The sequence below is a fragment of the Ricinus communis genome, chromosome 7 (assembly GCF_019578655.1).
Source record: "Ricinus communis isolate WT05 ecotype wild-type chromosome 7, ASM1957865v1, whole genome shotgun sequence".
NCBI classification, from domain to species: Eukaryota; Viridiplantae; Streptophyta; class Magnoliopsida; order Malpighiales; family Euphorbiaceae; genus Ricinus; species Ricinus communis.
The window spans coordinates 9,440,023-9,584,201 of NC_063262.1; the positions used below are offsets into that span (position 1 = coordinate 9,440,023).

General features: G+C 31.5%; 7 protein-coding genes, 1 long non-coding RNA gene and 2 other non-coding genes across 17 annotated transcripts; 5 read left to right on the plus strand and 5 right to left on the minus strand.

The window, feature by feature from the left end:
• The first annotated feature begins 18,901 nt into the window (after positions 1-18,901).
• LOC8271859 (RNA cytidine acetyltransferase 1) lies at positions 18,902-30,343 on the plus strand. Its single transcript, XM_048376492.1, has 26 exons — positions 18,902-19,467; positions 19,616-19,707; positions 19,879-20,050; positions 20,138-20,260; positions 21,253-21,426; positions 21,698-21,808; positions 21,920-22,053; positions 22,180-22,273; positions 22,850-22,948; positions 23,071-23,207; positions 23,377-23,474; positions 24,058-24,181; positions 24,286-24,373; positions 24,467-24,566; positions 24,644-24,696; positions 25,680-25,856; positions 25,951-25,988; positions 26,685-26,778; positions 27,174-27,353; positions 27,476-27,584; positions 27,682-27,751; positions 27,829-27,979; positions 28,710-28,838; positions 29,094-29,219; positions 29,627-29,692; positions 29,771-30,343. The coding sequence occupies exons 1-26, from the start codon at positions 19,363-19,365 to the stop codon at positions 30,020-30,022; spliced, it is 3,096 nt and encodes a 1,031-aa protein (XP_048232449.1). The 5' UTR covers positions 18,902-19,362; the 3' UTR covers positions 30,023-30,343.
• Positions 30,344-31,039: 696 nt separating this feature from the next.
• LOC8271858 (probable ATP synthase 24 kDa subunit, mitochondrial) lies at positions 31,040-34,975 on the minus strand. The gene is made up of 7 exons (XM_002532134.4): positions 34,758-34,975; positions 34,416-34,518; positions 33,615-33,759; positions 33,055-33,165; positions 32,563-32,709; positions 32,040-32,162; positions 31,040-31,353 (listed from the first exon to the last, which is right to left on the minus strand). The coding sequence occupies exons 1-7, from the start codon at positions 34,794-34,796 to the stop codon at positions 31,290-31,292; spliced, it is 732 nt and encodes a 243-aa protein (XP_002532180.1). The 5' UTR covers positions 34,797-34,975; the 3' UTR covers positions 31,040-31,289.
• A 2,746-nt stretch (positions 34,976-37,721) lies between these two features.
• On the minus strand, positions 37,722-40,859 carry LOC8271854 (iron-sulfur assembly protein IscA, chloroplastic). 2 transcript variants are annotated; one of them, XM_015727224.3, is made up of 3 exons: positions 40,581-40,859; positions 40,275-40,496; positions 37,722-38,006 (listed from the first exon to the last, which is right to left on the minus strand). In XM_015727224.3, exons 1-3 carry the CDS (start codon positions 40,741-40,743, stop codon positions 37,864-37,866), a joined length of 528 nt encoding a protein of 175 aa, XP_015582710.1. In that variant the 5' UTR covers positions 40,744-40,859; the 3' UTR covers positions 37,722-37,863. The 2 variants fall into 2 exon arrangements, with proteins under 2 accessions (XP_015582710.1, XP_002532181.1); XM_002532135.4 differs by having other exon boundaries at positions 40,275-40,505; positions 40,581-40,857.
• Positions 40,860-52,322: 11,463 nt separating this feature from the next.
• Positions 52,323-56,858, plus strand: LOC8271852 (cation/H(+) antiporter 20). Its single transcript, XM_048376305.1, is given in 11 exon segments — positions 52,323-52,670; positions 52,734-52,947; positions 52,949-53,169; positions 53,462-53,720; positions 53,722-53,765; positions 53,768-53,851; positions 53,854-53,899; positions 53,901-54,443; positions 54,445-54,843; positions 56,223-56,328; positions 56,469-56,858. Coding segments are annotated over 11 exon segments (2,490 nt in total). The 5' UTR covers positions 52,323-52,486.
• LOC8271856 (ras-related protein Rab7) lies at positions 56,219-59,872 on the minus strand. 3 transcript variants are annotated; one of them, XM_048376304.1, is made up of 8 exons: positions 59,697-59,872; positions 59,402-59,482; positions 59,280-59,306; positions 58,751-58,850; positions 58,501-58,647; positions 57,775-57,855; positions 57,548-57,693; positions 56,219-57,431 (listed from the first exon to the last, which is right to left on the minus strand). In XM_048376304.1, exons 2-8 carry the CDS (start codon positions 59,464-59,466, stop codon positions 57,368-57,370), a joined length of 630 nt encoding a protein of 209 aa, XP_048232261.1. In that variant the 5' UTR covers positions 59,467-59,482; positions 59,697-59,872; the 3' UTR covers positions 56,219-57,367. The 3 variants fall into 3 exon arrangements, with proteins under 3 accessions (XP_048232261.1, XP_002532185.2, XP_048232260.1); XM_002532139.4 differs by having other exon boundaries at positions 59,656-59,872; XM_048376303.1 differs by lacking the exon at positions 59,697-59,872 and having other exon boundaries at positions 59,402-59,648.
• Positions 59,873-70,335: 10,463 nt separating this feature from the next.
• LOC112536768 lies at positions 70,336-70,442 on the plus strand. The gene has a single exon (XR_003080724.1). It is a non-coding gene; the product is annotated as a small nucleolar RNA R71 (small nucleolar RNA).
• A 34,332-nt stretch (positions 70,443-104,774) lies between these two features.
• Positions 104,775-109,553, plus strand: LOC8261704 (probable WRKY transcription factor 51). Its single transcript, XM_002533308.4, has 3 exons — positions 104,775-105,088; positions 105,190-105,336; positions 108,996-109,553. The coding sequence occupies exons 1-3, from the start codon at positions 104,820-104,822 to the stop codon at positions 109,225-109,227; spliced, it is 648 nt and encodes a 215-aa protein (XP_002533354.3). The 5' UTR covers positions 104,775-104,819; the 3' UTR covers positions 109,228-109,553.
• A 443-nt stretch (positions 109,554-109,996) lies between these two features.
• On the plus strand, positions 109,997-112,201 carry LOC125370543. 4 transcript variants are annotated; one of them, XR_007216581.1, is made up of 6 exons: positions 109,997-110,549; positions 110,618-110,773; positions 110,839-111,186; positions 111,256-111,516; positions 111,594-111,678; positions 111,773-112,201. It is a non-coding gene; the product is annotated as an uncharacterized LOC125370543 (long non-coding RNA). The 4 variants fall into 4 exon arrangements; XR_007216579.1 differs by having other exon boundaries at positions 110,004-110,549; positions 111,268-111,516; XR_007216580.1 differs by having other exon boundaries at positions 110,839-111,516; positions 111,594-111,674.
• Positions 112,202-134,239: 22,038 nt separating this feature from the next.
• LOC8261702 (terpene synthase 10) lies at positions 134,240-138,123 on the minus strand. 2 transcript variants are annotated; one of them, NM_001323702.1, is given in 7 exon segments: positions 134,351-134,647; positions 134,721-134,969; positions 135,085-135,223; positions 135,318-135,536; positions 136,595-136,970; positions 137,452-137,719; positions 137,848-137,955. In NM_001323702.1, coding segments are annotated over 7 exon segments (1,656 nt in total).
• Positions 138,124-142,076: 3,953 nt separating this feature from the next.
• On the minus strand, positions 142,077-142,183 carry LOC112536907. The gene has a single exon (XR_003080822.2). It is a non-coding gene; the product is annotated as a small nucleolar RNA R71 (small nucleolar RNA).
• Between the last annotated feature and the right edge of the window lie 1,996 nt (positions 142,184-144,179).

A 144,179-nucleotide genomic window follows, 5' to 3' on the forward strand; every position in this document is an offset into this window, starting at 1 on the left:
TCCAAAACTCTCATCAAAATTTCCAACAAAGATTGGGAAATTCCCAATAATCACCTCCCATAAAGCAATGTATGTCTCTTGAAGATATTGTTAAAGAGCTTGCTAATAATATAAATGTTTTTCAACCAGAAACTAGAGCAAGTATTCAAAATTTAGAGGCTCAAGTAGGGCAATTGGCATCTTCAGTGAGCAAATTAGAATCTCAAAGTAAATTGCCATCACAAATAATTGTCAATCCAAGGCATAATGCTAATGCAATAACCTTAAGAAGTGAGAGAGAATTGAGAGAATTTGATGATGCAAAAAGGCATGGGCAAGCCTTAGAAGAGGAGGTTGAAAAAGAAGTAGCGACCTCATCGTAAGAAACCGGCCAATCTCAAGTACCAAACAACGAGAAACAAAAGGTATTGGTGACAAAACCTCCTTTTCCTGAAAGATTTGCCAAATCTAAAAAACAAGAAGAGGAAAAAGAGATATTTGAGACATTTCACAAAATTGAGGTAAATATTCCTTTACTCGATGCAATTAAGCAAGTACCTTGTTATGCTAAATTTCTTAAGGGATTGTGCACCAATAAGAAAAAGTTAGAAGGTATGGAAAAGATAAGTGTGGGTGAGAATATTTCGGCTATTCTTCAAAGAAAGCTACCTCCCAAGTGCAAGGATCCAAGTACGTTTACTATCCCTTGTAAGATAGGCAATGTTGAAATTAAGAGAGCGATGTGTGATTTAGGAGCTTCAATAAATGTCATGCCTCTTTTAATTTATACATCTTTAAAATGTGATAAATTGAAAGAAACGGGTATTGTTATACAACTTACGGATAGGTCGGTTGTGTATCCTGAGGGTGTCTTAGAGGATGTTTTAGTACAAGTGAATAAATTGGTATTTCTTACAGATTTTTATATGCTTGACATGAAAGAAGATAATTCTCCTAACTCAACATTAATTTTGCTAGGAAGACCATTTCTTAAAACTTCAAAAACAAAAATTGATGTACATGATGGCACACCTGGCATAGAATTTGATAATGAGATCATAAAATTTAACATCTATGATGCTATAAGATATCCTAGTGATGTATCCTCAATTTTTGTTTTAGATGCGATTGACACTTTAGCAAATGAAACCTTTGAGTTGGAACATGAAGACAAGTTACAAGTTGCACTCACCAACAACCTCAATCTAAGAGAACTTTTATGCTTTGAAACACTTTAGGTGATAGATTCGCCTCTACAAGACACCATTTTTGCATTGGATGCACTCAAGCTTGTGAAAAATAATGTTGCTTATATTGATTTACTTTATTCTCATAAAAAGCTTATTCCTTCTACTATACAGGCACTAAAGTTAGAATTGAAAGCTCTACCTAGTCATCTAAAGTATATGTCTTTAGGAGAAAATAAATCCTTACCGGTTATCATATCTAATAAACTTTGGAAGAAAAGGTGTTGATTCGGGTACTTAGAGAGTACAAAGAAGTAATTGGGTGGACTATTGCTGATATCAAAGAATTGAGCCCCTCTTTGTGCATGCATATAATACTTTTAGAAGAGGAGAGCAAGCCATCTAGAGAAGCCTAATGCCAACTAAACCCTCCTATGATGGAAGCATTAAAGAAAGAAATTATGAAACTTCTCGATGCAGGTATGATCTACCCAATTTTTGATAGCAAATGGGTAAGTCCAATTCAAGTTATCCCAAAGAAAACGGGTATAACAGTTGTAAAGAATTCAGATGGTGAGTCAGTTCCAACCCGCATTCAAAATGGGTGGAGAGTTTTTATAGACTATAGAAAATTGAATAATTTAACTCGGAAAGATCATTTTCCTCTCCCATTTATTGATCAAATGCTTGAGCGTTTAGCCGGTTGTTCTCACTTTTGTTGTCTTACTGGTCAATCAAGTTCTTACCAAGTTCCAGTGGCACCCGAAGACCAAGAAAAGACAACCTTCACTTGTCCATTTGGGACCTTTGCATATCGACGGATGCTGTTTGGTCTTTATAATGCACCTGCAACCTTCCAAAGGTGTATGGTTAGTATATTTTTAGATTATGTAGAGCATATCATAGAAGTTTTTATGGATGATTTTACGGTCTGTGGTAATTCTTTTAATGAATGTTTAGCTAACCCTACTAAAATTCTTAAGCGGTGCATAGAAACAAACCTAGTTTTAAATTATGAAAAGTGTCACTTCATGGTTGATCAAGGTCTTATTCTAGGTTATGTTATGTCTTCTAGAGGAACTGAAGTTGATAAATCTAAGATAGATGTGATCAAATCCTTGCCTTACCTCGCTAGTGTGCGGGAAGTTCGTTCTTTTCCTGGTCATGCAGGATTCTATCGACGTTTTATCAAGGATTTTTCAAAAGTAGCTCAACCGTTGTGTTGTTGCTTACTACAAAAGGATGTTGAGTTTGTACTCGATGAGTTATGCAAGGAGGCATTCGATAAATTGAAAGATGTGCTAACTTCAACACCAATTATTCAACCACCAGATTGGACCCTTCTGTTGGAGATCATGTGCGATGCTAGCAACCATGCCGTAGGTGCCGTCCTTAGGCAAAGAGTAGGAAGAGCTCCACATGTCATTTACTATGCCTCAAGATCACTAGACAATGCATAATGCATCTACACAACAACGAAAAAAGAACTTTTAGCCATTGTTTTTGGTTTAGAGAAATTTTGCTCATATTTACTTGGAACTAACGTGATTGTTTACTCTGATCATGCAGCTCTTAAGTATTTGCTTTCCAAGAAGGACGCAAAACCAAGGCTTATTCGTTGGATACTCTTACTACAAGAGTTTAACTTGACAATAACAGACAAGAAAGGAATGGAGAATTTGGTCGCGGATCACCTTAATCGCCTAATCACAAATGAAGAACACTCTTGCTCCCGTCGGGATAAATCTGACCCCTTCCCTTGTTTCCGCCTACATATATGGGATATTTTAAAAAGTGAACATCTTTCTTAGTGGCGGGGTCCGGAGAAAGGATAGGAAAGGTAATTTCACTATATTTCCCGACCGAACAGGACCTATCACAAGAATATTTTTTTGTGGGCGATAACTCCGAAAAGACAGATTTCCCATCTTTTCTTTCATCTCCGGAAAATATCGATTAGGAGGGGCTAATTCAAACCCCTCGGGTAAAATAAGAACACATTCAAAGCCCCCTTTTTACCATTAGCAAGAACTTGTTTGATTTGCATATCATAAGGAATTGAACGACCGCTTCAAATCTGATGTCGGGAAGTACCGCTTGTGGAACTTCAATATCCACGGGTTTATTAGCTAAATGACAATTGGCACATACAATACGGCCACCTTTAAAGGATGAATTTCCAGATGAGCATCTCTTTTCTATTCATAATTCTATTCCTTGGTTTGCCGATATAGTTAAATACTTACTTACTAGAACGTTACCAAATGATTTATCTAGGGCTCAAAAGGATCGAATTAAGAGTGATGCCAAATATTATATATAGGATAATCCTTACTTGTGGAAATTTTGCTCCGATCAAATCATTAGAAGATGTCTGTCACAACATGAAATTGCATCCATTCTAACATTTTGTCATTCATATGCATGTGGTGGGCACTTTAGCCCCAAAAGAACGGCTTATAAGGTGTTAGAATATGGATTATTTTGGCCCAATTTGTTACGTGATTCATTCATATTTTGTAAAGCATGCAAAAATTGTCAAAAGACGGGAAACTTAGGACATAGAGATCAAATGCCACTTACCTCTATTCTTATTTATGAAATATTTGATGTTTAGGGTATAGATTTCATGGGTCCTTTTCCTTCTTCTAATGGCAATATTTACATACTTCTTGCTGTGGATTATGTTTCAAAGTGGGTAGTGGCAAAAGCTACTCGAACTAATGATTCTAAAGTTGTTGTAGATTTTCTTAAATCTCATATTTTCTCAACATTTGGCACGCCAAAAGCTTTGATTAGTGACCGTGGCACTCATTTTTGCAATAGAGTGGTTAAAGCCTTGTTGAAAAAGTACAATATCACTCACTGTACTTCTACGGCCTATCACCCACAAACAAGTGGGCAAGTGGAAGTCTCCAATAGAGAAATCAAATCGATCCTTGAAAAGATTGTCAATCCTAATAGGAAAGATTGAAGTGCACGACTTGAAGATGTGCTATGGGTTTATAGAATGGCTTATAAAACTTATGTATGTCCCCTTATCGTCTAATCTTTAGGAAGTCGTGTCACCTCTCGGTTGAATTGGAACATAAAGCATATTGGGCGGTCAAGCAATGCAATATGGAGATGGATGAAGCCAGTTCACAAAGAAGATTGCAACTACAAGAGCTAGAAGAAATTCGTCTAGATGCATATGAAAGTGCACGAATTTATAAAGAAATTTCATGATAATATGATTTCTAGAAAGAGATTTTGTATCGGACAAAAAGTTCTTCTCTATAATTGTAGACTCAAATTGTTTCCAGCTAAGTTGCGTTCTAGATGGAGTGGTCCTTTTACTGTCACTAATGTTTTTTCTCATGGTGCAGTAGAAATTCAAAGCCAAGACACTGAAAAAATGTTCAAAGTTAATGGTCAACGCTTAAAACCTTTCTATGAGGGATTTCAACTTGACAATATTGCAGAAATTAACTTGGAGTGTCCAAGTTATACATAGCGTGCGACTATGTCTAGCCGAAGACATTAAATAAAGGCACGTTTTTGGGAGACAACCCAAATTTACTCTCTAGTTTGTTTTACTTCCTCATCATTCTGCGGTTTTTTATAGTTGATTTTCGTGTTCCCTTACTAAATGTCTTTTTATGAGTTTTGGAGCATAAAAGAACTATGTTTAGCACAAGGGCACGTTACATTTTGAGTTAATATAAAAATAACAGAGTGTGCCCATGCTCTAACAGAGAAGATCTTCTGTTCAAATTCTTAAGAATTGAGAATTCAAAAAGAAAATTAATCATCATTTTTTTTATTTTTTTTATCTTTCATTAATTTTGGTTACCCTAATTGTGCAAGCAGTGTGCGTTCATCTCCACACCAGCAACGCCGCCCATGCCTCACCCTCACCGCGCAGCGCAGCCCTCACCCTCGCAGCGCCTCGCCCAGCCATCGCCTCACCCTCGCAGTGTAGCGCTTCGCCTCACCTCACCAGCGTGCGTTCTTCTCCAGACTTGCTCGTCGTTCGTCCTCCTTCTCCATAAAAACCAGTCCAATGGTCAATAAAAGGATGGGTCACAAGCCAAAGCTAAAGGCATCTCCACAACAACCGCGCAAAGTCAAATCAAATATTTCAAGCTCACGAGCACGAATTGGAAAAGGGATGCATATTTTGCCCCCATCCGAAACTGAATTGAAAGGAAATTTGATATTCACTAGCAAGTCCACAAAAAAGGTACAATTTTTTCTCTCAGCAATCGATTATTCCTTGTAAATATATTGATTGTTTAACTTTGGGAAAATTGAATACTAAAGAAGATATGGATAAGTACATTGATAATATTGGATGGCAAGTATACTTTTCAATTAATTATCCATGTTATATTGAACTTGTGCGTGAGTTTTACACTACTTTTGAGTTTGATAAGAAAGTTGATATTACATTAAACACTCTAGGTGTAGTGTGTTTTAGGTTGTTGGGCAGGGAGTTCAAACTCTGAATCACACAATTTAACCTTGCCTTTGGTTTTATCACAAATGATTATGCTAAAACTGATGAATATGCGAAGTCTGTTTGTGATTTTTTACTTGAATTTAAACTAATTCCTTTGTATAAGCAAATGTCTACAAGCATTAGATATGACCCTAGTAAATCACAAGCTAGTTATCTACATGACCAAGCCTTGAAATTTATTCATAGGTCTCTAGCTTTTACCTTTTCAGAAAAGAAAGATAATTCTGGCATACTTTCAAAAACTGAGTTTTTTTTCTTTATGGTGCATGCAAAATGGAATTAAAGTGAACCTTGGATATTGGTTGGCTTCTCAATTTGACAATGTTATTGTGAAGAAGCATCCTATGATTCTAGGTTCTTTGATTACTCAATTGGCTATACACACAAATTTACTTGATATTGATAATAATGCCCCACATGTTGCTTGTGATATGCTCCCTTTGGATATAAAATACTTAATGAGTATGGGCTTAGTGTGGAAGAAGGAAGGTGTGCCTTGTTTTTAGTCTACAGGTCCTATCGCGAAGAACATTTCAAAGCAAAAAATCCGTCAAAACGAGGATGAGGAGGATAATTTAATTTCCAACAATGAACTATCTTCTCTTGGATCATCCTCCAAAGGGCGATATACTGAACAACTCCAACGCCTTGAACAGTGACAAATAGAAATGGAATTGAACTTGATGACTTTCTTCAAGCACATGGGGTTTACTCCAACATATCCACCTTGCTGTTAGACATTTTCGCTATGCCTAGCATACTCAGGGAAGTTTCACCATTCCTATCTTTTATTTCCAATTCGATATGTTAGACATTATATAAATACATTGGGGACAATGTATGAGATAAGTGTAGGGTGTTTATAAGTTGTTTTTGGGAATTATACATGCATGTTAATTTTTTTTTTTTTTGGGTATTGTTCTATGATTGTGACTTATGAATCCATGATTTAAATTGTTGAGAATTGCTTGATTGAGTTAAAATATAATAAGAGATTTGCATAAATGATTGAGTTTTTATGTGTTGCATTGTGAGTATTATTTTTACAATTGATTTGAATAAAAAAGTGCATAGAACTTAACACACAATCACTTTTTGTGAGCTTTTGAGCCTAATATGCTCCATATTTTTCTTGATTGTGTGATTGTCATGTGTAGATTAATTTTTTTAGAACTTGCTTTATTATACATATTAAGGTCACATTAATGGATTGAATGCATTAAAATGATAAGGGCAATTAGGGATAACCAATTTGAACATATAAAAAACCACCCTGATTTTACCCCTAGTGAACCAATTTTGAGCCTTAAACCTTTTCTCTGTTTATTAATCCCCATTTAACCCATTATAGCCTTTTCTTTCATTTTACCTCTTTTGTAACCTAAGTTGAAGGATTTTGTGAGTTTATATGCATGAAACTTTTGGATGTTTATTAGGATTTCAAGTTGCAATTATATTGTGATATTCCTCAAGTTATGGAAGAAACTAAATAAAATCTTCTTCAAAGATATTAAAAAAAAAAGAAAAAAAGAAAACATGAGTAAAAAAAAAGATGAATAAAAAGAAGTTCATGAGAAATATGTTGTGTGTCAGAATGTAACTTGAATTGAGTATTATTGTTCCTAAAGGTTAAGTTTCATGTATGTATGTTTTTGTAAAAATTCTTCAACTTATTTATAGCCAAATTTTCTTATTACCTACCTATTACCTAAGCCTCATTACAACCTTATTAGGACCTTTTGATTTTTGTATTTGATTCATTGTTTAGTGGTGGAGATTTGATATATAAGCAAGCTTATGGTGAAATTCTTTCTATGCATTGACTTGAGAAGTTTATAATTACCCTAAAACACCTTAAGTGCATTGAGAGAAATCTTTGGGAGGGTGTTAAAGTTTTATTGCACTTTGATTTTGAATTTATTATGGAAATTGATACTCATTTTTGTTAACTTGTAAAGACTCATTTGTGGATTACATTTATCTCTTGCTATATTTTGATTCAAAAAAGTGAGACGTGATAATCTATATCATGGATAAATATGTCATGAGAGGAGTTGAGAGAAAACCGAGCATGTTTGATGATTTTACTGAATAATTGAGGACAAGTATTGTTCAAGTGTAGGGTATTTTGATAGTGTGCATTTTATGCATACTAATTGTTATATTTTCTTAGTTATTATTGAGTATTTATGCTTAATTATGGATCTTAAATGTGATTATTGATTTTTATGTTAGACAGAATGTTTTGATATAACATGAAGCTAAAAGGATGATATTTGATGAGTTTTCATAAAGATTGATGCTTTGGAGAGTTTTGGATAAAAGGGAGAAAAGATGGCATAAGATCTCTTCAGTTAGAGCGTGCCCACGATGTATTCCAGAAATCTGAATTTGTGGAAAGAGACTTAAAGTGATATTATTTGCCATGTGGCTTTTTAATTCGTTTTTGGGAGTGTTTATTTATTAAAAACTCCTTAGTACTTAAAGTTATTTTAGGAATCAATTGATTAATTTTTATTTTTAAAATATGAAAAACAGTATCAGGTCTATCGTCAAGCCTCTAATTTCGAATATAATCTAACATATGTTGAATTTCAGGCCATAAGAGATTGCAAGTAAAAGTTATAAATAAAATTAGGTGTCTATAGAATTTACACATAGCCATTGCTTCATGATATTGCTCAATCATATATTTCGGACTTCCAGTATAAGTAGAAGGTAATGTTATAATAGATTTTCCAATATCATTAGGGTTATTATATCCATGTCACACAATATTTTTAATTTCTATATATACTTTAAATCTTAATTCTTTATGATTTCATCTTATAAAATCTAATCTTTCTTCCTCAACAGACAAAAAGGCATCAACTATAAACTATTGAAATAAACGACTATTTCTTATTAATGTTGTCCATTCATTAAATTATTGTTGTATTAGTTTATGTAATATTCTCGCATAGTTACATATTTTCAACCATTTTTAAAGTTTGTATTTGCAAAAGCGTATTCAATATCAATTCTATAACCATCTTCACCATAAGGAAATAATATGGATATTGCATTGCCATTAGATTTGAATGTAAAACACTAACTTGTTTTAAAGTTTCAGTTTATGTTCGATAATTATATCACATTCTTTTTCAAATAAACCAAAATTACTAACTATTAGACTGACTATTTTGAAAGACAATGATAAATTATACCTAATAATCACCCTAATGATTTTCTTTAAATCTGTTGTGAACAATTTTACAATTTCATTATGAGCATCGAGCATTTCAATAAGCCCTGTTATAATTAATTCATTCACAGATTTATGGGAGTCATTGTTTAAAAAGGATAAAATTCTATTTTGTACCTTATTTTTTGTATCATAAATATACGATTGAGGAAATTTTGATTTTTCATTATCAATAGGCAATAAAGAACTCAAAATTGTGATAATTTTATCCAACAATTTTTTAAACACGTAAGGACTAGAAGTATTTTTTATTTCATAATCTATTTTTCCACTCATTGGTGTAAAAGCAAACATAGAATTATAGTCTTATATTCTTTCCAAATTTTGCTGAACTATACCATTATTATAAGACAACAAATTATTAAAAAAAATCAGGAGTTTTATGAAGTAATAGTAATTTAATTTTTTCTTTTCTGCAACAAATTGTATTATTTTTACTGCATCATAGGTTAATTCACTAGCACGTTCAACAAGCCAGTACAGTGCACCATAATACTTATATTTATTGTTCAGAAATTCTAAGTCCGACTTCTAAAGATATGGCCTTATTAAATGAGCTAAATTTAAGATTAACATTACATAAAAAAAAATATTAGGGAAATAAGTACATATTAACTTTATATTTATGTTACTTGTATAACTTTAAGCATCCGTTAGAAAGATACAGAATAACTACGTAATTCATCTTCTTTTACGCCTTATTACTTATGCTTGTGGCAAGATATTATAATATGAAATGTTAATTTTTTAAAGGTATAAGCAAAATATGCTTTAAACCATTATGCTATTAAGTTAAAGCAAAAAACTATAAACTGCCAACCTATAAATTCTAAATCTTCAGTAACTGTTATGTCAACTAAATCTAGCTCCCACCCCAAAGGCAAATGAAATGAAGTATCATCATAGAAATAGTCAAAAGTGCGTTTGAAAGCTTGATTTGGAGGGCTTTTTATAAATAATTGAATATTCATGTTAAACTATGATATTTTAAAGTAATTTTATAAAGTATTTAAATAACTAATTTTATATATGAGGGCATAATATCTAATTCTATCAGAATGCTAATTAGATTATTTTAGGTTTCTAAATCAGTGCCAATAGGCTCTATGCTATCATCAGAAATGTTCAGAATCTTTAGAGAATTGAAGGTGCTTAAGAGTGCAAATATAAACATGGAAACTAAACGTTACATATTGATATAAATTAAAATATTTATGCTGTAATTTAAATACGTATGCCCGATAATTATTGCTGACAAAAGTTCTCGAGTTCTAAGATGTCTATCTCCAATTAGCACTATCTGCAAATTTTAAATAAATTAAAATCTCAGTAAATAAATAATTATATGAAAGTAACAAGAAAAGAGCTAGTTAGAGCGATTAAGGGCAATTAATATAATTATACAAGTTAATTATAAAAGAGGGTTGGTAAGTTATAAGAGGTATTATATATTAAATAACTAACTATGGAAATTTTAAAGAAGAGATATATGATATGGTGAAAAAAAATTATAGTTGAAATACATATGTTAGTTATACAATGAGAAAATGGTAAAATAAATATTAATTAATTAGAAAGGCAACAGAATTAATAATCAAAATGGATGTAAGGATTTATGGTTCAAATTAACGTATAATAAACTATACAATAATTCAATTATCATAAAATATTTTGTCAACATAATATCATTTTAATTTGAATTTAAAATTAATGGGCAATCTTATGGAAGGAAGAAAAATTAGAGTCCGGTTATTAAAATCTATTACTATTTGAATAATTATATTTTTTTTACCAATTCAGTTAGATGTATATACATTCATATTTGTCAGGACCCGATCTGTGGGCCTGTGACCGGCACTAGGGAATGGATAGGCGTAAGGCCACCGAATCCCGTAGTAAGTCTGACCATTCACTAATTTAATTAAATCTCATCTAATAGCACTGATGTCATAATTTATTTTAACCATTAAATTCTATATATTTAATTCGGTCTGCCAGTATAATTATGCAAGATCCGAATCTACATAAAATTACAATTGATAAGTCTATTATTTCTACTGCGGAGAATCTAAAATTTTACAAGTCAAGCATACCATAATCAATTACATCAACCCGATGAGGAAGGAGTCGGATTGTTAGATGAAAATTGCGAAAAGACTAACAATCACCTCAAAAATAGTGAAAATTGAGACTGTCAGTCTTGAGAGCGAGTTAAAATCATATATCCAAAAACAATTACAAACACTTTAATTACACATTTATTTAATTTGAAATAAATATTAAGTCATGTAAAAATAAATGTGTCATGCCATGCTTAAATAAAAATAACTTTCACATACTACGGGAGGGAGTACCTCAGTAGAACCCTAATCCCAACACTAACATCTCGACTCTTTCATTCTAACAGAACTGGTGCCCAGAGAGCGAAGCTCGACCAGGGTCCTTAAATCCAGTTCAGTCACTTAATTATCACTAACACTCTTAGCCTTTCGGCTCTCTTACTTCAATAAGACTGGCGCCCAGAGAGCGAAGCTAGACCAGGGTCCTTAAATCTAGTCTGATCACTTAAGTTTCCAAATAAGCCGGCGCTTAGAGAGCAATGCTCGACTAGAGACCTTTACTTTGGCAAACACACTCTACTCAGCCTAGAGAGCAAAGCTCGATCAGGCAAGTCCTAAATTTACTCTTTTTTAATTTACCCTTTTACCCTTTTGATATCAGTCTCGGATTTATACTGGTGCAACTCAGCAAATAGTATGTTTTATTGTCATCCCATCCCGAGTCATCATGCAATAATAAATTTAATGATGAAGAAAAAGATATATTTTAATAGTAATTAAATAAATAATTTAAACTTATAATCAATTAATCACAATCGTTATTTAAAATCTGCACATGACACATGCATAACAGATATATGACTTTAACTCACAGCTCTGACGACCTCCTAGCTCTGCTCTGATGCCTCGGTTGGAGCGAGCTGAATTGATGGATTTTCTAATCATGGAAAACAACTTAATCAGTAACATTAAAATATTTGACAATTAATCCTAGGTCTAGACTCCTAGAACTAATTTTCTAAGAATCTTGACTCGAAAGAATTCCACTGAAAATCCGGCAAAACCTCCCCTAAATCACAGCGATTAGGAGAAGGCATTCTATTGGGGCAGGCTTACTAAAATCGGATATCGGGAATTGGCTAAAAAGAGTTGTTTAGCTTTATCCTATCCCTAGCTTGCTTTACTAGCTTGAAAGGACAGGGACTTAAGGTAAAGGCTTTCATTCAAGGACAGGAAGGGAGGCAAAAATCAATAGAAAAATCCTTTCCCATTTCGGAAGTTCGCTAGCTAGCGCTTGGACTTGGAAGCAAGCTACGGTACCTTTCAAGGTGGGAGGGGCGTCTAAGGCAGGAAAGGTTGGTTCGAGGACCATTGGTCAAAGGAAAGGGGAGGTCCCGATTCCGTATGTGAGTGTAGACTCTTGAACTCAGGGAGGCGAGACCGTAAAAAAAGTTCAAGAAGCTATGAGGAGTGGTAAACTCGAAAGGAAAGATGGAAACAGTGGAGTTGGTACGATAAAGATGGGCGATGAACGATTGCATAATATAAATTTTTCGGCCTCGTTATCGAAAGCGGCTTCCAATTGCTCGGAAATTATAAGCTATATGGGGGGCTAGATGGTGAGCAAAAACAATTGATCAAGAAGTTGGTCAACTTTCGTGTGAAAGAAGGTAAAAGAACGAGAGTTCATGCTATTGTTTATCAAACTTTTCATGGCCTAGCTCGAACTGAACGCGATGTAATCAAACTTATGGTTGACGCCATAGATAATATAAAGCCCATATGCGAAGTGGAAAAAGTAGGAGTAGCAGGTACTATTTATGATGTTCCTGGGATTGTAGCCAGGGATCATCAACAAACCTTAGCTACATTTACCCTCGTATAACGGGTCTAGGACCTGCCAGAGAATACTTCAAATATACAACGATTAATTAACGAGAGTCGGGTCACCAAAATTGTATTAATTTTTCCGACTCCGCAACACAATACAATCACGACTATTGGCAGACAGTCCGATAATTTATTTTAACTAACAATATTTCTAAGGCTCAACTCATTTCAATAATCATATAAATTTTACCAATAAATTTTAAAATCAATGGGCCAGAAAAATTACCGAGACGCTTGATCGCTCGGACGACTCGCCTCGAGCTGCCGAAGTCCGATCGACGATCTGAATGCACCAACGGACTCGAAACAATGCGCTGATGACGATTCCAGCTTCTGATCTTCCGATCCGACCCCCGATCATTCAGAGAGATTTACGGACGATCTCGGCCATCGATTTTTAAATGGAGTCCGATCGCCACGAAACCGGTGCTATTGGAAAGCTTGAGCTGAGGAGAGTCCGGATATACCATCCGATCGGCCAACCCTCACCAGAAAAGCCAAAAACTTCGGTTGCCCCTACTCTTTTCACCTCGTCGGATCTTGCAATTTCAGCAGCCCCAAAGGGTGGCGATGATCGGAAAAGAAAGCCTCAGAGTTGTTGAACAATTTGAGCCCAAGAACATCACCATTAGACGCTGAAAGTGCTCGGAATGGCGGCAAGAAAGCTGCTGCCGCTTCTCGTATTCTCTCACCGTCATCGCCTGTTGGAGCCTCTGCTGCCCCCTGGCCTCGTGCATCTCCCCGAAGCTCGCCACCACCGGCCATGGCGACACAGCAGCCTTCACCTCTTCTTACACCTCCCTTTTTCTTCTTCTTCTTCTTCTTCTTCTTTCTTTTCTTCCTTTTCCTTCCATATCAACTTTTGGTCCCTAAACTTTTTTTCCGTACCATTTAATCCCTCAACTTCTTAATTATTAACAATTTCATCCTGCAAATTTTTTGATTAACCCTTAAACTTTTCTTTAGTTTTTCAATGAAGCCCCTAACTATTTAACTTGAGCCAAATTAGAATTATTGAAAATATATAATTACTTATTTACCCTTGCTTTTAAATATAAAATTACTAAAAAGCCTTTGCCGACATATTTAATTACAAAAATACCAAATATACAAATTTTCATTAAAACCCCATATTAATAAAATTATATTTTTAATCCTTATTCCAAAATAAATTTCTAATTTAATCCTAATATAATTAATTTAATTAATCAACTGCTAAATATTTTTTAATTAAAATTTAACATTATTAGCTAATTAAAATGCCATTTTTTTCAATAATTCTTTTATAAAATATCCTTTACTAATTCGTCCATAACTCTCAAATATAGAATTTTAATTTATATATATTCATTTGGGAAAAAAATGAATGGCCAAAAATATAATTTATTTCTCAAAAAATTTACTTAATTAATTTCTTAAAATCAAACCAATTGGATATAGAAAATAACTCCCTGATTTGTCTAGCATTAAAATTCCATTTAAATCATTCCAATTTAAACCAACTAAAAAATTAATTTAAATAAAAACTCATTTATTAATTATTATTAATATTATCATTATTAAAGGAAAATTCCAGGAATTATAATATTTATATATGACTTTATAAAAAAATAGTGTATCTTTGTTTTAAATTACAACTATTCTAGTAGATTAATTTAAATTATTGCTATTTAAATACTACAATTGTTTTTAACCAATAAGTCTCCTAATATATCATTCTTTCTCTCTCCCTATATATATATATATATATATATATAGAAGAATCTGTTCTTCCTCCGTAGTCCCGGCAAAAAGGCTTGACTCGGACTCAGATCGGCTTGGGCACTCTTTTCCTGATGATATGCCCTAAACCCCTTTCGAGGGAGCGCAGTAACTCGTGCCGCCGTGCCTTTCTTTTTGATTGTTCAATGACATGATATATACTATTGATCCCGATCAAAGCCTTCACGACCTTAATGGGCTTATCCCTGCACCGCGGGTCAGTGGGTTTGAAATGAACTCCTACTCCGGCTATGAGAGAGCTTAAAACCTGGAGTAGCTTGAAGTAGGAAGAGTCTAAAGTCCTAACCACAGCTATGGAATCTTGCTTGAGTGGAATCAGCCGAGATGAGGATCCAGATGAACTTCTTAAAGAGGGAAGCAATCTCAGATCAGAAAGGGAGTTTTAGGTTTCCTTAGATAGATTCGCCTTTAAGGTTGTTACAAAATAGAATCGGTTATTCAAGAAGGAGCTCTTAGTATGGTGGATGCTATCGAATCAGAGTTTCCTGTTGATGCAGAGAGGAGTAGGTGCATTGAGGATAAAAAGACGGGGTTTTCGTGGAAGGTTTGAAGGCAGAATCCACAACTATTGAATCCACTGTGAAGGTTTCTAATATCATTCCTATTATATTAATTGATACTTGAAGGGGGTTTGAATTAGCCCCTCCTAATCGTATTTTGCTAGAGATGAAAGAAAAGATGGGAAATCTGTCTTTTCAGAGTTATCGCCCTACAAAAAAAATATTCTTGTGATAGGTCCTGTTCCTGGTCAGAAATATAGTGAAATTACCTTTCCTATCCTTTTTCCGGATCCCGCCACTAAGAAAGATGTTCACTTTTTAAAATATCCCATATATGTAGGCGGAAACAGGGGAAGGGGTTAGATTTATCCCGACGGGAGCAAGAGTAACAATACGGTTTATAATGCCACAACAGCAGGTATAGTAAGCAAAATCATACGAAAAGAAAAGAGGGGTACGAAATAATCATAACGGATGCGTCAGAGGGACGTCAAGTTAGCTCTCGGTCTTCCAGTCGAAAAATAGCGTCGATGAAGACGTGTCGGTGCACTATTTTGCGGTGGGGATTGTAACTTTCCATGAATTTCCCATTTATCACTTAACGACGGAACTTTGCTTATTTCTTTTTTTGAGGATCGACGAATCAAATGATATTTTTGTTCCAATTTTTGCCTCTTCTTCTCCCGCTGAATCAAACTTTTTCTTGTCATAATATTTCACTTCTTAATAGTGTCGCTGATACAAGTCGGATCCTAGATGTAGAAATAGAAAAAGTCGCCTTATCCATCGGAAAAATGAGATTTTCGTGGATATGACACAAAAGAATTAACCAAATTTACCTGATGTAGAGGCAATCAAGAAAGCCGCATAAGTGAAGATATAACCTATAGAAAAGTGGGCTAATCCAACCAATCTTGCTTGCACAATGGAAAGAGCTATTGGTTTATCTCTCTATCGAATCAAATTAGCCAAAGGTGTACGTTCACGGGCCCATGCTAAAGTTTCAATCAATTCCTGCCAATATCCACGCCAAGAAATTAAAAACATAAATCCAGTAGCCCAAACAAGATGTCCAAATAAGAACATCCACGCCCAGACCGATAAGCTATTCATACCAAAAGGGTTATATCCATTGATAAGTTGCGAAGAGTTTAACCATAGATAATCTCTTAACCTTCCTATCAAACAAGTGGAAGATTCATTAAACTGTGAAACGTTACCCTGCCATAATGTGATGTGCTTCCAATGCCAATAAAAAGTAACCCATCCAATGGTATTTAACATCCAGAAAATTGCCAAATAAAATGCGTCCCAAGCCGAAATATATGTAATCCTAGAGCAATAGCATGATGAACCAAGAAGTCTCCGGGCCCTATTGTTAAGAATAATGAATTACTATTTTCATTAATAGTAGTTAACCAGTCGGGCAACCATATGCTTCGACCTGCATTAAAGAGATGCTACATAGTTGGTTCTCATCCTTCAGAGATTACGAGTGTAATAGGAGCATCCGTCGATAAAAGGATCACCTAAGATGATCATCTCATGGCTATTGAGAACGAATCAAATCAGATGGTTCTATTTCTCAATCTTTCTGACTTGCTCCTACGGAACCAAAAGGTAAAAAAGATTGAGAAAAATCGGTCATTCACAACCACTGATGAAGAATTCCTCGAAAAGTTAAGGATTAGTAATCCTTTTTAGAAATTGAATAGATTCGGTCTTATACATACGCGAGGAAAGTAATCAAAAAAGAAAGAAGAACTCATCTTCTTTCTTTTATCACTTAGGAGCCGTGCGAGATGAAAATCTCATGCACGGTTTTGAATGAGAGAAAGAAGTGAGAAATCCTCTTTTCGACTCTGACTCTCCCACTCCAGTCATTGCTTTTCTTTTTATTGGAGGAAATTTTGTTACATGGAAAAGTAAGAAGCAAAGTGTTGTAGCTCGGTCAAGTGCAGAAGCCGAGTACAGAGGGATGGCTAAAGGTGTTTGTGAGTTGTTTGGATCAAGAATCTACTATATTATGACAGCCTGACCTAGAGAAGCAGTCCAACGAGGACATAAAGTGGACACCGGGATAAAGATATAATGCCTGGACAAGGAGTGGCTTCTGGCAGACTTCTAGGATGGCAACACTCTAAGGTACGAGGGTACATGAATGAATCGAATTGCACATCAAAATAGGGTGGGGAATGGTTCATAACATATATGTAAAGAGTTGGAACTAATCGCATGAGGCACCTTTTGGTTGTTGGTTGTGGAGTTGTAGGGACTCCAAAGTTACACGTACTTGGGCGAGAGAAATTTTAGGATAGGGGACCTCTTAGGAAGTTCTCGAACCCACCAAAGGGATAAAACCGTGAGGCTAATGGGGGCCAAATCGGACAATATCTTATATAATCTGGTTCCGAGTCGTTACATACATGAACTCTAAATTCCACATATTGGTCCTATGAAACTATATTATGATAACAAAGTTGCATGTGATATAGCTTATAATCCAGTTCAGCATGATCAGACAAAACATGTGGAGATAGACAGACACTTTATTAAGGAACAATTATAAGCCAAATAATTGAAGTCCCTCATGTCCGGTCTAAAGATCAGCTCGCCGATATTCTTACCAAAGCAGTATCAAGTAAATTTTTTTATTGAGTATCAGACAAGGTGGGCATGCAGAATCTCTATGCACCAACTTGAGGAGGAGTATAGAAGATTTATTTTGTTATTTATCTCCTAAACAGTATATATCTCTTGTATTTATCTCTTACCATATATGTTCCTATAAGAATTCTAACAGTGTTTATCTTGGCCACAAGAGCAAAAGTCTTTGCATAATCTATCCCTATATTCTTTTACAATCAGCCAAGCCTTGTATCTCTCCACATTTTCATATACCTTGTATTTAATGGTATGGATCTACCTACATGCAATAGGTTTTCTTTTTTATTTGGTAAATCTACAACCTCCCAGGTTTCATTCTTTCGAAGAGATTTCATCTTTTCGTTCATTGCTTCTCCCCATTTCGGGTCTTTTATAGCTTCCTGCACATTGTTAGGTATATAATATAGAAGATAATTAATTTGCAAATGATTTACATATTTTTTATAACCTATAGTAAGACATATAATTATTTATTGGATATTTAGGTTTAGAGATCATCATGGGTTCATAACTTAATTTAGGGTTTCTTCGAGTATTTAGGTTAGGGAGTGGGTGGCTTTGCTGAAAAAAATAATATTTTACTTTTTTACATTTAAATTCTTTTTGAAGATATTATTTATTATAAAAGTAATTATTTTTAGTTAAACTTATTATTAAGTCCTTGAAATTTTTAGTTTTATTCTATTAATTCTTTAAATTTTTATTTTATTTTATTGAATTTTTATGTTTATATTTTTTATTTTATTAAAGACTTATTCCATATATTTCATGAGATTTTTAGTTATTTTATTGAGCTTTTGTATTTTTATTTTTATTTTGATTAAGGACTATTAGGTCCTTAATAAAACTAAGAATAAAAATATAAAAGCTTAATAAAATAAAATTAAAGAATTTAATAAAATAAAATTAAAAAGTTTAAGAGCTTAAAAATACATTTTGCTTTTACTTTAACACTATATGCATGACAATAAAGAGAGGAAGGAAAGGAAAGGAAAGGTATTTAAAAAGGATGCAAGAAAAAAATATTTATCTTATTATGTTTGATTATATCAAAATTTTCATTAAAGAAAAAGAGAAAAATAAAATAATTTTAAATATTTTTATTACAATAATAAAAATAAAGAAAATTAATAATATTTTATTTTTTTAATAAATTAAAATTTTTTACACTCTAATTTCGAATGTAATCAATTCCAACTTCTTAAAAAAAAAAAAAAAAAAAACTCCTATTAAAAAAAATTTTATTTGCCGATTAAAACTAATTCTCCTTCTATCTACTCCCTTCCTTAAATTTCCTTCCATCCAAGCATACCAAAGTCGAATTGCCTATTCCTAGCAAACCGGTCCGGTTCAAAAAAATAAAACAACTATCTTATAAAACCTCTGATAAACCCTAGAAACATAACAGCAGTAGAGCAGAACAAATTAATTGAAGCTCAAAACTCAAATTTGCATAGCAAACATTTTATTTATTAATCAGTGAACTCAAAGTGTTCACTTTCCATTGTAATTGAAAAGAAAAAATCTTTCGGACAAAAGAGGAAAGAAAATGAGAAAGAAAGTGGACGACCGTATCAGAACTCTAATTGAAAATGGCGTCAAATTACGGCACCGTTCTATGTTCGTTATCATCGGTGACAAGTCTCGTGACCAGGCACGCTACTTCTCCTACTCTCCTATGCCCATTCTTTAATTTTTGATTTATTTATTTGTGTTCAAAGTTTTTAGGGACTTGGAATGTAGAATTGGAAAGTTTATTTATTAAATTGTTAGTGTTTAAAGTGTTTGATGCGTTTATGCAGATTGTGAATCTTCACTACATGCTAGGTAAGTCAGTTGTGAAATCTAGGCCAACTGTTTTATGGTGCTACAAAGACAAGCTTGAACTTAGCAGGTTAAATTTCCCTCTTCTCTCTGTTTTTTGTTGTAGTTTTATTTATAGTAATGCTCATGGCGTGGTACTCTCTTTATTGTTGGTACTTGGGAACAATTTCTGACCATATTTATGAAAAAGTTAATTGCTAATATTCAATGATTGGGGTGTCTATGGTTTTTAATTATGCAGTCACAAGAAAAAGAGAGCCAAGCAGATAAAAAAGCTAATGCAGAGAGGATTACTAGATCCTGAGAAAGTCGACCCTTTTTCACTTTTTGTTGAAACTGGAGGATTAACTTATTGCCTATACAAGGATTCCGAAAGAATTCTTGGGAATACTTTTGGAATGTGCATATTGCAGGTTTTTTTTCTCTTGATTTATCTTTTATTAGCTTCTGGTTTCTTTATTGTGTTAGCTGTAAGTTGATTATTGTTTCTGTTATTTTAGGACTTTGAGGCTTTGACTCCGAATCTCTTGGCTAGAACTATAGAGACAGTAGAAGGTGGTGGGTTGATTGTCTTGCTACTACGTTCTCTCTCCTCATTGACCAGTCTATACACTATGGTCATGGTATAAATTCATGTCCCTTTGTTGGTTTATACTTTATAGCTTTTTAGTTCTGGCTTTTCTAAACATGAGGGTTAATAAAAATCTTCTGGTGATACGCATCATTTTTTTTGTTTTTTCCTGTATGTGAATAACAATTTATTTCTTGTATATATGGACAACTATTTGTATACCAGAATAAGTAGTAGAAATTTCATAATTTACAACTACCTGAAATCTATCTTTTGTTTTTTGCTTGAATCCTTTCCATTAGCCAAATTCGATAGGTATCCTGAACAGACTCAAAACCTGAACCATTCAGAAAGAAGATGACCCTTGGATTGACATACCCATCTGTTTGACACATCTAAAATTTGGTCGTCGGTATTAGTTTTTTTTTTATGCACTCTCAATTCCAAATCCAAGTCATCTCTTGGTTTTGAAAAACGTATGTGAAGGATGTTCCAATGGCGACAAAACTTCTGAGTCAAATGATGTTAACTAAATTCTATAGCTTCTTTTCCTTCCTGAAACAAGTTAGTGGTTATATGGGGGCAATGCTTGTATGCTCTTATAATACTTTTTTAGTCTATTTGTGTGTATGTATTTTACCTCAAATGCCTTTGAAATGTTCGATTTAGATTAAGACTGAAATCTAAACCATGAAAAGGGAGAAATTTTGAGAAAGGGAACTTTCAGTGAATTAAGCATTCTATAGAATATTATATGGGCATACATAATTAACTTGGTAGAAAATGTCCAATTGGGTAGACAAGCTTTTGTTTAAAAGACATAGTGAGAATCTTCACAGTTTAAGCATTTCTGCATAATTTGACAACTATGTTGATTTTCATTAAATGACAGTTAAAGAATGCATTCTAATTAACATTGACAAGTAATAACATATCAAAATTATGGCCATATTCATGTAGTCTTATGTTATATATGATGAGATTTATAAGACATCCTCTTCTTCATAGTTAAATATATGCTGATTGGAGATTTTCTTAACTCAGGATGTTCATGAGAGGTTTCGTACTGAATCGCATTCTGAGGCTGCTGGGCGCTTCAATGAGCGTTTCTTATTATCACTTGCTTCATGCAAAGCATGTGTGGTTATGGACGATGAACTGAATATTTTGCCAATTTCATCTCATATAAGGTCAATTCTACAAGTCCCTGTTAAAGAGGTAATGATTTCTTTAACATTCTTAGTGTCGTGGGCATGTCATTTACGATCTGGAAATGTCTCAAAATGCCTTCATTATGTATTTTGTTTCTCGAAAATTGCATTTTTTCCTGGTTGTGTTGTAATATCATGGAAAAAGCTTGAACTGAGATTTTATTCAATGAAAGCATTATAGTGAGAGATTAATATTCTTATGTCTTACTGGTAGTAACTGAAGCATGATGTATTCAAATTTAACATGACTTTTTCTTTTGTCTCTCGTGGTATTAAAGGATTCTGAAGGTCTTCCAGAAGCAGAACGGGACCTGAAGAATTTGAAAGAACAACTACATGATGATTTTCCTGTAGGTCCTTTGATAAAAAAATGCTGTACATTAGATCAGGTAGAGAATGCTTTGCAAGCATCTGGTTTTTTATTCTCTTAACTTCATTTAATTGAGTGGTCGAGAGTTCAAAATGGATTTAGTAGCTCAGAGATCTTTATCTTTGAATAGGGAAAAGCTGTCATTACTTTTCTTGATGCAATTTTGGATAAGACACTACGTAGTACAGTTGCTTTGCTTGCTGCTCGTGGGCGTGGGAAATCTGCTGCTCTTGGTTTGGCAGTTGCCGGAGCTATTGCAGCAGGGTAATGTGGATTATACATTCTACGCTTATCTTGGATATTGTGTTTCTGCATGCTAGTGTATGGGAACAGGTGTGCTTGTTTTCCTGCTTTATTTCATTTATTCTAATGAGAATTCTTTTTACACAGATATTCAAATATATTTGTAACTGCACCCAGCCCTGAAAACTTAAAAACTTTATTTGAGTTCATCTGCAAGGGTTTCGATTCACTTGAGTATAAGGTACCTGTTCTTTTTTACTCTCCCCCTCTCCCTCTCCCTCTCTCTCTCTTTCTCTTGACGGAAAGATGAAAACATCAACCATTCGTTAACAGGGTCTTTTGTAATAATAGCCATGCTATTTTTTTAGTACATGAGTCTGAATAAATATTTATCTTGATTATCTAACTTATAATAATAATTCCAGACATAAATTATGAGATCAAAGAGATTGTTAAAAAGCATGTGAATTGGCCATCTATCATCTGACACCATTTATTATCAAGAATATATGCAGTCTATTTTGCAGTATCATAGGCTCGTAAATAAGCTCTGACTTCTTTTTCTGATTTATTCAGTGCATTTAGCTTTATGCATCTCTTTTGTGCCATGAAAATTGTGATGTTGTATCAGGTGCCAAGAAGATTGTGCATAAGCCTATTCTTAAGTTTTTTCTTTTTCTTTTTTTCTTTGATGTATTTGCATACACCTGCTTTATGATAGTTGTTCTTATTTGTTCCAATATTATACTTTGGTTACTTGCTAATATTAATGATCCACTTTTCATCATAAGCTTATGAATGGAGCCTTTCATTGCAGGAGCATATTGATTATGATGTTGTGAAAAGCACGAATCCTGAGTTTAAGAAAGCAACTGTGCGAATCAATATCTACAAACAGCACAGACAAACAATTCAGGTTCGACATGTTCATGCCAAATGACGATTTCTTGTTTAAATGTTTTGCTCTCTCATGGGAATATTCCATAGGATGTGTGTTATTGCTTATGTTTCTATGTGGTTTATTATATTTCCTTGCAGTATATACAGCCACACGAGCATGAAAAGCTCTCCCAAGTGGAACTACTGGTTGTTGATGAAGCTGCTGCCATTCCATTGCCAGTTGTGAAGTCCCTGCTAGGTCCATACCTGGTTTTCCTTTCATCGACTGTGAATGGGTATTGTTATTTTAAACAATCTTCCAATAAGAATTTACAGGTCCATCGCCAAGGATGTTAGATTTTCCATGTTCCTTAAAGAGTGATTAATACACTACATATATTGAGGGAATCTGTTTTAGTTTAAGTAAATATCTTATATGTGCATTATATTGGTTTTTGCTTAAAGCTATGAAGGTACTGGCCGGTCTTTGTCGCTAAAACTTTTGCAGCAATTGGAAGAACAAAGCCAGATGGCTGCCAAGAATGTGGAGGGCTCACTTTCTGGTATATATGAAATTCACATTATTTTGCTTGCTAAATGAATCAATGATACGCAAAAATCTAATGAGCACATTGCTTGTTAGTAGATCGGCTTTAATTTTTTTATATCACCTGTGTACATTACTTTGATCAATGGAAATACCAAATTTCTTTGACTAGAGTGCCTAAGGTCAATGTAAATGCACCCAACTGACATCGAGAATGTAACATCCTGCTCTCTATTAGAATATGAGGAATACCCGTTCCTCTTTTAATTTGGTCTTCTATTTTATCAGGCTATGTTATTTAGCCTTTTTATTTTCTCCATAGTTAAATTGATGACCAAGACCAAGAGTACACTTTTCTGCAAAGATTAAGATAACTTTTTCATCATTGAACTATATGTCCAGGCTGCTGCAAGACCTAATTAAAGTTTTCTAGACCAAACAGTTGTTTGATTGTTCTCATTGGATCTACTTTTATACTCCATGGATAGCTTTCTGTTTGGAATTGTTTTCTTTTACAACTCTTGAGCTAATAAATTATCTGTATATGTTTAGATAATATGTTTTGGAGGTTTTTGAGCTTATCATTGCATTGTCTGTAGGTCGTCTTTTCAAAAAGATAGAGCTCACTGAGTCCATCAGATATGCTTGTGGGGATCCAATTGAATCCTGGCTTAATGCTTTACTTTGCTTGGATGTTGCGAATCATATACCTAATATCAGCAGGTTGGTACTAAATCATTAAGCAAAAACCTCTATCATCTCAACAAGAATATTTTCTAAAACTATTTGTATTGTCTTTATTGATGTACTCTCTTATCTACTACTAGAATGCCTCCACCCAGTGAGTGCGATCTCTATTATGTCAACCGGGACACGCTTTTTTCCTATCACAAAGACAGTGAGTTGTTTTTGCAGGTAACATACTTTTTGACAATTTTTTATTAGTTATATATTTTAATTCAATGATACAAACTGGTTAACTGGTTCTCATATATCGTAATTATGCAGCGAATGATGGCATTATATGTTGCATCTCACTACAAAAACTCTCCTAATGACTTACAACTAATGGCTGATGCTCCTGCACATCATTTGTTTGTGCTGCTTGGTATGTAATTCTCTTTGAGCTGATTGTATTTTGGTTTATTCAGTGGGAAATAAGTGTCCTCTAATCTTGTTATGCAGGTCCTGTTGATGAGTCAAAAAATCAACTCCCTGACATCTTATGTGTCATTCAGGTAAATTATGCAAGACATGTTAGAAATTTCTGGATATTGTGGCACAGTAGAGTTATATATTAATTCCTTGGTGCATTGTGATTTTGTAAGTGTCAATTTCTTTGAATCTACTTCTTGCATTCCACATGGTTGCTGCACACAATGATTTCTCTTTTCTTCATTTAGTTTGATTTTTTTTCAAAAATTTTCTATTAGTGTTTTTGGTCTGATAAATGGGCTTGGGTAGAACTCATTCTCAAAAGCTAGCTCAAAGGAAGAGGGTGCCCAATTCACTTATATATACTATAACAGGCTAGTTACTAAGCGATATGGGATAAATACAACTTCTAACACCCTCCCTCACGTTTAGTGTGACATGCAAACAGGCTGGGTCCAAACCCACCATCACAGACAAAAGGCTGGCTCTGATACCTTGATAAATGGGCTTGGGTAGAACTCATTCCCAAAAGCTAGCTCAAAGGAAGAGGGTGCCCAATCCACTTATATACACTATAACAATCCAGTAACCAAGCGATGTGGGATAAATACAACTTCTAACATGGTCCTTGCTGTTTAGAAAATTTAAGACAAGAAAAAGTTGACAAATATCAATGTTTAGAAAAAAATTATCCTATACTAGTTACAATATCTAGTAGCCACTTGATAAAAAAGATGCTAGTTTCCCTTATTCTTTTTCTTCTCAACTATCTTGTTTGTTTTCATCTATATATCTACCTTCTCTGCTAGCTCAACCTCTACCTCAGATTTTTGCTGCTCTTCAAATATATTGCTTACATCAGTTTGTATCCATGCATTGCTTACATAATGACATTCTCTTCATTTCATTTTGTCAAACTTGATATGTAATTTTCTTTTTATTTGGTTTTGAGTTTTGTTTTCACTGATCTTCTCGGATCACAATAAACTATCTTCATAATGTTAAGACATTATGTAAACATTATATTTATGATCCTGCTGGTCACATGGTCATTTTACGTTTACAGGTCTCTCTTGAAGGCCAGATTTCTCGTAAATCTGCCATGAAAAGCTTAGGTGATGGCCATCAACCCTCTGGAGATCAAATTCCATGGAAATTCTCTGAGCAATTCCGGGACACAGTTTTCCCCAGCCTTTCAGGTGCTCGTATCGTACGTATTGCCACCCATCCAAGTGCCATGAGGGTAGTTCTCTATTCCATATGTTCCTTCTTTTTTCCTTTTTTCCCTTCTGAGAATTTTGTCATGTATTTTAATATTTCCTGCTTGGTCCATGCAGCTTGGATATGGTTCTGCTGCTGTGGAACTCTTAACGAGGTATGTGCATCTTTGACTTTTTTCTAACATTGTTATTGAACTAGATGTGACCAATTCATCACAGACCTAAGTTGAGATGGTGATGATGAATTCTTATTGATAAGGTGTTTGCGGGATTGTGAATTGAATTTAACAAAGAATCTATTCATTTAGGTTGCTTTCTTCATTTTCAAAAATAAGAAGTTGCTCTAAAAGCTTAAGCTGTTAGAGACTTGAGCATGGACTGTTATTGTACACTAATAATACCAGGAAAAAAATATGGTTGACTTGCTATCAAAGGTTCGAGTGCTTTAAATGTAGGGAAGATTAGTTGAATCTGGACTTTTAATCATATGGTAGATGTGAGTGTGTGTAGATATCATTCTTAAAAAGATATCGTGACAGTCAAATTATGCTTCTTTCAGATCAAGAAGCACATCTTGATTGATGATGAAGTTGAAGCTAAAGCTAAAACGCTAGTGATCTTTACTTGAAAATAATTGATGACATGATAGAGAAATTCGAGTATTTTCTCTCTCTTTTATTCATAGAGATAAATTGGAATAGCTGCATTGCCTTAAACTTACGAAATTAATGCTTTTTTCTATTTGAAAATACAATATGAATCTATGTGTATTATAATGAGATATCCAATGTTTAGCATGTCATATCCAATGTCTCAAATTAAAGAGGTGTTTATAATTTAACCGTCTGCAGGTACTATGAAGGACAGTTGACACCTATTTCTGAAGTGGATTTTGAGAACAATATAGAGACTCCACAAGTTAGAGTAACAGAAGCTGCCGAGAAGGTTCATTCACAAATCTAAGCTTGATTTCATAATTTTTTGAAAGCTGACATTTTCATAAATTTTCTTAAATGATCTGTGGTTTATTTTGCAGCATAACTTTTATTTTTGCTTCACTCTTTGAATTCCAAATATGTTGATGTAGAACCACTGGTCCCACATCATCTATGTAATAGGATCAAGACTTTAATCTGTTGAAGAGTGTTCACAGTTTAACATAGCCAATAAATTATTTCCTGACTGTTCAAAGTAGAATAATGACTAGTCTCATAAACGTTATTTGTCTTCTTTCCATTATTTTAATGTATATTAAGTTTTTTCTCACATTGGACCTTGCACTTCGCTTTAATTCAATGTTTGCCATGGAGTCTCATTCTTCTGTTATGCTATACTCACAGGTTTCTTTGCTAGAAGAAAATATAAAGCCAAGGGCAGACCTTCCTCATTTGTTAGTGCATCTTCGAGAACGACAACCTGAAAAGCTCCATTATCTTGGTGTTTCTTTTGGACTCACTTTGGACCTTTTCCGCTTTTGGAGAAAACATAAATTTGGTCCATTCTACATTGGTCAAATTCCAGTTAAGATGCAACCTTGTTCTGTCATCTTGTTCTTTTCTTTCTCCCGCTGGTGATTGTGCAAACTATTTACGTATTGACAAAGTACTTAAATTTAAGTTTTTGTTGGTTTGCTTTGGAGTAGAGTACTGTAACTGGTGAACATACATGTATGGTCCTGAGACCATTAAACAGTGATGATATTGAAGTCAATGGATCAGATGAGTGGGGCTTTTTTGGTCCATTTAACCAAGGTTAGTCCTATTTTGCGATGATTGATGTGATCCCCATTCTCCCTGAACTTTTTTCCCCTAACCTGTGTTTCTTGGCTTGGTTGTTTGATTTTATCAGATTTTAGGCTAAGATTTGCTAGATTACTGGAAGATAGTTTTCGAGGAATGGAATATAAGCTTGCTATGAGGTTAGAATCAAAACTTTTTAGCTGCTAACAAGTTTTTACATGAATTATGCTTATTGCTAATCTTCAAAATCTTTTAGTGTCCTGGATCCCAGAATCAATTATGCGGATACAGAGATGGACACTACATTATCCACAGAAGGAATTTGGAGGTCACTTAGCTTTGATATAACGCCACATGATATGGAACGGCTGAAAGCTTATACTGAAAATCTCGTTGATTATCATTTGGTAAAATCATGATATGATTAGTGCTATTTATTCCCTATGACTTGTTTATAGCAATAACTTGCCATAATTAGGTTGAGGCTTTACTGAGAATGCCTGGGTACCCGGACCTCTGCCTTTTTGGGTTGTCCTAATTACTTTTGTCAGGTATTTGGTATCTGGAATCAATACACTAAAGGTGTAAGAGCTAATATTAAATAATGTTTATATATTATCTCATTGCAATATATTCTTAATTTCCCTTCTGATAGAGAATAGCAGATGTAAAAGACAAAAGATAACACAAACTGTTCTGTCTTTTTACAAACAAAAAATACTTTGCCTGTATTATCGACTTACCTAGCTCCAAGCCCTAAGGGAATTTCTGTTGCGTACCTATATATGAGCATATGCCTTTGAAAATGCTAGGAGCAAGTCAGATGGGAAATATCATGTTATGTAAATATACAGTAAGAAGAATAAGACAAGAAAATAAGTTATTGAATTTATGCTTCTGCCATCTTTGCTGAAGCCCAGAGTTAACTTCAACAGATAAAATGGTCAGACCCTAATACTGCCACCTCACTGTTATGATCATCTCTTGTTCAAAAGAAAAAAATTAGTGGCCTTCTATTGGCAAAACATTCTAATTGAGTTAGATTTCCTTATCAATATTTAAAACTTTGAAATTTTTTTATTACAAAATCTAACTAGAAGTTTTATCTGTTGCTTTTCTCTCTACCTTTTTCTCCAGATTTTAGACATTGTTCCGATCCTTGCTCGTCTATATTTTCGTGGGAAGATTCCTATTACCATGTCGTATGTTCAAGCCTCTGTTTTGCTCTGCATTGGCTTGCAGCATCAAAACGTTTCTTACATTGAGGTTTGATTCTCACCTAATTTGTTAGATAATATTTCACACATGCAAGAACTGCACAAATTCATACACGAGCACAGAAGAGTGTTATGATAATTTCAGAACTACCTCCTAGTGGATCTTATTTGTGTATGGTTGGATATAATGGATTACTTCCTAAGAATGTCTATCAGTAGGAGCAGTCCTGTGAAGATGTTTTTCTTTTTCTTTTTGTTGTATTAGCATTTGGGGATTGAATTTCTTGCTGATCTGTTATTACAGGGACAAATGAAGTTGGAAAGAACACAAATCTTGTCACTCTTTATAAAGGTTATGAAGAAGTTCCATAAATATCTTTACGGTATTGCGTCTAGTGAGATTTTATCAACTCTACCTCGATTGAAAGAGGTAAGCTCAAATAAAATATGAATATTATATACCAGATTGGAGAATATTTGAGATGTTTATGTTTCATATCTGGTACATAGCCTATTGTAAATAGTTAGGTGATGTAAGATGAAGTGCTTCAGTAAACTACATCTGGAGCAAAAGGTCAACTGTGTACCATATCATATGAGTAAGCATTATTAGCTAGTACAACTTAGTAGACATCATGAAGATGTCTGTGAATGGATTGAATTGAGAATCCTATGCGAGCATACAGATAGAGATTGAAAGAAACTTGTCTGGATCAACTAGATTATCCTTTTCTTACTGCTGTTTCTACCTGATCTGTGGAAAAGGATCATTATTTTATTTTTCTTTTCCTTCTAATTTATGACACAAACCTTTCTATGATCAAATGTTGTATTCAGGTAAAGCTGGAACCTCACCACATAACCGTGGAAGATGATCTCAATGAAGCAGCAAAGCAAGTTGAGGTGTGCTATCTACATTTCTCTTTTCCTTGAACACAGCTCTCTTCTTTTGTTTTTCTGACAGTGCTGAACTAAACGTAGGATGGAATGAAAGCCAAGATGGAAGGCATGCTGAATCCTGAACTTCTTCAACAGTATGCCATAGAGGACAAAGAAGGTGATTTGGAGAATGCATTGAAAAATGGTGGTGGAAAGATGAACTCAGGTGGTCTCATTAGTGTGAAATCTAGCAGAACTAAAGTGGAAAAACAAGGAAAGCAGGAGAGTCGCAGTAGTGGGAAAAAGAGAAAAGGTGATCATAGCTCTAGATCAAATAAAAAGAACAGATCATAAATTGAGCATGTGATATTATAAGAATGATAATCATTCTTGAAGGCACCATAAGTTAGGAAAAATGTAATTCTGCCTATAGAGAGGAATCAGATTGCTGCAAATCTTGACGAGATGGTTATGGTCCAATTTATTAGTTGAAAAGTTCTACGCAATTTTGGAACAGAAAGGCTGAGCTTTTAGTTTGATATTAAACCCAGATAATTTCCTGTCATAGTTGTAAATAACAATGACATTGCTTGTTGTGAATGAGAATCCTTATTTATTTAGGGAATCCTCTGTTATTGGTTAATGATGATGTAGGCAGTTTATGTTTTGATTGTACTTTCAGCTGTCAATGTGTAAGAGGAATCATGTGCTACTTTCAATTTCTGAAATTAGGGATGCTATGACTTCAAAGAATAGGATGTAAATGAACTAACCTGCTTGCATTCATTAAATGATATGCTATAGCATATTAAACTCCTGAGCTGATTCATTTACAGACTTATATGGGCATTTTTACTAGAATATAACTATAAATTTTATCAATTATATTGTAACTTTCATAACATATATTTTATTTTTTGAATGTGTAGTTTAAATAAACTTTTGATTCATATTCTCATCGAGTTCTTTAAATAACTTATTTAGATTCAATTGAACTCATTTAATTTTGAAGACATGAATTAGACCCCAACTAAATCTGGTAAATCATCAAAAACCATTAGACATTCATCTTCATAAATATGTTGCCTTATTTTAAATTAAAAGTCTTTGTCCTCAATAATTATGAACGGTACGACACTATTCCTTTCGTCCAAGCATTTTTCAGCTGGTAAAATGCAGGTATCTAACCTTCTTTTTCATTCAGGGGGATAAAAAAGTTGCATTTAACATCGCATTTAATCAAACTCAGTAGTAAGCAGAATCAACTAATATCTAAAATTAAAAAAAAAAGGCCACAAGCGAAGCTCAGTTGGGAGAGACCTAAGAAACTGTGTCCAGGATCCCAAATAGAAAAATATTTTAACAGAGAACTTCCCGAAATATAATTTCATAGCAAACGCAGCAACAACATATTTCCAGCTCTTTCGAGCAATTAAATTGGATACACAACTGCATAAATATTTGCTTAATTGCCACAGTTGTACTGCAATGCAGATAGGTCCTTTTTATTATCAAAAACCAAAACGGATGAGGTATTCCCCCCATCCTATGCAGATCTTCTTTGTGTCAGAACAATTGTTTAACATCAAATTCAACTCATCAACAAGCACTCTGCACAATCTTAAATGAAGTTCCTGATATCCAAAGATTTCACATCCGCCATTTCCTCATCCTTGAATTCCTCCCTGGAAAAAAGAGCATACAAATATCAGTTGCACATGGAAAAATCCATATCATTTTTTGTTAGAATTGCAATGACCCAAGTTGAAACGCCAACTCCCTGGTATAGTAGATCTGTACTATCTTGGCTTTAAAACACTTGATAGAGTAAGTGAGATCTTTATGCTTTCGCATTTCATTTCTTGCCTGACCTTAATCAACCTCAACGGAAAGAAAAAAAATCAAAATCCTCCCTAGAAAAATGACTAGGCTCAAGAATTCAAAGTCGTCGTTTTCAAAATTTCCTAATAACTCTATTTCAGAATCATCTACGACCTACGAAAAGCTTTGCAAGGGACTTTCATTTTCCTAGGAAAATACAGATATAGGACTAAATCCCAACTTGTCCAGAGAAAAAAAAAAAAAACAGTAATACTACCTTAATCAAAATAAACAGAAGGAAAAAATATCAAAAATTTCTCCAGGAAAAATGACTAGGCTCAAGTATTTGAAGATATTATCTTCAGGACTTTCTAATAACTCAATTTCAGAATCATCTAGGACCCACAAAAAGCTCAGTAAGAAGCTTTTCTTTTCCCAGGAAAAAAGAGATTTAAGAACTAAATCCAGTTCAATCCCAGCTTGTCCAGAAAAAGATGATAATAATAAGAATAATTGTAGCAAGATGGTGAGGAAGGCACCAATAAGATACCTTTTCTTTTGAGTGTCCATGGCCTCAAGTGCATCCTTCTTCAGCTCCTCTAATTGTGCTTTGGCAATTTTGAGTTCTAAATCTTCTTCATACTTCGGAAGATCTTCCTTGCGAATTCCAAGCCTAAAAGCATGAATATCACATATGCATAAGTCCATTCAGGCATTTTTTAAGGCAACCTGAACGCAGGCATCTTCATAACAATGATTAAGACATAAAGAAAACAGAGTAACATGCACAATATGGAGTTAACACTTAGTCTGCTAGCACTCAACAGCATATTCATGACTTATTAAACACAATATAGTAGCTTATAACTGCATATCAATGTTCATTGTTATTGTGACTAGTTCTCTTCTTTCAGAAAGACATGTTCATACAAATTTAAGTTCCATAAAAATTGTGCTCACCACTGTCATTGGTAATAGTCTTATATTGTATGAAAGATAAAGCAAGCCAGTGGACTTAATTCCATAACAATCACAAAAATCAATCAAGACACCATCATTAAGATAATGCTCACTTCTTATTAATTTTATCGAACTCTGCCGTTAGAAGAGCCATTCCTTTCTTATCATTCCTCATGAGAGGTTTCTTGAGTTCATTTTCAACTTTCTCCAAAGCATCCATCATCATAGCTTCTGCACCAAGCTCATCAGTGAGACCTCTCCTGTTGGGGGCATCAACACACATTACTTAGCTAACAAATTGGAAATACTATATATATGCTGCTGGGGAATATAGCTTTTTATTATTAGAACATTTTACATCAATACAATAGAACTATTTTCAAAACCAAAATTTGGTCATTACAATATATCTAAACAATGGGCCATCAAGAGGAACTAAGCCTAGCATTTTCATAAACACAATAGAGGAGGAACAAAAAATTAACTGCACCGACTAAATACGAGTAAAATAAATATCTCTGTATTTTGTATTAACTAATTTTAGATATAAAGGTCCCATTGTACATTCATAATATCGAGAAAACTGAAAAAAGAAAAAAACATACTTAATTCGTATTTCCCTCAATGTTAACAAATATGTCCGAGCGTCTGGAATATCCTTTGTACGTGTTTCAATGGTGTACTTAATTCTTTGTGACTCGGAGAACAAATCAGCTCTGCAAGAATACAACAAACATCCAGAAAATTAATCGTTTACTTAAGCAGCTGATGATTGTGACTCCTCAAAACAAGAAACTGATTATACATACTTCTGAAAATTGATATAAAGCAGGAGCCCAAGACAAGAAATTAAAAAATAATAATGGAATGCTAAACATCAAGCTGTTATATCTAAATCTACTGTAAGTACTAAGACAACTAATAACTCAAAAACAACTGTATGCTAAACTGCAAGAAAACATTCATATGTTAGGATAAGATTAAAAGAATTAAGATCAAACTTATGGTTATAAATAAAATCTCTTTGACATTTTTGAGAGAACTGAAACCTGGTGCAAATATGCTAAACACAATGGCGTTATATCTCAAGAGCCATACAATTAACATATTTTGAATTATACTTTAGTTTTATTCTTTGAATGAACAAGAGGGAAAGACTTGTTACTTCTCTCTAATTGTCTTCATGACCTTTGCATATTGAGACACGGCAGCTGGATCCTCAGGAGCAATGGTGATCTTCTCTTTTCTAAGTATTCCAATGGCTGTCTCAAATTTCCTCTTGACATCCAGAAAGACATTCTTCAACATCTCTTTTCAGCTCAGATGCAAATAACTTTTATCAGTAAATCATCTAAGCAACAAGGCCTACTTTTATTGGAAATAAAAATGCCATCAAAGAGTCAAAGCTTAATCTAAATCCATAAAACAATGATGACAACCACATCTTATTTATTCTAAAATACTAAAAGCGCACTTCACGGGCTAACATCCCATATCTTTGACATCAACGCCTATAATTTAATTGACTGAGTACCAGTAACAAAGCATAATCAAACAAATAGAATTCACATTCACCTCTAATAGCAACTCTTCCATAATCTAAAGTTATAAGACAAGTGTGCATCACCAAAACAAACCAGGTGATTTCCGTAATTGCCAAAAGTAATTTTCCAGTCCCATAAATTTCTAGTATGTAAAAAAAATGTTACATTTAAATGGTTGGCATTTTGAGAAAGCTAGCACAGTACATGAAACATGCGAAACAAATAGATGCAAACATCTTTCTGAAAAGGAAGCATTTTCAGAAGGACCAAGGTCTCAGTTAGTAAATCTATGGCATCATCAGAATGGGTTTTAGAAATGTCCAAAATGCAGAATTTAAAAGGATAGTAAATAAGATTGCACAAAAAGCTACGTAATGGGATCAAACGAAAAATTATTACGATTGATAGTGATACTGACTAACCATCTCCCTTGAGAGCTGGAGGAGCAGCATCAGCTTTTTTCGCGAAGTAACGCACTGGAATTACAAGCTCCTGTTGCTGCATTATCACTCGATTGCCATACACCTGCATAGCCCCAAGCATTAGCACACTAATTCTAACATCTTCAAATTAAAATTAAGACTAAGACTAAAATTAAAATTGAAATCAAAAACTTTTTTTTACACTTCATTTCTAATCCAACGAAGAACCATAAAATTTAAAATAAAAAAGACAAAAGATTGAGAGAAATGAGATCACGATAGATATCGAGGTCTACAATAAGTGAAGAAAAGCAATCATAACAATAATAATAACAAAAGTACCTGTTTGGATCTGGATAACAGACGGGAAGAGAATGCCATTATCTGGAGCTCTGATTAGGTTTTCTTTCTTTCTTTTCCTAAATTTGATTTGATTTGATCTTTATATTTGTTAGCTAGGGTTTGGGTCTTTGTTTCTCAGGTTATCAATCTCATTTTCTCTGCGTCAAGTGTGAGTAGCTATGCTATCAAGGTGTACACCTGCGTTACTTTTAAGCCGTTAGATCTCGTATAAATGGGTCCTGAACGTACGGATGTGATATTTTCTATAATTGTTCAAGGAAAATATATGAAAAGAAAATTCAACCAAATAATATGTTAGAAAATTAACTATAAAATATTCTCTCTGAAATAAAATTTATATAATAATTACTGTTATAGGAAATTTTATGTTACAATGGTGAAAAATGTACAAAAGAAAATAATTAAAAAAAGTCTCTATAGTTATATGTTTTCATTTTAGGATTTTTTTTTAATGAATCCAATCAATTTTCTAACAACTGTAATTACTAGAAAAATCATTAAATTCAATTTTGTAATAAAAATATTTAATATTTAGCTAGAAAATGTACGTATTTTAAAATAATTTACAAGACTAAAATATAAAATAAGAACATAAAAATATATAACAATTTTGTGATGTATCAAAAACATAAAAGCAAAAGAAATTGATTTATTAGTGATAATTCAAAGATATGCAAAACTGAAAAATTAAAAAACTATTAATTCAAGAGGCATTTGTAATTGTTTCAATTTTATAAATTTTTAAATGACAAATGAAAAATTTATTTATTATAATTATTTTTTATTTTTATTTCAAGAATTTTTTATATATCAATTAGAAAACAATTTATTTTCAATACAATACTACTCAATATTATTTTTATAATTTTTATTTTTTCTTTTTACATCCTCTCGTGTTCTTTTGTATTTATTAGTTTCTGTAATTTCTCTTTTTTCTCTTATATTTTTATCTCTTTTTTTTTAGTTTCTTTTCTTTCTCATCACATTTTTATGTGAAGTTAAATAGAAAAACTGTTTTAAAAAATAATAAATAGAAAACATTAAACAATCTTAAATTTTTTATAAATTGTAAGAGGTGATACCAAACTAACCCTTAACATTTTATGTTAGTTTATTATTCTCACTTACTTTAATAAGTCTTTGACTTAATTGAAATTCTTGAGTAGAATTTATTTTTATATTATTGAATTATATTATAAATAATAAATATTAAAAAATCTAAATCTTAAATAATAAATTAGATTATCAAACTTTATATAATCCTTTTCTAAAATAAAATGTTAATTCTTTGCTTAACAAAACATATATTCATATATAATTGATTGTCAAATTAAAAGTTCAAAATTAAAAGTTTAGAGATGTTTGACATAACTATTGGTTTGTTCATTTTCAATCAGCTATGTCAAAGTATTTACTGATATAAGCTCTAAAATAGAGCTTTTTGTAAATAATTATATTAGTATAAATATAATAACTAAATTATTCATTTTTATTTAAAATTCTAACTAAGAAACTTTAAAAGTCACATCTTCCTTTTTATTTTTTACCATAACAATTTTCAAAATGTAAAAAGATAAATGTAAAAGAAAAATAACTTTAAGATACTTTGAAATAGTTTTTTTATTATTAATATTACTACTAATATCATAATATATATATATATATATATATATATATATCTTCTCACTATTCCACTTAGTATTTTTCATTATTATTTATTGTTTTTATTTATTTACTTAATTAATTATGCTGCTATAGTGTTCCTTCTCGTGTAACTATTTTGCAGGCTTCGGGGTTTAATCCCACATTTCAAACAAAAAAAAAAAAAACAATTTAAAATGATGATATTTTATTTTCTAATAAGTAGTTATATTATATATTTAAATGAAATAACAAATGTTCACACTTTAATTAAAAAAATGTAACAAAATGGTGTTTATATTAGTAATTGAATATATGAAGATATATGATGGACTATCAAACTTAAAAGAACAAGACAATAAGCTTAGATGATGTTCGAAATAGTTTTTGGGGAATTAGTATTTGTTAAGTTCCAAACAATTATGCCAATAGTTTTAATGACTACAGTTCATATCAGTTTTAAAAAGTTTATTAATTTAAATACAATGACCAAATTATCCTTTTTATTTTTAAAATTCTAAACTGAAAAGGTTAAAAAATCACATCACCCCTCTTTCTTTTTAACATAAGAATTTTTCAAAATATAGAATGAGCAAAAAGAAAACTATCAGATATTCTTAAATAAATTATTATATATATATATATATATATATATATAATATCTTTGATTATTCAATCCAATATTTTTTTTCAATATCATTTTTTTATTATTTATTTACTAAATCAGCTATGCTGCTACAAGAATACATTTAAAAAGATAATTTTTATTTATTGATTATTTTAAAAAATAACAAATAGGACACTTTAATTAAAAAAAAAACAACTAACTAATATCTATATTAATAATTAAACATATGAATAGCAACGACTATTATTAGCAAAAACAATTAACGACTATAATTAGCAATCAGCTGGCAGCCTACCGACTATTAGCAACAACTACAAGCTACCACCAATACATTAGCCAAACAGCCGTTAGTAAAATCTGAAATCTAACAATTCTAATTGACATTATAGGGCAGAACCAAGGTTACTGACACAGGTATAAAATTAGGTGTTGAATATATACAGGCTTACCTGTCATTGTTGTTAAATAGTCATCTTTTTAGCAATGAGCCCAACTAGGAAATGTTTTGCAAGTTCAGTAGTTTACTTGACTTATCTAGGATACAAAGCCTGGCTCTGTTATCTGGAAAACCAACACAACATTAGGTTTTCTATGTGTTTGATAAGTTTCTCAGCTTCCCTCCAGTACAAATTTATCTGAGAGCAGTGAACCTTAAAAATGAGCATCCCAAGAAATGAGGATAAAGAGTCCAGAAACTATGGACGAATTCTGTGTATACTAGCAGAAAAACAATCAACCAGAATGTTGATATACAATTTTAAAAAGTTATGTTTTTTAGCACATATTCTATCCTTAAGTGGTTCTGTATACATGATTTCACATCTCTGCAGCAAAGGATTTACCGCAGCCACATGTTTGTGTAGCATTTGGGTTCTTAAAAGAGAAACCTCCACCAATTAAGGCATCACTATAATCCAATTGCATCCCAAATACGAAGAGGAGGCTCTTTGGATCACAAACTGCAACAACAGGAAGCAAATCAGTGAATATAATGCAAATATCAGAAATGAACAAGTGTATAATAAACTCAATGAGTCTTTATGATATTTCAGATTAAAATTAAAAGCTTCTCAGAATTACCAAACTAAGTAGGTAAGCATTCAATTGGTGCCGGCCAAGTTATTTCAGTGCATGAGCAGGATGTAGAATATACCCTCTATGTTAAGTATATCGAAAATCAAAATGCAAGGTAAATTATGACTGAGACAACCATATCTTGCATTAAACCATTATTCTTAGCCACTGCTAGTAAAATTCGATAAAACTACTAGCTGATAACTGTTTGTACTCAAGTGCATACTTCAAAATGAAAGAAAAAAGATATAAAAGGCAAAATCCACAAAAGAGGCACCTCAAATTTTCAAAATTTTAACATTTCAAAACTCAAAGCAGCAGAAATTAATAATCTCCAGAACTTGTCAAATTGTTAATAAGAACCAACAAGCCTGTGAACACCTTCAGTTATCAGATTATGCCATTTTCCTAGAGAGTGTTTATAAGTTGTGCCCATTGAGCTTGAATCTTTCATATTCTTCAGATCTCACATTGGCATTCCAACTGGTATTCTTCATGCAAACTCAACTGAGTTTAAAAGATCTACGCTTTTAGACAATACTCCCAAGTTTAGTTTGAACGAACACATAATGAACTGTGAATTGTTTTTTATCCACAACCATCCACATTCTTCAGAATATTTAGTTGCCGATGCATCACATCATGTGATTGCTAGCAATGGCATGATCTTTCTCCAAAAGTACAGAATTAAATCTCATAATTGTAAATTTGCATCGAAAAATAGTGAAAGCATCTTCTGAGTTCAGTTCTGTTAACTAGTGGGAAATGGAAAGAGAGAGAGCATGTAACCCTATAAAATGGATGAATTAACAGTTGATACTATGCATAGATTATCCAGCCCATTTCCAAGAGGAATGCCTTTCTTGTCATAATGGCAAGCCACCAAGCCAGTAGTTTGAGATTTTGAATGAGACCAAAGAAACAAAGCTTTTATCATTTTACAACTTGTCAAATACATTCACTTATATTCTTCACTTTCATATTCCTTTGTTACTTGGTGACATCATCATCACAGCTTACATACTTACTGCTTAAATCGTCCTAAACAACCCCAAATATATACACATAATTCAAAGTGAGATTCAGAAGAACCAAAGTTATTCATATTTGGCAGCTATGGATGTTTGAGCAAAAAAAATTGGTCTCAAGGACATTAGCAAAAAATGAATCTCATTGTTTACAGTGGTTCAATAGATGGTAGATACTGACGGCCACTAGGAAAATTGAAGGACCCAAATGTTTATAAGATAGAGGAAGTTCAGACATCTGATGCTAGATCTGCATTCTGCACTTGTAAATATACAGTCAGCTATAATACTTTCAAATTCACCAGTTTTTACACTTATATGACCATCTCCAATGAGAACCTCTAAGAGTTGAATCCCTATCGTATCCATGCCTTGGGTCACAAGACATTACATGTCATAAAATTGAGGTAGCAACTATTTGAGAGCTTAAAAGGAATACCCAGTGCCCAAGTTGCAGCACAGCTATTGCGGTTGTAGGAAGACGGTTAAATTTAGCAGGTAAAGATACCTAGTTGTAACCTTTCTAAAGAATATTTCTATCATTTTTTAGGATTGATTTTAGCAATTTTGACACCAAGCTACTTAGTTCTTATAAAAAGCAAGACAGCTCTTGAATATGTTAGCATTCTCAATTCCTAAGCTGCTCACTGAGCACCTTAGACGCACCTTCTCAGGTGTGCCTCCTCGAATCCTAACTTTATCTAGCAAAAGGCCTTCAAAATTCTGTTTCAAATGGTAATGTTCAACCATAAAAAGCCTCTCTGCTTTCTGAAATTCCAGAAAGTACAAGTTAGATGCATAATGTATCCAATCTCAACTGCGATATCCTAGTCACTAACTCGAAGAAAACTCAGAATTTTTTTTCCTGTGCGTTATATCAATTGCTATTTGCTCCGATATTCTTATTAAGCTGTCTACCTTATAGAATACCTATTCAAGCCCTGCTCGTTAGTTATCTGGTTCTGCTACCCTAACTGACAATATCACACTTGCTAAAAAAAACCCTTAAATTAGAGAGCTAAACCGAACATAAAACTGAAGAGATATAAGTTTATAAGAGAAAGAAAAAGAAAAAGAAAGTAAAAATGACTAGAAGTCAGTAAATAAAAAAAGACAAGAGCGTACCAATAACAAAACCATTGTACTCAATAACAGAATCATCTGGTCTAGCATTAGACCTATTCTCAAATTCCATAGTATAAGACATGCCAGAGCAACCTCCTTGTTTAACTCCAATTCTCAAGCACAAATCTTCATCTCGATCTTTCCTCATCTTATTCAAATGATTCAACGCATTCTCCGTCACTGAAATCGCCGGCGCAATTCCCTCACTCGCCGGCGCTGCCGCTGCACCAACTGACTAAAAATCAATAAATAAATTTAATTAAAAAACAAGAAAATCTAAATTAATTAAACAAAAACCGAATTTACCAGGAGGAGAAACCGATGACCGAACGGAGAGGAGCGATGTACGGTTAAGATTTAATCTTGAGGATCGGAAAGAAACAGAGTTTAGAGGTGAAAAGGATGATGCGCTGTTTCTATTAGACAAGCGAAGAAGAGAAGGAGTTGTTATGGTTGCAGAGAACGCCATTGATTGGAAAGATTCTTTTTTTCTTTTTTTTCAAATATTTTTTCGCTTCTCTTTGCTTGTTTCTGTAAATTGGAATGCTCGCTTCATAGAAGGCGGCCCGTTTGTTTTGCTTAAAATAATTATGAAATCATTTTTCTGAGAGATATTTACTAAAATCAATTTTTTTCTCTCTATTTTTTGATGTATAAAATATTCTGAAAAGTATTAATTTTTAAATAAGATTTTATAACCATAGTTGGAGTTTGTAAAATTTTTATATTTTATTTTATGGTTAAATATGATAAAAAATAACATTTTTAAATTCTTTATTATTAAGGATTATCCAAATAGTTGGGTATTTGATTTCTAATATAAATAATATTTTTAAATTTATAAAGATTAAAATTTTTTCAAAAAATATAATAATTAGTTTATTAAGAGATTGAAATTTATATATGAAAGTTTGAAAAGTATTTATTTTATAAAGAAAATTCGAATTGAATCTTTACTTAAATTAAAATATTGAACATGGGAACAAGCCTATGAATGCCGGACAGATTGGCCGTTTATTATTACTAGTTTGGCTTTTTTACTAGGTGACACGTGTACCAAATTGATCTGATGGCCAGAATTATTTTCTGTTATTTTGAGATCTTCATATATGTATATATATACTTATTTTCTATTGAAATTTTGAGGCTCTTATAAAACAAAACAAAACACCTGCATTATTATTAGGCCCATTTATTTATCTTATTTCGTCTTTTTGTCTATGGCCAATAATTAAAAGGATGAAAGCGAAGGCAGTGCATTGACAAATGTATGAAATCACCAACAAATTGTTACGGATGCTAAATGACAAAAATGCCAATTTGCCCCCTAAACTTGCCTCAATTGGGCAATTTATCCAGCTTATAAAAAATGTGCTGAAATGAGTGTTTAGACAGCGATTTGGTCATTATATCCGCCAATTAGTCATGGGAAGAAATCAAACTAACTGTCAAGGTTCATGCTGCAACTTGCTCGCTAACAAAGTGAAAATCAACTTTTACATGTCTTATTCGAGCTTAGAAGGCTGCATTTATGGAAATAAAACACGCACTGATGTTGTCACACCAAATGTGTGGTGGATGTTCGACAAGCAGTCCCAACTCAAAAAGATGAGTTAACCATCAAAGTTTAACACTTGCGTTAGCAACTGATTTAAACTTAAACTCAATTGATGATCTAGCCACCACTTTTTATTTTTTTAGAGTTCCATCCAATCAAGTTTCATCCCATGTAAATTAAATAGCCACTAGTCAACTTGCGGTCATCCAAACTTCCAGCCCATTGAACATTAACAAAGGCAACCAAATCAAATATGGTGGATGGTGTGATTAGAAGGCCATTACTTTTGTTCCTTGAAGATAATGAAGCACACGTTTCATAGCCTGAAAACATTATTAGTTGGATTGTGCCTAAACTGAGTGAGTTTGTTGACTACATATCTCAAGTCCGACTGAGTGAATGTGATGTATTTTAAGGATCCACAACACTGCCGAAATTTGTGAGAGTTCGAAGAAGACAATAACGATGATGTGTCTTTATGTAGTAGAGAACCAATGACCATGGGAATAGATAAGATGGGAGTAGATAAGGACTTGCAATAGATCATACCTATACAGTGCAAGAGTTTATTAATGTATTTTTCTTATAAGAGTAAGAGTCTATTAGGAAGCTTGGAGACTTAAATGCCTAAAGAATAATTCAAAGAACCAAGATCTTAAAGTGAAAAGGCCGCATCAAGCTTAGAAATCACTTCTTCTATAAAAAGATGAATGATTGCCCGTTAGAAGTATATCATCAACATAGACTAATAAAAAAACAAATGATACTGCCATATTGATAGATAAATAAAGAGGATAGCCAATAGAACCTTTAAAACCAATAGAGATAAGAAAGGTACTTAGCTTATGATACCAAGCATGATGTGCTTGTTTATGCCCATATAAGGACTTATGAAGCTTGCACACATACTGAAAAAATCGTTTATCAATGTAACCTTGGGATTGAGCCACAAAGACATATTTAGTTAACTTGCTATGAAGAAAGGCATTTGCTAGCATCCAACTGCTTCACTTCTCATCTTCTAGAAATTACAACAGAGAGAATAACTCGGATGGTGATCAACTTTATCACAAGGCTGAAAGTATCATTGTAATCAACACCATGCTCTTATGTATAACTCTTAGCTACCAAACGAGCTTTAAAATGCTCAATATTACCATTAATATATAGTTTAATTTTGTACACCCAACGATTGCCAACTACATTCACATTCGGTAGCCTAGAAACAAGTTCCCATGTGTTTGTGCAAAGAGGAGCTTACATCTTACTACTTATGGCATTACACCATTGTTGATGATAAATGGCATGTTTAAATGGTTCGATTACAATATCATAGTAGATGGTAAGGGCATATTTTCATGCATATGCCATAGTAAATGGATGAAGAGTCATGTGATATTAGCTTGGTGTAGAGTAGTGGTTATAGGCTATTCAGATTGAGGATGTGAGGATAAATCAACAATCAATTTTAATCCATCAAGACTAAAAGGATGTTAGCGGGAGTGGGATAGAGGTGATGTATGTTAGTTAGAGATAAGGGATAAAGATGAGGTGGTTTTGGGTAGAATAGATTTAGAGGAAGAGACGTAAGAGGGTGATGGTTGTGATTGAGTAGTATGGGTAGGAGATAGAGGTGGAGTAACATTAGTGTTTAAATAGGAGAAGGAAGGAAGAGCCATACCTGAAGAGAACTCATTGGAACAAAGGCATTGCAATAATGGTAGTTGTACCTGCATGCAAGGATTTGATGGTGTGGATGGATGAGTGGTTGCATTAGTGGAAGGTGGATTTTAGAATGGAAAAATTGATTCATCAAATTTTACACAGCGAACAAAATAAATTTTTCTATTTTTCCTATCAAGACATCTATAACCCAAATAATGAGGGGAATAACCCAAAAAAAATATTGAGATGTTCAATATTTAAATTTATGTTAATTATAAGGTCTTAATAAGAGATATACAATACAACAAAAAATATGTAAAGAAATGATAATCTGTACTTTTTGTAATATAAAAATTAAAAAGAAATTTTACTTTGAAGAGACTGAGATGGCATACGATAAATTAAGAAAAATACAGTTTCAAAAGCAAAATTTGAATATTTAAAAGGAGTATGAGAATGACCCATTAATGTAAGACCAATATCCACAATATAACAGATTTTTCTTTCAGTACTATCGTTAGTGTGAGGACAAGATATTCTATGTAAAATGCCATTTTAAAAAAAAATATTGAAATAATGGCCGAAACTCTCCTCCTAGTCAGAGTCGGAAGATCTAATTTTGCAATTGAATTGATTTCCTGTATATGCTTGAAATTGAAGAAGGACACTAAAGACATCACTTTTATTTTTGGCATAATAGTCTAAAAAAATCCAAACCTTTATTTTAGTTTGTTGTTTTGTCCAAAACTTTTAAAATTGTCAATTTAGCTACAATTTGGAAATTATACTCAATTTGAATTGATGGTCAAAATTAAGTAACGTAGATGGTAATATGGACGCAATTTAGAAATGAGAATTCGAAATTAAATAATATGTATAAATAATGTAGTATTAAGACCCATCAATTTGGATTTCTCATTTCCTAATTAACGTCTATATCACTATCCGCATTACTTTATTTTGACAAATAACTCAATTAGGCTAAAATTGCACTCAATTTGCTACATCGTGGCTAAATTGATAATTTTTAAAGAATTGACCAAAATAGCAAAATTTCATAAAGGCTTGGATTATTTAGGCTATTAGTCCTTTATCTTTTTATTGGAAACAACCAAATAAATAAACTAGAATTATTAATAGAAGCGACAAGAAATCTATCTCCATTAATTGAGTTCGTAGGAGTAGGCCCTAGACATGTAAATCTAGGAAAAATTCAAAAAATTCACAAGATTTCTCCTTGTCATATTGAAGATTGGGAAGAAGAGGAAGAGAGGTTCTAATTCCCCCTCCTCAAACTAGCTCAAGTGGTGAAGGCAAAGTAAATGAGCTTAAGTTCCAGAAGAAGAAGGAGAAAATTGATCTTATCTCCAATTTTTTCTTTTTACTTTCTTTTTCACATTTTCTTTCTCATGCATTAATTCATCTTTTGATCATATATTTTTTCATGTAATATGTTTATTAATGCAATAGTCTCATATTTCTACTTATCTCATTGTGCTATTTTTATTGATTATTTATTGTTTCTTCTTTTTAATTTTGACAAAGGGAAAGAAACTGGTATAAATTGATTAAATAAATTGCAAAGAATGAAAGAGGAGAAAATTGAAAAAATTGATTAAGTAAAGTTGTAAAGAATTAAGGGAGAGAGAAAATGCCAATATTAAGGGGGAGAGAAATGTAAAGTTAATAAAGGAAAAACAACATAAGCAAATTCAAATCTTAAATCACCTTTGCTATTTCTGCTATCCTATTAAGCAATCTCGTAAGAACTCGACGAAATGCTCTTTACGTACTTGAATCCTACTTTTTACCTATCTAATTGCACTTATGCATGATTAAATTTTGTATTTCTAATCAATTTAGTTATTAAAATTAAAAAAGGGAGCTTGTTGACCTAAGGTCAATTGATCTCTATTTTAATCTTAACACTCAAATTAAATATTGCTAATTTCATATTTGAGTGTCTATATGACAATGCTATAAATGATTTTAAATTGGCCAAAGCATCCTTAAGTTTTCAAGAAAGGATTGTAAAAAGTCCTAAAAAATGCGAGGGCACTTTTCATATAGTCAAAATTGTCCAAGCCGTTGGAAACTCCATAAGACAACACTCCAATGATGGACTGACACCTGGCAGTCAACTAGTCAAAGCCTTAAAAAGCGCGAGGGCGCTCTCTTTTGAGGCAAAAGACCCAAAAAGACAGATGGTTTTGCAATGGGAAGCGTGAGGGCATTTCTGAGCGCGACCAAGACAAGCGCGATGACTCTATTCTGGCGCTAGGGCAGTTTTTGCATTTAATGCGATGTCAATAACCGTTATAACCTCAACCACCAAGTCAAAGCCATATTTATGGAGCCATTGGAGCCCCAACAACTTTTTTCAAAAAGTGCGAGGGCGCTTTTCATGCCTATAGACAAGTTTTTGCCATGTCACCTAATTTGCTTTTGATAAGTTTAGATCTTTGTTAATATCTTTAAGAGGTAGGTATGGTATAAATATGTGTATGATTTTGTTATGTCCAAACTCTTATAGATTTTTTTTTAACTTTCTACACTTAGTTTTCTTCTTTGTATAGTATATTAAGCTGAATCTTATTGTTCAATTAAAACTCTAAAGGGTTGTACACAAGGAATTGGTTGTTGAGTAACTATCTAATACTCAAGGGTTAAAGGATTTAGTGAGAGATTTAGATTACTAAAGAAAGAAGTTTAGTGTTAGCCTAAAAACATCAAGTTGTTGGGTGAACTTAAAAAATCCAAAGGTTGTAATCTTGAAGACTATAGTGGAATACTCAAGTGTGATAATGAGGAGTGAATGTAGGGATTATTGTTCCCGAATCACTATAAACCTTTGTGTTAATTTTTCTAATCCTAACTCTCTTCCAAATTCCTTCAATCTTTCTTAAATTGTTTTTCTTACCTCAACATATTCTTTTGCAATTTGAGGTCACCAATTCAACCCCCCTTCTTGGTTCTAAGGGACAACATATTCTTTTCATCTTGTTATCTTCTTCTCCAAATTCTTTAAAAAATCAATTTCGTTCTTGTTATATCTTGTTTAACTTTGTTTTGTGATTGTTTATGAATATTTTCTCTAATTTCATCTATTTTTGTCTAGTTTATTTTTTTTGTGTTTTAATTCATCAAAATCGTATTTTTCATACATTATTCATGTACATTCATTGAACAAAGTTGCACACACAAAAGTGAGCAAAAAATCCTCGCGACCTTGCCCAAGACTACTAATAAAAAGGGTTATTGTGAGTGCAATATCCTAGCGAGGGGCATTCTTTTGGTAAAAAAAAAAAAAAAGAAAAGAAAGAGATTTATGGTATTTCAATTATGATCTTCATATTTTCAAACCTTGATATGTCCTTAGCTCAAATGTCTTAAATAAGCCCATCGCAAGATTTCTTTATAATTTTAGTTAGATTAGGATTCAAGCCTTATTGAATTCAGCCCTTAACATGTAATTTGATTTGGAATAGAAATCCTAGTTAGAATAGAATTTCTAATTGAATTAAGACTCCTATCATCACTTGAACTCTTGATGTCTTGAAGACTCCTAATATTATGAGGATTGCTTGCTACATTAAGATTTCTTGTCGGAGTAGGATTCTTTGTGCTAGATGGATTCTTATCAAATTTTATACTTTTTCCTATGTTTATATAGATTTATACCTTTAAAGTTAATATATAGAATCTATCCAAACTCCAATAACTAATTATGAGGTGAAAATTTGATTAAAAAATAAAATCAAAACCTAAAGGAAGTGTATATATAAGGTGACACAAGTAGATAATAAAATAACATTTCATCCCTTACAAATTTTGGTGAAATTTTTTATCTATTTTTGACATCACTATTTGTCCTCGAACTTATGATGTGAATATCCTAATATGGTCTTTTTGTTAACTAAAGATAGAGGATATTATTATAAACTAATTAAAAATATTTTTCGCTCGGTCATGAGCCAAAATATTACAAGAACGAGGAGCAAGAGAACTTAACAGAACTAAGCTTTGCATTAATTTAAAAATGTCTACAAAGATTGTGCTTCCTTGAGAGGGAATCTTGAATGACCATCCTTGAAATAATACTTTGGACCAGAAGTGCTCTAGTGCCCAAGCCACACTATCTCATAGAACTAGGCTTTCAAGAAGAAAAGATTCACTAATACCAATATATAATTTGGAATGAGAGTTGATGAGTTGGTTATTTGCATTTCGAGCTAGAAAAGCCACACTTCCTCTGAGTAAGTTAGGGCTGCCAGTAGCATCAATGTTGATTTTTTGTCCAATCACAATCAGGAAGAGAAATTGGAGCTAAGATACCATAAATCATATTTCTCTCTAGAATCCCTTCCTCTGATGCTATGAAGTTTCCATCTTGAATATCTTTATTGACTTGAATAATAATATCAAATTCTTTTATCTGTCTATTCTAAAAAATGAGAATATTTTGAGTTTTCCACAAATTCCATAGAGTGACAGTCATCAGTTGAGAAGTAAATGTGTTATCCCCAACATTATGAAAATCATTAAGTAAATGGTCCCAAGCACTTTTGTATAGATTAAAAATGAAAGAATCAAGAGATAATACCAAGAGGGGAAAAGTGCCAAACACGTTGAGAGAAGGAGCAAAGAATCATAAAAGATTTATGTTGCAGGAAGATTGATAGCTAAGTTAAAGTTTTCAACACATGTCGAAGTTGAGACCATTATTGCATTTGTAGGGTCCACTGAAGCAGAAGGACTTAGTGATAGCAGAGAGATAAAACATTGCAAATTCTCATCTGCCATATCTTGCCATTTTGAATTCTATATGAGGTCTAGAGCAATCTCAACTTGGTTGTCCATTGATAGAATATCAGACCTGCCAAATGCAACATACTTAGAACGCAGTGTCAAATTGAGCATATCCACCAGTAAGGGAGGAGGAACTATAGGTTGCAGAGTTTCTTTAAATTTATTGCATTTGGATACCGTACTTGGAAATAGCCTAATCAGGATGAGAAATCCTGATGGCTTTAAATAGGCTTATTTTAATAAAAGGTTCCACTATCACTGGGCCTCGGTCTGAACTTGCATAAGAACTCATAAGATAATTTGCTTCAAAGGCACTAAAGACCTGAGATGGGCTTGAAGACTGAGAAAGCCCATATTTGGTACATAAAATCCATAAGGAACAATGGTTGCATGAAACAGTAACACCCTAGGTATCTTTATCGTATTGTCTTGAAATGGCGGCTGCAAGGTGACATGAAAACTAGGTGGAGGTCCTTGATAACAACTAATAGGGACATTATCAATAGCTGAAGTCATTGTCTGTTTAGGTGCTTCTAAATCTACTGTCGAAGGCTGATCCACTTTAATATTGTGAAAACCAGACACTGTAGCATGCAAACTAGACTTGAAATGAACTCCCTGTTTTGACGAACACCAAGCTATAATTCTAGGAAGTGTACCTTTCTCCCGGTGTCTAGCAGGGTCACATATCAATTTAAGTAGAGTATATACTTCAGATGCATCCTTTTTTGCAGAGGCAGCTTCGTCTTCTTCCCTAGTTAAGAACTACTTCATAATATGCCCTAAAACTCCATAATAATAGTTCATTGTAGGAAGGTTTTTGTAATGAAAAGAAACCTATCGATCCGTGGATATTGACCCTTTAATCTAAAACCTTTCGGCAACGATTTTGTGATATGGATATTAACCCTAATTCAGAGATATTTGACCCCTGTAGAACTTTGAAGTCCATTTTCATCAATAGATAGCCACCAAAAAGATTACTAATTTCATGAGCATTTCCTTTATTCACTCGATTGGGGGGTAAGTTTCTGACCTGAACCTAAAATGGTGAATAACTAAAATCAATCTCTGAAGGAGTTTTATGAGAAGGCCATATTTGCACATTGAGGAGATGATTCTGAACTACCCATGGATGACCAACCAGTATCTTAGTATTTTGAGAGAAATCCTCAAGCTGAAACATAAACACGTCTTTGTGTATCTTCTTTACAGAGAAGTTATTAATGAGGCGCCATGATGAGCCACTATTTCTTTGATGACATAACTATGGAAGCTATTTGTGGATATAATCTTTTCAACTAGCTGAAAGGGACCTTCTAAAGATCCTATTGAATCTAGAGTTAGTTCTATGACCAGATCAGCGCATTGTAGATTTTTGTTTGCTATATTGATGACGACAAGAACATTGATTAAAACATTGATAATTTCACAATTTACCATAAAATTTAAATTTTTCAATTTAATTAGCCTATAATGTTTACAAAAATAATTGATTTTTGATAAGATTAAAAAATATAACATGCATATAAAAATTTATTTTCATATATGGACATTACTAAAACAAATTAAACTATATCTATATGAAATATATAATTCATATTATTATATTTTTTAAATTTCTATAATTATATATTAATATATATTATATTTTGAATATAATATAATACAACATCTTTATAGTAATACACTAGGGACCAATAAAATTTATAACTATGAGAAGGTTATAACTTAATGAAGGTTGAAAGACTAAATATTTTTTTTTTTGACTTAATACTTAATATTGTTGAGAAAATGATAGCAATTATAGTTAAAATATATTAATATCTTGCCATATTATATAAATAAAATTAAAGAGATAAAATAATAATATAGTAAGACAAAATATAACATAATATATATTTTTTAATATATAGATATACAAATATTACTATATAGAAAAATATTTTCTTAAGACAAAATTTAAGAAATTGATAACTTAAATAGAATTTATTCTTATTTATAACTAGTATAAATTGAAACTGAAATTTTCTTATTTATAACATATATAATAGTACGAAGGAAGAATTTTTAAATTTATTAAAATACCTTTAGAATTAATTAATAAATACTAATTTTATCCTAATCCTAATCCTAATAGAACTAATTAATAATTAATTTAATTTAATTCTAATCCTATAATAATCTTACATACATTCTTAATCCCATAAGAGATTGATGAAAAATTATATATATATATATTCAAATAATTCAATACAAATTCTTATAAAAATCAAAAATAAAAAGTTATAGAAAAAAGTATGATACTTTTAATTTCATTTAATATATTAATTCATGTAATTATTATTATTATTATAATACTTCATTAATAAAATAATTTACTATTTACTATTATATTAAATAATTTTATTTTTTAACTTTTATAATTATAATTTGTACGTATAACACACATAACAAAATGTGTAGCGAACAATACTAATAATTGTATAGAGATTATTTAATATTTTTCTCTCATATTACATTTAAAATTTTTAAAAGTAGTCCGTTTTGACGTGTGCATGTGGTATGGTGCTTGTATGGGCGGCTTCTTAGTTACCAACATGTATGCTTCATAGAGTGTTGTTTTACATGATCGGTTAGTGCAAATCGTTTGTTGTATTAGCTGAATTATATGTATATAGAGAGAAGCTGCACATTATATGTGAAAGCTGTTTGCTTTAAGCCTTGTAACAAACTTCCCTAATTTTCAGTAAAAAGAAAAATTGTTTTGCTTTCGCTCTTTTGAATCCAATCTTCCAATTTCTTAGCCACCACCAAGTTCATGAAACTAGCAAATGTATTTTTCTTTAATTTTTTAGCTACTTATGGTTGGATTTTGGATAGAGTGTCAAGCATCAAACCCATAATACTAATTATAATTTCTTATTTGATTCAGTATATATTTTTATTTATATACTAAACGGATTGATAACAAATATATATTTATTAATTTTAAATAATTAAATATTATAAAATATTTATATATATTTTTTCTTTTCTTATTTATCGTGATGTAGATATATAAAATTATAAAACTTCGAAATATGTGTTACTTATTTAACTATTTAGATGTAATACATTGAAATAGACATATATAAATTTTTATTATCTATATTTAGTATATACAAAGTAATAACTAGAAAAATAATACATATATATGAATATTTTATATTTTATTGGATAATTGGTGTATATTGTATTACTAAAAATTAATAAATATATATCAATCATTAAGTTTAATGTATAGAGACTGGAAAAAAAATATTTCCCTCGCATGTATATAAATTTATATAATATATTGATTTCTGAGACTTAAATTTTTTGGACATGTGTGCTTAATTTTTGACACTTAAAATTATTATCTTGACATGTATGCTTAATTTTTTACGCATAAAATTATTATTTTGACATGTTTACTTACTTTTAACACATGAAGCTCATGCCTATGTGTAATTTTGTGGTTTTTCAATTAATTTATTGATAAATAAGTTACATTTCTAATTAAACACTCATTCTAATCCTAAGAAATAATATATTAATAATAAATTATTTTTCTAATTAGATAATACTTAATTTTTTTAATTAGATAATGATTATTCTAAAAATAGCATATTAATTATATTTTAATATTATATTTAATTAATAAACTAATTTTTTAATTAGATAATTGTTTTAATTATAGAAAATTATATTCACTAATATAATAATTTCTGATTTTAAAAAATAGTAATATTAATTATATTGATAGTATTAATTTCTATAATATTAGAATTAATAAATAAAATATTTTAAAAATAATTTTTATATTATTGTATTAATAAAATCTAAAAATAATTAATAATATTTAAAATAATTAATTTATTATTATTTTTAAAAATTAAAAATTAATATTAAATATTAAAAATTTAATAAATTATATATATAAATATAATTTTATAATCAAAATAATAATAAATCGTGTAAAATACAGTAAGCATTGTTGAATGACTAGTTTATCTAATTTTCAAACACAAAATACTTGCACCTTATTCTATTCGACACTCGAACTCGTAGTTCTATTTCTCTATAAATTGCTTAGCATCTATTTCTATTTGATGATAATCTGAAAGTAAAACTAATCTTTAGTATAGCATTTACAGGGATGACAGCTGTAAACATAACTTCCATAAAGACTTCATCAAATGGAGTTTGGCAAGGAGATAATCCTTTACACTTTGCTTTCCCATTATTGATTGTTCAGACAAATTTAATCCTGCTCGTCAGCCGCTTCTTCGCCTTCCTTTTCAAGCCTCTCCGCCAACCCAAAGTCATCGCCGAGATAGTAGTATGTCCTTCACTTTTGGGTTTTTCTTCATGTTTTCTTGTGGTTTAACAAGTTAATGGAAAATGAATTGTTGTGCTGGAGCCATCGGCTTTCCGGCGAAACAAAGAGTACATGCAATGGATTTTTCCCTAATAGAGCATTCTGCTACTGGAATCAGCAGCAAATATTGGTCTTCTCTTCTTTCTTTTCCTCGTCGGTCTCGAGCTCGATCTATCCTCCATTTGTCAAAGCGGCAAGCGTGCCTTTGGCATAGCTTTCGCAGGAATTTCTCTACCGTTCATTTGTGGGAGTAGCTCTTTCCATCACAGCATTCCTTGTATTAGCTCGCATTCTAGCAGAGCTCAAGCTGCTAACAACTCAAGTAGGTGAGACTACCTTAGCAGCAGCTGCGTTCAACAACGTTGCGGCATGGATCTTGCTTGCTCTAGCAATTGCTTTAGCTGGGAATGATGCTGGTGCTGGATACAAAAGTCCATTAATATCGATCTGGGTACTTCTTATAAAAATAAGTGTGTTTAAAACAGAAAATTATAGCAATAGCAGAAGAAAAGTAGCAGCTGAAGTGATAATTTTTATTGAATCCAAATGCTTCTTAAATACAACCAGAGAAATAACAGACTTACAAAAATAAAGGAAGCAACCTACTAAAAAAAAAAAGACTCCGAAAATAAGACTACTACTAACTGACTCATTTAAACTAGGACTTTTAATAGCTAATTTATTTGACTAAGTAAATTAACAAGACACATAGACACTTAAATAATTCTGCATCACTTTTCTAACAACTTCTCTGTGGCATTGCATTCATTGTTTTTATGTTACTTTTGATCAGACCCGCCATGAGCTAGATTGCCAATAGATGCTCCCGGCAACATGGTGTGGTCAATGAAGCTTATATCTGCTTGACATTAGCAGGAGTTATGGTGTCAGGCTTCATCACCGATCTTATAGGAATCCATTCAATTTTTGGAGCATTCATTTTCGGATTGACGATTCCAAGAGGAATATTTGCTGAGAGATTGATAGAAAGGATAGAAGATTTTGTGTCAGGTTTACTTTGCATCTAGTGGATTTAAGACGGATGTGGCGGCCATTCGCGGGGAAGGGCTTGGAGGCTTCTTGCTCTGGTTATAACAACAGCGTGTGCTGGAAAGATTGCTGGGACGTTTGTGGTGGCGATGATGTTATGATTCTTATTAGGGAGTCGTTGACGCTTGGTATCTTGATGAACCAAAGGATCAGTAGAACTTATTGTTCTCAACATTGGCAAGGAGAAGAAGGTCCCTATAAAATTTCTAAATTATTTGGTTCAATTAGTCTAAAAACTCACTAATTAATTCACTATTTAACGGGTACTGAATGATGAGGCATTTGCTATTCTAGTTCTAATGGCACTTTTCACCACCTTCATCACAACTCCAATAGTCATGGCTATTCACAAACCAGCCGGTACTCCTACTCACCAGAAGCTTCGGGACTTCTCCGCCACCAGTGACTCTAACGACGAGCTGCACATTCTTGGATGCCTTCATGAACCAGGAAATGTGCCTTCGCTCATCACCCTCATTGAATCAATTCAAAGCACCAAAAATTCCCAACTCAAACTCTTGATCATGCACCTTGTTGAGCTAACCGAGCGATCCTCCTCAATCATCATGCTTCATCGTCTAAGTAAAAATGGATTGCCATTCTTTAATTGTCTCCACCGTGATGATGAGTGGCATGATCAAGTTGCAGGAGCATTCCAAGCTTATAGCCAATTGGGTAGTGTTTCATTCGACCACAACGGCAATTTCTTCTTTGTCAACTATGCATGAAGATATTTGTCAGGTAGATGAGACTAAGAGGGCGACAATGGTCATTCTCCCGTTCCATAAATAATGGAGAGAGGAAGAAAGTAGTGATAATCAGTTAATGGAGAATATAGGCCATGGATGGAGATTAGTTAATAAGAGGGTGCTAAAGAAATCTCCGTGTTCCGTGGTAATATTTGTGGACCGTGGATTTGGAAATGGTGCTCGAACTCCAGGACCTAATAGTCCTGTTGTAGAAAGGGTATGTGTGATGTTCTTTGGTGGACCTAATGATTGTGAAACCTTGGAATTGGGTGGCATAATGGCTGAACATCTGGCGATTAAAGTTACAGTTGTGAGGTTTGTTTAAAGAGAAGGGCTGCTGAGTGAACTATTGATTTTTCTAAACTAACTTATAAAAATAGTGAAACCAGGTCAAATCCCAAGAGAACCAATGTGAATAGCTTCTCAAAATTAAATAATGAAAATGAGAGATTTTGAATGTTTGAACCAAAATTATAAATAAGCAAAAAAATAATAAAAGCTGAATATTAAAGTAAATAAAAATCAATTTTACCAAACTTTCAATTCAAGAGTGCAAATTCCATCCAATTGTAATTCTTATCATAAGCTTAAATATCAATTTTTCTATTCAAGTACTTAGTCTACTTATTCGAAAAAACCGCAACAAGTGTAAATTCTCCTAATTTAATTGACTCAAATCCGGCATCTAAATCAAAACTTACCATTAGTCAACTGGGCACGATAGCGTTTCATATCAACTCAATGATAACATTAAGAATAATGAAAATGACTAAACCAATATTAATTAATCGAGATAGCTGCAATTGAATTAATCTTGTTCCTCTATTTCCTTAGAGCCTATCATGCAAGCTATATAATTCGGAAAGGCCGCAATTACACACATACGAGCCAACTCCTTGCTACTTTTGTCAATTGTTCATGACAATTACGGATCACAAACTCAAGATTAGCAATAGAGAAATCAATATCAAATTGAGTTGTCAGTTCAATCAATATAAAAAATTCATAAACAATAAAAACAAGAAATAAAGAATATTTGAATTAAAGAAGAATTCTATTAAGCACAAAGTCTCACAAAATAACAATTGAATTTATTCACTATTGAATCAGAAACTAAAAGCTTAATCACATGTGGTGGAGTGAAAATTCACAAGAGTTGTAGGGAATAGAAGAAAAAAATAATAAAAATATCAAAGCTCTCAGCCGTTTATCTCTTTGTAGAACTAGTCTCCTTATGTAGGAAGTCAAACATAAGATAATCGTTATCCAAAAAGAAACAAACTTCTTATATAATCTTAATCCCATAAGAAAGGATAAGATAAAGGGTAATCTAAACAAATAAAATCCTAAATAATATGAGAGTTAGTTTTTCTTATCCAATACTTCCAAAATAAAGGAAATAATATAAAAGTACGTCTATCATAAATTTAACTAAAAATTCGAAATTCTTTTCAATAGATTCCTGTAGCTCATGGATTGTAGAGTGTGGTCACGCCCTATTGAAAATGACATTCTGTATAAATTTTCACTCTTCCTCTAAAAAACTTAGTTTTTGACGAGCGACGCTTTAAAATATATCTTTAGATTGAATTCCACTCAATACTTGATATTTCACCACCTAGATTAGAACAAACACAATTTCTAAAATTAAGCACAATATTCAATCAAAATATAAAGAGATTAAACAAAATAAATATAACTATTTATGATCTATCACAAAGTAAAGCTCATATGTAACAACCCTCTTCTTCATAATCCAAGAGTACACAACTGCAGAGATATAGCTTTTCCATTGCTACAATAAACTCAGACAAGGAAAAGGCAAGCCCTCTTCACTCATTTTCGTATGTTTATATTTGTTGCCAACATCAAGTTTTAGCAGAAGTAATGGATTCTACTAAGTTCTAACCATCGGCAATGCTTTAACATGCATAATTACTTTGATTTTTGAAACGTATTAGGAATTGGATGACATTGCATTGGCAGAATTTCTAAGCAAGTGGGATGGGGTGATAGAGTACATAGAGAAGATAGACAGCAACATTGTATAAAGGGTATTAGCAATGTGGAGAAGCAGGGATCATGATCTTATTGTTATTGGAAAAGGACGATTTCCATCAACTAAGGTGGCGGAACTGGCGGACCACCCAACTGAGCACCCGGAGTTGGGACCTATTGGAGATGTGTTGGCATCATCAGAGAAGGGTATCGTTTCTTCAGTCCTTGCAATACAACAGCATGATTTAGCTCACCAAGAGGAGGGTCCACCAATAAAGGTTGTGCGTTCTCATAATGACAAGCTATCAGCGAATGGGGCATACAGCTCCAGAGAGATTGCAGATGCTATCTGACCATAAATAACTCCAATTTCAATTCTGAAAATCAAGATGCAAATTCAATTGAAGCTGCCAGGAAAATTTGCAATATGTTTCTTTTGGTTAAGTGCTTTCATGTTAACATTCAATCTTGAGGAAATCTGAATTGGGTTTTATTGGTTCCATGTCAATCATGTCATATATTGATTACAGTAGGCTGTATTTGCATAATTGCTATTGCACCTTCAGTATGCTTTGCCGACCCATCAATCAACAGCTGCTGATCAATGCTCTGGTCTAGTTAAGAGATCATAAATGTTAATACAGATAATGTTGGATTATTTCAGGTTGAGTCTCACATGAATTTGATTCTCTTGAGTTAACAATTAAACAATTCACCTGTCAGATGGTTGAAATGCTAAATGCTAATTACATAAAACACAATCTTAATAAAATTCTTTTTACTAATAAATAATAATAATAATAAAAGAATTAAACCAATGATAAAAAAATGAAATTGTAATGCATTTGATCCTTTAATTTCATCAGCATGCACAGCCTCCTCTTTGCTCAACTTCTGAAACACTTTCTGATATGCCCTGGAAGTAGCTGCAAGAATTGAATAAGTAGCATTGGTAGGCAGCAGAGGGAAGACTAAAGTACTTTGCTGCAGAATTATGATCATAAAAAAATGTAGCAAGGAAACATCAAACACAAATTCTTACATGTCATGTTCAGGTTCACTATCTAGTGCAGTTTTCGCAACGCATAGAAATGCTTCATCAACACCATAATCCTCTTTTGCTGAGGTCTCGAAGTATGGTATACCTCCATTTGAAGCACACCACTCTCTTGCTTTTTTCTCTGAAACCTGCAGGACAAGGAAAAAGTCTTATATTCCATGAATTCAAGCTATCAATTAACATAGAAAATATGGCCCGCTTAAACTTACCACTCGGCTGTTTCCACCATCTATGTCTATCTTGTTTCCGAGTAATATAAATGGGAACGCGTCAGGATAAATTGGATCTGCCTGCAATTTAAAACAATAAAGCAGAGGACTGAAGTTGGATTTATGGCAAAAAAGCTTGGCACGATGAATACTGAACTTGATCAAACTCCATACATCTATTAATTCCCTTTCTTGCTACATCTTGGGGAAGGGAATTGCAGAAGAGGATGGTTAGGCAATGTTTTATAATTTTAGTTATGTGTAAATGATTGGTCCAAACTTCTATTGAATATCAAGTTTCTCAAACACTGCTAGCCATGTCTAAAATATTGGTCCAACCCTACATTCATCAGGAAACTCTAGTTATGTCTTAGTGATTATTCACTAAAAAGTTCCTCATACAAAGAATTTTGATCAATAGGCATGACAGCATACCAAACTATTCTGTTGTCAAATTTATGCAAATACAAACTGCAGAACTAGTCATATTTGACACCAATTTAAAGTGTTCTCTATAATATTTACACAAATTTATATCATTAAGCTTTAATATCTAAAATTTCTAAAAGGGTATCCGTATCCTGTAGTGCGAGACGGGCACTTGATTACTATCAGAACAATCTTTGCATCAGAATACTTGCTCATTCTAAAGTGTAGCACATGATGATCTGCTCAATGGTTCTCTATTTCAACTACAGATTGTATGATCAAAATTCATTATCATACCTGTTTGATAAACTCTTCATGCCAATTGTTAAGTGTTTCAAATGATTTCTGTACATTTACATCATATACTAGAACACAGCAATCAGCCCCTCTGTAAAATGCCGATCCTAAACTCTGAAATCTCTCCTGCCCTGCTGTATCCCATATCTGCCATCAAAATTCATATATCACACTGTCATAATCACAAATATATAACTGTAGTTCCTTGCTCGTCAGACTGATAGTGTGTTTATATGTAGTAGCCACTTACTTGCAAGGTCACCACCTTCTCCTCAAGCTGTAGTTCCTTGGTGACAAAATCAGCACCAATAGTTGCTTTGTACTGTTGACTAAACTTCTTATATACATATCTGAATTAGCAGTCAATGATCAACATGGCAAAACAAATGGATTCTGAAAGAATAGAAACTTCCATTGGAGGAAGAATAGTGGGTGAAATTAAGCTGTCAGGTATATATTTGACAGTTCATATGATGCATATTGGTTATGCAGAGTGTTAGATAAAAATAAACATCAGGTCAGGTACTACCAATTTAGAATGTAAGATGGGCTAATAACTAGAAATTCAATGACCAACATAGAAAACAAGGACAGTCGTAATTATCCCTGTGGCTAAATTTGGTATTTTATTTTAAAAAATTGCTCATATTTTTTAGTGTGAAGCACTAATGATTACAGTAACAATGCATTAGAAAAACACAATTCAAAATAACAGCATATATATATATATATATATACATATATATACATAATCATCATCATCATCAAGTAAGGGATACTGGTTCATCAATGAAGTCTTGCCAACCCTGAGTTCACCAAAAAGAAAAAAAAAAACAAAAAAACATGAAAACAACATGAACAAAATATTAACAAAAGGGAAAGTTGGAAAGGTTCTACTTACCCACTGTCACCAAGAACAATGACTTTGAGCAAAGCTCTTCTCTTATAGTTATTGGACATGTCCATGATGACAAAAGAGCTCCTAAATCAAAAACAGAAGGCACCTTTTTAATATCTGAAAAGAAAAAAAGAAAAAAGAAAAGAAAAAGAAAGCCAATATATTCCACAATCTTTTAAGCAAATGGGAGAATCTTAAAGAAAGTTCAAGAAAGTTTGGAAGAAACAAAAAGAAAGATACTTCACACTAACACTAACATTAACAGCAGTGATTTAAAGAAAAGAAAAGGGTAAGTCACTTTCAACTTGGTTCTTGATTCTTCTTCTTCTTCTTCTTCTCTTCTCTCTTTTCTTTTCAACTTTCTTTTTGCTTTTCTGATACCTGTTTTATGAATGATTCAAGTGAAAGCCATGTGAGCTCTTTGCTTGCCAACCTCACAGCAAAAGTTAGGCGCCAGCGAAGCTCAAATTTTTCAAAATTAATACTTCCATTAATATATATACATATAATATATAATATAAATATATTATGAAGTTGGGTCGTCGTGCTTGCCTTACCTGCCTCTACTTTCACAGTTGGATTGGATGCTAGTCAATTTCAATTATGTTTACAAATTTTTATTTAACCAACTTCAATATTAATCACGTATGTTTTATTTTAATAAATTAAAAAAATGATTTTTGGGGGGTATCGTCAAATGATTTTACATAAATTAAAACAAAATCAAACTCGAAAGGAAAAAAAAAAAAAGAAGTTTAATTTGAATTGGATTGCTTACTTTGTAAATGGAAAAACTATGGCTTTGAATTCTTAGAAAGAAAAGCTAACTGAAGATCTTTTTGATGAAGACAATTGCTAGCTATATATGCTTATGTAGATGAAATTTGTCTCAATCTTAGTAGGAAAAGGAAAAATATAAATTGAATTAGTGTATAGTTTCTAATCCTATTAGGATTACATTTTATTTTATGGACTCTTTCTAATTTTATTATGTTTAAATTTTGTACATTATTCTTCTTCTATAATAATAAATTAATTCAAAAAAAATATTGTTAAAATTAGTAAATTATAAATAATTAAATTGACCTGTAATTATTAAAAATTATTTAAATAAATTTAGCTTGCATTAACCGATATTAAATTTTTCTGTAATTGAAATTTAAATTTGTTTTACTATATTAGTAGGATGCGTCCAAAATCAAATCCTAGAGTGTTTATTCTGAACATCAAATTTTGATTGACTTAATTCCTTAACATTAACTCTTTCTTTTCCCTGTTAACAATTTTCTTTCTCTTTTCTTAACAATCAGAATAAAGCCAATAAAAGCATATAATTAATTAAAAAAAAAAACACACCAATAATTGGAGATTATATTTTCTCAAGTATATATATACCTAACTTTTACTCCCATTATGATTACAGTTAGGATGGCATGCAGGCCAGGCATTTACCAATGGAGTATCAATTCTTTAATGGTTGCCTTCTCCTCGTGACATGTTCACGTATCAACATTTGAAAAAGCCTATATGTTTTCACTCATTTTCAAATGCGCAAAAGTTGTAAATAACTCTCTTAATTCTTGCTTAAAATACAATTAAACTCTTAAACTTTAAAATAGCTCAATTACACCTCTAAAGTTCGAAACATAGAACAATTATATTCTTAAAGCTAACTTCTTTTTTTAACTAACTGATTTTTTTTTTTTGTTTATCAAAGTGAAGAAGAAATTACCACTTTATAACTTATGCCCATTAAAAAGCAGAATACTTTTTGTATGTGCAAAAAAACGCGAGTTAAAAAGAGTTAAAGTGGTTTCTTTTAGCCTTCAAAACTAACCGGGTCTCGCATTATTATATGGTTAAATAGATGGAGTTAACTTTAAAAACATAATATTGTTCTGTTTTCTAAATTTTAAAAATGTAATTAAGCTATTATGAAATTTAAGGGTTTAAATGCACTTAGATTGAAAATTAAGGGACTTATCGGTATCATTTTCCTTTTCAGATCCTACATTTTATTACCAAGGAAATGGCATCTCACGAGAATAGGCCAATTGGACAAGCTCTTTTCAATTCTCACTCTCTAATAGTGTTCAAACTTAAAAGACTATTTATTTTCCTGTTGCAGACTCAAATATGAAAAAGCTCAATTATGCTAAATTTGATTGGGTACTAGAACATTAATTTTGAATAATAATTTAGAATGATTTCAAACTCGAATTTAGACGAAAAATATATTAAGTATGCATTCTCAAATATTGGCACGACCTAAAATTTAAGTTATTAACACATAAGGGAAGGCCAAGGACTATTGTTGGAGTTGGAGTTGGAGAGTGATTAATTGATAATGTTTTTGGATGACAAGATATGTGAAGAGTGGATAGGGTCTTGACCTTAACCGGTTGGTCTTAATCTCCGGAACCATTTATCTTCGCAATATGAAACCAGCACATGGCCACTCTCCTTAATCACAGCCACCAATCATCACTCGATACAAAAATTAGCCTAACGGTCCAACATTACCAATTATCCTTTTAGCATAACCCTTTCGTCTCTTTCTTCTCTTCTTCTTCTTCTTCTTCTTATGATTATTTAATGTCAAATTAATGTTACTATCAAATATGCAACTTATGTAATTTTTTAGTCTGATTCATTTAAATTTGTCCGACATAACCGGCATTATAAAATAATAATATAAAATAAAATAATCAGTAAAAATGCACAACAATTTTACATAATTTTACTCTTTAATTTATGCTGTGTTGTGTGATAAATTCCTGATGTGTCTTTTTTAGTACTTGCAAGTGCACGAATCGCTCCAATAGTAAAGGGTAAGTTCATCATGAGGTCAATCTCTCAAGAAACTATGAGGCCACTTATTATAAAGACTAATTATCAACAAAAAACAATAAAAGTAAATCTAAACACTCTGAATCAGTATATTGAGAGGGTAATATTCATAAAGTAAAATAACTAAATAATAAATAAATATGCAATGCAAATACAAATGCTTATGATCTAAAACTATATGCTAAATACAGTATTTAGTCTAGCCATTTACATAGTAATCTCTTTATTTTACTTTAAGCCTAGATCTAATGAATGAGATAGTGATGTGCCTTTTTCCCTAAATCACTCAAGCTAATGTAATACCCGGAATTTTTATATATTTAATAATGAGTTTCTATTTAAGTTAATTTTAGCTTTATTTTTATTTGGTTTAATTTGAAATGATTTAATGGAAATTTTAATATTAGTCAATTAAATGAATTATTTTTCTATACCCAATTAGTTTGAAATTTTAAGAAATTGTTCAAGTAAATTATTTGAGAAATGATTATATTTTGGTTATTCAAATTTTTTCCAAATGCATATTTATATAAGTAAAATTATATATTGAAAAATTATGGTAGAAATTGTAAGGAATATTTTTTATAAAAGAATTTTGGGAAAATTGGTATTTTAATTGATTAATGGTATTAAATTTTAAGTTGGAAATTTACTATTTAAATTAATTTTGTGTTAGGACTAAATTAGAAATTTATTATGGAATAAGGATTGAGAGTATAATTTTATTTTTATAGGGTTTTAATGAAAATTTATGAGTTTGGTATTTTTGTAAATAAATATGTCGGTTAGGGGTATTTTTGTAATTATATATTTTCAATAATTCGGATTTGGCTCAAATTAATTATTTAGGGGCTTAATTGAAAGGATAAAGAAAAGCTTAGGAGTTAAACTGGAATTCTGCTGGATGAAATTGTAAGTAATTAAGAAAGTTGAGGGACCAAATTATAATAAGTAAAAGTTCGGGGGCCTAATGTCGATATTGAAAGGAATGGGATCGGGGAGAAAAAAAGTAGATCAGGAAAGAGAGAGAGAGAGGGTGATGGCCGAAGAAGAAGAAGAGGAAGGCGGCGCGGGTGGCCGTCGGGCGATGGCGGCGCCGGCGCGGAGAAAGCAGCGCGCGGCCGGAGGTTGCCCACTGCTTCCATGCGGCTCTTGGCGGCGCACGGGGTGGCCGGAGTTGCAAGATCCGGCAAAGTGAAATTTAGAGTGGCTTTTTTCAGCGAGCTCCCGGAGGATGGACGATCGGAGGACGTATCCCGACTCTCACTCAAGCTTCGATTGGCACCGCTTCGGATCGGCCGCGTTTACAAATCGACGGCCGAGATCATCCGCAAATCTCTATGGATGATCGGGTGTTAAATCGGAAAATCGAAAGCGGGGATCGTCGTCAGCGCATCGTTTCGAGTCCGATGGTGAGTTCGGATCGTCGATCGGACTCCGGCGGCTGGAGGCGAGTCGACCGAGCGACTGAGTGTCTCGGTAATTTTCTTTGGCTCGTTAATTTTGGAATTCTTGGTTTAATTGTGTGTCTATTGGATTATATTGAGTATTTGATGATATTTGTGAGTCAAAAATAATTGTCTGTTAGTTTGCCTGCCTCGTGTTTTGTATTGTGTGGCGGAGTCGGGAAAAATAGTGAAGTTGGGGACCCGATTCCCGTTGTTTAAATTGTTGGTTATTTGAAGTGTTTTTTTGGCAGGTCTTGGACCCATTTTTACGGGGGGTAAATGTCTTTGTTGTAGGGGAGGTTCTGCCGGATTTTCGGTAGAATTCTCCCGAGTCGAGATTCTTAGACAGTCAGTTCTAGGAGTCTAGACCTAGGATTAATGATCGATTGTTTCAGCATAATTGATAAATTATTTTTCCGTGATTAGATGATCTGTCTGTTCGGCTCGCTCCAACCGAGGCATCGGAGCAGAGCTAGAAGGTCGCCCAAAACCTGTGAGTTAAAGTCACTTAATCGTTGCACTATTGCTAAGTCTGAATTTAATATGCTATTTTGAAAGTTTATGCTTAATATGGTTATTAGTATCGCAACGTAAATAATTTCACTGGATTATTAATTATTGAAGATAATATAAGTATTATTATAGTAATGTTATGATAATACCAAATATTATCAGTTTTCCACATGAGTTGCATGATGTCTTACTCTAAAATGTTAATCGTTATTTTGATATAGTTGAATGACTTCTTTAGACAATAATATTTATTAAATGTGACAATTGCGATTTGGGAAATGTGGCTTGTAGAACATGCCGCCTGATGGGTTACATTAGGACCGCGTGGGCACCGGTAATGATCATGGACGGGTAATAAGATTTTTATGGGTTCGCCCTGGTCGAGCATGGCTCTCTGGGCTGATTTGAGTAAATTGCGGTAATAAAATTATTATGAGTTTTGCCCTGGTCGAGCGTGGCTCTCTGGGCTGATTTGAGTAAATTGCGGTAATAAGATTATTATGAGTTTTGCCCTGGTCGAGCATGGCTCTCTGGGCTGATTTGAGTAAGATGCCGGAGTAAAGGACCCTGGTCGAGCTTCGCTCTCTGGGCGCTGGCTTATTTGAATATTAAGTGACCGGACTGGAGTTAAGGACCCTGGTCGAGCATTGCTCTCTAGGCGCCAGTCCTATTGGAATGAGATGCCGGAGTAAAGGTCTCTGGTCGAGCATTGCTCTCTGGGCGCCGGCTTATTTGGATACTTAAGTGACCAGACTGGAGGTAAGGTCCCTGGTCGAGCATTGCTCTCTGGGCGCCAGTCTTATTGGATCAAGAGAGCCAAAAGGATACTAGAATTTGGGGTTAGGGTTCTACTGAGTCACTCGTCCCGTAAAAATAAAAATATATTTTATTTATTTATTTATTTGGTATGATTATAATATGAGTTGTATTTACGTGCATGGTTTCATATATTGATTCGAACGATTAATATTTTCTGTGAAGACTGCAATAGTCTCTAGATTATTTGATTTTAACTCACTCTCGAGACTGACAGTCTCCATTTACTGTTTTTCAGATTCGTGATTGTTAGTCTTCCCGTGACTCTTACTCAGTAACCCGACTTCTTCATCATCGGGTGGTGTTTGATTTGGTATGTCAAATTGTAAAAATCTTAGATTCTCCACAGTTGCAATAGTAGAGGTATTAGTTGTAAATTTTATGAGTTTCGGGTTTCGCCTAATTTTTCTGGCAGACCGAAGTAATTATGTAAAATGTAACTATTAAGATAATTTGTGGCTTTAATAATATAAATTTGAGATGAGATTTGTTTAAGTCAGTGAGTGTTAGGCTTACTACGGGTTTCGGTGGCCTTACGCCTACCCATTCCTTAGTGCCTGTCACGGGCCCTCGGGTGGGGTCGTGACACTAATGATGCAACCTAGGTTTCTTATACTAACATAGATTAAAGTAAAGATGATGTTTTTAATACTTTTAACCTAAATAAGTTCATAACAATTACTATTGCTAAATTAATATGATGGTTAATTAACAATAATAACTGAAACTAATAAATATATGAAGGTAAAGAAATCATTCATTAAATATATAAATAACAAGGTTCATAAAAAAGTAAAAAAACTAAACTAAACACTTATAAAAACTAGCCTAACATATTTAATCCAATAATCATGGTATTAAATAGAAAGCCAAAAAGTAATAAAGTAAAAAGCTCCCTCTAGATCCAAGATTTCTTCAAGTAGGAAGAAGATTGGTCCTTATTCTCCACTTCTTGAAAAGGACCTTAGATCCTCAAAAGAGTAATGAAAACTAAACTAAGTATTTATGGAAAACTGTAGAGAATTATGGAGAGAATAATAGTGGGCATGTGTAGAGAGCAGGTAGGAGAAAACTCTCCTTCTTTTTATTAAGTTTTGCAGACATATATATAGAGGAGAATCCTCCTCTAAATAAGTCTCGTTAGAGATAAGTGTACTCATAGAAGTCTATCTAATAGATAAGACTTTAAGTATTTTTATCTCCACCAAAAACTATCCTATAAATAACTCTTAATATAAATCCTAATAATTATACAAAATAACTAAAATGTCCCTTAGGCCTTGTAATTAGCAGTCCATGTGTCTTAATCTTGAGTCTTGACATGAACATATCCTATTAAGCTTTTTTTAGCTCCATATTTTCCTTTTTTTTTGCTAATATTCCTGAAAATAGACAATTAAGTTTAAGTGAGGTAAAGTCACATATTTTTACCATTTTATATATAGAAATATATCATTAAAGCTCTAAAATACCCTTAATATCTATACATAATTTGGACCGATCAAATACCCCACACTTGAAACTTTTACTTGTTCTCAAGTAAATAGCAATTGAGAATTAACTTTTGCAAAAATCATGAAGAACATCCATACTCAGCTTAAAGATATTATTCAAAAGAATCTCACTAATATAAAAATCATGTCAGCCCAAGAACACTTGAGTCATAATAACTTTTTTAAAAATACAAACTCAATCATTGTTAATCAAAAGACTCAAGCATCCAATCCTTCACACCTGTTTCACAACAAATAGTCTAACTCATCTTCAAAGGATATAACTATGATGCATAATCTAAATCATTATAACCTTATTCAAAAAGGCAAAACCTTCATTCATAAACAAGAGATCAATAGGCTTTTTATCACTTGCTTTTGAAGCTCTTATACTTTTCTTCTCTTTTCTTTACACCCCTTTGATTTTAACTTTTGATACTTGGGATATTTCTTTCTTTCTTGAGATATTATGCCTTTTTATGCAAATACAAATATGGGTAATGAATGCACCTGGTTACTCAACAAAACATACTTCAAGATGCTTTGCATACTCATAATCTTAATTACCTTTTTATGCAAAAATCGACATTGGTCTTCAAGATCCCCGATTACTAAGTAACTAAAATTAGCGGAGTAGAGTTATTAAACTTAGAGCTTTAAACTTGCCCATATCATATTTCACAACCTCAGGCAAACCAATTTAATAACAAGAAAATAATAACCTAAATCATACACTTCTAATCAATACCCATATCAAATGTTGGTAAACTACTCATCATGTCCATATGCAAAAGATGAACACTTGATTATTTAAGTGCAAATAACTCATGAGTTCACATTTATACATGTTAAAAACTAACTCAAGAGTTCAAGAATCTTAATATAATAGCATTCTTTCATTGACTCTTATATAGAATAATAAAAAAAAGTTGAATGGAAAAATATTTTGCAAAGATTCATCAAAGTTGCTAATTCTCATGGCATATGACGTATAAAGTTTAATCGAAAAAATATTATATTTCCTCCCCCACACTTAAATTTAACATTGCCTTCAATGTCATTGTATATATAAAAATAAAGAATAAGAAGAGAGGAAAAAGATAGAATACTCCCTTAAAATTTTGTAATGCATAGTAAGCCATGAACTTGAATTTCAATCTCCAATATCCAAACCTTAGAAGCACACTTAAACACACATCAGTGATAATTATAAAAGAAATAAATAAATAAAGAATTGAAAATAATAAAATATCCTAAATATACTAGAAAGATTAAATCCTAAGTTAATTAAAAGTTAGGTTCTAAAAACAAATATAAATCCTAGAATAAAATTTAAAATAAAGTCCTAAATCAATGATATGATATTTATGTGGAGGAGATGGATATATATTTAATTTTTAAAGAGGATATTTTAATTTAAAAATAACTCTTTTTTTTATTATAATCAATCTCTAATTTCTTGGATTTATTTATTTTAACTTTTGCTCAAATTTTTTCGACTGGAATTTGACCTGTGTTGTTAAGTCGCATCCGCCACGCTCTGCTTGCCGCGAGCTGTTCGTGTGTGCATGCCTCCGGGCTCGTTCACATCGCCGCCACGCTACGGGCATGTGGCCGTGGCTCATGGTGGCCTCATGTAGCTTCTCCCGGCCCTCCGCACCTCGCGGTTGGCTTTCTCATGAGTGTCCGCATCTCTACCTGCCACGGGCCTGTGTCGTCTCTGTCGTGCCTCTACTATGAGCCCGTGTGAAAATTTGCTGCCGCAACGTGGCTCGCTTAAAAATAATAATAATTTTTTTTAAAAAGGTTTAATTGCTTCTCATGGAGACATATTGCCTTTTGGGGATCAAACATAAGCCTACAAGATAAACATAAAACAAATAAAAAATAGATAAATAATAAATAAAAAAAAAATAAAAAAAAAACTTAAATGCATAAAAATAAAAATACAATTGCTAAGTTTATTGTCTATAGCTAGACAATCCTGATTATGTTCATGGTGGGCGTTTATCCGCGCACTCCACCTCTTGGTCATAAGCTATTCCTTTTAAGTATGGCTTCATACTTTTAATGGGAACATCTAAAGTGTCATGAGAGCTCTTTTCAATTAATCATATAATTGTTCACAAACAAGAGAATCTAAATAATTATATGAACACTTATCAATAGTAGATTTAGGAGATAAAGTTAGAGAATCAAACACTTTAAATTCCATAATTTCTTCTAAAACTATCATGGTAAGTTTTCCATCATGCACATCAATCACAGTTGTAGTAGTTGCCATGAAAGGTCTACCAAGGAGTATAGTTTGCTCTTTATCCCTTTTTGGTGTGTTTTCCATGTCAAGTACTACAAAATCAACTGAAATTATTAACTTACCTACTTGTACTAGCAAGTCTTCTACTATACCTCTAAGATATCTTATCGATCTATCAGCAAATTGTAGAGACATATTGGTAGGCTTCAACTCTCCCAAGCCAAGTCGTTCATACATCAAATAAGGCATCAAATTGATGCTTGCTTCCAAATCTAACATGGCTTTTGTATCCCTTTTGTCACCTATTGTAATATCAATGGTGAAGCTACCAAGATCCTTCATCTTAAGGGAAAATTTATGTTGAAGCATTATACTTGTTACTTTTACTTTTTCGTTGTTCGCATATCGCCTTTTGTTGGTGTTCAATTCTTCAAATTTTTTTGCATTAGCTGGCTTATTCCTGATAACATCCAACAAAGGTAAATTAGTAGTAACTTTAGAGAGCATCTCAATATTTTCAATTTTCTTTTATTCTTTTTGCTCTCTTTGGGTTGGTTTAGAAAAGGAATAAATGGTCTATAAAGCTGAGCTACCTTATGAAGTTCAGGTCCAAAAAATGCTTCCTTTTCTTTCTTCTCAAGCCTAAGATTAAGCTCTACTTTTTCTTCCTTTTTTATGCTTTCCTCATTGCTTTGCACTAATCCATCATTTTCAGGTGTACTTGCATAAGAAGAAGAATTTCTTTCAGTTTTCATAGCAATATTATCATCAACAACCTCACTTTTTCTAATAATAGTAATGAAATTGACTTGTTTAGGTTGATTTGATGGTTTCTCTTTATTGAACTCTTCAACAATTTGTCCCATTTGAGCTTCTAAATGTTTCAGTTAAGCCTTAATGGAATATGTATTTTTCTCATTCCTCTCCATCCTATCATGAGAAGCCATCATAAATGATTGAAGTGTTTCTTCTAAACTAGGCTTCCTTTGTTCATTAGATCAAAGATTTTGTTCTTGATCTTGAAAGAAAGTATTGGAGTTCCTTTAGAATTGAGAATATTGGTCTTGGTAATGAGGTTGATTTTGATTTTTCAATAATTGTTGTGGGTTTTAGTCATTGTTCTTCCAAGAAAAATTTGGATGGTTTTTCCAACCTGTGTTATATGTGTCGGAATAAGGGTCATTCATAGGATGTATGGGTTGGTAAGAATCCATCAAATTTGTTTGGTCATATATATATATTTTCTCTGTAATTATCAAAAGATGAACAAACATTAGCACCATGACCATAAATACCACAAATACCACATACCTCATTAAAAGATCTTAACTTGCTTAGTTAATTCAGCCAATTGCATGGCCATCTCACTACTAGCTACTACTTCATTTACTTCTATTATCTTTCACTCTTTTGTTGAGAATTGGTCCTAACATCTCAAAGATGTCATAAACCTTATCAGTTGTCTTTTCTAATATAGCACCCCCAGCTGCATTATCAACCATATATTGATATTGTTATGTCAACCCATTATAAAATAATTGGTTGATTATTGGGAGTGGGAATCCATGGTGTGGGCATTGCAATAAAAGTGATTTAAAGTTATCCCATACTTCATGAAAAGATTCAGCATTCTTTTGATAAAAATTAAAAATTTCAGCTCTTAATCCTTTGGTCTTTTATTGTGAGTAAAATCTACTCATAAACTTTTGATAGATTTCATCCAAATTTCTCAAAGAATTAGGAGGCAAGGTCATTAACCAAACCTTTGCTTTTTCTTTCAATGAATAAGGGAAACACCTTATTCTTAGTTGATCTTCACTTAGTCCAGATAATGGGAAAGTATGAACTATTACATAAAACTCTCTAATGAATGTTAATACATCCTCACCAGGCATACCATAAAATGAAGGAAGCATATTAAAATGAATGTTCTTAAGGTCATAATTCCTAGATGCATTACCTAAAACTATGCATGAAGTAGTGTTACTAATTGTAGGCCGTATATAATCTTTCATAGCCATTCACCTTTCAGCCCCTATTTCTCTTGGTGAGTTTGCCATGATATCAACTTTTTCTATTGATTCTTCTTCTAGTTAGTTCCTGCTAAGCATACAAAACAAAAGAAAATTTCAAATTTAAAAAAAACTTAAAAATTAAATTTACAAACAAAACAAAAACACATAAACAAAACAAATAATAAAACACAAAACAAATAAACAAACAAATACACAAACAAAATAAATCACAAAACATAAAATAAACAAACAAACACAAGACACTTTTGATAATCAATCAATATAATAAATTTGGATACAGTTCCCCGGCAACTGGGCCAAAAACTTGATGTATCTTTTTTAGTAATCGCAAGTGTACGAACTGTTTCTATAGTAAGGGTAAGTTCACCACGAGGTCGATCTCTCAAGGAACTATGAGGCCACTTATTATAAAGACTAATTATCAACACGAAACAATAAAAGTAAATCTAAACACTCTAAATCAGTATATTGAGAGAGTAATATTCATAAACTAAAGTAACTAAATAATAAATATATATGCAATACAAATATAAATACTTATGATCTAAAACTATATGCTAAAAACAATATGTAGTCTAGTCATTTACTTAGTAATCTTTTTATTTTACTTTAAGCCTAGATCTAATGAATGAGATGGTGATGTGCCTTTTTCCCTAAATTACTCAAGCTAATGATGCAACTTAGGTTTCTTATACTAACATAGATTAAAGTAAAGATGACGTTTCTAATACTTTTAACCTCAATATGTTCATAACAATTACTATTGCTAAATTAATATGATGGTTAAATAACAATAATAACTGAAACTAATAAAGATATGAAGGTAAAGAAATCATTCATTAAATAAATAAATAACGAGGTTCATACAAAAGTAAAAAGGCTAAACTAAACACTTATGAAAACTAGCATAATATATTTAACCCAATGATCATGGTATTAAATAGAAAGATAAAAAGTAATAAAGTAAAAAGCCTCCTCTAGATCCAAGATTTCTTAAGTAGGAAGAAGATTGGTCCTCAGTCTCCACTTCTTGAAAAGCACCTTAGATCCTCAAAAGAGTAATGAAAACCAAACTAAGTGTTTGTGGAAAACTATAGAGAATTATAAAGAAAATAATGGTGGGCATGTGTAGAGAGTAGGTATGAGAAAACTCCCCTTCTTTTTATTAGGTTTTGTAGACATATATAATACTCTAGCTATTACAGAACAATTTATATATGTCATATGCTGCAATCCAAATTCTTTCAAGAACTTCTTCATCCATAGTAACTCTTATATGCTTTTGTTACTGCAATAAACTTTGCTTCAATAGTGTATATTGTGATATATTTTTATAACTTTGACTGCTATGACACAACTCCCTATAAAAGTAATAAGGTAACTTGAAGTAGACTCAATTGAGTCCATATTGCCAGCCATATCTGCATCTATGTATCCAACCAACATAAGTGTATTATCTTCAAAACATAAGCATATCTTGGAAGTACCTTGAAGATACTTGAAAATCCATTTTACTACGACCCAATGTTCCTTTTAAAGATTTGAAAGGAAATAACTCACAACTCCAACTATATTAGCAATATCTGGGCTTATGCAAACCATGCATACATTAGACTTTCAACTATTAAAGCATATGTAACCTTTTCCATCTCTTTCTTCTCTTTGTTTGTAGAAAGACTTTGCTTGAAATTTAGATCTAAATGATTAGCAAGAGGACGACTACAACTTTAGTCTTGTTCATATTAAATCTCTAACGTAGTTTTCAATGTACTTCTCTTGTGATAACCATCATTTTTTTAGCGCTTCTATCTCTAACAATTTTCATGTCAAGAATTTTTTTTGCTAGCCTCAAGTCTATCATTGTAAAAAAAGTTGCTTAATTGTTTTCTCAAACTATTAATTGGAAATATTCTAGCCAACAATCAACATGTCATTCACATAGAGCAAAAGAATGATAAGATTATCAATAGAGAATTTGCATAAAAAATAATGGTCTAAAGTAGTCTTTTTGTAGCCTTGCTCTCCCATGATTGACTTAAACTTCTTGTACCATTATCTCGGTGCCTACTTCAAGCCATAAATACTTTTCTTTAATCTAAAAACAAAATCCTCTTTTCCTTTTTGATTTAAATCCTTTAATTGCATCATGTATATATCTTCTTTCAAATCGTTATGAATGAAGGTAGTTTTGACACCCATTTGCTCAATTTTTAGGCCAAGACTTACTGTTAACCCTAGCACTACATGGATGGATGTCATCTTTACTATTGGTGACAAACTTCTTAATCAACACGTGAAAATGAAGAAGATATTCTCATTAATTAAACATAAACAATTACATCTCAACTTATATAGAAGTTGTTGATTAGGAAAGAGAAAAAATGAATAAAACTAACTCTTCAACTAATTAACATCTACAACCAATAACAAGAGGAAAGTGAAAGAATTAAAATAACTAACTAGTCAATCTTTGACTAATGAAAAAATAATTTAATTCGGACCATGGGATGAGTTGTGATTTTCCTCCTCAAACTGAAGCATACACATTATGAATGAAATAGTAGCCTGAAAGAGAGATATAGCTAAGGCTTTTGTAAAACAATTTGCCAGTTGATTGGAAGAAAGAAACAAGCAGGAGATGAATAACACCTTGCTGTAATTTTTGACGAACCACATGACTATCTATCTCAATATGTTTGGTTCTCTCATAAAAGACAAGATTTTCAGTTATATGGAGAGCTGATTTGTTATTACGGAATAAGAGAGCATGTTTGGATGAGAGATGTGCATATCATGTAACAAATATAAGAGCCATTGGAATTCATAAGTAACTAAGCTAACACTCTATATTTTACTTCTGAAGATGATCTATAAATCGTTTGCTGCTTTTTAAACTTCCAAGAAATAAGGGAAGAGCCTAAAAAGACACAAAAGCCAGTGATGGACTTCATAGAATCAATACAAGCTGCTAATATGAGTCTGAGAAAGCTTGAAGCTGAAGGGAAGATGCATAGGGAAAAAATAAACCTTGACCAGAAGCAGCCTTAATGTATTTGAGAATGCGATGAACAATTGTTAAATGTATTTCAGAAGGCTTATAAAACGACTGACACAATTGCTGGACAACATAAGATATGTCAAGTCTTGTAGTGGTGAACCAGAGCAATTTTCCAACAAGTTTCTTGTAAAGATTTGCATCAATAGGAGGAGAAGAATTAGATGTTTTAAGTTGAGCAGATGGACCATAAGAGTGGAGTCAAGTTTGGCATCAAGGAACCTTAAATCCTTAAGAATGTCAAGAGCATATTTCCTCTGACACAAGTTGATTCCAGCAGATGACCTAGCAACTTCAAGCCCTAAAAAGTACTCTAATGACCTTAAGTCCTTAATTTTGAACTGTTAGTAAAAGAAATTATTTGATATGTTCAACTTCTTGAAGATCATTACTGGCCACCATAACATCATCAACGTAGATCAATAGTGCTATAAACTTAGTATTATAAAGCTTTATAAATAAAGAATGATAAAATGTTGCAACTTTGAAACCCTCTGTAAGTAAGGTAGTAGTAAGTTTACTGTTGCATTGCCTACCCGCCTGTTTTAGTCTATATAAGGACTTAATCAACTTGAATACATGATTAGGAGGTGCTTGTAAACCTAGTGGAATAGCCATATAGACTTCCTCATAGAGGTTTCCATTAAGGAAGGCGTTGTTAATATTAAGTTAGTGAAGATACTAACCCTTAATAGCAGTAATAACAAGCAAAGTCCTTATGGTAGTCATCTTAGCAATAGGACTAAAGGTTTTTGTGTAATCAATATTAGCCTGTTGTGTGAAACCTTTAGCCACTAAGTGAGTTTTGCATCTTTCTATAGTACCATTGGACAAGTATTTAATCATGTAAATCCATTTGCAGCCAATGAGATTCTTACTAGTAGACAGTGGAGTGAGTTCCCAAGTATGATTGTTTTGTAAAGCTTGAAGTTCATTTGACATAGCTTGTTTCCAACAATCAAATTTAATAGCCTCATTATATGTTTTTGATTCAGTGTGTCGAGTAAAAACTCTATGAGAGGAGGAGATGTTGACATAAGAAAAAATTTGGTAATGGAGTGAGGGGAGGTGGAGACAAAGTTAGTTGAAAAAGAAGATGGAAAGGGTAGATGATAGTCTTTAATATAAGAAGGTTGTGTAATGATTCTAGTGCTCCTTCTGAGAGAAATTTTATAAGAACTAGAAGAAGGAGGGAAATGACACAGTGATAAAGGAGAAGGAAGGGGTGGGTAAATTGAATCAAGATCATAGATGGTTGAAGAGAAGAAAGAACAAAGTTAGAGGTATCAAAAATAAGTTTTAATAAGAAAAGTGGTATTCGTAAAAGATGACATCTCTGGATCTGAACATATGCCTCTTGTCTAAATCATAAATTTTAAAAACTTTAGTGCCTTGAGGATAACCAATGAAGATGTATTTAACAACTCTAGGTTAAAATTTTGATCTTGGATGGGATAAAATATATACAAAACACAAATAACTAAATATTTTAATATTAGTAAAATCACGTAGTATTTTGTAAACAAGCTCAAAAGGGGTTTTATTATGAATAATTGGGGAAAGGGTTTTAGTTATGAGAAAAACAACATGTTCAATGTAGTCTGCCCAAAAATGAATTGGAATGTTAGCTTGAATTTTAGGGGCTCTTGCAACATTTAGGATGTATTGATGTTTTCGTTCAACTATACTATTTTGTTAAGGTATTTGGACACTAGATTTGATGTAAAATTCTTTTTGAAGAATAAAAATCAGGCATGTTAAACTTTGAGCCATTTTCTGACCTAATGGTTTTGACTTTTATAAAAAAAATGAATATGAACAAAAGTGACAAAGTTTTGAAGAAAAGTTTTGGTTTGAGACTTAGAATGCATGAAATAGATCTATATAGCTTTATTAAAGTCATCGAAAATGGTGAAAAAATAAGAAAAACCTTTGAATGATGGCTGTGAAACAGGATCCCATATGTCAATATGAATTAAACCAAAGAAAGCATTAAAGATAGAAGAACTAATTAGAAATTGTAATCTTTTCTATTCTGTAATATGACAAATATCGAACATAAGTAACATTTTGTACATATAGAAGGACATTGGATAACATCTTTATTCTTGAAACAAAAGCATGACCAAATGTTTGATGCCAAATTTTGGTAATGATGATACGAACTCGAACCGGATACGTTCAAACAACAAGATGAGCAATGGTGAAAAACTCAAACTGATAAACGCTCTCCCTATTTAAGAGGAAGCACCCTTACCAATAAGTTCGGATTGTCGCCCCAAGATCTAACTTGAAAGTTTGCAATTGATTATGGAACTAACAGACTTAGCAATAGAACTACTAAGCCCTTTAGTTATAAATAGATGAAGAATGTTCAAACAACCCAAGAAACTAATAAAAAGTTAATTGATTGATCAAACATGTAGATGTGAAACTAAATTAAACAAGTTAATTTAATCTCAAGAAATCCAAGAGTTAACAACTCAAGGAAAATAAACTTCATTCAAAATGATGTATTGATCTAATGCCTTTGGCCAAAATACATAGCTCTATTTATAGAGTTTTGAAATGATTATAACCCTAAAAAGGACTAAGAGATAAGGAATAAAAATCAAACCCTAAAAGACTCCTAATATGCGGCTAATCTTATCCCTATAAGGAAGAATAAGATAAATAGTAATCTAATCCTAATTAAAATCCTAAATTCATGGGAAAAAGTTATCTTTATCCAATACTTCCAAAAATAGAGGAAATTAACTAAAAATGGGTCCACTATGAAAATTAACTAAAAATGGGTCCACTACGAATTTATCTTGAAAAATTTGAAGCTCTTTTTATAGGTTCTAGCAGCTCATAAATTGTAAGGCATGGTCACGCCTTATTGACAATGATCTTCTGCCCCCATTTTGTGTAGCTCACAGGTTGTAAGGCGTGGTCACTCCTTATTGAAGATGAGCTTCTGCCTCAGTTTTCATTAATAGCAATTACTGTCACTATCTTCAAGGCATTGTTATCATTATCAAAAGTACCATCATTAGCCATCTTCAAAACATGCTCCAAGTAAGAATTTAAGACTTGCTTGAACTACTTACTCCTTGCTCTTGTCATTGGTCCTCCATAGGCTAGTGGATACATGCTAGTTGGCTTATATGCATCCTTGGTTGCCCCCTTCTTTGAAAGGATGCGACCTCGAATCAACACCTTCATCAAAATTAAAAGGAGACAAATCAGCAACATTAAAAATAGCACTAACATTATACTCACCAGGTAAGTCAACTTTGTATGCATTATTGTTGATGCGCTCTATCACTTAAAATGGACCATCACCACGTGGGCATCAACTTTGATTTCCTTTGATTGGGAAACTTTTCCTTTCTGAAATGCACCCAAACCCAATCACCAACTTCAAACACCACCCTTTTACGGCCCTTATGGCGTTGTTTGGTGATTTTTTCATTGTGCCTTTCCAAGTTTGCACGCACTTGTTCATGCAACTTCAACACAAATTCAACCTTCTTTGCACCATCTAAATTCACTTGTTCACTCAAAGGTAAAGCAATCATATCTAAAGGACTCAAAGGAATAAAGCCATATACAATCTCAAATGGGCAAAATTGAGTAGAAGAATGCATACTACGATTATATGCAAATTCAACATGTGGCAAACAATCTTCCAATGTTCTCAAGTTTCATTTAACCATGGTCCTAAGTAATTGTGACAAAGTTCTATTCACTACCTCGGTTTGACCATCGGTTTGGGGATGACATGTAGTAGAAAAAAGCAATTTAGTTTCGAATTTACCCCATAAGGTCTTCCAAAAATATCTCAAAAAGTTAGTGTCCTTATCACTAACAATAGTTCTAGGCATACCATGTAAACGTACAATTTCTCTAAAGAACAATTCAGTAATATGTTGTGCATCATCGGTTTTCCTACATGCAATAAAGTGTGACATCTTTGAAAACTTATCCACCACAACAAAAATACTATCATGCCCATGCTTAGACCTAGGTAATCCAAGCACAAAATCGATAGATATGTCAATCCAATGAGAATTAGGTATGGGCAAAGGCATGTATAACTCATTATGTTGTGATTTAGACTTAGCTTGTTTGCATACAATACAGTTAGCACATAATCTATTTACATCAGATTTCATCTTAGGCCAATAGAAATGATCATGCAAAACATCTTAAGTCTTTTGAACACCAAAGTGTCCATCAAACCACTTTCATGTGACTCTCTCACAAGCAATTCACGCATAGAACACATAAGAATACATAGACATTTTTCTTTGAACAGAAATCCATCATGTCTATAAAATTTATCAATAGCAATATGTTCACAAGCATGAAAAATAGAACCAAATCGTGATCATCAACATACAAGTCTTTGATATACTTAATGTCACGTGCCCACTTTAGACCCACTTTAGGGGCCCGTGACCCTTAAAACCAAGCAATTTTGTTTCTAAAGAAGCAAGTAAAGCATACCTTCTAGATAGTGCATTGGCAACTGCATTTTCTTTACCTTGCTTGTACTTAATGACATAGGGAAATGCTTCAATGAATTCACTCCACTTAGCATGGAGTTTATTCAACTTGTTCTGTCCCTTCAAGTGCTTCAAAGCTTCATGATCCATGTGAATCACAAACTCTTTAGGTAGCAAATAATGCTACCAAACATTGAGTGCATGCACAAGAGCATACAATTCCTTGTCATAAGTTGGATACTTCAAGCTAGCTCCATTCAACTTTTCACTAAAATAGGCTATTAGCTTCCCATCTTGCATTAAGACAGCTCCAATACCTACATTAGAAGCATTACAATCAATTTTAAAAGTTTTAGAAAAATCCAGAAGTGAAAGAATGGGAGATGAAGTAAGTTTGTCCTTTAGCATATTAAATGCTTTTCTTGTTGTTCTCCCCAATGAAAGTTCACGTTCTTCTTTGCAAGCTCGTTGAGTGGTGCAGCAAGGGTACTGAAGTCCTTGACAAACCTCCTATAGAAGCTTGCAAGCCCATGAAAGCTCCTCACATCACTAACATTCTTTGGTGTTGGCCACTTCTTAATTGCTTTTACCTTGCCTTCATCAACCTGAATTCCATTTGCATTAACAACAAAACCAAGAAACGCAAGTTTGTTTGTGCAAAAATCATACTTAGCAAGGTTAGCATATAAAGAATTCTCACCCAAAACCATCAACACCAATTGAACATGTTCAACATGCTCATTCAAGCTCTTACTATAAATCAGAATATCATCAAAGTATACTACCACAAATTTTCTGATATACGCACGCAAAATATGGTTCATTAGTCTCATAAAAGTACTTGGTGCGTTAGTTAAGCCAAAAGGCATGACCAACCACTCATACAAACCAAATTTAGTTTTGAATGTTGTTTTCCACTCATCACCTATATTCATTCTAATTTGGTGATAGCCACTTCTCAAATCAATTTTAGTAAAGATAACACTACCATGCAATTCATCTAACATATCATCTAATCTAGGAATAGGATGACGATATTTAATGGTAATCTTTTTAATTGCACGACAATCAACACACATATGCCAAGACCCATCTTTCTTAGGGATTAACAAAACAGGAACAACACATGGGCTAAGACTTTCCCTAACATAACCTTTGCTTAGTAATTCCTCAACTTGGCGTTGCAACTCTTTGGTTTGCTCAGGATTGACTCTTTAGGCTGGTCTATTTGGAATGGATGACCCCGGCATAAAGTCAATTTGGTGCTCTATCCCTTTTAGTAGTGGCAACCCACTAGGTAACTCCTCTAGAAACACATCGCCAAACTTCTACAAAACACTTACAAACACACTAGAAAGTGAAGAGTTAAAATTGTTAGTTTAAATAAATTTCCTTGTACATAAGTACAAGTACTTGCCTATTTTCAGTCAAAGCCTTTCTCATATCTCGCTCTCTAACTAAGAAACTCACTTTTTTCTCACTTGCCTCCCCTTTTTCTTGCGCCTTACTCGTTCTTTTGCTCACATTCTTGCACAAACCCTCGCTGAACTCTCCTTTTACCACTCTTTGCTCTTGCCCCTCATTATTTTCTACACAACTCCCCTTTTGCTTGTGCACTTTTTCTTTTTCATGTGCACTCTCACACTTTCGTTTTTCTTTCTCATATGCTTCCATTCGGTCCTTTACAACTTTTTGTAATTCACAAACTTCTTTAGGACTTAATAGTGCCAAAACATACGGTTTTCCATCCATTACAAGAGAATAAGCATTGGTTCGACCATTATGAATTACAGATCTATCATATAACCATGGTCTACCTAGCAACATATGAAATGCTTGCATGGGAACAACATCACATAGTGCCTCATCATGATACTTCTTTACACTAAATGCAATCCGTACTTTCTTAGTAACTCTAATTCTACTTTGATCATTAAGCCATTGCAAGGTGTATGGCTTAGGGTGCTTAATAGTTGGAAGCTTAAGTTTATCAACCATCATAACACTTGCTACATTAGTACAACTACCCCCATCAATGATTAAACTACAATTAGCGTCATGGTTTTGTACTTTACATGTAGTATGAAATATGTTTTCCCTTTGAGCATCATCATCAATAGGTTGTAAATTAAGAGCTCTAAAGGTTACAAGTACATTACTAACCTTACCCAATTACGAATCATCACAATCCTCCAACTCAAGCATGTCTAGGTAATCCTCCTCACCAGGTTCAAATTCTTCATCACTCTCAAAGACCACTTCACCACCTCGAATTGCCACGGTTCGCTTGTTTGGACATTGGGAAGATATATGCCCAGACCCCAAACACTTAAAGCATTGCACTTTCTTTGATTGGAGGTCACCTTGTATCGTTGGCTTAGTGTTAACATCAAGTTTAGGGGCTGCCTTGATGTCTTTTAATGCCTCACGACCCTTGTTAGGGGGCTGGTTGCTCCCTTTCCATGTGTTACTCCATTTTGAGCTAGGGGCAGCACTTCTGCTCTTAGTTTTCAATTGCTTTTCCACCTTTACGGCCATGTGCAACATGTCCTCCATCTCTACATAATGCTGCAATTCAATTATGTTAGCAATATCACGATTCAAACCATGCAGAAATCTTGCCATTGTGGCTTCCCTATCCTCATCTATATTGGCTCTAATCACAGCTATCTTCATAGATTGCCAATACTCCTCAACACTTTTTACTACCTTGTACTAAATTTTGTAACTTGTTGTACAAATCCCTTTGGTAGTGCGATGGCACAAACCTTTTACGTATAATGCGTTTAACCTCATCCCATGAACCAACTTCGGGTTCCCCATAACGCCTATGACTACTCACCAATTGATACCACCAAATGGCAGCATAATCACAAAATTCAACAACAGCAAGTTTAACCTTTTTAGACTTACTATAGTTATGACATTCAAAAACCTTTTCAACCTTCTTTTCCTACTCCAAATAAACTTCAGGGTCACTCTTACCATGAAAAGATGGTATTTTCATCTTAATACTACCCAAACTAGTGTCAATTTTGGGTTGGAGACTATGTCTAGACCCTTTAGACTCACTTTCTAGGTCATTATCAAAACCATCCCCTTTAGACGTTTTAGGCATATCATTCAATAACCTAGTTAATTTGTCATCTTGTTTTTGAAATTGTCTTTGCATATTTCTACTACATCTCTCAATGTAGAAGCTAAATTTTCCAAAGTCAATGGTTATTCAGATGACATGGTTAGCCCAAAAGACGTGATCAAGTGTTATACTCTGGAGGCTTCTTATAGTCAAAGGCAAAACAAGAAAAGATCACTCCCTCACGTGTTTCACTCACAAAGAATTGAATTCCTTATATAAATTAAATCAAATTGTTCTAGTAATCACAAGAACAAGTTTTTCACAACCTCTTAACGTTTATTAATTCTGAAGTTCAATAGAACACTCGTGAATCAATAAAACAAATTATAAGCGTATGAACAGAACAAGCTTACAACTAATCGAACAAGACTCAATTAACCCAAAAGAAAGTCCTTTTAAGAGAAAACAAAAAAAATTACCCAAATCAAAATTTCAAGAATGAAGATCAGCTCCAATCAATTAAAAAGAATTGTGGAATGAATCAATCAAGAATCAATTCCTTAAGAACTACCCAACACAAACGGTTAGGGTTAGTTTTCCGTTCCTTTCTTTTTTAAAAAAAAAATCTGCCTTGGTATGTGGGCAGCAATGAAAATAGTATACTTTTTTTTATAATGATGCAAACAGAAATTGAGATAAAATAGAAGACATATCCTTAATTGAAAAGAAGGTAAACCAAACTTACAAGTTTGGCTCTGATACCAAATGATACGAACTCGAACCAAATATGTTCAAACAGCAAGATGAGCAATGGTGGGAAACTCAAACTGATAAATGCTCTCCCTATTTAAGAGGAAGCACCCTTACCAATAAGTTCGAATTGTCGCCCCAAGATCTAACAAACTTAGCAATAGAACTACTAAGCCCTTTAGTTATAAATAGATGAAGAATGTTCAAACAACCCAAGAAACTAATAAAAAGTTAATTGATTGATCAAACATGTAGATGTAAAACTAAATTAAACAAGTTAATTTAATCTCACGAAATTCAAGAGCTAACAACTCAAGGAGAATAAACTTTATTCAAAATGATGTATTCATCTAATGCCTTTGGCCGAAATACATAGCTCTATTTATAGAGTCTTGAAATGATTCTAACCCTAAAAAGGACTAAGAGATAAGGAATAAAATCAAACCTTAAAAGACTCCTAATATGCGGCTAATCTTATCCCTATAAGGAAGGATAAGATAAAGAGTAATCTAACCCTAATTAAAATCCTAAATTATGGGAGAATGTTCTCTTTATCCAATACTTCCAAAAATAGAGGAAATTAACTAAAAATGGGTCCACTACGAATTTATCTTGAAAAACTCGAAGCTCTTTTTGTAGGTTCTAGCAGCTCATAAATTGTAAGGCGTGGTCACACCTTATTGACAATGATCTTCTGCCCCCATTTTGCGTAGCTCACAGGTTGTAAGGCGTGGTCACGTCTTATTGAAGTTGAGCTTCTGACTCAGTTTTCATTAATAGCAATTACTGTCACTATCTTCAAGGCATTGTTATCATCATCAAAAGCACCATCATTAGCCATCTTCAAAACATGCTCCAACTAAGAATTTAAGGCTTGCTTGAACTTCTTACTCCTTGCTCGTGTCAGTGGTCCTCCATAGGCTAGTGGATCCATGCTAGTTGACTTAGATGCATCATTGGTTGCATCAAATAAACTCAAAAATAGAAGTAATGTTATTGACTAAATAAAGAACTATAGGAATAAAAGGAAAAATAAGATGATATAAGCCGTGATGAAGCTTAGCTAAACCAAATTGTCTTCCATTGATGAACATCCTAGATAAAATATGAATTATATTGAAAAATGAGATAACATGAAGAATGTAATGTAAGTTTAGATGCAGAAATAAGATTTAGAGAAAAACTTAGTGCATAAAACATATTTTGAAGTATAAAGATGAGAAAAGTTCTATAGTCCCTATATGAGTGATAAAAACCTTTGATTATCGGGAAGGCTTACAAAAATATTGGAAACATGTTTGTAAAAATATTGAAAAGAGCATATTAGATGATCTGTAGCACTAATGTCTACAACCTAAGAATGCAAACTAGAGGCATTAAGCTTAGTTTATGAAAAAGAACAAGAGTTGATGTACATACTTGAAGTGTTAGAAATATAAGTAAAATTGGTAGTGATGGTATTAATAGAAGAAGAGGTGGAATTGATAGCAATGTTATATGATCTGGTTGTAAGAGTGGGTTGAATGAGTGCTATTAACTTGGAGTATTGATCTTCAGTGATAGTTAGATTTTCTCATAGAGATGAAATGTCTCGATGAGGAGATGATTGAGAGGTATCCATATTGTATTGTGTTGAGAAATAACGCTAAAAAATCACAAGAATATGAACAAACAAGCAAGAGAATTAAGAACACAAGGATTTATCGAGGTTCGACAATGTGTTTACATCCTCGGGAGCGATTGCGTTGCGCTCCACTCGCTCACTCCACTTCGCTCCAGCATTTTTTCTTTAAACCGGTATATGAGCCATACCTAACATATTGCTTAAAATGATCATTTGTATGATCAACCATATTGTCAGAAAAAGCTTTTAGATTTAAGAAATCAACTTGGGCATGAATTGTTGCACTAGCTGGTCTAAAAGAGGGCTTGAATCCTTAAGGATATTCATGCTTCTTATAGCACCTTTCAGCTGTATGGCTAGTGTAACCACAGAAACTACATATAGGTCAAGTCTTCAGATTGTTGAATGGAAAACTTTGAGAGGTAATAAAGCCTCGTTGAGGGAAATAAGCACCAGGATTTCTAGGCACAAAACACTACAAGAATTTGCCAATTTACCGACCAAAATGATTGATAAAAAATATTTCATTTGTAAATTGGCCAGATTACCAACTATTTTACCTATAAATATAGGAAAATAATTTTCAATTAATTACTGACTATATTTCTATCAATTTATTGATGAAATTTTTAGTAACAAATATTATGGTCGGCAAATGTAGCTCCCAGTATTGGCGCCACAAAATAGCGACAATTTCCCCACAAATTTACAAATATATTTTGCAACGGTTAATTTTGTCGCTAAAAATAGCGCCAAAATTAGGCGCTAAATTTACCAACAATTTTTCCAACACTTTACCAACAACATGCAAACTTATTGACTATTTTTTTGTCGGTAAATATAAAAATAAAAGTATCATATTTTATTCCAATTGCCTACATTTTAGTGACAACTATGGTGGGTATTCTAATTGCTTATGATTTAACGACGATGTCTGTTGTCGGTAAACTGGTGTTAACAAAAAACCCATTCACCAAAAAAAAAAAAGCATTGTTACCATTAAAAACAAAGGAAAAAGAAACTCTTAACCATGTACAAAAATCAGCCAAAAGAATTAAAATAGAAAAAATAAAATAAAATGCACCTTACCTACTCATACAAGATCTCATGAAAAATATGTTACAAGACAATATATATATCAATTTTTTTTTTTAAAAGAAAAGATAAATAAAAGATGTAAAGAAGTTACCTAAAAGAGAGAGAGTGAACGATAGAGAAAGTGATAAAGAAACAGAGAGTGAGTGATGGAGGTGGTGGTGAGCACCGTCGATGGTGGCAGTATTGAAAGTAAAAATCAATGAAAGGAATCAAAAGAGAAATGGAACAAAGAGGGACAAAATTGATAGTAGAGGAGAAATAAGCTTCAAAAAATTGGCACCGTTTTAAGCAAAATATAAAGTGAATATCTTAAAGTTGAAGATTTGAAGGATTTAAGTGTTCCTCCTCCAACAATTGTTTAGGTAAGCATAAAAAATTAAATCTTTGATCTAGAAGACATGATGGGTGTAGGTGTTCATACGGTGGAGGTCATTGGAGGTATTTGGCTACTCAAGGATTGAGATTGAGCTTTAATAAGTTCTTTAATTTGGAAAATGTCATTAGAGTTTATGCATTTAAGTTTTTAGGATTTAATTTGGATAGGGTGTTTGAGCTTAATATTACCACTTATTGATTCATGTGAGCTCTTCTGCTATCATTAAACTCTTTCTTGGTGATAAGTAGAGAAAAGAGCTGGTGGTTTTGTTTTCCTGCACACCTGAGTGTTCTGTGCTAATTTTATTATTCTTTCACTTGATTGCCAAAAATAGCTGGTTGTAAATCTCTTAATATCTTGCTCTTAGAACTGCACTTGAAACCAAATGAACCTCAAATATGTTGAAGATGTTTCTTCTATTGTAATTTTTATAAAAGAGCCGGTGAACTATATTTATCCCTTTCATAACTTCATAAGATTCCAATTAAGCTATTGCAATGGCCACTTAGCCATTATTTGTACGCTGAGAGATTAAAGAGAGAGATGACTTTGTCCCTTTCCTTCTGTTAGTTAACGTGCATCTACAGATGTCATAGGCAGCTGGTAAACTCTCCCTCTCTTAATCATCTACAACCTCAAGTTTTTCCTATAAAAGGTAAAACAAAAAAAATCAAGTTGAACACTATTTTCTTCTCTCTTTTTTCTTTTCTTTTTAGAAAAAGAAAAAAAATTTACCTCCTTTAACTACAGCTTTTACTGAACTTGTTTACATGTCTTACAAAATAGAATTTTAGTGTTTTAAATGTGTTTGACATAAAAAAAATAAAAGAAATTGTCCTTTCAAAGTCTTTATTTACTGCTTCAAGAAATGCAATTATTAGCAAGCACAACATGCATGCATTTAGTAGTACCACAATATATTGGTAAGATTTATTATGTAATAATTTGCATCAAATAGGAAAATGAATAGGAACTACAAATAGTATTGAATTTGCAGACGTAGTAAGGTCCTTTTGTTTGAAATTTGTAGATAATAGTATTGTATTCTTATACTACAAGTAGGCTTGTTAATTTATTAGATGTCAAGCTTTCCACCATTGTCTAATTAAATTACTAATTAAAAATATAAGTAATATTTAATTTTTATAACTATAAATTATTATTTAGTTAGTTAAGTAATTTATCAGTAAAGTAAGCTCTCATTCCATTGATCCAAGATTGTTTGTAATGTCATATCTCTACTTAACTAGTTATTAGTTTTCATGCCTCTTATGTACTTGAGTATAAGATATGTAATATAACTTATTTATTTGGTGTCATCCTTTTCTCTTTGTTAATTGAAGATTGTTTAATTCTATCACATGGCCACTTGTCTATATTGTAAGGAAAACTCTCAAGCATTCACACTAAACACTGGTCAAAAGACATCATGGTTCGACAATCATCGTAAGTTTCTCCCACTTGATCATCCTTTCAGACGTAACAAAGTCAAGTTCATACAGGGGAATCGTGTCATTTCTATCTTTGGAGATCCAAAAGAACCAGTTTGGACCCTATCCAAGTGCTAGAAATTCAGCACGATGAGAATTTGGAGTTGGCAGAAATAGTCAAGGAATATTTACCCCTGCCTAATTTTAGTTACAATGTCTTTGTTGGGAAAATGTTCCGATCAATACGCTATCTCCCCGGATCAGGAGTCGACCGGCATCACTAAGGAATCGTGGAGCCAATTCATGTCCAGGCAATTGAGCCACCTTTTGGGTTAGGGTATATACCTACAGAAGAAGATCTTCAAAAATTGGAAATAGCTTCTTGAAAAACAAAGTTGAGATGTCACATGCACCCCCTATAAGGACTGGTGATGATATTTTACAGGAAAATGAGGAATTAGGATTAAAGAAAGTAATTGAAATTAATGTTGAAGAAATAAATGGTTCAATTTGTAAGACTTGTGGCTAGAAGAAGCAAAGTATCTTATGGGATTTACCATATTGGAGTTCAAATCTCATCAAACATAATTTGGATATAATGCATATTGAGAAGAACGTGTTTAACATAGTCATGAATATTGAGGGAAAAACTAAAGATAATCATAAGGCAAGAGAAGATATGAAGAAGTTATGTCGAAGGCCTGAGTTAGAGAAGAATGAAGCTATAGGGAAATATCTCAACGCATGCTACATATTAGACAAACCACAAAAACAAGTGTTGTGTGATTGGGTGAAAAATCTAAATTTCCCTGATGGTTATGTGTCGAACATGGGGCGGTGTATTAATATGAAAAAGTATAAATTGTTTAGGATGAAGAGCCACGATTGCCATGTCTTTATGCAGAGGTTAAAGCCTATTACATTTCATGAGCCAAAATTAAGTTTGTTTTTCAAAGACTTAACATCCACAACAATTAAAGTGGCGGACATGGAGAGACTCGAAAGAGATATTCTAATAATTCTTTGCAAATTAGAGCGTATATTTCCTCCAAGTTTCTTTGACTCCATGGAATATGTTCTAATATATTTGCCTTACGAGGATAAAATAGTTGGTCCAGTGCAATATCATTGGATGTATCCTTTTGAAAGGGAAAATATAAATTATAGTTGAATTTAAAATTCAACATAATTATGTCCAACATTATTGATATAGATTTCTTCAACGCTTAAAGAAGAATATCAACAGTAAAGCAAAAATGGAAGGTTCAATTTGTAATGCATACTTAGTAGAAGAAGTATCAACTTTTTGTTCATATTATTTTAAGCCTCATGTTTACACACGATTTAGAACAGTGCCTTTTAATGATGATGGTGACGATGTTGAAGAGGTCAAAGGCACTCTATCGATATTCAAACATCCTGGTCAACCATATGGACGAGTTAAATCAAGGATGTTGTTTGAGACTGAATATCATGCAGCTCATACCTATATTTTATTAAACTGTGAGAAGGTTGATCTTTATGTAAAGTAAGTGTTTCAAATTAATTCTAAATTTTGGTAAGTTATTGGTTCCTATTGCTTAAAGTATTTGTATTTTATCTAGCATGTATGTTGATGAGTTAAGAAAATATCACGGAGCATTACTGATATCGAGCTTGATGCTAAACTGGACAAAAACTTTGCAAAATGGTTCCAGCAGTATGCAAGTAATCAAATTGGATTGTCTTTATACCCAATTAATTTATTCTTATAAAAATTAGATATAAAGTGATTGGCTTCATGTTTTGGCGCGTGAAAATGTCATTAGCAATGATTACATCAACGATCTCGAAAAAGGCCCATTAAGAACTGTGGTATCATGTCCTGTGTATTTTGTAAATGGCTATAAATTTCACACAGAATCACATGGTTCAATTAGGTCCACTTCAAACTTGTATCAAAGGCACAAATTACAATGAGACTGGAAGTGACTACTATGGTCTCTTGACAGAGAATTTGGAATTGGAATACCCTAGGCTTCCAATTAAGAGCACTATAATATTTAAGTGTGGCGGGTTTGACCCAACTCCTCATCTAAGAATGAAGGTTCATAAAAATATCCACTTATGGATGTTAAACATAGATGCAAAGTCAATAAGTATCAACCATTCATTCTCTCCATTCAAGCTGAACAGGTATATTATGTCCTTTATCCAAGCTTAAAAAGGAACACAAGTCTGATTGGTTAGCAGTGTGCAAAGTTAAAGCTAGGCTAGTTGTAGATGTTCCTAAAAGTGTTGATAACACAACATTCCAAGAAGATGAGTATGTTAATCTGCAACTCATTGAAACAACCTTAAATATTGTTGAAACATATCCTTTAAATTATCCAGATGGAGAATTTATTGATTTAGTTGAAGACGAAAGGCTTTCGGATGATATGATAGTTGAGTCAGGTTCAGAAGAGACATATGAAGATGGAAGTGAAGACGAAGATGATGAAGATAGTCATAGTGATTAGAATTAGTATATTTGTAATGGAACCTTTACCTATATATTTTGTAGATAACTTTTGAATACTACTTGGATATTTTGTGTGCTTACCGATAGAAAACTTTTTAATATGTAGTATTGATTAAACTTTGTCTTTATTTATAATTATTTTATAGTGGTGCCATTTTTACTTTATTGTAGGCATGGCAAGAAAGCGACTGAATTGCAGAACCACAACCTGTGAGGGTGACTCCATTCCTTCTCTAGAGGGTCAGACAGTTGCACAGTCATCACTCCCATCTCCAGCTGTGCCTACAAGTGCACAATCATTAACACCTCGGCCTCCACCTGCGCCTACACATATGCAGTTAGTACCACCCCTACCTCTACCTACGCCTACACGAATGCAGTAACTACCATTACCACATCCATCTGCTCCTACACCTATGCAGCCAATATCGACATCTCCTTTTACACCTACGACTTATTTTGAGTCATTCCGAAGTAAATTGCGTGTCCATCTACGTAATAATCTGTAAGTAAATTAAAATTATATTTAATTAGTAGTTTCTTTATAATATTGTACTGATTTTACTACACTATACAGGATGGAACCATCTAGCTCTTGTTCTTGTAAGATAAAAAAGATATTTGAGGAGAAGTTGGATTTAGATGGGTTCAAGTGGAAGAATGTTTCTAAGGAAATGAAGAATTTTTATTTCAATGAGTTTAAGCTATAAAAATTTGTAAATTTATTTAAATTATGTATTTATGTATTTATCACTTATAAAATATATTTTACTTAACTTCATGCAGAAACAATGCTATTAGTACCAGGCAATAGATGCACTAATCCGGAAAGCATGGAATAAGAAAGCTGCCACCCGTTATAGTAACATGGTATGTGAGATAAAAAGATTGGGGAAGAAGCCATCATTCATGGAACCAGAATACTGGGAGTAATGGAGTGGATATTGGAACATATTAAAGACTAAATTTATTTCTGAATAATACTCGAACAATAAAATGTCTTCAGGTATTGACGATTCAGGACCATTAACCCACACTGGCGGCTCTGCAATACATTATGAGCAATGGGAGACAACTTGTAAGATTTTATCATAATTTAGTTTATCAATACTTCGAATATTTGGTTATAATGGTGGTTCTTAAAGACTTATTAAATTCATGACATAGAATTGATAGTTTATGTATTATTGTCATTTTTAGGGTAAAAAAAATTTGATGACATCCATATCCTCGAGAGGTGTTCATGCATGTCCACATGATAGGACGTGATGGGAAGACTTTTATTGACGATAAGTCCAAAGCTGTTAATGTAAGTTATTAAATTTTCAAATAATGTGTCTTTTATTTGGTCCTTATTAACACTTTTACTTGTTTTAAATGTTACCAGGAAGAAATTGAGTCTAGGTGAGAGCAACTGCCATAGAATAATGAGACAGTGGATGAGAATAAATTACATATGCAGTCTTTGGGTGGACAAAGCAATAGGTGGGTTTACGGCCTTGGCTCCCAAGCATCTGAGAATTACAAGACCGGCAGTGCTTCCTTTTCTTCAGCGACATTTCCACCTGCCTAACCTACAGAACCAACAAATGAGTTACTAAACACATTAAATGAATTGCAGCAGCAGATTACCCAGCAGAACCAATTAATTCGCTTTCCATAAGAGGGTTGTGAACGTCTGGAACAACACATGGTTAGGCCCGGTAATACAAGATCTCATCTACCTGTATCAAACAATAATGACGAGCCTCCTACTCAGTAGTATCTATATTTGACATACTTTTCTTGTTAGTAGTATTTTTCCTGCTTTGATGTTGTTATTTTCTATTGTTCATATATTTTGTCTATATTATGTACGTGTATACTTTAGTATCCTTTGTTGTTATTGATGGTTGCTAAATTTTCATTTTTTATTATATTATATTTTATTATTAGGTTATATGTAAAACAGGCCTCAGTATTACTAAAAAAGTAAAGTAATAAATGCTAAAATAATTACCTATAGATTACTAATGACTTGCCGACCAATTATGGTCTTATTGAATATAATTTGCCAACAAATTGCCGACGAGAATGCTGAAGATTTATTTTTTTTCCATAACAACAAGATTTTGTCGCTAATCTACTAATAATTTACCGACAATTTACCCATAATATATATAAAAAAAATCTAAAATATTACCAACAAAAATTATTGTTGCTAGGTTACCGATAAGGTATCGATTAAATAAATTTTTGCTAATTCGTTATTTTTATTAAATTAAACTAATAAATTACTGACAATATTGTAGCACTTTACCGACAACTTTCTTACCAACAACATTTCTTTTTCGTCGGCAATTTACCGACAATATTTCTATTTCGTTGGCAAATGTTTCCCGACAAGTGATTTGCTGACAATATTTACTTGTAGCAAAACTGTCAGTAAATGGAATTACTGACAATAATTATGCCTTTACCGACAATTATTTTGTAGGTAAATCGACAGATTCTGTAGTGAAATTGACATTACCTGGAGAATTAGAACCAACATAATTCCTTGGAGGACCTGAATAACCACAATGACTTTTAGGCCTCAAAGCAACATTTCCAAAATCTCTGCTATAAAAAACTGCAGGTTTAGTACTATGACCAGGTAGGTGTTACAAGAATTAAAAGAGCATTTTCATTAGGATAAAGGTAATATGGACTTGAAGGCAACTCTTTTTGTCGTTGATTTTGATTTTGATTAACCATTATGAAAAGAAAAATAGTGTTTGGCAGCTAAAAGAATTAAGAAATTTCCTTTGAGGATAAACAAAGAAACTCAATTTTTAGAGCTCACGCGAAGAGAAAACAATGAGAATACTAAGAAATGTAAAAAAGAACGAAGCAAGATCTTAAGGAAAAAATTGAAAAAGAATCAAGAATCAAGGAAATAGAGTATGTTTGGTTGCTGAGAAAAGTAGAGAAGGGAAAATGTCCTCTGATACCATGACAAACTTCTTAATCAACACGTAAAAATGAAGAAGATATTCTCATTGATTAAGCACAAACAATTACATCTCAGCTTATATGGAAGCTGCTGATTAGGAAAGAGAAAAAATTACTAAAACTAACTCTTCAACTAATTAACATCTACAGCCTATAGGAAGAGAAAAGAGAAAGAATTAAAACAACTAACTAGTCAGTCTTTGACTAATGAAAAAATAAATTGATATGGACCATTGGATGAGTTGTGATAACTAGTGAGAAAATCTTATCGAAGTCAATATCTTTCCTTTAGTTAAATCCTTTAACAACTAGTTTGGCCTTGTACCACGAAATGAAAGTGTGTTCTTCATGCTTGACCCTGAACACCCATCTTATTTTTAAGGCTCCTTTTCCTTTTGGCGACTTCACTATATTCTCATGCAAGAATTTTATCTCATCTTGTATGGCTTTGATCCATGTCTGTTTAGATTCATTATCCATGTCTGTTTCAAAACTTTCAAGTTCTTCTCATCAGTAAGACTCACATACTTGTCTGAAGGATACTTAGTCAAGGGAAACCTCACTCTATCACCTCACTTTAGTGGAACTGTGGAAGTCACAGGTGTTGGTACTGGATGATAAGCATCATTATTTCCCCCGTCTTCAGAACTAACTTATATGGGATCGTCATCTTCATCAAGTATATCAATTGATCCTCATTGCCAATTAGTCTTGGCATCAGTGTTGGAGGAATTAGTCCTAAATCTACTAAGTCACCAGTAAAATCAGGAACATCCTTCTTCATTTTGATAATTTCTTTAATGATTTCATTTTGAATATATACAAAATCATGGCTCCTAACAGATTTCTTATCATAGAAGTCTTTTCTTTCTTCAATTTGGAACCACATACTAGTTCTTTTTCTCTTTTTAGACTTTATTTTATTATTTTGAAGCTAACTGAAAAGTTATTAATTAATCTATAAAATCTTTGTTAATCATACCAATATCTTTTTTAATTCATCTTTGATCAGTCATATCTTTTAGCTGGTATGGCTCAGCCTAGTAATAACATTACTATAAGAACATGAAGAATTATGTTTACTACTAATATTAGAATTTTTATATATACTCTTTTATTAATAATTTCAATAAAATCTTTTAAAGAGAAAAGGTTTTCAACATTTTGAAATACATACTATTATAACAAAGATGTCATGGACAAAACAATGGAAAAAAAAAAAGAGAATCTATCTACTTTTGATTCATTAAGATATAACTAAAACTTTCTTCTCACGATTGTACTATATTTAAAATTCAATTTACAGTTAGTACTCGAATCTATTTGTCTTATTTATTTTTGTTATCTCACCATTTATCTTAGTTATTTTAATTTTTTAATATTTGAACTCTATATGTATACCAAAAAGAAAAAGAGGTGAATTAGTTATTTTAGATTAATAATGAATTTAAAATTATATGAATAATTAAGAAAAAAAAAGAAGAAATAAGCCAAAAACTAAAACACACAATATTTTATAGCGCTTTACATTAACCACTTTGTAAGTTTTAATTAAGATTTTCACTATCAATGATAGAGTTGCAACTAATTTGATCCTTTCTCTTAGGTATAGTATCTAGTTCTAAGTGTTTCTGTAATGGCTAATACTCAAACCCTTTACATGTGATCTTAAGATTACGGTCTTAAATACAAAGCAATTCAAATCGCTTTTTTTAGACTCACTCAATAACCCTAACAAGTAATTAGAAAGAAGTACAATGAATTTATAGTAAAGTTATAGATTCTATTCCGGCCGTCATTCTGGATTTGTCATAGAAACGAAATATTTCAGTAGCGGAGCATTTCAACATTCCGTTTCAGACTGTTTCATATAATATATATAAAATGTAATTTTAAACCATTAAAATACAACACTACAAAAGTAGTAGCCATAATCTAATAAAATAGCATATTATAAAGCAATAAGCAAACATAAACTCAACTTTTCATTATTATAGAATTACAATAATAAATTTTTTTTCTATAATATAGTCGGCTGAGGTACAAAATAGATCTTGTAGTATAAAGCCATGAAAATCAAATTACATAAGTCTTGAGTAGTTATTACTAAATAATATAGATTAAATCACAAAAATATTTTAATGAATTAGTAAAAAGAATACATTGTTAAACTGTAAAGCACAAGATGAGGTGATAGATAAAGATAAAGAGCTTATTATACAAAGTTTTAGATTTTTGATTTAAAAATTTTAGATTTAATTCATTTTTATCGATAAAGAGAGAAAAGATTTTATTGAGTTAGGGTTAAGTGTTATTGAACTACTTAACTCAATTCAATGATATAATTTTTTTATAAAGTTATCTTATCCCGGCCTATATCGTTAATCTTGACTGGAATGGTCATTTCAGGCCCAATCTCGCTCGTTCCGGTCCGAGATGACTGAGATTTTGGCTGATATAGAACAAAAGGTATTTTATTTCATTTTTCTAATAAAATCAGACATTCTGACCATTCCAACTAGAATGGAACGAAACAGAATCAGTAACCTTGATTTGTAGCAATCTAATTTATGGGTCAATCAATAAATCTTCCAAATAAAATAAGTTTTACTAAGAATTGTAGTTGTTCGAACTGATTAGTAATAAATGAAGTTCAATAATGATCATTATAACCTTATAATAAATACCTTTTAAGAGTATTGATATGTATTTTATGCCAATTTTTCTCTTGCGATGTTGCTTTTGAATACTGAGAATGTCTTTTATGCACAAAGGTTAGTTTTAAGTTTAAAAGCTCTTTATCAAACAATGTACATAATCATGCGTTTTTAAATACAATTGTGCTAGAGCCCATATATGGGCCCAGAAGGTTTATTTGCCCGTTGAACTTGAAGCCAGTGAGAGATTTGCCTGTAATTTAATGTTATGAAACAAATTCTTATTTACTCATTAATAGAGATATGAAAATTTAAAGAATATATTTTGAAAAAAAAAAAAGGAAAGAATTTGTTATTGTCCATTCTCTTTTTTTGTCTCCTGCACCTTTCCTTTAGCTTACTTATTTATTCAAACACTAAAACAAAATTGAAAATTCATGCTTTTAGAATCAAATGAGAAACAAGAACTCACATCTATACATATATTGATTTAAAAATTTATTATTATTAGAAGTAAAGAGTAGTAGAGCACCAAATTAGTGATTTCACATGTAATAGAAAATCAATAGTTCAGCTCAATATGAATGTATAGTAAATTTCATCACTCAAACAATTAGTCAAACAATTTGTAGGCAAAATAAAGAAGAAGCAAATGCCATATGATATGACCATAACATCCAACTCCAATAAAAGCATTAACTACAATCTCTTCCATCTCTTCCACATGAATATCAACAATAACAACAACAACAATAGTAAGGTGATTTAGAAGGTTATGGTGGAGAGAAATGGATTTAGGCTGCACTTTAAGATGTATTTAATGATCTCTTTATATTTTCATATTAACCATACTCGAAAGGTAAAATGGAAAAAGAAAATTCTTACTGAGTAATCATATCTTCTTCTTTTTACCATATCATCACAAAACAAAGAACCCAAAAGAGAAAAGATTGGCAATTCCTCTTGACAGTTTCTCTTGGTATTTTCAAGATAGAATTAGTTCTAATTTGAATCGCCATAGATTTACAATTCCTTAAAGAATGATGGTTATGCATTGAATTATAAGTTCTAATGTGGAATTCTCCAAAAATTGTAGCACAGACATTCTATTAGGAAAAAGAAAATGTTCCTTTAGTAAACTTGATTTTTCATTTTTCAGAGAAATAGAAACATATACGAATAAAAATAAAATAAAAAATTTCATATTATTTTATTTATTCATATTATTGATACTACATTCTACGTTGACTAAGAGCTAAGAGAATTCTAATCTTATAAGATTCAACACCACTTTTCCCTCTTGAGAGTCCTTTTTTTAATAAAGGAAAAAATTGTGAGGTCATACCTTAAGAGCATGTCACAACCTAATCTATGGGTTGTTCCATCATCATTGGCGTCCCTTGTAGGAACTCCCATGAGTCCAAGTCTCCTTAACTGGAGGAACGTATGATGATACCACATTCTATCTTGAATAAAAGTTTAGAGGAGTTCGTATAAAGTTCAATACCATCTCTCCTTTTAAGAGCATTATTTTTGTAAAGAATAAAATTGTGAGACTATAAAAAACAAAACTATAAGACCATGAGCTGAAAAGTGGATAATATTTCAAGAGCGGATCACAACCTTATTCCATCAGTCATATATATTTACTTTTTATTTAGGGGCGTGTGTATTCACTTTCCATTTTATGGAATATATTGACTACTTTGAGCAAATTAGAGTAAATTGATCAAATATTTAATACTTGAGAGGCAAATTGGCCTTATATTTAAAATTGGAGGATTCAAGCACTCCGGCGCATCATTATGAAAACTTCGGTTCAAAAAGGCGTTTTTGGGTTTATTTTATTAACTTTTTAAATTTTATTTTATTCTATAAAATTGTTATATTTATTTTTACTTAAACTAAGAATTCTTTATACATATTTTATAAGATTTATATTTATTTTATTAAATTTCTGTATTTTTATTTTTTATTAACAACTATTGATATTAAGTATGAAAATTACTAAAAACTTGATAAATAAAATAAACACTAATAAATTTAATAAAATAATATTAAAAAATTGAAGAACTTAAAAATATATTTCGGTTTTGAAGAAACAACATAAAGAACTGTGTCCCACTACTTTTTCTCTTTAATTTTCTTTTTTTTTTTTAAAAAAAGAATTTCCAACTTAGTGCAATATGATGCTCATAAGTGCTCTACAAATGCATCCAAAGAAGAAAAGAAGAACATAAATGTTTGCACCAATTATGGAACTTTCTTTTTATATTTTAACTTTCATGTGATTTCAAAATGGGTCATTATAAATAAATGCTCTCCTTCTATGTTCCTTCTCCCTCGAAAGTGTCGAGCAAGTCAAAGCTCTTCCTCTTGCTAATCTAAGATGCTTCACTAGAGCTTTCAACATCCAACCACATCGCCCTTCTAGCATTTTTATATTTATTCTTACAAAAAACAAAATGAATTTTAAGAAATTAATTGAATTTCATGTAAAAATATATATATAATTTATTTGAACATTTAAACTTAAAACAATGCTAATTACATCTATCATATTTTGTTGTTATTTTACTTACTCTTTTTCGTATTTTGTTGAAATAAAGTTTTATAAAATTTATATGTTTAATTAAAATAAAAATTTATGTATTAAGAAAAAGATTCATTTAGAATTATCCATATTTTAAATTATAAAATGAATTATAACTAAAACCGAATTAGTAGATTTTTTAAATAAATTTGTAAACTAATAGTATTTTATAAAAATAAAATATTTCTTTCAATTGTACTATTTCATCTTTTTAATGTCTTTTTTCTCTATAAGTCTTTTCTTTAAAATAATTACTCTAATCACATTTAAAATAAATTCTGCTATTATATTTAATATATCGATCATATAAATAAATCTGAAATATTATATTTAAAAATTTTATGAATAAAATATATTTTTAATAAATTCCAGCTAAACAGACTTTTAACATTCTAAGTCTATTATATTTCACCTATTAAGTACTACATAGTAGTATCACATCAGACAAAAAAAAGGAGATAAGTATGAGAGGAAAACAATATCAAATATATAAATAAATTTAACCAAATGAAGAAGGACCAATGATCACTAGAGTTGAAGCTGAAAGTTGAAAAAACAAATCCAATCTAGAGGCTCTCATATTCTAAATAACATAATATATTATATTAGCATAATTTTAATCACTAAATTGGTTGAAATTTTATTTTTTAATAAATAACCATTCACTATATAAAACTTAATAATTCTTTTAATAAAATCTCAATCATTTAATTAATAATTATAAAAGAAAAGATTATTCAACATAAACATGAAAAATCACTAAAAGAATGTATATTTTAATGTGGAGCTAGCTGTCAAATGAAGTTTCCTTGCTGATTTCCAAACTCGATTCTTAATTGAAAAACAAATCATATTTTGAGTTTCTAGACTTGTCCAAGTAGGATTTCTTTTTTTTTTTTTTTTTTTTTGGTTTTAAGGTCAATGATTTCTTATCAAAGGACTACATTTCCTTGCAGTTTCACACATATAAAGTCATCCAGAAACACAAGAATGGGTGGATAATTACATATAAAGTCTAAGATTGCTTGTCTATTGACTTAAATATTTAGTCTTCCCCAAGAATCCCACTTAAACCTACTTCATATACATACTGTAGTTTTCAATTGCAGTGGCTGGATTATCTCACCTGTTTATTATTTTGAATGGATGGTTTTAATTTAAAATTTGAAATTATATTTGTTTAATATTATATATTTGAGATTAAAATAATATTAAATTAAATATATAGACCAAATTTAATCATATAATTCATTTCTGATATTCTAAATGTTTTTTTATGTTATTAGTTAATATGTTAATTATATTTATAAATTCATTATAAAATATAATTAATATACTACTTTCTAGAGTCGAAATTATTATTTAATTAAAACAGTAATTTACTAATATATTTATGATATATATATATATATATATTAGTATTAGAAATACAATAAATAAAAACTGCACGTTATTACTATAATGTTACAAAATTACTACGCATATCAGAAATCTCTTAAAACTCAAAAATTATAAATATTTAATCTACAAAGTCTATTACTAATATTTATTTTAATTTTATTATTTTACAGTTATTTTGACATAGTTTTTCATTAATTAATTTTGACTCAAGAATCACATATCAATTGAAATTAATACTTTAAGTAGATGTAACAATTATTCCCCTTAATACTTATTAATTATTTTAAAATATTTTATAATAATGATTCGAAATAGAATATCTTTATCTTCAAAATAATATATACAGGAATTCTATGATAAATAATATATACAATAAATTAATAATAAAAGTCTATATGCAAACACATGACAAAAATTAGTACTTTATATATATATATATATATATATGAATGTGCACGTGATTAATATCTCTTACTTGTGTACTATAAAAATACAGTAGAATTCTAATACTAATACTCCAGACCAAAAAGAAAACAAAAGAGTTCACCAAGCAACAAGTCTTTCCTCTTCCTTTCCAATGAATTTTTTAGACTTTTCTATTTTTATCATTTGACCAAAAAAGAAAAGAGAATAACTCTCTCCCCATAAATAATATTTAACATTTGTCTTTCTTCTTTGTTTTTTCTTTTCTTCTCTAAAACCGAATTTAAAATTATCCTTACATTTTAAATAGATCTGATTATTAATTAAATTCTAAATTTTATATTTTTAATAGTTTTATTTAATTATTTTAGAATCTTAAAATAAATATTTTATTTATTTATTTTTAATATTTTAAAATTTTCAGAATTATTATAAAATAATTACTAAAAATATAAAATACACAATTTAATTCTTTTTTCTTTTAAATTATAATTTTTCCAGTCGTCTAAATATTGAGGTAAGCACACCTCCCTGAACATAGTTGCTGGCAAATTAAACTAACTAATTAAATATTTTCTTTAGGAGAAAAAGAAAAGAATAAATCCTGATTTGCCCCGTTGGATTTATGTGAATCTGATAGAATGTTGCCTCACACGTCGCTTCCTTTACTAGATATTCATTAGATTTTTTGCCTGTTTCATACGTGTCTCCGGTCCAGGCTCCAAACAAGACGGTCGGTTTGACATAATATTCTTAAATTGCTAAAAAAAATAATAAATTTTATTACCTATTCATTTAAGATTAATAATAAAAATAGAAATAAGATAAAAAAATAAAAATAAAAATAAGAATTAATAAATTATAAATTTTCATAATATTATATATAATAAATATATAAAAATAATATTTAAATAGATCATAAATTATTATTTTATTTATTTAATTATTTATAATTAATTGGATATAATTATTATGAGAACTATGAATAGAGTAAACACATTCTGATTTTTCAGTCATTTTTAATGAACCAAACACTAATAACAGAAAACCACTTATTTTGATTTTCATTGTCGCCTTAAATTTTTTTCACGAACTAAACCATCCTTTATATCTTAATTTATTGATTAAAAGTATAAGCATGTTATCTTCAATTATAAAATATGTATCCAGATAGAGTCCAGTTCTTTTGCCCTTAAGTTTTTCTCTTTCTAAGTTTGATGAGCCCACAAAATGAAGTGGAATCACACTAAATCAAAGGAGATTTCAAAACACCAAATTAAAGATGAGGAAAAGGGAAAAAAAAGATCAAATATCCAGCTGGTGGCTTTTATAGTTAGATTCAAAGAAAACTTGTTATATTAACTTTCTAGATTACTTCAATTAGTAAAAAAAAAGACAAGGATTAGTTAGTTCAGTTTGCTCTACTGACTCGATAAAATTTAAAAACAAGACCTAATTATTTCATTTTTACTGTTTTAAATATCGGAACAAATCAGCTAGCTGAATAAAAAATTAAAGATTAATTTAATTTTATTTAAATTTAAGAATCAGAATTCTAATCAAATTGCAGTTTGACCAGTAAAATTATAAAATTAATCAGATTTAACCGGTTGAAGTAGCCAATTAAATTAGTTTATTTTTAAAATAAAAAAGTTTAAATGTTTTAATTCAGACCGGTTTAATGGACAATGACTAGACCTTTAACCGGGTGATTTATTAAGATATTGATTTTAAATGTATTTTACAATTCTTGGAGTAAATGGATATTGTTTTTAAAACATACAAACTTAAGTAAAATTAGTCGTTTATGTATACGTTGCATAACTATTATTATTTTAATTTTAAAATTAAATTGATATATATAATTTAATAAGATTTTCAATATTAAATATTAATTTATAAAATTTTAAAAATAATAGCAAACTAACTATTAGGAAAGAGGGCAATGGATTTTACTATTGTGGTAGCTGAAACGTGGATTCTCCGGCTGCATTACAGTACCTCACTCCTTATACAGGAGTAGCTCTTGTTGAATATTTTATGTAATGTGAACGACATACCTTAATGATTTACGATGATCTCTCCAAACAAGTGCATGCTCATCGCCAAATGTCGCTTACATCTCTTCAACAAGTTAGTAATGAGTATAACGACCCTATTGTTACGATTGGGAGAAGAACCTATGATTAGCTTTTTGGAAAATTTCTAAACAAACAATTTCAATAAAATCTTTGAATTTCTTGTTTTACTATGTTCAACTCTAGGTAGTATTCTATCCGTAGAGTATATTGAATATATAAAAATGGCTATAACATAGTTTTTCTTATTCATATTAATAGCTACTCTAGGAGGAATGCTATTTTTTGAAGATATAATTAGTATCTGATTAGAAAATTATTTAATATATATTAAAATATAATTAATATACTATTTCTTAGAATTAGATTAATTAGCAATGTACATTACAAATCAATAATTTAATAGAAAAATTATAAAATTACATATAAGTTTGAATCTCATATGGTAAAAGTAAGTACATATATCAAAATAAAAAATTTATTTGTCAAAAATTAAACATACATGTCAAAAAAAAATTTAGGTGTCAGAAATTTATATATATATATATATTATGTCTTAATTTAATGATAAGATGAGATTGTTTTAAAAGTCAACAAATTAAAGTTAAAATCACATCAATTTTTCTTTTTCAAAGAGTAACAATAGTATAATAAAATCTCTTTATAGTGATGTTCCATATAGGAATAACTTCTATATAATCATAAAAAATTCTGGTCTCAATTTGAATCAGTTGTAGATCAGTTGTAATAAGTTACAAATTTCTTAAGTCCCGTTTTAAGAAATTATTCCTCAATATAGTAATTTGTATATATAATTTTTAGAAACATGTGTTATGCTATGTTTTATCTTTCTATATTATTATTTTATTTTAACAATCTTATTTATATAATATAATAAGATAATAATCTGTTTTATTTCTAGTTATTATCATTTCACCAATAAAATTAATTATAAATTTTATATTGACTCTATATGTATGACTATAAAAAGGTTTTACTCTCTATATGTCAATATGTTGTTTAGATAAGTGAATGAAATTTCACTTGAATATAGAAAAAGAAAAAGAAAAAGAAAAAGAAAAAAGAATAACTAAAGGGAAGAAAGACCACACGCTTGAGCTGTGTAATAATTATTGTTTCTTTATCTCGCATTGGGTTCAAATTTTATAAAAAGATTATTTTTTATAAATTTTATTCCTAATAAAATTCATTTATAAGTAAATCTATTTATTTAGTATGATATATAACAAAATTGATTTGAAACTAATAGAAGAGAAAAAAAGAGGAGATATTAATAAAAGAAAAAGAAGAAAAATGCAAGAGGAAAAATATTTTTAAATCAAAAGTCATTTTATCGTGGCAAAATATAATTAATAAATTTAATATTTATTTATAATTTTCACTAAATATTTTAAAATTTAGTTTAGTTATAATCAATTTTAAAAAAATTAATGAGATAGAGTGAATTTTTATTTATATCAAACAAAATAAAAGTGAGTTCTAAGAATTCACAATATAAAAAATTACAATAAAAATTCAATAAATGCACAAATTCCTTAAAAAATGCAAAAGAAGTCCAATAATTTCTAAGTTCAATAACCATTTATATTATTATTTATATGAATAAGTGATTATAATTATCAGTGTTTGATTCATAAATAATCATTCGAGAAATGAAATGAGATTCCTCATCAATTAGAATCAATCGAGTTAAATCATCTATAAATAAAAAATTAAATATTATTTTATTTTCAAAACAATTAAATAATATTATTAATATCAACAATAAATAAGTTTAATTCCCCTCCTATATTATTAAGCCGAACAACATATAAAAAGAAATTATTATTCTCACTTTCATCCCTTTCTATTCTAATTTTCAACCAAAACGAAAAAAGGATATGCCTTCCTTCATAAGTAGTATTATCAGTAGCAACTAAAGTGATATAATTTTTGCTTTTTCTTTTCCTTTTTCTTTATTTTGTTTGGGATCAAATATTATTGGGCCATAAAAATGTAGACAGTTCTCTTTTTACCCTTTAAATTAAATTAAATTAGACAAAAGATTTTGCCAGTACGTTGGGGTAATTTTATTCACTCCAATCTCAAGTAAAGCCAATGCTTTTGACTTTATGGAAAAAAAAAAAAAAAAGAGCCAATAATCGATCATACAGTATCTGGAATCCACCCAAAAGTAAAATTCAATCTGTATATGGATTAACTTAGTATTAATGATTGTTAAATTTAATCAAATTGCTCTTAACTTTTGATTAGTGAAATTGGGACTATTATTAAGTCAATATCAACTTATTAATTGTTTTTGTTATAAGGAAATAGAAATTTGAAATTGAGACATTAAATAAAGTGAATATCATTTTTATTATTTTATTTTATTTTATTTTAATACTCTTGCTAACTATCTTATATTTTTATGAAATATAAAGAAGTGATAATCAATTGTTATCAATATAATTGGTTTTTATTTTTTTATTCTTTTGGGAATGGTCAATATGATTGGTATTACATTAACATATCCTTGGTATTGCAAAGAGAACAAATTTGGAGTCCACTAATGTCAATTAGATTGAATACCACAATCATGGATTCTATTCTTTTATTTATATGAATGCCCAATACTAATACTATTCAATTTCTCCATCCCCCCACCAAAATGCCAATTCCCCTATCAAAATCACCATAACTTTTCCTATTTCTCCTTTTCTTTTTCCTTTTTTAAAGTGATTATATATATATATATATATATATATATATTACTCATCACACATGTTATATACATAAATTATTATTATAAAAATTATAATATAAAATATTTAATAAATTAATATGAGATATGATATTTATTAAATTTATTTAATTATTTATGAATATTATTCTTTAATGTATAGCAGAATTAATATGTTTTTATATATTTTATAAATTTATAAAATAATTAGACTTTAAATAAATTTATATAAAATTATATAAGTTTATAATGCATTAGTTATTTATGAAATTAGGATTAAGAATGTATTAGATTTTAAAACTATTAACATAATTAGATGTTAATTTTCGAAATTAAATTTTTTTACCGAAATAAAAAAATATTTATTTTGAATCTTACATGATAAAACACATAGGATTTATAATTAATATATATTATAGATAGATTATATATTATTACAACTTTTACATATATCTCACAGTATAGAAGGTGGTCCACACACCCCAATGCATACTCCCAGAATGACGTCTTCATTATGACGTCATGCGATAGACACGTGGCACAACTGAGGCACCTTCTAGCATCCCTCCAGGAAAGTGTCTATGAAGGAGCAGCTCAAAAAAGAAAAGATAATGATTTAAATTACATATGATTTTTTTTTTGTTTTTTTTTTTAAATTTAGTAATATGTATATATTATATAAATCTATATTGCAGCCATGCCTACCATTTTCATTTACTGCTAATGTACTAGATGTTCGACTCAAGCTTCTTGGCAATGGACTACCCAGCAAACCCTAACCCTAACAATTATAATTATTCTCACTTTGATCCGATTATGGATCCGTCCTTGCAGCCAGTGGAGTTCCAGTTATCGGATTTTCTCATGCTCGATGGCGGGTTTGGAGATGACTCTTCGTCGCAGAGTACTATGGTGTTGTCGGATCAGTTTGCTAGTGGTGCTTCAACTGAATACAGTAGTGGTACTGCTGCAAGTGCAACATCAGAAAATGCTAATAACGAGTATGTCTGTTCTGAACATCTTCTTGTGTTCTTGATTTCTTGATATTCAAAATGATAATCATTTTACTTTGAATTTTAATATTTTATATATTTATATATAGTAAATGGAAAAAGGGAGTGAAGAAAGAGAAGGCTGAAGTGGGGCATAGAGTTGCATTTAGAACGAAATCGGAGTTAGAAATCATGGATGATGGATTTAAATGGAGGAAGTACGGAAAGAAGTCTGTGAAGAACAGCCCCCATCCAAGGTATATACACATATATATATATATATAATAATAATTAATATAAATTAAATTAGTTAAATATTGCATTGTTTTTTTTATATCAATTAGTTGAAATAATTGTATTTGTTTTGCATATGATCATTTAATCACGAGATTGATATATAATATAGTTTATTGGAAGTTGGTTTTTCATTCTAAATTATGAAATGGTCACGGGGTTGATTAATTTAGAAGAAGAACAGCAACGACAACAATTAGTCGTTATTATATTTAGAATTGACCTTTCCTTAATTGATGAAAAATGATTCTGAGTGTCTGATAATACATTACACACGTGGATTATCTGTTTTAATGGTGTTTGATCTGTGACTAGGGGTAAACCTGGATATGGTATTAATTAAATGCTGCTGCGACAGCTGAAAAATTTATGGGAGAAAGGGAAAACAATAACCCATGTCACCTTTCATGTACTAATTAAGGATTTTTAGGGCAATATGTCAAAGAATCCATATCCTATACAGTAAACTATGAACTGGATACAAATGGGTTATGTCAATGGAATCTGATAAAGTTTGTGTAAAGATGCAAGATACTTTTATGTTCTTTTTATATATGACATACTTTTTGTTTGTTCTTATATGGAACTTACTTCTCCTTCGACCACCACTAGGTGCTCATTAGACATGATTAGCTTCATAAACACATGTCAATTACACAGACATGATATTTAGGTATAAAATGGTCAGTTATCCTGATTATTGTTGTGTGCTCGGTATAATCTGGTCGGTTATTATTATGTGCTTGATATAATTTTTTTTATTATTAATATGTAATTTTTTCCCTCTAAATAATACTAAGATTACTTGGTCTAATTAGGATAGTTAATCTTGTGGGAAATAGAGGTACATAAAGGTGAGGGTGACTGGAAGAAGAAACAATTCACATCAAACCATGTACACAAAAAGACATGATACTGGGGTCATGCCAATGGTTTATTTAAACTAGCATTTTGTGTCCAACACTCAAAAAGGTTGGGGGACCTAAAGCCATCACTTCTATATATTGTATTTACATATCCCATCACACCACAAACACACGCATTGTAAAAATTTCAAGTGGCGGCTTCCACTTGTGTATTCATTGCAGATTTCACTAAAACTAGTACAAGGTTAATTGATTTTGTTATGTCTGCCTATATATTTAATTGTAGTTTTTCATTTCATTTGGCAAGAGGGTATTATATATACATGACTAGCCAAATATGTCATCTAATGCTACCATCCAACTCTATTTGTAGGCTATAATTATCTAGCCAAATTATGTAGCCATGCATCAATTGATTTCCAAATGTGTTTCTATCATAATATACACACATTATCAATTAGTATATACATATAATATTTAGATAAACTTTATCTACCACGTTATTTATAGAGACACTAATAAAATAAGATATATTAATTAGTAAAATCATATTACTTATTTTGATTTTAATTTTTATTAAATTAAATATCTTATATTGGATTTACTGTCTGAATTATTAATTGCTGTAGCTCATTTTTATTTAATGTATTTACAAAAACTCTAAAGATTTCTCATTTTGATATTCTAGTCTTCATTTGAGCAACTTAAAGAGATGGTTGTAGTGATTAACTCAAAATGATCAAAGTCTCTAAGAATTGTAATTTGCCCTTATAACTTAGTCAATGATATCTAATTAGATTGTGGCACATTAATTTTACAAAAGTGACATGTTTTGTTCATGTAATTTTAATTGTTGAATTTTCAAGAAGCATAAAGTATTATTTCTTATATTTATTTTAATTATACATTAGGGATGAGTCTCAATAGATATTTATTAATAATAAAATCCTAATACTCACTTTAATTTCCCATTTAAATAGTATGTATAGCTTATTTTTGGTCATTTCAAAATAATCTCAAGTCAATTTAATTAATATATTAACTCAATAGTCATTTTGCACTTGTTTGTATTGTGGTATATGATGGGTATATTGGTTTGTTTAAAACAATGTGGTCCAGAACTTAAGGGGACAAGTTGGGTATAACATTGGTAACCAAAACAAACAAAAAACTAGAGATTATCACAAGCAGATACTACTGAAACAAGTGGATGTTGTTTTAACTTCAGAAAATATAAATGTTCTAGTTTTATATTCTTTCCTTCTCAATAATTATAGTCCATATTTTTAATTTTTAATTTAATAAAATATTAAATTTAAAATATTTTTTTATTAATCTACATACAAAGTATCACATGTAATTAATTTTTGAATTTTACACTTTAAAATTTAGTTTTTATAGAAAACTTAATAAAAATATGTTAGAGATATATACTAATAAAAACTAATAATATATTTTTTTTAAGTCATAAATTTAAAATAAATTACTTTTTTTTTTTTTGAAACGGAGAGGATGGGATATTTAGGGTGTACGTAAATGTATATATTGGAAGCAATGATGGTTATTCTTGTTAGGTGGGATGCCACAAATTATCCTATATATGGAGCACTTGCTGACGTAATACATACGTCAGTAATTTAGAGGCTTTCAGGTCATATTAATTGTAAGCTTGATCAGGCTTTACATACGAATAAACACACACACATATATATATATATATATATATATATAAAATGCAATTGTGTCTTAAATAATAATTCAAATTTGTACCTTTTATATTTAAATGATTTATTGTTGGAATTTAAAAATTAAATTTTTATTAAAAAACAAACTATCAAAATTTAATTTGTTAAATGGATTACATAAATCAACCTGTATAACATAGTTAATAAACATATTTATATTTAAGTTTAATATTTTGACACGATCAGTTAAATTGATTGTATTTAATTTATCTATTATATTCTTACAGTCCATTTAGTTCGAAGGATTCATTATTTTTAAAATTAGACTTAGTCTTATGTTTAACTAAGCTATGTGAATGATATTAAATATTGCTTGGTACAAGTATATTAATTCATAAAATTAATTAACTCTATTTTTGTAATCCTACGTTTGAGAGGATTGTTTGACTAAATAAATAAATTGTTATACTAATCAAATTACTAAAACAATCTTTGTCTTATATATAAAACTTATATCTCCTATCTTTTCTCTTTTTTTTTTTTCTCAAAACATCTTTTAAGTTTGTTCATATACTCTATATTAACTTTTGGCTTGAATTACCATTTTTTGCTCTAAGGTATACCGATATAAATATAGACAATTATAAAATAAATTTAGCAATTAAGGTCATTTTTAGAGAAATAAAATAAAAAGTCAAGGCTATTTTAGGAACCAAAATTTTATTAATTATGGATGAGTAATCCCATTCAATATAACTTACTAATGATATCTGTGACTTGGCTTTAGATAATACTTATTTCATATAGGTTAGCTAAACTATTATGATTGTTAAGCACAATCTTTATTATATCTACTAAACATGGTAATACTGTGGCTTATAGCAAACGAACTGTTAGTTGAACAAATTATCATGGGTGAAAGGTGTGTGGAAGAGACCCGGCATGGGTAACTTGTTAACATATAATACTATATGTAGTTTCAATGCTTTAGAATCACAATTTAGGCTTTATAATTTTGATGATAACATGAAAACCCAAGATTTGTAATAATATATGAATATATCTTTGTAGGAATTACTATAAATGTTCAAGTGGAGGATGCAGTGTAAAGAAGAGAGTGGAAAGGGACAGAGAAGACCCAAAATATGTGATAACAACATATGATGGTATGCACAACCATCAAACTCCATGTGTGGTTTACTACAATCATCACCATCGTCATCATTATCATCAAGATCAAGTGCCTGTTATGAACCCAAATGGCTGGAATTTACAAGCATCTTCTCCTTCTTCCTCTTCATAGGCTTTTCTCTGTTAATTACTTTCTTCCTCCACTAGGCCATAAGCCATTACTCCTTAGTCCTTTTCATCATGTGGTTATATATATACATGCATGCAGCAGCACTGCTTTAGTTAATATTTATGCACCAGATTATCATTCTGTAACTGGTACAGACTAGTAGGAGTACTTGTGATGAATGATTAATCACTACTGTAATTGCACTTATATATGTTATGGCCATTGGATTGGCCCACATCATAAGAACAACAATTGATGGGCCAATAACAAAACATGGGAATTGCATATAAAAGAAAAGATTGGCCTCCAGTGTTTGTGGGGTTGCATTAGAAGATGAACAAATTGAGATGGGCTCTTCTTTCCTCAAATGTTCTGAGGCTCTTATAGCAAATTATGTTAGTTTTCTTTGAGAATTTTTAAATGAAAATAGAAAATAGAATTATATATATATATATTTAAAATTATAATTGAATATAAAAAATTTTATAAATAGGTTAAATATATTTTCTATATTTTTCTTTTTATATAAGAGCATCTTTAATAATACTTTTTATTTTAAAGAACATAATTTTTAGAATAAAAAATATCTTCAGAAATATTTACATATAAAGAGTATAACATTTTATTTAAGTCCAATAGATTTTTATATTTTATTCTATATTTTACTTTTATTTCCATAAATATTAAGACATTGTTTGTTTTTCAAGAATTTTTTTCCATTTTTATTTTCTAACTTTTAAGAAAAATGAAATCTTTTCATTTCTATAGAAAATTTATAAAACATGTTCACTTTATAAAAAGCTTTTAATTTTCCACTTAAGTAATATTTTAAGTATAAAGAATAGATGTGAAATAAATAAAGTGAGAATTTCTTGTTTTCATCTGAAAATAAGTAATCTACAGAGAAGAAAAATATAGGAGACATGTTAAATTTGTTTTCAAAAGTTTTTCAAAGTTTAGTTATAATTTTAAAAACATGAAAAACTGTTTTCTATTTTCATTTTAGAAAAATGACACAAATAAATATAAAGTTCTTTTTTTGTTTTCATTCGAAAAATTTTATAGGTGTCAGTTTTCTATAAGTAAGTAGATCTTAATAGTTTTAATTTCTTTTTTTTTCAATTTTATCCAATAAAAAATAAAAATTACAAATATCAATTAAATCAAATGCATAGAAACTTATAGTACATTTATTAAATATATAGTAGAGAGTGAAGTTTGACTCTTCACACTAGGAGTCTATGGCCCTCATATACCTTTATCAACAGATGGACATCACCATTCGTGGTGGCAAGAAGATTTGCAGCTTCTAGCATGCGATCCATGTAAGTTATCTTGATTCTTTTCTTCTAGTTGCTTTTATATCATGTGCGCTGATTCCTCATTTTTGCAGGTTTGCCTTGGAGATTGGCCTCCTCGTAGGCTAACAACCCATCTGCACCTCGCGAGCTTTCCCTTACTTGAGATATTGAGGCTCCAGCAGGGCAGTTGCTAGTGGTCACAAGTACACATGCACTATATGTGGATCAACAACCTGTCCTAGGACATGGTAAACATAATTCATTAGTTACACGTGTTTTATTTATATCGTTGCTTACCTTTTCTGGTTTACAGATCCCGAGTGATTGGCAAGGAGAGTGTGACCAGTGAGAGCCTTATATGCTATCCACGATTGACCTCGAACAGAAGATGATCCTATTGGCTAGGCCCGTATGTAGGGCTTGGTACCTTGGCGAAAGAATTTATGGTTGGGAGCGCGATCCCAATAGGTGCCAAGTCCCATTATCTTCTCATCTCTACATGTTTTGGACAACCGATCTTATTAGAGAGGAGCTGATAGAGTGCTTGAACGGGTATGATGAGGTTATGGATTTTACCCTTCGTTCACAACTGATCGGTTATACCTCGTTCATTCCGCAGCTGCTGGGGACTTTACCTATCAGGGATGACACTATTGTCCGGGTATTTTATTAGATTATTTAGAATGCTCTCTTTTTACCATGTACTGCTATTTTATTCACCTATTCATAGCTTGTTTGATAGGCCCCTGCTATCCACAAGCCAACTGAAGGATGGTCTTCTCGACGCAACCAGCCTTCATATGTCGCAGGCTCATCTGCTGGTGCGACTTCTGAGGCACCACCTATGGCTACGTCAAATGTGGTCCTCGGAGCTATTTTATTCCCTCATGATCCGATGGTTTCATATTGAAGTCCACTTGGTGTGGTAGAGCACTGTCTCGCCATAGATCAGTATTTCCTTTTAAAGTTCGTCCCGAGCAACTACACCCATGTAAGCTTTTGCCTTCCTTCTGCATTTCTATCATTTTGGCTTTCCTAAAAAGGTTACTGACATATATACAAATATAGGTTCAAAAAGACCAATTTGAGCATGTAAATCGACTGGTTAGGGTAGCGAGGAAACAAAATTTTCATCCTTGGTGAGGATTGGTGGGTAAGAAAATAAATTATGATTTATGAAATGCAAAATGTATGCATGAAATGCGTGAAATGTGCTAACTAATTCTCCTTTTTTGGGTTTTCATCAGAGGGACTGCAGGGGCAGTTAGACGACCAGTGACAGATTAATGCCTTGACTCTTCAGCTACCCGCATTATAAACCCAAGGGATGGTGCTGAATCAGACGACGAGATGGATAGTTCAGGAGCGAACTCCGGCTTTTAAATTTCCTTGGCTTCTATTTTTGCCTTTTCTGATTGTATTTAAAACCTGAAATCTTTGTGTAGACTTTTATTTTTGAAGGTATAAGATGTATCGCCTTTTGGATTGCCCCCAAATGTAAAACAATTATTGGGTTGCCTACCAATTAGCGCTAATTTAAGGTCATTACCTTGACCGAACTGCTATGATCTCAATTGGGATCTTTGAGTCTGCAAGAGACACTCTTTAGACCATACTCTCTTGTATGAAAGATATTAAAACATTGTCTATTGACTTTAAATGTTTCATTTGCCTTTTTCGAGAGTTCAATAGCTCCATAAAAAAAAATCTGCTTAATTCTGAAGGGTCAACACCATTATAACTTGAATTTGCCTGGATAGGATTATGTTTTGGATTGGAAATAAGCACTAAATTTACTTTTTGAAGCTCTTTTTTTTATGCTTATTATGCGACTTCTTAGTTCTTTCTTTGTAAATCTTTGCATTCTCTTAAGCATCCATTCTAGTCTCCTTAAGTCCATTAAGTTGGAGAAGTCATTTAGCTCTCGAATGTAGATCGATGTCATCTTTTTTTGCATCATGAACTAAACATGCTTAAAGTAGATCGCTAGCGAATTATTACTCGGACACTCATTCTACACAACTCTCTCTCATATCCTTTCTAAAGCACAACCCCATTGTTATGATTTGCTTTGCCATTTTGAAGACATCAAACTCTATTCTTTCTTCCCTAATTTCAAGCTTGATCTTACCCCTGGTTATATCAATTATTGCTCCAGCTGTAGCAAGGAAAGGTCATCCTAGAATTATAGGAGTTTGAAGATATTCTTTCATCTCTATAACCACAAAGCCATAAGGCACATAGAATTTTCCAACTTTGACAGGTACATCGTCCAAAATTCCTTCGAAATAGACTATGGATCTATCGGCTAGTTGTAAGAAAATATTGATGGGTTTGGATTCTCCAATATTCATTTTGTTGCACAAAGACAAAGGGATTAAACACTAGATCCTAGTTCACAAAATGCTTGACCAATAGACAATTTACCAACTACACAAGGTATAATGATACTCCTTAGGTCCTTAAGCTTTAGAGGAAGCTTATTGCTGGTGACAATGCTACATTCCTCATTCATTAGTATGATCTCATGATCATCCTACTTCCTTTCATTAGATATAATATTCTTGAGGCATTTAGCATACTTTGGCATTTGACGACTACTTCTAAAAAGGGAATGGTGATGTCTAATTATTGGAACACTTTCAAAACCTTTTGAAATTGCTTATCAAGTGTTCTATTGTTCATCATTTGAGGGAATTGTTTCAACCTTTCTTCTTACTGCTTTAGTCTTGCTTGAACTGCTTGCATTACCTTATTTTGTAATTGGATAAAGTTCTTCATCATCATCTTGAGGTTTCTCTTGGGTTCAGGTTGAGGATAGGAATTCTTTTGCTAAAAACTCAGTAGAGGTGGTGCTTTATATCCTTAATTAGCATTGGGATTAGAATTCCCTCCTTGATTCGACCATAAGAAGCTTAGGTGGTTCCTCCACCCAGGGTTGTATGTGTTGGAGTATGGATTCCTTTGAGGTCTACCATTGTAATCATTCAAGACATTAAGTTTTTCAATTGAGTAGCCTTAGGAATAAGGATCACCTTGTTGACATTCTGTAGTAGAGTGTCCTTCTCCACACACTTCACAAGATAGCACATGTAATGGATAACATGTGAAATTCAAACTCTTTAATTTCTTAGTGAAGAAATCCAACTTGGCATTTACCATGCTTAAACTATTAACTTCATATACTCATGCTGCTTTTCTAGGTTTAGTTTGTTCCCCATGCAATTTATAATTAAGAGATGCCATCTTCTGTAAGAGTGCATATGCATCATCCGCTGTTTTGCTCATAAAAGAGCCTTATACAGTACCGTCAATGGTAATTTGCAAAGATTTAGAAAATCCTTGATAGAAAATTTGCATGAGAAGCCAATCTAGAATACTATGGTGTAGGCAATGCCTTTGCATGTCTTTAAATCTCTTCCAAGCATTACAGAGAGATTCTCTAGGTTGTTACTTAAATCCAGCAAGGGCTTGGCGATATTTGACAGTCTTTCCAAGCGGGTAGTACTTAGTAAGAAAGGCCTTAGAAAGTGCATTTCACGAGGTAATGGAATTCAGTGCCAATGATCATAACCATAATTTTGCCTTATCTCTTAATAAGAAAGGAAATAATCTAAGACGAATAACATCTGTACTCACTCCATTGATCTTAAAAGTGTCATAATTATCGAGAAAAGAGGCTCGATAAGTATTAGGATCTTCTGATGTTAGTCGATCGAACTGATATTGCAAAACCATTTAGATGTATCCAAGTTTGACTTAGAAGGTATTAGCTTTGATGGTTGGCTTCATAATGTAATTTTGGCTTCCCATGAGACCTCAACCCCATATTCTTCTAAAGACCTAGCTTGTCCTGCTGCTTCAGCCATTCTTCTATCTCTTTCTCTTTTCTCCTTCCGGTTCTTTTTGTAAGTTTTCTCGATTTTTGGATTTACTTTCTCTAGTTCAAGATGTTTCGATCTTGTTTGCATAAACAAAAGTCAAGTACGTGAAAAGAAAAAGTAAAAATAATGAAATAAAATAAAAATAAAGATGTTAATCTAGCGAAAATAAAAAGTAATGCTAATATTGGTATTATAGATCTCCCCAGCAATGGCGCCAAGAACTTGTTAGGTAAATTTCATAAGTTCACGGATCGCAACAAGTAGTAAATAGTGAATATGAGTATCGTTTCAACGAGGAGATTGAGACCAAGTACTAACCCTAATTGTAATAATTGTAATTAAATAAATAACTAATAAGAAAAGAAAACTTAAAGCTAGAATAATTATTTTTAAAAATCTAATAATTAAAACTACAGTTCAGATTTGCTTCATTAGCTATTACTTGAATTGCCAGATCTTTTCACAATTCAAATCATTAACTCAATCAAGGATAAACCACTCTAATTACTTAAAGTCTCTTTCAAGCTCATCTAAGAATGCCAAAATCAATTTAGCCTATTCTTGTAATCGAGGTTCCTAAGTTTTACAAGTCTATGAGCCGAGCAACTTTCATTATCTCTAATTTATCCAAAAATATATATTTAATCATGCCTAAAATCACATACAAGAACAAGTAAAAGCAACTCATAAAATTGACTGAAAATTAATTCATTAGAAAGAAATAAAGATCCAAACAAGTAATAGATTAGCTATGCAAATTCAAACCTTAAGAAGGGTTTAGCTGCACATAACTGAGGTAGTACACAAAAACATCATTAAAGAAATCAAAGAAGAAGAAATAGTTAATTCAAACTCTTGAATCTTTGCATAAATCTTTTTGATATCCTTGAATGAGTCTTCCAAAATTTTTTCTCTATGGTGGTGATTCTTTTTAAAATAGCTAATTTGTGCCCCTTTTATATTCAAGACTCGAAGAAAATCTTATTTTGCCCTAAATTTTTGAGTTTCATATGAAAGAAAACTCTCTTTTATTCGATACGGCTTGGCACACGGCTTTGTCACATTCTTCACCTTACGACATGGCTTGGCACACGCCCATGTTTGATTCCATATCATGCTTTCACAATTTATTCGATTCAGGTAAAAGTAGTCATGGTTTCAAGAACGCCTGTGTAATACCCATGCATCATATTCTTCAAAATCTAGAGGTAGACACTACTTCTAGCATGGTCGTGTGTGAAGCTAGGCTTCTTGATTCTTCTTCCAGCATGCAAAATAGGCACAACATGCCATACGTAATTATTACATAGCTTTTTAATCTTTCCTACAAAAAAAGGAAAAACTTATTAAAATCAAATACAAATTTCTAAATAAACTAGAAGTAAATAAAATACTATAATAATGGTATAACTTAAATAAACTCCTAATTAAGGCTAAACTCTTTCGAATTAATACTAACAATGTATTCAAAACTCATTAAAACTCAACTCAAAGACGTTTAAAGTTACACACAACAAGAAAATCATATAAGTACATATAAGGTATACATATAACTATTTTTAAAATCTACATAAGACATTTAACTCATCATCCTTTCATCTAATCAAAACAATAGTTCAAGAATAATGCTCTAATTCAAAGTAGTTGAGGTATATATTACAGTGCTTGGCTTACTACTGTAGATATCTGATAGAGTGCTTCTCAGTATAGTTAGATATCTATGCAGTTTGTGTCAGATATCTAATAGAACTCCTATTGGACTAATTTTCAAAAAGTCTAATCAAGAAATTAGTCATCCAACTAAAAAATTTTAAAAAGTCCGGTTCACCCCCCCCCCCCTCGTGGACATCTATTCTACACCTTTCAGTACCTTTCCTAGTCCTAATCGGGAGATACTTTGGTACCCTAGTTTTGTTATCTTCACATGTAAATTTTGATCAAATCATAGTATAGTTTTATTACCTAAATCTAGGTGTCAAATTCATTTTTACCTTAGCATTTAAGATGAACAAATAATAAAGTGTGGGTACTTACATTCGTAGGCTTGATTTATTTTAGGGTTGACTAAGTTAAAAATATGTCCAAAATTGTGTTTCTTATACCCAATCGGTTCACCAGTCGGGCTCTGGCATAAAAATAATAGTAAACCGGTCACAATAGCAGACTCGCTCACTTTTCATCTTGGACCGGTCCTGGTCCCTTTCTTGCATGTGAACTAGTTCCAAGACCGGTTCATGACAATAACCTTCAATTCTTCAAAGCTCAACCAGTTCCACGATCGGTTCTCGCCTTTTTTCTTCCTTTGAATCGGTCTAAGGGCATGTTCAACATAAAGTCTTTCCCTTTGCTTCAAATCACTAATTCTAAAGTTCGCTTATCTTTAAGACCAATCTAAGAGTTAGTTTTTTATCCGAAAGGGTTCTGTTATGCTTGAAATTGCCAAAATACCTTAAAACACACAAATCATAATTCAATTACTAAATCAAATTAAAATTCTGTAAATCATAAGCATAATGATAATAATACTCAAAAAATTAATAAAAATATACTTATAAGATATAGTTATCACTAGACTAAGAACTAGTCAGATTGCTATAGGTTTGATTATAATGCTAAAGGTTTCAATATAATCCAATCTAAGTCGTTAATGAAAGCCCTTTACTACCAACCTTTGTTTGTACGTGTCAATAGAACCATTAGATTTGCATTTAATGTAATAACTCCACTTACACCTAATAATATTATAGGAGGGATCATGGGAAATAAGGTCCCACATGCCATTTGAATAAGAGCATCATACTCCTTTAAAATTGCTTCACGCCATTGTGGATCTTTGCTTTTGGGTGATAATGGTGAGTTTGAGATCGATACTACAATGGAGTTGAACATGTAAGTTTAGTTTATGATTTGTTTTGTGAATATTATATTTGGAGTAAGTGGTTACAGGATCATTATTTCTTATAGGCATTTGAGAGAGGTTGGTATTGGATTCTATTATTGTTCTGGTCGACTCTAGGATAAGATTGATTGGTGGTGCTAGATTAGAGTTTATTGAGGTCAATTCTATTAGTAGGTTGAGTGTGGGGAGTGTGTTGGATGATAGTAAGCTCGAGAAATTTAAATGCTCACTAGAGATGCTTGAGGGCATTGTGCTGGGGAATCATCATATGTTCAGCCTTATGGAATATATATAATATTTCTTGTAGTGGATGAACTTAAAGGCAATATATGAGGACTAAAGGTAATTCTGGACGGTGGAAGAGCAAGAATAGATGGAAGCTGGTCATGTATATGTTCAAACAAAAAAGGAGACTTGGTGGACTTCGTACTAGAGAAACATAAGACAGACTCTATAGATATGACATGATGAGAGGTGTATATTTTGTTTCTATTGGTATTGAGAAACAAATATGCACTTTGAGTGGTAGAGTACCCAAAAAAGGCACAAGCTTTAGATCTTAGGTCGAGTTAATGATTGGAATATGGTCTGAGCCATGACTAGCATAAACAATCAAACACTAAAGATGGCAATTTAACCCAAACCTGTGAATTCCCACCTTCTACTTGTCTTGATTGGGGCAGGGTTTTTGACTTTTGACTAGGGTGGGGTGGGGTTTTGGGGAAACCCGAAATGCTATCTAGTAAGGATAGGACGAGGACGATATTTATATACCTCACACTATTGCCCCACTAACCCTATTTCTTATTCTTTCACTTATTTGTTTTTTCACTTTCTAATACTGCAACCACCATATGGCCACGCCAACTCTCTTAAACAATATGATGAAATAGATTTAGATGGAGAAAGTATTTGAGTTGAGATGTTTATATAAACGTATTGTTAAAAAACTATACATATGTTCGGTATATTTGAATAGAAAATTGCTTATAATGGTTGTAGGAACCATCATAAATTAATAGTGAATACTTGCTGGTTACGATTTCAGTAGTGCATATGGATGAAATTATATGGAGATAGTGCTACCTTTTCCCATCTAATTTATTTTAACTTTTAGAATGCCATATGTAAATTGCTTTAGCTTTTTTTCTATATGTTTAATGGCTTTTTTAAAGGATATATACTTAAAGGATATATACTTATGTATGGAATGATTTAGATTATCATTTTTATTTAAGAACTAGTATATGTGTATGTTTTTATAAAAGAAAAAGAAATACTAATGCTGGAGTACATATTATTTTGTTGTTCTTTTAGTTTTATTATTATGTTAATGGAATTTGATAATCCAACTAAATACATATGACATAATTAAATTAATTTAAAAGAAATCAGGTTAGATTAGGGTACCCAACCCCATTCGAAATTGGAATGGGGATTAATTATTTTTTTTCGTCGAGGTATGGGGCGGGTCAAGTACTTACATCCATTATTGGGGACAGGGACAAGGAGGGCAAAATCTAGCCCACTCCGCTTTGTTGCCACTCCTAAACACCTAAAATTTATTATAGTTAGGAGGAGATTCAAATAACTTGGCATATGGCGAATTAAGGGGCACAATGGGAGTAGGCAGGCAATTTATATGGTAGACAGTTGTAGCAAAAACATGGTTCCAAAGTGTAAGAGGAAGGGATACATGACTTAGGAGGGTCAATCATGTTTCAATAATGTGATAATATCAACTTTCAGAGTACCCATTGTATTCAGGGGTATGACGTGGTGATATGAAGTGGGAGATATTATTGGTGGCTAGAAATTTCTTTAGGTACAAATATTCTCCTTCATTATCATATGAGAGAAATATAATATTTTAGTTAATGGGTGAATACATTATACAAATCTGATTTGTATAAGAAAGGATAATAGCAAATATATTTTGTGTAGTAATCAATAAATATAATATAGTATTTAAGACCATTAATAAACATGAGAAGTCTATACATCTGAGAATAAGACCTCAAGAGGCCGGCTAGAAGGAACAATAAAGTTTGAGAAAGAAAGTTTATGACTTTTATTGCATTAGCGGGTGTTGCAATTATTATTTGAAGAAAAGAAACCTAATTGAATTGAGAAAGAACATGATTTGAGTATAGAAGGAGTTGGATGACCTAATCTATTATGCCACTCAGATGAAATGTTCTTGACACTACCAAAAGTAAGAATGGGAAAGGCTTTATTGGGAGTATATGTATGACACTTATGCACACCATCTTTAGTTCGTCTCTGTAGGAGAAGTGCCCCTGTTCGAGGATCCTTCATATAAAATGAGTTAGGTAAGAACTCAATATATGTGTTATTGAAAGTGTAAAATTGAGAGATTGAAATAAAATCCCTTTTCATATTAGGTACATGTAAAATATTATTCATTGTGAAAGTGCATAAAGGCATAGAAAGAGATGTGAAACTAATATGGGTGATCGATAGGCCTGAGCCATCATCGGTTATAACATTGTCAACTCCTTTATAAGGAGTATGAATTGATAGATTGCTCAGGTTGAAAGTCATATGGTGCGATGCTCCAATGTTTAAAAGCCATTCAGGATTATTAGATAAAGTTATCACGAGGTGAGCTTGGGTTTGCCAAGTCTGTTGAGTTTAAGCTCAGGGATTCTAGGTATGAAAGGTTAAGGTTGCCATGGTGCTTAAGGTCGGGTTATTGAAGATGATGTTTGTTGTTGAGGACCTGAAGGCTAAGAGGTGATCAATGTAAATAGGGGACACCTATTGGCTTTGTGACCTTGAGTATTTTAGACTTGGCATTTACTAAGATAGGCTTTTGGAGATGGTTGGTCACTCTATTAGTTAAATCTCAGATTTTGAGAGTTTTGAGATGAGGAATTTTTCCAATTAGTACTCTAGAGGTTTGGTTTGTTATTGTTGGTAGAGAAGTTGTAATTAGAGATCGTTTGAGAGATAGTTCTTTATTGATAAGTTTCTCATAAAGTACATCAGACGAGATGAGTGTGTCTTCACTATGAATAGCTTCTACAATTGACTTTACTCATCATTTAGACCATCTAGGATCTTTTTGATAAGATCTTTATCATCCATAGGTTTACCGAGGACGAGATTTGCTCGATCTTTTTTATATACACCATATTGATCACTAAATTCTTCACTTGTAAGTGTATGGGATAATTATAGTATGGGATAGTGAATCAAGGTCGATTCCACATGGATAACTCAATTGATATTTGCTAAGAATGTATAAAAAACTAAAAAAATTAAATTATAAAGATTGAGAATTGAAGTAATAAAAGTAATTAATAAAAAGGATTAACTTTGGATAGTAAAAATTCTAGAGATCCAAATTTCATTTAATGATAGTCATCAAGAAAATCAAATCAAATTCTCAATTCTTAAATGTAATTATTCCTAAGATATTATTATACTCTCTCAAGCTATTAGATTGTATTCAATTAAGATATCACTGATTTTCTAAGTAATAAACATAATCAAACCCATTAAGTAACAATCCAAGCATTATAGTCTATTAGATATATTTCTTGACCTAAAATCACTATGTTTAATCTCCTAGATGTAAATCTATACTTCTTCTTTCTGTACTTAGTTACTCATACTAGATGAACAATAAACACAAGAGTAAAACAAAGAAAACATAATTAAGTTTGAGGGTTAGAAAAAAAACTGCTTTAGTCTCCAAGTAATTATGAAATCTCCCTTCACTCTTGTAGCAATCTCCACTTTCTCTCTCTAAAAGTATTTATGTCTCTCTCTTAAACTAAATGCCTTCCCTTAAACCTAAATTATAATGATATATTTATAGGGTAATATAAAGAAAATCTAAAAATAGTTCATAAATGTGTCTTTTCTTATTTTTTCATCATGGACTATTTTAGGACCTAATAAAAATCTAATATGGACTTGGGTTCTTCATAAATGTTGTAGCCCTTGAAAAGTATATTATTTTAGACTTTTGAATTACATCAATCGGACATTTATAGCTCTAGATAAGGTCTAAATATTGAGACTAAATTAAATAGAAATTAGCTACACAACATCTAACTTCAACAAGTCCTGACTCCATATTTGCATTACAAATTTTCAAAAATTCTTCAAGTTCATCCGGTTCCAAGCCTCTTGCTTTCTCTAAATTGGTTCTAGGACCGGTTTAGAATAAAGCTCTTTTCATTGGCTCCAAACTGCTAATTTCAAAGTCTGCTTCTCTTCATAACCGATCCAAGAGTTGGTTTATCTTTAAAAAGGCTTTAGACTTGCTTGATATCGCAAAAATAATTTGAAAACATATAAATAAAAATTAAGTAAATCATATTAACACTCTATAAATTATAAGCATATTGCCTAATAAACACAAAATAAAGTCATAATTATATGCTTAGAAAATATAGTTATCACATATATTTTGACACCGTTTGAGTTCCACTAGTGAAATTTCTAAGTTGGTCCCTGGGTTGTTTGATGTGGCTACTAGAAGGTTTAACATAGGTGTTAGATAGTATAGTCTAGGCTTCTTGGGAGGTTTTAGTGAGCTGAAGTAGTGGAATGGCTACATGAGGGAGAGAGATGATGATGGCACTAAAGATGAGTGTGTTCTGGTGTATGCAGGTAATGAAGTAGGGATTAGGAGTAGTAGTATTATCAGTCATTATTATTGCTGGTGGACAAGGTGGAGTTCCATCCACATATCTGTCTAGATTGTACCCGATTAAGGTGATATGGAAATATAGTTACCATGATAGGTAGTTCATAGGATTGAGTTTAATATGATTGTGTCAGAGATTGATGGTCGAAAGAGGTTTTCTGGAATCTTGATTATTTGAGATGACAACTTGTGATGCTGAGATAAAGGAGATCAAATCTGAGCTTTTGTTAATCATAATTAGGAGATTTATGTTTTGAAAGAGAAAGAAGAAGAGAAGGTTTGATGTGTGCTTAAAAGAGTAAAGCCTCTGATACCATCAAGAGAATTCTTAAAAGAGTAAAGGCTTTGCTACCTTCAAGAAGATTGGGAATATACAAAAAGTTATGTATTATTCGGTCATTAAATATATATATACTTAAATTATATTAGAATTTTCAAACTCATAATATGACAAGTAAATACAATTGAAAGTGAATTATGATTGTATAAGTAGAAATAGATTTATTTCATTATATAGTTTTTTGGTCTTAATCCTTTACTTGAGGAGATAAGATTACTAATATATTGTGAATTTTCTTTTATATTCGTTATGTGTTTATCATATAGTTTTTTTGTTAATATTTTTAATCCCATATAAATAGCTTTCTAAAGTAATGCAAAATATAATTCCTTACATATATAGGGGAGAATTAACTCTCCTTTCTATTTATATCTCCACATTCTTAATTCTTACAATCAACCAAAAAAAACGGTATAACAATTTTCGTTATCAAATATCTCCATATATGTTGAGGCATGTGGGCATATGATTGAATGGGTTATAACAATCTCTATTATTAAATATCTCTACATATATTGAGGCATGTGGGCATATGATAAAATGGGTTATGGAAAGGATTGAAAATATACATATAGGAATAGGTTTAACAAGTAATGAAAGAGCACGATCCTTAGTTTCACCATCCTATATCCCATGCCCATCACCATACTAGTACATGCATCGTGACATTCTAGCTAGGTTAGTTGCTAGTTCAACAAACATTTTTTAGAATAGAGAATCCACAAGTCCTCATTCTTTATTTATTTTCTTCCATGTTTCACCAGTTAAATATTAAATATGCTCTCTGACTTTTGCTTCTGAAACTCCAATTTCATACATATAATATTGTATTGATTTAGAAATGTCACTTCTCTTTAATTCATCTTGCAAGTAAAAAAATATATACAATGCACGATGAAACTAATTTAGAAGAATAAGAAATTATAAAGGAAAGGAGAGAGGTATGTATACCGAAGATGTTCCAAGATCATCTGCATATTTAGCAATGAAATTATTATTATTCTTCTTTATCTTTCTATTCTAAGAATACCTGTTTACACTGTCTGGAAAGCCAGATTTCAATAATAAGGGAAATAAGAATATGGGATCTCTATTTATTTTGATCTTACTGACAAAAAATAGTGTAACAATTTAATGTTTTGAAAGGATATTAAAATGCCTAGTGCAAGAGCTCTATGGAGCTCTGGTAAAGTTTTCTATAGCTGTTCTCATAAAATAAGGCGCTCAAGTAGCTGTTTGGTTAGTTTTTCTTCTAAAAGAAAATAAAAATAAATTGGTATTGTTTGTTTCTTATGATGCTAAAATAGCACCAATACCGCAACTCCATTTTGCAGTTTTCCACCAATAATTACATATTTCAGATGATTAACTCATTTATCCCTTAATTTACCTTTTAAATATAAGCTAGTAAAAACATAATGAAAGTTTATTTAATAAAGAAATGTATCCTCTTAATAGTTGCATGTATATGCGAGTTCTTCAAATTAGTTGTTACGTCAACCACTCGTAATTTCTTTTCTTATTAGAATTTAAAATAGCTAAAAGCTATTTAATTTTTTCCAGCATAATACTATTTCTGACATTATATTTATAAAAAAAATTTAGTAATATTGTTATTATTTTTAATAACTTTATTATATTAAAATACTTATATAGTATTATCAAATTATTGTATTTGAATATATTTTCTAATACTTCCTTTTACGTTTAGTATGATATGCAAAAGAGTCCGGTCTAAATCCATCATTATAATAAAAAAATAATTCCGATACCACGATAAATAGATTTGAATAATACTCATTTCTAAAAATTAATTTAAAGAAAGAGCATTCAATCGATGTATATACACCCTAGTAACTAGACCACCCCAATAAATATGACTACTAACATATAAAAGCATTGTCATTTATCTCTATAACACATAAATAGCCAAATTTCAAAGCTATTAAAACATATCGGTAAGAAAAAGATTGATCCATGACAATTACACAGTAACATAATAAACTAAAAACGTGATAATAATAATTATCAATAATACGCAAAAGCTAAATTAATTGAATTGATGAGGTTAGAGAATAGACCAGGGTTTGAGATTTACCTTTTTGTATGGAAATTAGGAACTGGAAATGAAAGAGAGATCTGATTAGAGACAGATAGTGTGGCCCATCAGGTAGGCTAAAATGAAGAAATAGGTTATTTTTAAATTTTGATTTAATAAAATAAAACAAAAATAATCAAAAATAATATATCTAAAGTGAAGAAATGGGTTTATAGTAAAATGTTTAATTTGATAAAATTAAAGAAGAAAATTTAAGAATAATATAAATAACTTATTTAATTGAATCACAACTATTATTATACAATAATTTTTTTTAAACAAATATATATATAGTAGGAAATACAAACTTTACCGCTAATAAAAATAAAAATTAAAACCATTTAGAGTAATAATATTATATTATATTACTATAAAATTTTAAAAAACATGCTAGTAATAACATTATGTTGTTGTCATAAAAATCAAAATAGAATAATGTATTATAATAAATGCTTTTTCTGCAAAACAAAAATTATTATGTTTTATTTATATTATATATAGATTGCAACGTGACTATATATTAGTATCAAAATTAAGGATAAAAAGATATTTTAGCCAATAATTTGCTGAAAAGAAATTATTATACTCTTGTAATCATAATAATAGGTTGCTATATTTTATTTCTAATTTGTAATCATTATTGTTAATGTTGCTTCCATATACTAGTTTTTTTCTTAGTAATAAAATTAGCTTGTTACTAAATTATTGCTACTAAATTCAGTGATGTATAAATAGTATACATAAGCATAATTTCGACAATTGATTAGTTGGGCATAGAGTTATAAATGAGATTAGAAATGAGCATACCATGACCCATATTTTAGGTCCTCCTGATGGATGGCTTGCACATTGTTGAAGTCTAAGTTAGAAAGCTCAAGCAGAAGAGGATTCATGCCTTCTTTTCTCTCATATACTTCTATAAACCACTTTGTCTCTAACTTTGGCACCCTCCAATGGAGTGGGAGCTCCAAAGAATGACATATTATCATGGAAAGAAATGGGTCTTTGTTGTGGCAAATTTTCCAGCACTTCTAAAATATTCTCACCTTCTTCCGAAAGGTATGATGCCTCGTACAAAGACAGCAGTCCTTCAAGATCCTCAACTATGCATGTCTTAAAGTTCCCCAGGTCATCAAGGAAAATATTGAAAATCTCTGCAATTTAACTTTGTCACTTTTTGTATTGCTAATCTCAAATTACAGTCAAATTATCAGGTGTGTTCTATATGGTTAACCATAAGTACCAAAGAGAAACAAAAATTTGTATATAATAGCGTAGTTAGCAGATTGGCATCTTCCTTCCTTACCTTGAGAGATGTTATACCCATGTTGTCTTAAAAGTCTAAACTGAAGAGCTGTGGCATGCAAATCCTCATTATTTACCAATGGATCGGAGTGTTGTTGGCAAAGTTGGCACGAATTTCAGACCACTATTTAGTTTTCTCGTATAGCAACGGTTTTGCTGTTCCTATATTTACTATTGGACTTTCTCCATCAGATTAATTACGTCGGTAAGACATTTAATTGAACGTTGTACTTTTAGAGAAAAAAAAAAAAAAAAGAAATATGCTAAGTTTTGCATATAAAGTTTGCATGGAGGTTGGCCTTCTTTCTCAAAGCTAAGTTTCTCCCTTAGAAAGATTGTAGAGCACTCACGTTTTTTGGCTCTTTCCCGGTCCGAAAATTCGCAGATCATGTAAATTTACATAAGAGCGAAAGATTACATTGTAAAATTAAAATGATCTATCAATTTTATCGATCATGTGGCCACTCCTTTTTTTCCTTCAAAAAGGTTGAGGAGCTTTAGAAGGATATAATAGAAAAATGACTCTAAATGTATCAAATCTAAAAGCAGTAAGAACCTTTTAAGTCACCATTTCTACTAGTTGATTGTTTCTTAAAGAATGGTTAAGATTATTTTATATAAATCTATATAATCATATAAAATCAATGTTGCACTACAGGGAAAATGAGGTCCCATGTATCGTTCTGGAAAAGAGCATTATAATCCTCTAACATCGCTTGATTCCATTATGGATCTTTGATGGCTTCGCTGACGATGGTGGGTTCAAGGTTAGTAGTATAATGGAGTTGAGGATGTAAATTAAGTTTATGAATTGTTTGTGAATGTTGTGTTTAGAGCGAGTGGTCATTAATGTATGTCGTGAGCACCAAGATTAATTTGTTGATCTCACCAAAACTATAATAGTAAAGGCACGTGAATGTCTAACCCTAGAGGCTGATTCTTTACTAATTATATTAGAGTAATTATAGCTTGAAAGGTAAAATAAAAAAGGAGTTTTGTTGAATATGATTGAGAAGTGAATTGAATTTATAGTTGAAAATAAATTAATAAACAACTTCAATCCAAGAAAATTTGATTCAATCGATTTTTCACGTTGAAATTGACACCTACACTTTCTGTTCAAGTATTAACTACTTATCCATAAACTTATCTTAAGCGAGAATAAATTCAAATCTACGCTACACAAGTTAATTCAAATCTAGCATCTAAATTAATTCTTATTCCCAATTTACTTAGTATTAAGCAATCCTCACATAATTATGAATAGCATTACATTCTAGGAGAGGATTAAGCTGATTATTAACATATCAAGTGATGATTAATTAAATTGTTTTTAGTTTCTTTTATATTAGCACATAATCTAATTGCTTCTAAGTTAAGGTTCATAACAATTATAGATTATGAATTCAATAAAATATTCAATTACTATCTTACAGAAATCTATTTTTTATGACATCAATATGCAAAGAGTTATTTAATTCTAGAATTCTGAACATGTAACTCAGTGAATTTTGATAATAGAGTTATATTCCCTTTTTAGGTTTCTATATTCTCTTAATAATTCATTAAATACATTTTCAAGATTATCTGAATCAAAATTAGATACTTGACTGTCTGATGAAGATTGGTCGTCTGTATCTGCCATGAGACACAAATAGCTTTCTCTTCTTTATTAGATATCTCATTATCTTTAAGTCTAGGAATAAGTTTCCACACTTTGTTTCTTTCAAACTGGTTGAGTTCATCTTGCATAGCAATCACCCAACTTTCATCATTTAGAGATTCATCAATAGTCCTTGGCTCAAATTAAGAAACAAATGCAAGATTATTCAAAGCTACGAGTTTAGAACGAGTACTTACACCCTTTGATAAGTCTCTAATAACTTGAGTGGGAGGGTGATCCTTTTTGAAGCTCCACTTCTTGGGAAGACTTTCTAAATTTTCTAATGCTTGAGGATCTTGAGTTGCATCATAATTTTATTGACCTTCTTGATTATCTTCTATAGATTTGTCAACTTCTTTTGATGGGTCATCAAGATTCACATTTAACTCCTCAAATACATCTACAAAATCATTCACACAAGTACCTTTTCCAGGATCAAGCTTGCTAGATTCATAAAAAACAACATTCATAGATTCTTCAACTACTAAAATATTTTGTTAAAGACTCTATAAGCTTTTGCATCCAGATATTCTAAAAAATATGAAACTTTAGGCTTTCTTTTATTCGAAAACTCATAAGAAGTTTTATTTAACAAAGGTCTTTTGAAAACTCTATTTGCAACATAACAACTAGTGTTAACGGCTTCCACCCAAAAGGAAGAATGGAGTTTATATTCATTGAGCATGGTTCTAGCCATTTCTACTAATGTTCTATTTTTCCTTTTCATAACTCCATTTTTTTGTGGTGTCCTAGAAGATGAAAATTGTGTGAAATACCAAATTCTTGCAAAGGTTTTCAAAAAGCTCATTTTCAAATTCTTTTCCATGATACTTCTTTTAGAAGAAATTAAACATCCTTTTTCATTTTGAACACGTTTTGCAAATGATTTGAAAATGTTAAAAGCTTCATTTTTATGAGCAAGAAAACTAATCCAAGTAAATCTAGAGTAGTCATCCACAATTACAAATGCATATGACTTTCCACCCAAACTAGCTACTCTTATAGGTCCAAAAATAAATCCATATATAGTAGTCCATTAAGTGTTCAGGCTCTGATACCACTTGTTGCCCCTTGAAACCAAGAAGGGGGATTGAATTGATGACCTCAAATTGAAAACTGAATAATTTTTAGGTCACGCACAAGGATTTAAGAAAGAGTAAAGAGAATTAGAAGAGAGTTGGGGTTAGAAAGATTGACACAAAGTTTTATAGTAGCTTGGAAACGACTCTCCCTACATCCACTCCTCAAGATCACACTTGAGTGTTCCACAATAATCTTTAAGATTACAACCTTTAGGTTTTACAAGTTCACCCAACAACTTGGTGTTTTCCAAGGCTAACACTAAACCTTTTCCCTTAGTGAACTAATCCTTCACTAAGTCTCTTAACCCTTGAGTATTACCAGTTACTCAACAACCAATTCCTTACATTTTTAATACCTAGACTCATACAACAACCCTTTAGAGTTTAGTTTAACAATAGAATTCAACTTATTACACTATACAAAGAAGAAAATTGAGTGTAGAAAATTGGAAAATAAATTTGTAAGAGTCTAGACAAGATACAATCATACACTTCCTTATTAAGTCTTTATAAGGGGTATTTATACTTATACCTACTTCTTACAGATGTTAGAAAGGGTCCTAAAACTCATTTAATGTAAATTAGGTGACTTGGCAAAAAGTTGATTGAAGTCGTGAAAGGGGCCCTCGTGCTTTCTAGAAAGAGACGTTGGAGCTCCAACGGCTCCAGACACATGGCTCTAACTTGGTGGCTGATATCTTAACGGTTACTAACATCGCATTAATTACGAAAACCGCCCTCGCGCCTGCCTTATTCGTGCTAAGGAGTGCCCTCGCAGTTCTCATTGCGGTATCAACTGCCATTTTGAGTCTTAAGCTTTAAGTTAGAGCACCCTCATGCTTCTTGAGGATTTGACTCTTTAACTACCAGGTGTCACTTTGTTATTGGTAAGATGTCAAAGGGAATTTTCAACGACTTGAATAATTTTGACCATATGAAAAGCGCCCCTGCGCTTTGAAGACACCCTTACACTTCTTGGGTCTTTTTATTGTACTCTCTTGAAACTTCAAGAAAGCTTTGGCTAATCCAAAATCTTTTGATGTACTGCCATATAGACACTCAACCATGATCTCAGTAAAATTCAATTTGGTTATTAAAATTAAAATAGAGATTAATTGACTCTTAGGTCAATATATGTAAAACATTATTCAACACGGAGTGCATGAAGGTGTAGGAAGAGATGTGGAACCAGTATGGGTGATCGGTAGGCCTAAGCCATCATTGATCATAATGTCAACAACTCCTTTATAAGGCATATGAATTGATAGATTGCTCATATCGATAATCTCATGGTATAATGTTCCATTGTCTAAAAGTCATTTAGGATTGTAGGATGAAGTTATCGCGATGTGAGCTTAGGGTTGCCAACTTGTTAAGACTAATCTTGGGGATTCCAAGTACCAAGAGGTTAGGGTTGCAATGGTCCTTAAGGTTGAAGATGATGTTTGTTGTTGAGGACATGAAGACTAGGAGATGAATAATGTAAACAGGGGACACCTTTTAGCTCTATGACGTTGAGTATTGCAAGCTTGGCATTAACTAAGGTAAGGTTTTGGAGATGTTCGGTCACTCTATAAGTTTGAGCTTGGATTTTGAGAGTTTTGAGCTAAGAAAGATTTCCAATTGGTATGTATATAGGTTTGATTTATAGTTGTTGGTAGAGAAGTTATAATTTGAGATCATTTGGGAGATAAATCTTTACTGATAAGTTTCTCATGAAGTTCATCAAAGCGTGTTGAGTGTCCCAGGGATGAAAGCTTTTACAATTGAGAGATTGAAGGCCATAAGAGTTTTATGGAATCTTTATTATTTGGGATAAAAACTTGTGGTGTTGAGGTAGCGGAGATTGAATATGAACTTTTGTTAATGCTAATGAGAGAAAAGTAAGGAAAAAATAAGATTTAGGTTTTGAAATAGAAAGATGAAGAGAAGGTTAAAGGTGTGATTTAGAGCATAGAGGCTCTAATGCCATTTAGACGATAGAGAAATATAAGGAAAAATTATGTATCATTTAGTCATTCAATCAATATATATGCATGAATTGTATTAGGATTTTTTAGAAAAGAAAGACTCATAGTATGACAAGTAAGCACAATTATAAATTATGATTGTACATATGCTATAAAGTAGGAGTAGATTTATTCTCTTATATAGTTTTTTGGTCAACATTTTTTAATTGATAAGATAAGATAACTAATATATTGTTAGTTTTCTTTTATTTATCTTTTGTATTCCTCATATATTTATCATGTAGTTTTCTTTGTTAATATTTGTAATTATATATAAATACCTATATAAAGTAATGCAAGATATAATTCTTTACACAATAAAATAGATAAAATTATTAGCGAAATTTATTTCTTCTTTTCTATTTATCTGTCCACATCCTTAATTCTCCTAATCAACCAAACAAACTTATAACAATCTCCACATATATGGAGGCATGTGCACATATTACTAAATTGGTCATGAAAAGGATAAAAATATCTATATAGGAATAGCTTTCACAAGTAATGATAGAACACGATCCTTAGTCTAAACGCCCTCTATTCCATGTCCATCACCATGTTAGTACATGCATTGTGCCATTCTAGCTAGGTTAGTTGCCACTTTAATAATTTTTTTTGAGAACGGATAATCCATAAGTCCTCGTTCTTTATTTATTTTCTTCCATGTTTGACCAATTAAGTATTGAATGTGCTCACGAGCTTTTGGTTCTGAAGCTCTAGTTTCATATATGTAACATTGTATTGATTTAGGATTATCACCTCTTTTTAGTTTATCCTGCAGGTAAAAGGACATAACATATAAGATGACAATGAAATTAATTAAAGAAGAGCAAAAGACATGTATATATTTCCAATTGGTATGTGTAGAGGTTTGATTTACTAATACTGGTAGAGAAGTTATAATTTGAGACCATTTGGGAGATAATTCTTTATTAATAAGTTTCTCATGAAGTTTATCAAAACGTGTTATGTCCCAACTATGAATAGCTTCTACAATTGAGAAATTGATGGTGTCAGCATCTATTTTTTAGATTTTGCTATCGAGAGAATTATTGAAAACCCGATGATGAAAGTTACTGCCTTTCTCGAATCTCGAGAGGTTAAGAACGGCGAATCCTAGTTATGATTGAGAATAATTGAACCAAAGTTGATTTTCTAGAATAAATTTGGACCCAATTGGAGAAAAAATTAAATTTGAGGGGTGAAACAACAGTTTTACAAGTTCATAGATTAAACCTTAAAAAATTTCTGAACTTTTTACCCCCTAAGCCAATCGGCTTATCATAGAGCCGAATCGGCTCTATGCAATGTCGGTCGGCTCTACGTAGTGTCGGTTGGTCCAAAAATCAAATTTGTGCATCATTTTTTAGTATTTTTTTTCACTTTAGAATGATAAAATAAGTAAAAATACATCTTCTAGAATATTTTATTGATAATTATTCAAATTTTTAATGATTTTCATAATATTTACAATATTTTATCGATAATTATTATTAAAAATTTTAATAAGTCTAAAAACTAAGTTTTTAAATTATGGATATTTATCAAACAAATTAGAATTTATATCTAAGTCTCTAGAGTTTTCTTAAAAATATTCCCTTATAAATAGAAAAGAAAACCCTATGCGCAGGGGTTGATAATTTTCGACAGAACAATAGTAAGTTTCTTAATAATACATACACTTTCAAAAATTAAAACACAAACCTTAAACATTCTACATTCCTACTCTATTTTCGATTCAACCTCTTTCTTATCACCTGAGATTCAAGGACCTGCACAATACAGTGATAACCTAAGGCTTTCAAAGCATCCATATTATCATCTTTCCATTCCCTTCTAATTTTCTTTATTGTTTTCCTGTTTTCTTTGTTAGAAACATGTTAGGATTGATTTCAAATGCTTTATATCTCTTTATGTGATTAAATCTAGTGTTTTTAATAGTTTTATATGTCTCTATGATGTTTATGTATGCTAAGTTTTGAATCTGGTAATATGAATGTCCTAGGTTTTGAATATGATAATATGAATGTATTAGATTTTGGATATGATAATTGGAATAGTTAAAATAGCATGTTGGATTTATGGCTTTTCTTTAATAATTATGTGATTACATTAAGTTTTTAGGGCTACATGATTAAAATCTAGAATCTATTATGTGAAGTTTTATTTACCTTTTATCAGTTTTTGCTTTCTAGGGTTTGTAATATTTTATGTTTTCTAACTTAATTTAATTTATTTTTTTGTCCTTCGCCTTAATTTTTTGAGTTTTAATCATTCTTTTATCTCTGTGCATGTGATATCTACTATGTGATGTCACTAATCGGCTGTGCGCTAAGCCGAATCAGCTCTGTGATGTCATCAATCGGATGTTCGTTCCAAAAATTGCCCTAATTCGCAATTTTCGAGCCTTTTACTGAGTTTTGCTAATTTTAACTTATTTTAGTCATTTTTCTTAAGTTTATTAATTGTAGGAAGGATTGTAATAGTTAGATTTACTGCTTTCTTTATTTTGCTTTATTTTAATAATGACAAATAACTGTTATGTGATTGTTACTTAAAATTGGACATATAGACTTACGCCCTAAAAACTTAGACTTTGGTAATGCAATTTGTAGTCCATTAAGTTAACATATTAGTAAGTTTGGACTTAAATTAAAATCCAATTAGACTTAGTGGGCTTTGCTATATTTAATTAATTAATCAACTCACTTAGAATAGAATCAGTGAATCGGGTCTTGGTATATAAGATGTAGCCCATTTAGGTTAAAAACTTAGTAATTAGAGCATAATTTGTAATTGGGCTAGACTATGTGGGCCTTTATACATAATTGGATAGATAATTAGGCTAATTATTTTATTGGAAATTGGGCTTATAATAGGCTAAACCTAGGTAGACCTCACATGTTGTAATACATGCTTGTAGAAATACAACTATCGTATTTATAGAGAATAACCCGTTAAACAATAAAATTAAAGACTAAGATACACAAATAAGGGAGTTGGCTTTCGGATCCATCTTTGGATGTGCCGAAGCTTCCTTATGGAATTTAGTACCCCACTCATTTAGTAAAAATATCCTAGAGAAATTACCAGAGTGGCGACTACCATCTCTGTGCTAGTTTTTATGATTAGTTAGCATATTCCCAATTAGGTTGAAAAGCCTTACATTGTCGTAGTCATTAGAGACATTTCGGTGCAATGTCCGAAACTACCGCCCGCAGGTGGCCAAAAGAGGTTTTGTAGAATATTGATTATTTGGGATGAAAAATTGTGTTGTTGAGGTAGAGTAGATCGAATATGAACTTTTGCCAATGCTAATGAGAGAAAAGTAAGGAAATGAGATTTAGATTTTGAAAAACAGAGATGAAGAGAAGTTAGAGGTGTGGTTTGGAGCATAGAGGCTCTAATACCATTTAGAAGATAGAGAATATGTGGAGAAATTATGTATCATTCAATCATTCAATCAATATATATGCATGAATTGTATTAGTGTTTTAAAAACAGAAAGACTCCTAGTATGATAAGTAAGTACAATTGTAAATTATGATTATTTATATCCTATAAAGTAGGAGAAGATTTTTTTTCTTCTATAGTTTTTTGGTCATCATCCTTTACTTGATGAGATAAGATAATTAATCATTGTTAGTTTTCTTTTATTTATCTTTTATATTCCTCATATATTTATCATGTAGTTTTTTTTGTTATTATTTGTATTTTTCTTCCTTTCTATCTATATTTCCACATCCTTAATTCTCCCAATCAACAAAACAAACTTATAACAATCTCCAATATCAAATATCTCCACATATATGGAGGCATGTGGACATATGACTAAATGGGTCATGGAAAGGATACAAATATCTACATAGGAATAGGTTTCACAAGTAATGATAGAACATGATCCTTAGTCTCACCATCCTCTATTCCATGTCCATCACCATGCTGGTACATGCATTGTGCCATTCTAGCTAGGTTAGTTGCCACTTCAATAAATATTTTTGAGAATGGACTATCTATATATTCTCGTTCTTTATTTATTTTCTTCCATGTCTCGCCAATTAAGTATTGAATGTGCTCACGAGCTTTTAGTTCTGAAACTCCAGTTTCATATATGTAACATTGTATTGATTTAGGATTATCACCTCTCTTTAGTTCATCCTGCAAGTAGAAAGAGATAACATATAAAATCGACAATGAAATTAATTAAAGAATAAGAGAAAGACATGCGTACTGAAGATGTTCCAAGATCATCTGCAAATCTAAGAATCATAGATGACCATTGGATTATATCTGGATACTCCTTCAAGGATTTCAAAGCTTCATTTGTGATTGGAGATCCTTCAAGAAAATAAGCATGGACTAAAATAACAGGGGCTGATATAGAAATCCATGCATTGTCCATGTATTCTTGCAGAGTTGGTGTATATCCAATATAGTACCACTTGGCTTCCACTAAGTATGATTTACATAAATCTGCCCACTGAAATAATTTTCCAAGTTAATACATGAATGAATCAAGAAATGAGATATTAGAAATAATTGGAGTAAATTAACAATAGATTAAAATAATATAATGAATTCAGATCAATACATACAGCTTTCTTCAAGTAGGGAATGATATGGAATCCTTGTTCCCTAAGGGCATCATAAGCCATTTCATTGATTGAGTTATGGAGAGCTAGGAAACATAACTTCATATATTCAGGAAGCTGGTCCATTGCATTAACATCCCACCTAAAATCATAACATTAAATATTGATTATGAAATAGCCTTATCATATAATACAGAGTTTATGAGATGCAGTAACACTATGTATCTAGCTCCAACCTTTCGACAGCATTGGTGAACAATTGGAGCTCATCCAAGGTGCCATACACGTCATACATATCATCAATTACCGTTATCAATGAGTTAACTTTGGTAGAAATTCTTCTAAAATATCCAAACTGTGGCGGAAAGTTCACCCCTACTGTCCATAAGAAGTTCTCCATTAACCTGTCTCTTGCGAAGCTCAACTTTTCACCAAGGCCGGTATTCCTCCACCAGCTTTACATGGGATTAAGATAAACTAGCATCATGAGCAGCAGCCATAACTAGGAGAAAAACTTTTAACACTTAAAAGCGTGTTTAGTTATCATCTGGTAGTTACTCAATTAACACTCTCAACTGACCCAGGTGATTATACAAAAACATATAGTGGACAGCACTAAGAGATCATCCACTACTTTACAAGGAATAAGATCAGATTTATTAGGAGGTGCCGAGGCGTTGATATGGACCGTCCAAACCGAACCCGATGCAATTAAATTAATCTTAAACTGCAACTGTTATTATTAGTTCTATGATATATATTAATGTATATCTTTGAAAAAAGTAAGAAATTCAGAATATTTTAATCAATTTTAGGTGAAAATGGAGGTGCTCCCTCAGCAAAATAAAGATAAAGTTATGGAAATAAATTCACGTGGAAGTGGGATTTCTTTAAAACCCACTCTAGTAATTAAAAATTTATTAATTGATAAAGTGATATATATTTAATATATATATGTATATTATAATGAATATCTTATTAGATTTCATAGTACCATATTATCATTAATCAAAACAACTTTTGGATAAAAGAAAATTCAATGCTAAGAATTTGAAAATAATTACCAGTAACTTTGATATTATTTAAGGATGAAAATATAAAATCTGTATAAGATGAAATCAAATGTATTTTAAGACAAGAAAGTCCGATTAATTAGAACTTATGGTCCAATAAAAATGTCCAAACCACTAAGACGGAATGAGATCATGGTTGTGTGGTATAGCTACTGTTAATTTTTAACGAAATTGATTATTACTTAGGTTTGAATATCCCTACTGTTCGAAAGTGAAATTGGAATCTATTCTGAAAACATATGTTTTTAAATATTGTGAAACACCATTTATTCATATATTTATGAACATTTGCAATTTAAATAAATATTTCTTAATTAATATTTTGCAAGAGACTAACAGCAAATCTTAAATTAGAAAAAAAAAAAAAAGGATGTCTAAGGTATGATTATGGTTGGTCCAAAGTAATAGATGGGAATTTGTAATAGAAGAATGAGATATACCTTGTGACATATTTTAGGTCCTCATGATAGGTTGCTTGCACGTTGTTGAAATCTAATTTAGCAAGTTCAAGTAGAAGAGGATTCATGCCCTGCTTTTTCTCATATATATCTATAAACCATCTTGTCTCCAGCCTTGGCATCCTCCAATGAAGAGGGACTTCCAGTGAATGACTTACTATCATTGACAACAACTGATCTTTGTTCACTTGAATATACTTCTTCAGACAACTGGCTGCAAATTCTCTTGCAACTTCTAAAATGTTTTCTCCTTCTTCTAGAAGGTACGATGCCTCATATAAAGATAGCATTCCTTCAATATCCTCATGGAGACATTCTTTGAAGTTTCCCAATTCATCTCTGAAGATATCGAATATTTCTGCAATTAACCAACTTTCTCATGTTAGATGTTGATCATGCTAACCTCATATTTTCAACACTTATATGCTGTCTTAACATTGTAACGTATTGCATGTGAGTATCTGTTAGACATTACGCATATATAAGGTTCCATTTTTGGTTGATTTTAGGGAAAACGCTTTTATAAAGATAGCTTTTTCTTTTAATCTTAAAAACTGGTTTGGAAAAAGAATAAATAAATTGACATTTTTCCCAAAACACAGAAACAGTATCAGTAAAAAAAGAAATTAATTTTTCTCAAATTAAAAAAAAAGTATTTTTATTTTTTAACACTAGCTATCAATTTTAAACAATTGTAATACGATCGAGAGTGATGAGAGTTAAACCTCAAAATCTTTGAATGTAAAAAATTTAATATCATATTAAAGAACTGTTTACTTAAACTATTAAGCTTAATCTAAGATTTCAAGATTAATTTTATATCTCGAGAATTTCTATACCTTGAGATATGTTATAGCCATGTTGTCTTAGGAGTCTAAATTGAAGAGCTATAGTATGCAAGTCCTCCTTCATCCAGGTATTATCATTGCGATGGGAATTGTAAATGCTTTTCACTATTCTCTTGATTTCATCCCCAAAATGGTAAGCCAATCCAAGTCTCTGCAATGTATCGATTAGCTCAAGCTGATCTGAAGGAGCCATGGTTTTGTTAAGCATCATCTTCACATCTTCTTTCAGCTTATCAATTCGTTTTATGTTCAACTCCCCCTGCATATATTGAAGTGAATCTCTTTAAAAATGGATCATAGTAATTAGTTTCAAACCCCAAGTAAATCTTAATTTAGAAAAGAAAAGAAAGGTAATAAAAGGAGATAGTAAAGACTATTTATACATACCACAAATTCACTCTTGAGTGATTGGACAAAATCAAAGTCCCAAATTGGAGGTCGGTAATTTGCAGATCGCCTAATTATGGTTTCATTGGACATTATGGGATCAGTCATACATCCAACTGGGCTACAAAAACTGCCATTCTTTTGTAATCCAAAGTGATTTTTTACATGTGGTAGTTTAGCAAATGCGACAGTAACAAATGGGAGAGATAAATGGACCATTTGAATGGGGTTTTGGTGTAATTTTTAGCTAAATGGTTGTCGAATTGGCCTTCAACAAATAGCTAAATGGCTAATGAGTTAGCCTTAACTGCATGCTCTTTTATAGTGCTCAAAATCACAATTTGGATTAAAAAAAATGTTTATATATATCTCTATCACCCAGCAATATCACATTGATCACGTGTCATCATTTATATATTATAAAGAATCTAATCTATCTATATAAAACAGGTTAAGATGGCTTGACATATGCCATTATATTTGCTTTACCTTTTAGAAAGGATTATATATATACACAGCCAGTTGTTTTTCTTTTCATATCTCATGTTATTTTAATTATAAATAATAATGTACATTTAACATGATTTTCAATAACTTACAATTATTTATAATGTTTTAAATAAATTAATTAAATATTCTTAACCGTTATTTTCAAAAAAATTAATATATTAAGAATTTATTAGTGTAATAATATAAAAATTATTTTAAAAAATCTATTTTAATTGATTTTTAGTATTGTATAAATTAATACTATATATATAGTTGATATTACTATTTCTTAGAATTTAAAATTATTGTATAATTAGAATACTAACTTATTAGTCATTATATTATTAACAATATAATTTAAAATGTAGTTTTCTAGAATTAGGATCTTCTTATTGTTGGATGTTTATTTCCTTTACATCTTTTCTTTATTTTTCGAGCCTACAATGAGTTATACACAAAGTTCGAAAAGGTTAAATCTTTGATGATTCCATCGTATATGATTGAGTAGCGAAAACTTTTAAATAAATATCCTATATTTGAACCGAATACTTTCTAGTCAAAACATATCTTTGTAGTTTTTCTAGAACAATTAGAAAGTTTTTTAAAAGAAATTGAGAGGTGTGGGATTCTGCATCTAGCGGCAACAAGCTATGGGGTGGTTGTAATCCCGGTACTTAAGGATCAATAATAATAATAATAATAATAATAATAATTATTATTATTATTATATATTATTATTAAGAAAATTAATGTGTGAGATTAAAGTAATAAATTATATTTTGAAATATCTCAATGGAAAATAAGAAATCATTGTTGAGTCTTATATTTAAAGTGAATTTTAATGTTCGACTAAAATAAAAATATTTATTGACTTATATTATTGTAAATTAGATAAGTGATTTCAATAAAGGGTAAATTATTTCTTTATAAATATCAAACTCAAATTTTTCCTTAGTATGAATACATATAAATTTAAATATTATAATTGGAGACTATAAAAATATTTTCTTGAAGAATTTATTTGCAGCAGCACCAATGGTAGTGAACAACAATGTTAGGCAGCAGAAAATAGAAGAAAGCGGCAGTAGCTCTTTAACATCGTTCATGGTGTTTCTAGTGACAATAGTAGTTGATTTTAGTAGCGATCAACTCGACTGGGAGTGGACTTCCATTTGGGGGTAGCAGCAATGATGGTGGTCGGAGCAAGTAGATCCGACGATATTAAATATTTTTTAGCAGTTCAGTTTTTCCTCTTTTCCAGCCAATGCCATTGATCTTCCAGTGTTCAAAGGACACATTCAGACTCCTCTCTTCGACCCCATTGGAAAATCGACGGTTGAGACTGTCCATGTTATTTTTGGATGATCGTTAGCTGGATCGAAGAATCAGATGCTGGAATTATTGTCTAAGAATTATTTTGAGTCTGTAGACGCGCTCGGATTGTTGATCGAACAATAATGGCTGGAGGCGAGTCGACCGACATAGCACGCGTCTGGGTAATTCTTTAAAAATATACTAGTACTAAATGGAGAAGAATGAATTAATTTATGTGTGAATACATATATATGTGAGAAATTAAAGCATGTATTACTAGAATTAGTAAAGTTAGAAACCCGGATTATTAAAGCTTATTAAGGCTCTTTTATTAGCTGCTTATAAATATTATTATTGTGAAGATAATTAATTAGAATATATGATTTAATAGAGCATAAAATTTTAGCTAGAAATTGCAGTAATTAATTAATTATATCTAAATGAGATTCCAACTAACTAATTAGTCTATGATTATATTTGATTATGCCATTAGTAATTAACTAATATAATAGAAAAATATTCTATTTTGTTAGAATAAATAAATTAAAAGTTTGATAGGTTCAAATTATATATAAATATTTAGGGTGTTTTAGAGCATTAATAATATAATCTCTATATATAATATAGTGAAAAATATGTGTTTTTACCTCACTTAAGCTTAATTATCTATTTTCAGGTAATATTGGCAAAGAGATGAAAATATGGAGCTAAATACTCAAAAAGAAGCTTAATTGGACATTTTAGTCATTTTATATAATTATTAGGATTTATATTAAAAGTTATTTATGGGATAGTATTTGGTGGAGATAAAGATACTTAAAGTCTTATCTATTAGATAGAATTATATTAGGTATACATCTCTATAGGAGACTTATTTAGAAGAAGACTCTTCTCTATATATATATATATCTCTGAAAATCTAATTCTAGAGTAGGAGAAGAACTCTCTCCCATCTGCTCTATACATCTGTCCACTATTGCTTTCTCAACAGTTCTTCCATAAACATTTTAGTTTAGTTTTTATTACTCTTTTTAAGATTTAAGGAGCTTTTCAAGAAGTGGAAAGTGAGAACCAATCATCTTCCTACTTGAAAAAACTCAAGATCTAGAGGGAGCTTTTACTTTATTGTGTTATGTCTTTCTATTAACACCATGATCATTGAGTTAAATACGTTAGCATAGTTTTCATAAGTGTTTAGTTTAGATTTTTTATTTTTGTATGAATCTTATTATTTATTTATTTAATGAATGATTTCTTTACCTTCATATCTTTATTAGTTTTAGTTATTATTATTAATTAACCATCATATTAATTTAACAATAGTAATTGTTATAAACATCTTTAGGTTTAATATATTAGAGACACTAACTGTGCTTCAATCTATGTTGGTAGAATAAACTTTAGTTGCATTGTTAGTTTGAGTGACTAAAGGAAAAGACACATTATCATCTCATTTATTAGATCTAGGCTTAAAGTAAAACAAGGAGATTACTAAGTAAATAGCTAGACTAAATATTGTCTTTAACATATAGTTTTAAATCATAAGCATTTGCATTTGCATTGCATATTTATTTATTGTTTGGTTACTTTACTTTATAAATATTATTCTCTCAAAATTACTAATTTAGAGTATTTAGATTTACTTTATTGTTTTGTGTTGATAATTAGTCTTTATAATAAGTGGCCTCATAGTTTCTTGAGAGATCAACCTCGTGGTGAACTTACCCTTACTATAGGAACGGTTCGTGCACTCGCAAATACTAACTTAGACACATCAAGTTTTTGGCATCGTTGCCGATGAACTATCTCCAAATTTTATTATATTGATTGATTGTCAAAAGTGTCTTGTATTTGTTTGTTTTGTGTTTTGTATTTGTGTTTTATTTATGTGTTTTTGTTTTGTTTTTAAATTTTATTTTTAAGTTTTTAAATCTGAGATTTTCTTTTGTTTTGTATGCGAAGAAGCAAAACTATATTAAGTGTTCATGAACTCAAAAGATTGAAGAAGAATCAAAAAAATAAGTTGATATTATGGTAAAAGCACCAAGAGAAGTAGGAGCTAAAAGGCGTATGGCTATGAAGAATTATGCTCGGCCTATAATTGGCAACACTACTTTATGCATAGTTCTAAGTGATGCATCTAGGAATTATGAACTAAAGAACATTCATTTTAACATGCTTCCTTCATTTTATGATATTGTCTAGTGAGGATGTATTAACATTTATTAGAGAATTTTATGTCATAGTTTATAATTTTCCATTATCTGGATTAAATGAAGATCAACTAAGAATGAAGTGTTTCCCTTATTCATTGAAAGAAAGAGCAAACGCTTGGTTAATGATCTTGCTTCCTGATTTTTTGAGAACTTGGGATGAAGTTTATTAAAATCTTATGAGTAGGTTTTTATTCACGTCAAAAGACCAAAGAATTAAGAGTTGAAATTTCTGATTTTTATCAAAAGGATACTGAGTCCTTTCATAAAGTATGAGATTGCTCGAAATCATTTTTATTGCAATGCCCACACTATGAATACCCACTCCCAATAACTAACCAATCATTTTATGATGAGTTGACAAAATAATATCAATCTATGGTTGATAATGCAGCTGATGGTGCTATATTAGAAAGGACAGTTGATGAGGTTTATGACATCTTTGAGATGTTAGGAGCCAATTCTCAACAAAAAACTATGAGGACAAAAAGAGTAGGAGTAACTGATGTAATAGCTAGTAGCGAGATGCTCATACAATTAGTTGAATTGACTAAGCAAGTTAGATGCTTGCTTCAACAAAAAACTCACCAAACAATGAGATGTGTAGTATTTGTGGTATTTATGGTTTTGGTGCTAATATCTATTCATCTTTTGATAATTATAGAGGAAATATGTATGACCAAACAAATTTTATGGATTTACCAACCAATGCATCCTATGAATGACCCTTATTCCAATATAACACAAGTTGGAGAAACCATCCAAATTTGTTTTTGGAAATGCAATGACCAAAACTCACCACAATTATTGAGAAACCGAAATCAACCTTATTACCAAGACCAATATTCTCAATTCCAAAGGGACTCCAATCCTTTTTTTAAGGATCAAGAACAAACTTATTGTTCTAATGAGCAAAGAAAACCAAGTTTGGAAGAAACACTTCAATCATTTATTATGGCTTCTCATGATAGGATGGAGAGGAATTCTATTGAAGCTTCAATGAAACGTTTAGAAGCTCAAATAGGATAAATTATTGAATTTGTTCAAGAGCTCAAGAAAGAGAAACTACCAAGTCAATATGAACGACCCAATTCTATTACTATTATTAAAAAGGTGAGGTTGTTGATAATATTGTTATAAAAACTGAAAGGAATTCTTCTTCTTATACACGTACATCTAAAAATGATAGATTAGAGCAAATAAAAAAGGAGAGCATAGAAAAAGAAGAAAAAGTAAAGCCTAATCTTAAACTTGAAAAGAAAGAAAAAGAATTATTTTTTGGACTTGAATTCCATAAGGGAGCTCAGCCTTATAGACCACTTATTCTTTTTTAAAATCAATTCAAAGATAGCAAAAAGAATAAAAGAATTTAAAAAATATTGAGATGCTTTCTAAATTCAACACTAATTTACCTTTGTTGGATGTTATCAGGAATAAGCCAATTTATGCAAAGTTCTTTAGAGAGTTGAACACCAACAAAAGGCGATATGCGAACAATGAAAAAATACAAGTAGCAAGTGTAATGCTTCAATATCAGTTGCCCCTTAAGATGAAGGATCCTGGTAGCTTTACTATTGATATTACAATAGGTGACAAAAAGGTTACAAAAGCCATGTTAGATTTCGGAGCAGGCATCAATTTGATGCCTTATTCGATGTATGAACAACTTGGCTTCGGAGAGTTGAAGCCTATCACTATGTCTCTACAACTTACATAGAAATCAATAAATATCTTAGAGGTATAGTGGAAGACTTGCGAGTACAAGTAGGTAAGTTAATAATTCTTGTTGATCTTGCAGTGCTTGACATGGAAAACATACCAATAAGAAAAAAAGACCAAACTATACTCCTTGGTAGACCTTTCATGGCAACTACTAGAACTGTGATTGATGTACATGATGGAAAACTTACCATGATAATTTTAGGAGAAACTGTAAAATTTAAAGTATTTGATTCTCTAACTTTATCTTTTAAATCTACTATTGATAAGTGTTTATATAATTATTTAGATTCTTTTGTTTATGAACACTTATATGATGATATTCTATTATTAATTGACAAGAGCTTTCGTGACACTTTAAATGCTCGCATTAAAAGTATGAAGTCATACTTGAAAGGAATGACTTATAACCAAGAGGTGGAGTGCGTGGATGAACACCCACCATGAGCAAAATCAGGAATGTCTAGCTATAGACAATAAACTTAGCAATTGTATTTTTATTTTTATACATTTATATTATTTTTATTTTTAAATTTTAGTGTTTTATGTTTACCTTGTAGGCCTAGGAAGGAAAAGTAAGCATTTCTACCTTCTTTG

Bases quoted from the DNA above. Each gene is read 5' to 3' on its own strand.
- LOC8271859 (XM_048376492.1), top strand. From the start codon at position 19,363: ATGAGAAAGAAAGTGGACGACCGTATCAGAACTCTAATTGAAAATGGC. The intron at 22,949-23,070 runs GTTCGACATGTT...ATTTCCTTGCAG, and splicing joins AGCACAGACAAACAATTCAG to TATATACAGCCACACGAGCA. The intron at 25,989-26,684 runs GTATGTGCATCT...AACCGTCTGCAG, and splicing joins GCTGTGGAACTCTTAACGAG to GTACTATGAAGGACAGTTGA.
- LOC8271858 (XM_002532134.4), bottom strand. From the start codon at position 34,796: ATGGCATTCTCTTCCCGTCTGTTATCCAGATCCAAACAG. The intron at 34,519-34,757 runs GTACTTTTGTTA...GGGGCTATGCAG, and splicing joins TGTTATCCAGATCCAAACAG to GTGTATGGCAATCGAGTGAT. The intron at 32,163-32,562 runs GTGAGCATTATC...TCATGCTTTTAG, and splicing joins TTCGATAAAATTAATAAGAA to GCTTGGAATTCGCAAGGAAG.
- LOC8271854 (XM_002532135.4), bottom strand. From the start codon at position 40,743: ATGGCGTTCTCTGCAACCATAACAACTCCTTCTCTTCTTCGCTTGTCT. The intron at 40,506-40,580 runs GTAAATTCGGTT...ATTTTTAGTCAG, and splicing joins GTCATCGGTTTCTCCTCCTG to TTGGTGCAGCGGCAGCGCCG. The intron at 38,007-40,274 runs GTACGCTCTTGT...CTGTTGTTGCAG, and splicing joins GTACAATGGTTTTGTTATTG to TTTGTGATCCAAAGAGCCTC.
- LOC8271856 (XM_002532139.4), bottom strand. The intron at 57,856-58,500 runs GTATGATAATGA...TTTAAATTGCAG, and splicing joins ATGAAGAGTTTATCAAACAG to GCAGATCCAATTTATCCTGA. The intron at 57,694-57,774 runs GTAAGTTTAAGC...CTTGTCCTGCAG, and splicing joins ATGGTGGAAACAGCCGAGTG to GTTTCAGAGAAAAAAGCAAG.
- LOC8261704 (XM_002533308.4), top strand. From the start codon at position 104,820: ATGTTCGACTCAAGCTTCTTGGCAATGGACTACCCAGCAAACCCTAAC. The intron at 105,089-105,189 runs GTATGTCTGTTC...ATTTATATATAG, and splicing joins TCAGAAAATGCTAATAACGA to TAAATGGAAAAAGGGAGTGA. The intron at 105,337-108,995 runs GTATATACACAT...ATATCTTTGTAG, and splicing joins AAGAACAGCCCCCATCCAAG to GAATTACTATAAATGTTCAA.
- LOC8261702 (XM_025159817.2), bottom strand. From the start codon at position 138,066: ATGGTCCATTTATCTCTCCCATTTGTTACTGTCGCATTTGCTAAACTA. The intron at 135,224-136,594 runs GTATATCTCATT...TTATGATTTTAG, and splicing joins GACCTAAAATATGTCACAAG to GTGGGATGTTAATGCAATGG. The intron at 134,970-135,084 runs GTATGTATTGAT...AAATTATTTCAG, and splicing joins TTCCCTACTTGAAGAAAGCT to TGGGCAGATTTATGTAAATC.